This window comes from Hoplias malabaricus, chromosome 2, assembly GCF_029633855.1.
Source record: "Hoplias malabaricus isolate fHopMal1 chromosome 2, fHopMal1.hap1, whole genome shotgun sequence".
Taxonomy (NCBI): domain Eukaryota; kingdom Metazoa; phylum Chordata; class Actinopteri; order Characiformes; family Erythrinidae; genus Hoplias; species Hoplias malabaricus.
Window position 1 is genome coordinate 44203622 of NC_089801.1, and position 144179 is coordinate 44347800.

General features: G+C 39.3%; 3 protein-coding genes across 6 annotated transcripts; 2 read left to right on the forward strand and 1 right to left on the reverse strand.

Annotated features, from left to right (window-relative positions):
- Positions 1-1700: 1700 nt before the first annotated feature.
- On the reverse strand, positions 1701-77355 carry sorbs2a (sorbin and SH3 domain containing 2a). Of its 3 annotated transcripts, XM_066659822.1 has the most exons (25): positions 77216-77355; positions 67502-67659; positions 42654-42709; positions 35861-35887; positions 35237-35361; positions 33109-33321; positions 32436-32819; positions 31018-31138; positions 29105-29280; positions 27039-27105; positions 26376-26426; positions 25590-25767; positions 24967-25081; positions 20201-20257; positions 18373-18410; positions 17640-17803; positions 15683-17326; positions 14280-14341; positions 13594-13691; positions 12589-12703; positions 11989-12117; positions 11572-11736; positions 6628-6665; positions 6439-6545; positions 1701-4923 (listed from the first exon to the last, which is right to left on the reverse strand). In XM_066659822.1, the coding sequence occupies exons 3-25, from the start codon at positions 42661-42663 to the stop codon at positions 4862-4864; spliced, it is 4146 nt and encodes a 1381-aa protein (XP_066515919.1). In that variant the 5' UTR covers positions 42664-42709; positions 67502-67659; positions 77216-77355; the 3' UTR covers positions 1701-4861. The 3 variants fall into 3 exon arrangements, with proteins under 3 accessions (XP_066515919.1, XP_066515920.1, XP_066515921.1); XM_066659823.1 differs by lacking the exon at positions 33109-33321; XM_066659824.1 differs by lacking the exons at positions 32436-32819; positions 33109-33321.
- An 18085-nt stretch (positions 77356-95440) lies between these two features.
- On the forward strand, positions 95441-105829 carry tlr3 (toll-like receptor 3). Of its 2 annotated transcripts, XM_066659826.1 has the most exons (5): positions 95441-95504; positions 96159-96708; positions 97791-97985; positions 101511-103366; positions 103871-105829. In XM_066659826.1, exons 2-5 carry the CDS (start codon positions 96262-96264, stop codon positions 104097-104099), a joined length of 2727 nt encoding a protein of 908 aa, XP_066515923.1. In that variant the 5' UTR covers positions 95441-95504; positions 96159-96261; the 3' UTR covers positions 104100-105829. The 2 variants fall into 2 exon arrangements, with proteins under 2 accessions (XP_066515923.1, XP_066515922.1); XM_066659825.1 differs by having other exon boundaries at positions 95449-96708.
- A 2621-nt stretch (positions 105830-108450) lies between these two features.
- On the forward strand, positions 108451-124518 carry cyp4v2a (cytochrome P450, family 4, subfamily V, member 2a). Its single transcript, XM_066659827.1, has 11 exons — positions 108451-108643; positions 109174-109286; positions 111247-111332; positions 112789-112979; positions 113110-113179; positions 113360-113486; positions 113970-114143; positions 114336-114438; positions 115263-115397; positions 115532-115711; positions 124293-124518. The coding sequence occupies exons 1-11, from the start codon at positions 108451-108453 to the stop codon at positions 124454-124456; spliced, it is 1536 nt and encodes a 511-aa protein (XP_066515924.1). The 3' UTR covers positions 124457-124518.
- The last annotated feature ends 19661 nt before the right edge of the window (positions 124519-144179 follow it).

Consider the following 144179-nt stretch of genomic DNA (forward strand, 5'->3'; position numbering starts at 1 on the left):
ACTGTAATTATTTAGACAAAACGGTGATTAAAGGAACACTATGTAATATTTGTCCCTTAAAATTACAACCTCAAAATCATTGTAATGCTTCACTGACCTGAGAATAGGGAGAACAAAGCCTCTGTCGTTGCTACTCTTGGCTCAGTACTGCAGAAACTGCACTATGTAAATTTTGGAGGAGGGTGGGAAACCACTTCCTTTCCCCTCCCTACCAATTTCAGTACAGTGCAGTAAAGGTTAACCAGGACCAAAAACTCAAATCTTACCAATGTAGAGCCTGTGCCGTAGCCTGCACAAGTGTCCTATGCCATTGTGAAAATGTATACTTGTGCATTGGTGTCTGCGATACTCTGCAATTACACCACCAAACCACTAGGGCTGAGTTTCAAACATCTTTAACCCTATGTAGTACACAATGAAGTTGCGTATTAGTTTTACAAATCTTTAAAGTTCACTATATAGGGAATTTAGTGTAGAGGCGTTAATATTTCTGGACTTTTTGACTTGAGCAACTTGAACCATGTTTGTTTTTCATCCTCATGAAAAATTGATGATTATGCCTTATTTATTAGCAGAAGCCCTGCTTCCTGTGTAACTAGAGAAAAGCAGTGTAAACTCTGAGTGACACATTAATTAATCACATTCCTGTGCGCCTGATTGGTTTATTTCCTCAAGACATCTGGGGGTCAGCCAATGAAAACACTGCTCATTATTGGAGCTGGGAAGACCTCTGAATTGTGGCAATTGATTTGGAGGTCCATATGCACAGCTTCACTGGCATGCTCCCTAAATACACACACACGCACACACACAGTTTTGTTTCAATTAATTCAGGGGACATTACATGGGTTTTCATAAACCTTGACTTACATTTACACATAACATGGTTACCCTAGCAACAGGTAGTGTCCTGGGGTTGTGGGTTTGTATGAAGATACTCTGCGATATGGATTAAAACGCAATAAAAATGAAGTAAAAACCTTTGCACAACAAAAGGGTTCTTTGCATTGTGAAAGCTTCTTCATACAGTTTGGTGCCGTACAGAACTCTTTTCTAAAAAAAAAAGTTTAATCATGAACAAAGTTCTTTGACTATTTAGAGTTCTATAAAAAAATATTTACTAAAGAACCTTTGAAAAAATTTATTTAAAAGTGTATTTCACTGCAAAAAATAATTAGATTTCAAGAATATAGTCAGTCTTTTCAAGTAAAATCTACACATTTATAAAAGGTTTTATATTTGGGAATACAACTGCAATATTACAAAAAAGAAAAATTATTTTATTTATTTTATAGGCAATGTTTTGTTAATAGATTTATATATCGTACCATTTCATTAAAAGTATTGATTTTTAAGAATAATGTCATAATATTTTGAGAATGAATTGCAAATATTTCAAGAATAAGGTTGTGATATCTTGTGAAAAATGTTAAGATTTAGATATTTAGACAATAGAGCCACAAATTTGACAGATAAAGGTCTCGTAGGTTCCAGAAAAAAAAATATGACTTTATTTTCAACATATGCACACTATTTAATATTCTAGTTTTTTACTGGTCATCTTTGTAATTAATTCTCAAAATAGTATGCCTTCATCTTTGAAATCTAATATTTTTGATGTTTTAAGAGTCTCTAAATCACCATATTCTGGGTGGAATGTGTGAGTGGAATGAAAACGAAAAAAAAAACCCAAACAATGAGTGAGTGAACAAAGACTTTATGAAGCTAGTCCATAAACGTGACATAAAAAAAAATAATGGAACAGAGCCATAGCTGGTGAAGCTCATGAAAAAAAATGCAAACCAGAAAAGTGCAGCAGAAAACTCTTATACATCACAACTAATGTGTTTAAGGTGCTTTAAAAAGATTGCTGTCACACACAAACACACACTCTGATTTTACACATACATTACTGGCAGCGTTATGTGAAATTTCTGACTTACTATCTCAAATAATGTCAAATGTGTATTCAAAATATGACTCATGACTTTTTCTTTCAAAATAAAGAAACCTCAGGTGATTCTTATGTAAAAAAATGTAAAAATAAAATCTATTCAGAAACGTGAAATGAAAATGTTTGAAAAATTTAATGAAATTTTTTGAGAAAGTTTTTGAAAAAAGATTAGAAAAAAGTGCTTATTTTCATATTGTACATATTTAACTATATAAAAAAGATTTTGACAGAGGAACCAGAATTTTGACAGATAAATACATACTATGACATATTATAATTTATCCTGTGGAAGAGGCATGATTCTGAGGCAGTAAGTCAAGGATTTCACACAGACTCCAGTATGTGAGAAGGGAGAGGCTTCCCCAATACACAGTGTTAGACACTGACAGTCACAGTTAAAAACATGGGAACAAGAGTTAAACACAGTGAAACCCACACTCCTCCTCACACAGTAAATACTCTCAATGCTGAATTATCCACCAGAAGATTTTAATCATTTCAAAACTAAGTTGAATCCAAAACAAGCGCTTTTATAAAAGGTCTTCAAACTCATTTATGAACCCTGGTACATTGTGCGTCATTTTACAAAGTGAATCCTGTGAAAATAAGCCGCTTTAGAGCCACACTGTGACAAAAAAAATATGTAGTGTGACCAAAAATGAGAGTGAGTGACAGAGCAGGAAAAAACAAAGGTTTCTCTTCCGTACAGATCTATTTCTCACACAAATTTATATCAAGTCTATTAACATTCAAACCAACATAACTTCAAACCCTTATATTCATAAAATCTTCATAATAAAAGACACCAGTCCTTTATTTAAAGCTCAGAATATTATCCAGAAATCTTTATATTAGGCCACAATGTCAGTACTGTTGAATATCCAGTAGTAGGTCAAGGTGATGGCTTCAGTTCTTGATTACATTTGAAAGTAAAATAAGGAATCCATTTTGCAATTTTTCATACACAATATGTTCAAACATTTATAGACACCCCTTCATAAAGTCCTGTACATTCAGGTGCCCCCACACAGCTTCTAATTTTCAGAAGAGTAGAAACTGTTCTTACTGTCATAGTTATGGTGGCACATCAACGTCAAATGTAGAGAATGAAAAAACACCAGATGGAAAACATAAAACTGTAAGATTTAACATTTTGCGTATGTAAATTGCAAATGTGAAACCCACAAGCACAGAGAACCTGCATCCGCACTGATCATTATCTCATCCTCAAACTGCCTTTTTTCCCCATTTTTGAATGGTTTTTAACTTCTCAATTTTAAAGTTTCCCATGTGTTTCCTTCTGGCTCTTTTGCGCTCGAGAGGATTTTTCGCACTCAGGTTTTGTAATGGGTGGGTTTGACAGATTTTCAGGGTTGTTTCTCCCATCCAATGCTACTGGCTGATGTTTCCTTTGTTCTGTGACTGCCCACCTCATACCTTCTATATGCGCCACCTACTGGGAGAATACTAAATAATCCTAATTTCAGAAGAAATGTTGTATGAAAGAAACAACATTAGACTTTCCTGGGGGTCTGTTTTGGATGAAAAATCTGCCCCTGCCTACGCTTAACCTTAAATCTTGCTCTGTAACTGATCATTCTGTTATTGCCCTCAAACTTGACAGAAGTCTCACAAGAATATATGCTAACATTTAGTGAACTTTTTGCACAGTGGATTCGTGTGATTATCTCAGAGAACGGATCAGTCACACAGGACTAGCAAATCGTCTGGTCACCTCTGTTTACTACTACTGGACAAATCAAGTTCTGGACAACTGAACATTTCATCTGAAAGCATTTTAGCACAAATGACTGATGGACATGGATTGGCATGTCCAGGAAAATAATACTTCATCCGTTACGGCAAGTAATAATTTCCCCCATTGCATATACACTGACATCTTTTTCAGATTTTGCCCTAAGTACGAGCAATATATAGTTAACACACACACACACACACTATATATATGTATATATATATAGTGTGGTTGTACACAAAGAGGATGAAAACCTAACACAGAATTTCTTATTGCTTTTATGCAAAAATCATTCATTAAAAATAACCCCAAAAAAGTCTCCAAAATCCACTTGTGAACTTTTGCATTGATGCAAAACTGATTTCCTTAAATTAAAAATAAAATAAAAAAATTAAACAAATTCGCTGTTGTTCACTTAAAGTCCAAAAAAAAATCTCCAAAATCGACTTACACTCTTCTTTTTACATAAAATATTTTGCTAAGAATTGAAAACTCCACATACACATTCTTGCTATAGACCTTCATTTAGCTATATCTCTAAACACGCACAAACATTTTCAGACACTGAATGACTCTGTAGTTGTCTATCATTTTTCTCTCCACATTTCCTACCCATATAACCAGATACTATTGCTTATTGGAAAATATTGTCACTAAATAATTACATATTATTATAGCGCCTGTAAATACCATCGTGAGCTGCTGAATTATAAGGAAAAAAAGCTAAAAGTTTAAAGCAAGACTAGGTAAAATTGGGTACTTTTTGCTCATGGGCTCACCCTAAAGTTTTTGAGTGTAATTCACTTTTAGAGCAGAATAGCAACGAGAGTGGCTCTATTCTCCCTATTGAACTCAGTGGACCATCAAAATGATTTACAATCTGTAATTCTATGGTTAAATTCTACCTAGTGTTGCTTTAAAATGAACACAAACTTTTAATTTTTTTATCAAACAGAAAATGAGGAAAAAAAAGAAAATAAAAATATATAATTCAGTTGACTGATGGCTAGTGAGAGCTAACATTGTTTTTGCATGAGAATACACACACAAGTAACAAACACACCCACACACACTCAAGAGCTGAGGTTCCACATTGGCCCTATACAGAAGGCATAGGAGTTGCCGTAGTTGTGCTGTAATCGTTGTTAGAGTTAAAGTGGCTTAACATAGTTTCCTGGGAACGTTCCGAACATCCTGCTCCTCCGAGAAGTTCCTGGATTCGGAGAGAGAGAGGAGAAGAAAACACAGACGAAGAATACATGTGTGAAATGCATTTTCAAACAAGATAAAAAGCTAAAACGCTAACAATACCTAGCAGACGTTAAAACTTAGCTACATTACAGATTTGAATGAGCCCTCATTAAATGGGAGTGAATGGCACTAAATGGCTAAAAGCTACATTTAAGCATAGTGCTATAACATTGTTTAAATACAGTTTATAAACACTTGTCCTGAATCTTGCATTCATTTTGGAACGCAAGAAAAAAAATATATAAGAAAATGGAAAAAACAAAGAAATTTTACCAGAATAATTTAGTTTATTCTACAGTTAAGGGGTTTTGGTTCAATAGACACACTAGCATTACTGCTACTGAGTTGCACTCACTGACGTCATCATCACAGATGCAGCACATTTATAGTCTTATAACAGGACTTTACAAGATGTAAAAGGTGAGACTGGTGCTCAGATATTTGTTGTTGTTCTGCATTGATGAAATGGGTGTATAAATGGTCAATTGCTCCATTGAGACCCATTCCTCTGTTGTCTAACAAAATGACAAGACATTCTCAAGTAATGCTCTATATAACGTGGCTCTGATCGGCTGAGCGCCACCTAATGGACATCGATGGCGATGTCATATCATTATAGTCGTGGTTACGGTTGGTGAGTTAGCCAGACTGCTACCTAACTGTATTTAATATGCCAGTGAAGGCTGGGTGCAGTGGAGCTGTGTTCTCTGGAGTGCTGGAGCTCTAACCAATAGTTCAACCTCCTGCTGCTAACCTTCCCTGGATTCATTGGTGTACAATGCCACAAGAAACTGAGCCTAACAGTTAACACCACTCCAGGGGCAAACAGCTGCCAACACTTGAAGGGTGAATCCACCCAGTTTTCAGAATTCCTGCAGAAGTCAGTATCAGTGGTCTTAAACATTTCACTAAACAGAAATGTATAGACTTCTGATATTTTTACAGTCATAATGACAGAGCAGTGACACTTGGCATTGGGCATAGTGACCTAATGCTCATGCGCAGCTGCTGCTGTATTTCTGTGGGGATTTAAAATGTTCAGTAATTCATACACACTCTAAATCCTGCAGGATATGAGCAATTCTAAGCAGTGGTCAGGAGGGTCTGGCTCATTAACTGTGTTTAAATCTAAATTTGGAAGTCTGGAGCTCAGTGTAAAATGATCTTTGTGAGTGATTACAGTCATTTCAATTCCACACACATTATATACAGTATGGGTTCTATCTCCAACTGTCCACTAAGGGGCAATACATGTTCACAGGCTTAAACAGAACGACTGCCTCCTTCTTATATTCTTATAAAATATGCTTCCACACACTGGCCACTTTATCAGAAACACCACCCTTCTACTGACATTCACTGGCCATTTTATCAGAAGGCAGGGGGCGTTTCTGATAAAGTGGCCAGTGAGTGTCAGTAGAAGGGGGATGTTTTTGATGATGTGGCCAATGATAAAATAATGTAGGAGGTGACACACCTACGAACCAGCCATCGTCACACTTCTCCACAACCTCAATGATGTCCCCTTCTCGTAATTCCAGCTCGTCCTCATTGCGGGGAACATAGTTATACACGGCCTGGAACCTGTGAATAACAAATCTTTGATACATCAAGGCCAATAGGGGTCAGTATAAGATGAAGGGAAAAATCACATGAAGACACTTACGGTTCTCCTGTCCCTTGGAGAGATTCCTGCATCATTCTCTGAGAGAGAGAGAGAGAGAGAGAGCAGTATTAGTATTTTGTTGATTCATTGTATGACATCACTGGGGCTTGTCCAGAATGGGAGGTCACTCCAAACCCGCGAGCAGACAGAGGCTCACTGCAAACCTCATCCTTTAATAAGCAGAGAACAACCAACTCCATATGTTTAGGTTATCCATGCAGAGATAACTACAAGAAGTCACGTTAGAGAGGACTCCATTTCCCAGCGTGCACTGTTGCTAATGTCACCACACATCACAGTCCTACCCTTCGCGCCCTACTGGAGGAAAAGGAGGGTGACATACAGCGCCTCCTGCTGGAGATAGGGCTCCGGGGCGGCTTGCCCTCCACCACAATGTCCTGCTTATAAAGCATCTGTAAAAGCCACACCCAGGGAAAGCCGTGAGAACACATTGCACACAACTAACCAAACACAACACAAAACCAAGCATTCTTTTAGTGTCAGTCCGTACATGCAGTTTATCTCCACATTTTTAGGTTAAAGGTCTGTTTAGCCATAAACTAACAAATACAGGCCAAAATACAGTAAACGATTATGCACACATGTGCACAGAAAAAAAAGTCCCCCTACTCACTATTCCCTACATTACTCACTATATAATGCACTACTATGCGGAACAATATTCATGAGGATAGTGAAGAATTTGAGACACAACTTCATGCAGATTTTGCTTATTACTGCGAGTCGACAGATACCAATGCATAAAGAAAATATATGTCATGTCACATATTCTCACCAATGACCTTGCTGCATACAAGTGAAGAGTCTGAACATTCATTCATTCGTTCATTCATTGTCTGTCTGTGGGTCCTGAGCCTACCTGCATTCAGTGGGTGCATGAGCCTGAACATGCTGTTTCATAAAGTACCACATTATATATATTGCATTAAAATATCCTTCTTGGGATGCATGTGGGTTACTGTGTGTTTGGAAAGTTATTTACCTGCAGCATCTCTGTTTTACACACAGTTTATCATGGGTATCCGCTATCCAGTACGGTAAGGTACATCACATGTGCATTGCGAGAGTTCAGTTTTTGGACAGTACTACAAAATGTAATATTACAAAATAATGCAATATACAGTAAATATGGCACTGTCTTGTACACAGTCATATATAAATGGAGGAGAGCAAAACAGCTGCCATCATAAATAACTTGCATCCGCATAAGCAAATTTTTGAGAAGTAATATTGTAATTAAATTGATTTTTCTAAAACAACATAGCAAGTGCTTTTAAGATAAGCTGACTGGTTTCCAGACACTTTTTTTTGTATTACTATCAATTATAAATATTAATCACTGTTTTTACTTGTGACTGAATGCGGCATCTTCACTGTTGCTTAAAAAAGAGTTATGTTAGTTTCTATTTAAATACACAGCAAAAAACATGTCAACATGTCTCAATGTCGACAGTTTGAGATCCAAAAACAGCCTTTTATTTAATTTAATTTCTCATTCATTTTCAAAGCAGTCGACATTCCACCACATGCTGATCCAGTCTTACTCACACCCACTGTCTCAGTTAGAGATAGAGTTAGAGAGCAGGGCTGAGTCACTTTCATTCCATTCCACTGTAATAAACAGTTGCATGTTCTTTCTTTTTACCTTAACGTGGGGAGAATGGTGTTGAAAACGAGTGGAGAGAGGGAGTACAGAGGGATGAGCAGATGGTAGGGAAAAGCTTGGAGGAGTGTAGGACTGCTGGAAGTTTGAGGGACAGGAGACTGGAATTGTGGAAGATGTAGTTTCATTTGAGGGGAATGGCATTGTGGAAGATTTTTCAGTGGGACCAGGGGATGGAACTGTGGGAAATGTAGTTTGTTCAGAGGGAAAGGAGAGTGGAACTGTTGGAGATGTAGTTTTTTGACAGGGAGAAGAGGGTGGACGTGTGGGAGATGTTGTTTGTTCAGAGGAAGAAGAGTGTGGAATTCTGGGAGATGAGGGTGGATTTGTGGGAGATAAAGTTTGCTCAGAGAAAGAATAGAGTGGAATTGTGGGAGATGCAGTTTGATCCAAATGAAAAACTAATGATGATGGTAGTTTTTTGGGAGAAGAATGAAAACTGGGGAGAACTGTGGGAAAAGCAGTTTGTTCAGAGGGACAGGAAAGTGGTATTTTCACAGTATTTTTTTCTAAGGAAGAAGTGCATGGAATTGTGGGAAGTGTAGTTTGTTTCAAGGAACAGGAGAGTGGAACTATGGGGGATATAGTTTGTTCTAAGGAAATTGAGCATGGAATTCTGGGAGATGTAGTTTGCTCAGAGGGGCAGGACAGCAGAACTATTGGTTCTGAGTGAGAAGAAACAGAGGAGTGAACTGTGGGACATTTATTCTGTTCAGAGGAAGGATAGTGTGGAATTGTGGAAGTAGAGGGAGATGTATTTTGCTTCGAGGGAGAAGATGGTAAAATTGTAGGAAGATAATTCAGCTCCAAGGGAAGAGAAGGAGACAGGGATGGAATTCTGGGAGATGTAGTCCACTCTAGAGATGAGGATGGTGTAACTGTGGGGGATGCAGTTGTCTCTGAGGAAGACGATAATGAAGGAATCTCGGGATGTATAGTTCGCTCAGAGGAAGAAGAGAAAGAAGTGGGTGGGATGATGAGAGCTCGCTCTGAAGGAGGGGAGGGAGTGGAGGGAGGAGAGGCAGGAATAGAGGGAAGGAGAGGTTGCTGTGAGGGATATATCGGAGGAAAAGAGGGAACGGGAGGGGAATGGGGACGGTGAGAAGAGGAGGAAGATATGTAAGGGTGGGTATGTGAGGAAGAAATGGAATGAAGAGAGGTGAGAAAAAAAGGTGGAGGGGAGCAACAGGTGGAGGAGGTCACTGGAGTGGATGGAGGGACAGGGCAAGGAAAGAGTGATGCAGAGAGTGGAGTGCAAAAAAGAGACAAAGGATTAATAGAGGAAGGAGAAGAAGAATGTGATGGTGGATGAGAGAGGTTCTTGAAAGGTGATAATGAGGAGGGGAAGGGTGTCAGAGGAGAGATGGGGGGAAGGGAAGGGAGAGGTGATGGAGTGATAAGCAGAGGTGCCGAGCAGGAAGTAGTGGAGTGTATAACAGGAGAGGGATCAGCCTAACAAAGAGAAGGAGAACGCTATTACTTTTGTGTCTAAGTGATGGATAGTTTCTATAAACCAACAGATCAGTCCCATACAACAGAGTTTAAATTATGACAGAATCTATAAACAAACAGGTGGAGAGATATACCGATAGATATATAACTAAACAGCAAGAATAAATGGAAAGATAGGTAAATTGCTAGAAGGCTTAACTAGACAGATAGATGAAAGATAGATAATTAAATCAAATAGATAACTAAATTATACACATAGCTACATACATAAATCAAACAGATAGCTTTAAAACCAAATAAGATAGTTAGCATGCTAAATGAATTACAAAGATATTAATGTCTGTATATAAATATAGATATATGCCCAAATTAGAGAACTACATAGCAAATTTAGATAGGTTATATATATATATATAGAAACAAACCTAACAATTAGATAGCTAGATAAATAAATTAAAAAGTCAAATAATTTAATTAGACAGTTAAATTATACACATATCTAGATGGATAAAGTGCAACAATAAGTAGCAAATTATCTCTGGGCTAAAATGCTAAATAAGACAGCTAGCAAATTAGCTACACTAGATGAAAAAAATTGGATAGCTACACAACTAGCAATATAGCTAGCTGGTTTGCTAGCTAAATAATTAATTTGCAAAATTGATAATTAGCACTAAATTCAGCACTAAATATTACTGATACAACAAGGCTGCATCACCATTTCATAAAGAATTTAAAGACAAACAAATAGATAGATAGATAGATAGATAGATAGATAGATAGATAGACAGACCGACAGACAGACAGACAGATAGATAGATAGATAGATAGATAGATAGATAGATAGATAGATAGATAGATAGACAGACCGACAGACAGACAGATAGATAGATAGATAGATAGATAGATAGATAGATAGATAGATAGATAGAGAACACTGAGGTGGTTGTAACTAGCCAAAGTGGCACATTGTGAATTCTACCTCTTGTTCTGAACCTCTGTGTATAGAAGCTGATGGAGGAGAACTGATTGGCTCATCACCCTCTTCCTGTATGTACAGTTGTGGAAGCCCCGCCCACATGCTGTCAGTCACTGGGCTGGAGGGCTCTGACTGGTGGTTCAGTTGGACTGACAAGAGCTCTACCCTGGGTTTCCTGTAGAGCTCATTCTCTTTGTCTCTGGCTGAACTTTCTGATTTGACGGCTAGTGTTAACCTATCAGGACATACCCCTGTTTTGTTTTGGTTTTCTGATTGGTCAACCAAAATACTGCACAATACCTTGACTAATGGTGTTGTGCAATTTGTGTGGTCCACCCCGTGGAAGAGCTGATCACTTCCAAGACTTAGAGGGCTACGGTCATTCATGTTGTGAAGTAGGTTGGAGTGGTCTAGAATGGGGGAGACAGAGCTACTTCTGACAGGTGGAGGTAAAGGCTCCAGTATCACTGGTTCTTGGACAAGCACAGGAATGTGATTCTGGGTGGGTGGGTGTGGCCTTGGGCAGTGAAGGGTACTGGGAAAGGGTGGAGGAGTGGGTGGGGCTGGAGAGCTACAGCAAGATTGGGAATGGGTGGAGCCACCCAATGTGAGGGAAAGCCATTCACTGGTGATATCTTGGAGACAGGAGCAGGGGGCAGAGCCAGGTCGAGGCAGAGAAAATAGGGAGGGCTTTCAGAGAAGTAGAGAAAGACAAAGAGTGAAGGAAAAATGGAAGGATGGGACTGTGACATACAATACATTATCACCACAGCATATTTAAATATGATTGGTCATGAACACAAAAGAAGTGCTGCTATCGACTCTTTACCTTGTGGCCCTTGTGTGAGTCTCCATGGTGGGTGGGGCTCTTAGAGGGGGATCCTCTGATGACATCAACATAGGAGACTGGGAATATCCCCTGTTTATTTGAGCCAGGAATTCTCCCTTCAAACCAGTTCTTATCCACTTTTCTCAACAAAATCACCTTCTCTCCCTATAACACACACACACACACACACTGTATATAATCCCCCTATATACACATTTGTGTGTTTAGCAGTGTGAAGTTTGCTATTCCAAATTATGTACTCAATATGATATAATTATTTTTATAATTATGATATAATTATAGTTATTTATGACATTGGCCAGGCAAAATACACACACACACACACACACACACACACACCACTCAGATATCCACCCAGTACAATAAACAGTCACATATTGAAATTAGAGGACTTGCCTTCCTCAGTGAAAGCTCCACATTAGTATCAGCATTGAAGTTGTATCGAGCCACTGCTTCCCCAAGGTCTCTGACCTGTGTTGGGGGAGGGGGGCGTGCTGGCTGCTTCCGCTCCGGAGACACAACTTTCTGGAAAAACAGGAGAAGAACCAACACATATATACTGTCATAACATTTCTTCTTCAGCAAATATAACATGAGCCCTCATTACTAACCGGACAATTCCAGTTTACAGTACAATGTTTAAAAAAACGGTAAAAGTTATTGCATTTTTTTATTGGACATTTGTTAATCACAACATATATTTTATATTGTATTCTGCAGTTTTACAGTGATTTCTTCAGTAAGCAGCCCTTGCAGAGAGCTACCGCAGCTGTTTTCCAACTCTAACCTGTGTGTTAAATCTTCAGTTCAATCCCTGGAATCCTAAGCACTGGAAGGGTTAAAATGATCCACCAAGACCCCACAGATGGGATACATATTCTGAAAGGTGGTTCAATATTTAACCCATTTGTTTCCAACCAAACCTTAACAATGAAATAATAGTGCTGTTACCTCTCTCAATCTCAGTCTCACACACAAACACACAAAGTCACTTACCTCTACATAAGTAACTGGGAAGATTCCAATGCGTCCTCTGTGCTCTCCCTCATACCAGTTACTGTCGATCTGTCGAATAATGTTGATTGCGTCGCCCTTCTTAAAGGATAACTCCCTAATGTAAACACACACACACACACACACATATACAAAGCAGAGCACTACATCAGAGATGTAAATCTCTGAGCGGTGTGAATAGATTCCTTTGTATGTCATGAATTGACTTAAGTTTTGTTTTCACTTTACAAATATGTCAGAAAATATTTGGCCAAAAAATCTATTTAATCTTATAATCCATCATCACTGATCTTAGTATTCCGGAACCAATAAAGGTGCAATGCCACCTCACTATAAACATCACTACAAGACAATTTCTTACACATGAAGGTTCTGGCTATCGCTTCAAACTGCCGCTGATACCATGTAAATAAACAGCTCTACACACTTGGAGGAGAACCCTACCAGATAAATTCAGTCATGTCATAGACATGAGTGATATGTAAAATAGTGGGCCTTGGTGCCCTCTCAGAGGGCTATGGCATCACCAAGGATCAAGCTCATAATTGGTGAATGACAGGGCAAATGCAGATTTATGTTAAGAAATACAGCTTGCATGCAATAACAAGCAAGTCCAAAACAGATTCATGCACATAATGGTCATACACAAACTAAATCAGCCCAAACAAAATGTCTTACCCCAGCATGTGTATGTTTTAACACTTACTTCAAAACAAAATATTTACCTTCAAATTTGCAGTTAATTCCAAGAAAAAAGTATGACAGAATTAAAGACATACTTTCTCTGTCAAATTATTGGACATGCAGTTAACTCCAATTTTAAGGTAGCCACGTTGTTATTTCTTAATTTATATGCATTTTACTTTGGAAAGTAAGGACACAAAAATGTAAAACACAACCGCCATAGAAAGTGTGCATTCGTGATGTTTTTTTCATGCACTGACGTGGTTAGCGGTTTGGCTTAGCAGCATGTGTGTGTGTACTCACTTGCTAGATTGAGCTTTGAAATCGTAAATAGCCCTGGCAGACTGTCTCTGATGGAGGAGAGAAGACAATATGAGATAGGTCATCTGCTTAGTGGAGACCTAGGAGAAACCCAGAGAGGTTGTCAACCCTCCACTAATCATAGGACAACACAAATCATAGGACTAATCATAGGACAACACAAATCATAGGACTAATCATAGGACAACACAAAGTTGTCCTATGTTAGCATTTTTGCAAAAACAACAACATATTTGACTTTGTAATTAGGAGTTTTAATCACATTCATTGATGTTGAGGTCTGGGCTTCACAAATAGAAGCACTTTCTACAATCATTCTGTTTTGTTTATATGCTTTTCTCAGTAATTAGAGTTACAAGTTCTTTCAGACCCATAGTGCTTAGTAGTCTCCTCATAGGGGAAAAATGGACAAAAAGATCTGTGGATGTATTCAGATTTCCAAAAATTACATGAGCCTCAAAGGTAATGCAGTGCTGTGCCCGGAGTGGCAACAATAGAGACTTGATTCTTCCTATCACAGGTCAAAAGGAGTTAATGTTGTAATTTTAAGGTGAAAATACTACCTAGTGTTGCTTTAAATATCTTTTATAATGGTCTTCTTGACAGTACTGTTTACAGAGGGTCTATAAATACATGCACGTACAGAAAATGCTGTAAAGTTTCTTTACCTCTCGATCTGGAGTAGGCCTTCTGTTCTGAGGTGTGAGGGAACCAGCATCCGAGCCCTGATCTGTAACACACACCCCCACACAGAGGTCAAAGGTGAAAGCACTCTTAGAAAGGGGTACTCAAGAACATATTTGTGCGCACGTGCCAGGGTCATGAGGGAGAGTAAAATTAAACACAATAAAAAAGGAAAGAAATATGGGATAAATCAACAGCAAGGAGGAAAATCAAAAAGGTTTATTACACATTTAAAGTTTGAGACACATGAGAAATGATTAAATCTCAGTCAAAAAAAAAAAAAGTTATTTTCCAGTTGCTTCAATACATTTCTATTAAACATGCAAATAAAGATAGTTTTTTACATCAATCTAAATTTGCCTATCACTAAAAGAAAATGCATGGCTCCTTTTATTGCTGGATGCACTGTGACAACTTCAAGACACAATTCACATCCCTATGAAAATGCTTATGACTGATTGGTTTAAACACAGTATCAGTAAAACCCCCTGAACTGTGATCCATATTTCTATGGACTGACTGAAGGAAGATATGGAAGCAACTGGAAATTGGGAAAACAAATTGCACTCACAACATAATTAACCAATAAAGATTCAGAAATAAAATAACAAACAATACTCTTAAACATAAACTTTATGGAATTAAACATAAACTTTTGCACATTATGCAAATGAGGAACATACAAAAACAAATGCACAAGCTGATGGACCAAAATGACATTTGCCTCTTTTCCACAGTAAATAATAATAATAAAGGTCCTATTAACATAAAAGGGTATACTACCTTAAAACTTGTTTATTTACCATGTTAGTTTTCAGTAGAACTTGTGAATGAATGAATGAATTAATGAACGTAATCATCTTCTGTAACTGCTTCATCCTGATTATGGTTGCAGTGTGTTTAGAGTGTGTGGACAATTTCACTCAGCCAATCCACCTACCAACATGTTTGTTTAGATTGTGGGAGGAAATCAGAGCACGTGAAGGAAACCCAGTCCCAGTCCAACACACTCCTCACATGAACTGAGGATCCATCCAAGGCCCCTGAAACCTTGCAGCTGTGTGGCAGTAACATTACGTGTAGCACCACCATGCTGCTCACAAATTGATTTTAGATAACTGTCATTGTTTTATTTGCTACTAGTTTCTTACTACAATTCCCAGCATGACTTATGCAAAAATAATGCATTAATCTATGGAAGAATAAAGAGACTCCACCAAAACCATATTTCAAACCTTCTTAATGTTCTTGCTAACACCTGAATACTTGAATCATTTTCAAAGGTCAGTTCTGAACCAGTGGAGAAGAGGCAGTGCTTAAAATACACTGGGAATGATAATGGGACTGTGCAACAGTTGTAGTCTTAGCGAGCTAGGAAAAGTTGCACCTGGATAGCAGGTCACATTAGCATTTGCGTGCTGGTTGTTGTTGTTGGAGGCGTCTGTGTGGTGGGACTGCTGGTAGGAGGCACTGTGGTAAGGCTGGTAGAAGTGGGAGGAAGAGGAATGGGAATAGGACCCCCTATGTCCCCGCAAAGAGGAGCTCCTCTCGGGAACATCCGGAAGCAGCTCCTCTAGTAGTCGTCGCAAAATGCTATCGTCCGGCAAGCGTGCCGGCCCCAGCCCTTTCTCTGCCCTGATGTGGTCATAAATGTCCTGCAAGGCGGCATCTAAAGCTTCGTACACAGATGCTTTCGATCTGTGTCGACCAGAACGACCGTGGTGCCTCTGAGTTGGTGGGGATCCCCGTTTCCTGCGGAAAGGCACAGGGCTGACCAGGAAGGCCAGCTTGGAAAGGCCCGGTTCATTGGCTGACTGCTGGGTCAGTGGAGGTGTGATGGCAGCACGGCTCTCCTGCAGTTGGCGCTCGTGCTTAAGCATTGTGGTGAAGCGAGTGTAGGAGGCTGGACAACGTCCCTTGCAAGAGCTGATCAAGTGGCGGTGATGATATCCTTGACTTTGGCCCAGACTCTGGTGAAGATGATGATGGTGGCTCCCGTGGTGCCGGTGCCCACGATGGTGGTGGTGGTGATGATGAAGATGTCCGGAGCCATAGAAGCTTTCAGATGAGGCCAGCGAGCAGTGGTCTAAATCGCTCTCGCTGCAGAAGGATGAGCCCTCAATTTGGATGAAGTCACTCAATTCCGAAGCGCAAGCATCTTGCTCACTGTCCGAAAATTCCTCCAGATGTTGCTGGTTCTGCCTCACCGCCGGCACCAGGCTGCGACTCTCTGGACAAGGACGTGGCTGACCTTCTGGGGGACTCCTTTCTGAAGGGTCTTCCTCCTCCAGAAGAGACTCCACTGAGAAGCGCCGTTTGGGACAGCTGCTTGCCCGGGAGGACCCTGGTGTAGTAGTGCCAGAAGGGGTGTTATCCTCGCCAAGATCTGGCATTGATTTGGACTTCTGGATCAACTGTTCATACTCTGATATCCGGTTGGGCACCATGTGCTGTGGCACCTCATGCCCAAACGGGGGCCAGGCATGGAGGCTCTTTCGCTGCTGTTGCTGCTCCAGTTCCAGGATGCGGGCTCGGACTGATCGAATCACTTCTGAGGGCAATAGCTGTTCCCGGTCAATGTGGTGCATCTTCTTGTACAGCTGCAGAAATCCCGGCGTGTCATGGGCCATCTTACGGCGATGGTGCCGGCGCCCCCTAGGGGAGGAATTAAGACTTTTCGCCTGTGGCTGTGGTGTTCCAGGTTCATCAATTAAGGATCCAGCACTTTCCGAGCGGGTTGCTGTCATGGAACCAGGAGATCTTGCAGGTATTCCCCCATTTCCATCTGAGAGTAAGTCATCGCAGCTGCGGGATTTAAGACGATGCGAGGAAGCCTCCTCCTCTTCCTCCAAGCTACTCCAAGTGTCAGCAGCCTCCCGCTGGCTCATCTGCCAGCCATTCTTGAAACAGATGGAGCGCTTGGAGCTGCGCAATGTGGACGTGGAGAGGGTGAGGGAGTCAGAGGAGAGGTGGGAGGATGTCATACCTGGGGAGCTCACTGATGGAGAGTGAGACTCACTAGCACCACCAGCTGCATAGGCAGGAAATGCAGCATAGCAAAGAAAGAGCAGATAAGACATGAGGTTAATAAGGTCAGTGAGATTAAAGAGGATGTATTAGTATGGTTATAAGATCAGAAATAAGCAAGTAAGGGACATGTGCATGTGCATAGTCTTAAGTGGCATAGTGGATAACACCACTATTGACTGTGGTTTGATTCCCTGCTCATACAGGAAGACCACCCTATACCAAGAATCCTTGGGTAAGTCTCCTAAAATGACATTTGTGCACATTTGTAACATGATAAATAATAATAATAATAAACATAATAATAATAATAGTACCTTTAGCTCTGGATGGAGATGAAGGGGAGGAACGAATGGTCGGTTTTTTCAGAGTGCTGGACCTGGGGGTTTCGAGTGGACGAGCAGGGACCTGACTGGCATTCTGGTCATTTCCTGTCCCAGATGGCTCTGACTTTCGTCTCTTCCTGTAATCACTGGCAGCACTACAAATCCCACAATGCACCAGAATGACACAAAACAGCTAGGAAGCTAACAAGACTTCTGCTTAATGGGAAAAGGTGCATATTTAGATTAAAGGAACACTAGTTACATAGTGCAGTTTATGCAGTGCTGAACCCAGAGTAGCAAGGTCAGAGTCTTGATTGTCCCTATTTTAGCTCACTGGTTCATCACAATAATTTTAAAGGTAAAAATACTACCTAGTGTTGCTTTAAGTTGTCAAAGAATAACTTACAACCTGGCATTTTTAGATGTACAGACAGAAGTCATTACAACATTGACTACACAATAAACACCAGCTAACACTAACATTTCACTGGGGATCCTGTACGGTCAGTGAAAGTTGAGCTGAGAACAGAGACCAACAGGATGGACACAAATAGCACGCACATACACACACACGCGCGGGCAATAACTGTGGGTCAATTCACAGCCTTTGTGAATTTGGAGGACATCCAGGTTTCATCCTGTGTTGGACAGGCACTCTTACACTCATGGAAAACATGTAAGATGAGAGCAGGCAAAGAGATGAAGGAGGAAAGGGGGGGCTCACCTCGCGGGTCTCTCGGAGGACAAGAGATAGAGGGATGTCTGAAAGAGAGAGAGCACAATGAAGAAGGGTGAGAACTGGCTGGAACAAAGAAGGAGCGTGAAGCTTAAAACCTTCCCCGTTTGCACGTGTACGACGTCCCTTGATCGCCGTGACGACGACCTCTGACCTGCTTTGATGGAGAGAAATTGTACTTCAGTAACCACAGAAACCAGAGGGTCCCATACAGGAATCAGGATGCTAAAGAAAGCATGGTGTTGTGTCTCGCCCAGTGTGTGTGTGTGTGTGTGCGTGTGTGTGTATTAGAGTTCCACGTGGCAGCCCTGGCCTATTGCATCCCTCCTCAAGCCTCACTCCTTCCTTTTTACCAACTGCCACAGATCTGTAAACACTCTTGATGCTGCTTCTATATTCACTCAGCCTCGTCCAGTCAATCCACAGCATGTACATGTCAGCGATAATGGAACGAAGCCGAAACAAAAGCTGATCAATACAACCGCAGTGCTGACCCCTGATTATAAACAGAGGTCAAATACTGACCTCACACTCACAGCAGAATCACGATCTCACTAATGTTCATAAGTGTTTAATGGACATTGATGGAGTCTCATAAAAAAAAAAAAAAGAAAAAGTAAATAAAATATAATAATTTTTAAATATATTTTTACATTCATACTTTTAAATGTTCATATTAAATATATAGAATATTTGTTTATAATATAAGGTGATATTTTAGACAAAAATCATGAATGTATATTTATAGGACAAATAATAGTATATATAATCAGTAGCCAATATAAAGACTCTAAACAGTTTTTTCAGTTTATAATTACACAAATTGTAATATATTATTTAGATATACATAATATCCTAATGATTTACTTCAATGGTTTTAATTTCTTTGCTATTGTGTGTTTTTCTGTTGTTAGATGCTGATTTGTGATGTGTGTTTGAGAATACTGCTGTCTAAAACATTATTATCACTGTTATTGTTGTATTACCTCTCAATGTGACATAATAACCACATCAGACAAATATGGAAAATACTTTGTTGGGTGTGTGTCCAAACTTGCAACAAAAATATACAAACACAAACTTGATGTCTGCTGGATTATAGCATGTACAGATATAAGAGATGAGGAGAAATGGAGAGATGTGTTAGGAAGCGTGAAGCCGATCTGATGGAAAGAAAAGAGAAAGAAAATGGAAATCTGCCATGACTGGGTCTGGGTGTTTACTTTAGTTGTATTTTCCCCTGGGCCTCATTTATTACACACACAGAGTCAAACTTTCATAATTAAGGCTAATCTGGATAATTAAGGATGGTAATTAACAGTGTTATTCACTTTTACAGCACTGTACTGAAATGAATGCGGAAGGGGAGGGAGCGGTAGTGATTTCCTTCCCTCCCCATAATTGAGTAAATGTAGTCCCCATTAGTGTAGTTTCTGCAGTGCTGAGCCTGGAGCAGGAACAACAAAGGCTCTATACGTCCTGTTAAAGCTGTAATTTTAGGTAAAAATACTACCTAGTGTGTCTACACCAGAGTGTCTGAAAACCCCTTAGACTCCAGGGAGTTAAGGGGTGAACAGCACAAAGTGTTCAGGGTTTGACGTATTCAAATCTTTCATATTCAGCCATGACACAACAAAACATGGAGGGAGATGGGAACAAGACAGAGGAGGAGAGAAAACGAAAGAGAAGAGAACAGAAGAAAAATGAAAACAATGAAAAGAGCAGAGTAAAGAAAAGGAGAGCAGCAAGGAGAAGAAAGCAGAAGAGTAGAATGGACAGGAAGGATAGAGCGATGAAGGAGGGAGGCGTGTGTTACCTGTGCGTGTGAGAGCGTGGAGCTGTCAGGAGTGTAATCCAGCCTCTTTTTAGGAGGCTGAGAGAAGGAGGAGGAGTGGAGATGAGGTACGGAGGCAGGTGCATCATGGGAAAAAAGACACATGTGGAGAGAGTGACAACATTAGAGGACAGAAACAACATTGTGCATGTGAGCGCGCTAGCACGCGCACACATACACACATACACACACACACACACACACACACACACACATAGTACATACAAAAGCACGCAAATGTGTGAAAACTCGACGCAGTGGACTACAGTGTCTAATGTCCAGTCTAGTGTTCAGTTGTGACATTACATGCCTCAAAAAAACATAGTTAGATACGTCCAAATACACGAGTGTTAGAACCCGACTGATGTGTCTACTGACTGGTAACTGCACAGTTGATTTAGAACTGCACAGTTGCACTGCACACATGCTATTTATGTTACTAAAACATTGTTTTATGGTGTTGAATATAAATGCTGATTGTTTATGAAGAGAGTTTGCGTGATATGGGTAGAAAGTTTTAATGTAAGATTGCACCCCAATCAACCTTTTATTGAATCATCAAGAACTTCAAGGAGAGTGGTTCAATTGAAGTCAAGAAGGCTTCAGGGTGCCCAAGAAAGTCAAGCAAGCGCCAGGACCACTTCCTAAAGAGGATGCAGCTACGAGATCAGGTCACCACGAGTGCAGAGCTTGCTCAAGAATGGCAGAGGGCAGGTGTGAGTGCATCTGAACGCACAGTGAGACAAAGGCTTTTGGAGGATGGCTTTCTTGTCAAGAAGTGGCAAAGAAGCCTTTTCTCTTCAAGAAAAACATCAAGGACAGACTGACAATCTGCAGGAAGTATATTGGACTGCACTGCAGAGGACTGGGGTAAAGTTATTTTCTTTGATGGAGCTCCCTTCAGACATCTGGAAAAATGTCCGGAGAAGAAAAGATGAGTTCTGTGTCATGCCAACAGTGAAGCATCCTGAGACGATTTCTTGTGTGGGGTTACTTCTCATCCAGGGGAGTGGGTTCGGTCAAAATTTTGCCTAAGAACACTGCCATAAATAAGGAATGGTATCAAAAATCCTACAAGAGCAACTTCTCCCAACGATCCAGGAGCAATCTGGAGATGAACAATGGATTTTCCAGCATGATGGACCAAGTGTAATTGCAAAAAAAAAAAAAAGCCAAAAATTTGTACCATTCTCAAAACTTTTTGGCCATGACTGTATATAACTGGGGCGGCACAGTGGTGCAGCAGGTAGTGTCGCAGTCACAGCTCCAGGGGCCTGGAGGTTGTGGGTTTGATTCCCGCTCCGGGTGACTGCCTGTGAGGAGTTGGTGTGTTCTCCCCGTGTCTGTGTGGGTTTCCTCCGGGTGCTCTGGTTTCCTCCCACAGTCCAAAAAAAACACACGTTGCAGGTGGATTGGCGACTCAAAAGTGTCCGTAGGTGTGAGTGAATGTGTGTGTGTCTGTGTTGCCCTGTGAAGGACTGGCGCCCCCTCCAGGGTGTATTCCCACCTTGCGCCCAATGATTCCAGGTAGGCTCTGGACCCACCGCGACCCTGAATTGGATAAGCGGTTACAGATAGTGAATGAATGAATGAATGTATATAACTGCAGTAATAGCAACTGTCATTTGCATTACAATAAGGAGATTTATGGAACTGGATGTACTAAAACTGTATTTCATTTTTGATCTTTAAAAGGTAAGGCAAATTTTCAGACTGTTAAAAACAGTATGGCCATATTTTTATCAGTCGGGCCCTAATTTGCATTTTTTCATGTTCATACCACACACACACACACACACACACACAAGGCTAGTGCGTGAGGGCATTTAGTGTGAATCTTCTTGTCACCCAGTCAGCTTGTTTACTTTTGTCACAAACAGTAAACAAGTAAATGTGCAAGAAGCAGACAAAACGAACAAAAATCAAACGTAAATCACGTGACCTACAGAAGTTGGAGAAACTGCGCTTTATTACAAAAATACCCAAAAAACTTGAGGATCCTGAGAAGGATTTAAAGCTAAAAACATTAGCATGTGCTTTAGCGCAGTTACTGCAGCTTAACCCCAGTTGTGAATAGGCTAAAACACTGTAAACACTGCCAAAAGAACTGGCTGTAGGAAGAATTTTAGCAATAATTTACACACATTTGAAACCTTACCCCAAATATAGTTAAGACGTTTCATTTAAATAGCTAAACACTTAATGTACAAAATGGGTACCACAATAGTTAAGTTAGCACTGACTATTGCAGACGCCCGAAGCTACAGGACATGAAGCATAAGAACATATCCGTAGCACATCAAAACGACAAAGCAACACGTCCATAAAGGTACAGAATATTTTACACGGATTAATCAACAAAAAAGGTGCCCTCTAGTGGCAAACAGAGCACAGACATATTGTAGTTAAGAAGTTCTCAGCTATTTGCTACTGCATTTTTATAACATTTTTTGACATTTTTGAGAATTTTGCTAAAAAAGACAGTTGGGTCGTAATCCACGTGCTAAACTAAAGAAGCAAACTTCAAATACCAAACATATATTTGTTGACTGACTGGGGCAGGGGCAAAAAAGTTAAACCAAGTTCTTTTGCAGTGCTTGTATGCTTAAGTGCTTTTAACAACCAAACTACACACAGAGAGGCATACATGCACACTCATCTAGCTGCAAAATTACATGCTGGACCTGAACCTCTCTCTCTCTCTCTCTCTCTCTCTCTCTCCCCAACTTACCGGGCGACCAAACTCCAGCTCAGAAAAGAACTTAAACCAAGGCTCGTTCTCTAAATCTATTTCATCAGCTGAAAACTCAAAGGTCTGGAGCAATGGGTGAGAGACACAAAAAGACGATGAGAGAGAGAGAGAGAGAAAGAGAGAGAGGTGGACAAAAGGTTTAAAAGGAAAGCATTGTTTTGCAAGCAGGATGAATAAAGAATAACACAATGGATTAAAAGAAAAAAGATTCTGACCAAAAGAGGGCAGCAAATATCCTACATGATTATAGCATAACTGCATTCTCTCTCTCTCTCTCTCTCTCTCTCTCTCTCTCCTGGGAGGTTGCTGCTGCATTGGTTGTATTGCTGTGAGCAGGTATGTGACATTTTAGGCCCAGTGCCTCATGGGAAATGTAGTCTTTAGTAGCTCCTGACTAAGCCCTCAAAACTTTAATATTTCAAAGTTCCTTGATGGCTCTCAGAGGATCTGTGAATGGCTGACAGAGAAATTCTGCAGTTGTTACACACACACACACACACACAAATAGAATACATCTCTGACTTCACAGCAATGCAGTTGTGGTACTTTTGGACCATGGTTCAGTACATTTCAGGACACACATAATTCAGTGTTGTAACTGATTCAGTGATTTGATTCAGTTATGCATTTTTACCCAAAGATTCAGTGCATCCTAGAAGTTCAAATTCACCACAATTTGATTCAGCTGGATCACTCTGATAAGGTGAGCATATCTTTCCTAAAATACACTCAAAGCTGCACCACATCATTAGAGCACTACACACTAGGAGGAAAATGCTACCTCCCCGGTTTCACTATGTCTGTGGTATATAAATCTGTGGTATATTGGGGCAACCATGGAAGTGTAAACAAGACTGAATGTCACTGGTTTGATCCCTAGGACTGGAGGCATATATGGGGCTAAGGGGAGTGAAGTAAGTGTGCTGTCTCCTTCCTCAACATCCACAGCTGAATTGCCCTTGAGAAAGGATTCTCACCCCAAAACTGCTCTCTGTGTGTCGAGGTGGTGTGTGTATCAGTACACACACACACACACACACACACACACACACACACACATATATATATATATATATATATATATATATATATATATATATATATATATATATATGTATGTATGTGTGTGTGTGTATGTGTGTGTATATATGCCTTTTCCTCATTGTCAGTCAACACTAACCTGCAATTATATGCAAGTGTAATTATAGAGAATCAGAGCTTTCAGAGAGCAACACAGTGAAAACCCTTTTAAATGTCACACTGAAAGAGCTTTCAGAGACCTTTAACACTCAGACAGTTACACAAGAGGCTTTGTGTCGCTGTCAGACCATCGGAGCATCTGAAATAATACAGTGCCAGAAAAATAACACAAGCAGGACCCATTATTACTCCTCCACAAAAACCTCTTCCTCGTGTCTACATTCACTGTCCATTCCCTCAACTCTACTGACCACATAAGAGTACTTTGTAGTTCCATAATTATAGACTGTAATTGGACTGTTGCTCTGCATATGTTGTTACCTCACTTTCAACCTGTTTTTCAATGTGCAGCAACATATGGACTACTGTTTCTGATTTTACAGCTACAAGATGAACCAACAAGGTAAGTGTTACTAACAGAGTGGACAGTGAGTAGACACAGGGTTTAAAAACTCCAGCAGGTCAGGGGTCCTGACCATTGATAAACAGAGTGAACGAGGGCTAACTAAGAACACAGAGCAACAGAGGGTCTACAGTCTGAAATTAATGTGCTCCTGTGTGGTCAGTGGAGCAGAGAGAATACGTGTAGATACTAGGAGGTGGTTTTAATGAAAAGGCTGGTCAGTTTATATTACATAAGCAATATTACATAGTTATATAATGAATTACATTTGCATTTAATATTTAAAAGATTAATAGTTTGCTGCCAGACACTTTATATAAATACTATATGTTCAAAGTTTGTGGACACCTACATAATTACTGATGTCCACTAGGTGCTGACAGACCCACTCACCGGTCTCTCCTGCTCCAGGATGGACGATTTTCCTGGCTCATACTCGAAGATGCTGCGAGGCTCTGCACGATATTTACGAGTATCCACTTTGCGGTCTGGAGGACTCCACTCGTTCCTACAGTGGACGAGAGAGAGCGAGAGAGAGCGAGAGAGAGAGAGAGAGAGAGAGAGTATCGAACAATTGAACAATTCTGTCTCAAGTATTCTGACTCAGAATTAAAAATGCAATCAGTAATTTTGACCAGCAGCAAATATGCAGTCAGTAATATTGGCCAGTATTAAAGGTGCAGTCCGTAATATTGGCTGATTTTAAAGATACAGTTAGTAATATTGGCAAGGATTAAGGACACTATCAGTTATTTTGTTTAGTATTAAAAATAACCATATTGACCAGTATTAAAGATACTATAAGTAATATTGTCTGGTATTACAGAGGCCAATCATTATTACCAATAATGTTGGTCAGTATTAAAGATGCAGTCAGTAATACTGGGTGGTATTAAAGATGCAATCAGTAATATTGAACAGTATTAAAGATAATATTAGTAATATTGTCTGGTATTAAATTCATCTTTATTGTTCAGACTCTAACTACCGGCCAATAAAAGTTGGAGAATACTTACGGGTCGGGGGGCTGGTCCTTGTCTCGGGGGAGCAGCTGCAGCAGTGATGTCAGCGGTGGAGGAGGCAGGACAGGGGCAGGGCTTGGCTCTCTCTGGGGTGGGTCCACTGTGTTGCGGGAGAGCGGGCGGTAGGTGTGTGTCCTCGGTGGAGGGTGGGCATGGATGGGGTCATAGGTGTCTGAGAGAAAAAGAACACTGCTAATACTAACTCTCCCTTAGCTCCATGTTCACTTGCTTGCCACTTTATTACATTAGATACATTATATTACATTACATACATTAGAGGTCCCTTATGCAGGTGAAGCATTAATGACAGTAGCCCCTCTGTACCCCTTTAACCACTGATCTGTTCCTGACTACAGAACAGTTGCAGTCTAGACACTGGTGGGGTGAAACTTTTAGGCACAGCAGAAATGCTGCATGTGTGTCTGTTACTGCTAGGCGGACAAACAATGTATCAGTCATTAATTTTGGCTGGTATTAAAGATACAGTCAGTAATGTTAGCTGGTATTAAAGATACAGTTAGTAACATTGGCCAATATTAAAGATGCAGTCAGTAATATTGGCCAGTATTAAAAACGCTGTTAGTAATATTGCTGGGTATCAAAGATGCTGTCAGTAATATCAGTAATATATTAAAGATACATTCTGTAATATTGGCCAATTGTAATGTCATGGTAGCTTGTGTCTGTCCTAAGCAGCATGGGTTAGAAAGAGGTTCCAGGGCATGTTTCTAATAATATGGTTGGTGTTAGTAATGAAGCCATGAAAGCTGCTGGACGTACCATTATTTATGAGCGCGTAGGTGGCATTATAGGTGTCTGCATAGTCATCATCTGTGAAAAAATATAAAATACATTACATGAAAGATTAATAAAAGCCCTCGAGCTATAATGCATTCAACTGGATGTAATGGACAGCAGTGTTCTGCAGGGTTTCTGTACTGCTGAGTGCATCAGCAGTTCACACACACACACACAGTGATGACTAAGCGGTGACCCAGCAGAAGTCAGTCACAGCTGTCATCCTGAGATGTTTTCATATTTCTAAATGCTATGGTTTTTAATAAAGGAATACTATTAATTCCCTTAAAGCTCCAGTCCATACCATGTAATTATAAAAAACTACAGTATGGATACATTGTAACATAACTTTTAAATGTGTGCAATAAACAATATCATTTTATTAATTACCAATTAGTGTCCTTCTCCAAGTGTGAGCTGTTCAGTGATGCAGTGGTGCACTATGTAAATCAGAGGAAACTTGTGCCTTCGCCTTACCCTTCATATTGTGGGTATACAGAGATCAAGATCTTATTCTTGGGAATTTCTTGTTGGTTGATCCTCTCTGTGTTTTGACTGGCTAAATGTATCTCTGAGGCTTGTATTTGTTGAAGTTTATTATCAGATATTTGATGATGTTTCTGTAGAGAAAGCGAAGACACCCACCAGGTTTATGAACCGTATGGATCTGCTTGAACATGGTCTTGTACCAGTCCTTAGGCCTGTCTACAGTCTGTGGAGAAACACACACACACACACACACACACACACACACTAAAATAACATTTCACAAATATTCACATTCATTCATTCATTTTTTCTGAGGTGCAAAGACAAAACACATATAGGACAGGGCAAAAGTCACAGGGAATTGCACACCCACCCAGTCACTCACACATTCACCCAGTCAATCAAACACTCACCCCGTCACTCACACACTTACAGTTGTGGACAATTTCACATACTCACTCACTCACACACTGACACGTGTGGACAATTTCACACACTCACCCAGTCACACACACTCACACCTGTGGACAGTTTCACACAGACAGTCCTCCTACCAATGTGTATTTGGAGGAAACAAACACAGACACTGGGAGAACACACCACACTCTGTTCTGCACTAGGCGTAGGGAACACACCCTGGAGGGGGCACACACATTCACTCACACTTGTTAAATCATGAAGTTTTGACCTTGTGAAACGTCACGTTCGGGTCCAAACCACTGCTCGATTTAGTGACTTTTCAGACCTTCTAGCGAATTATTATGAAGACTCCACACTTATGGAGTAGCCAATCCACCTACCTACATGTGTTTTTGGAACCTGGGTGAAACCAGAGATTTACTTATATTAACTATTATTTATATACAGTGTTAATGATGAATTTGTATTTAATATATTAAGGTGAACTGCAGATGTTATTGCAATATTAGCAGATTTTTGTCCCTTACACGTTGCATTAAATTATGTGGACTGAACTAGCAACTTTAAGGCAGCATAAGGGCAACAGATTTGTTGAGATAAACAATAACAAGAATTTAGCTTACAGCTAAATGTCAGTAAGTCAATATGGTACTCTCAGTCTCCCAGAATTTGTATACACCAACAAACACACACACACAACCCCAGATGGTCTCTCATTAGCAAGGAGCTGCTCAGGCTTATACACATGGATAACAAAGTGTTGGTGCTACCAATTAATCATTATTTAATTTGTAAAATGTTAAATGCATGACACAAGCTACCATGACACACAATGATTTTAAGCATTAATTAGTAAAATATGATTTCATCTGCAACACAATGCCAACATCAATTGCATAAAGTTATGAATTACATAAAAGTAATAACAAACTAGCTAATATCACTAATATAGACAGGAGTAGCTGAAGCGAAACAAGGCCATTCTTATGTTTGTCAGGGTTGTTTATTTTTAAACTTAATGGCAAAAACTTGCAAACAAACACTGGATGCTAATATTTACCTAATGTTAAATAATAATCACATTAAAGAAACAAGAAATCTGCTAACATTCCTAATAAAAATGACTTGACTAAATAACAAACAATTAGCCAGCATGATGTCATATAAATAACGCTAATGCTGATTGCTTAAGCAAATAAGGGATCAGGGCTGTTCTGGGGTGCAACAGCTAGCCTCAGGGTCATGGGTCATATACTCTTTTTGTGTCACTGTCTGAGGGGTGTGGAGTGTTTTCCCTGTTTCTGTAAGTGGTTTGACACCAGGTGCTCCAGTCTCATTAGTGTTTACAGAAGATGTATGTATGAATGAATAAAATATGGGGTCTGTTTACTGTTGTCTATTAGCAATATCAACTTTCCTGACGGAGGTGTACTTTTTAAGTAGTGGAAAACTCTAAATGTCTACCCAAGGAATCTACCCAAAGAGGAAGGAGTTCAGCAATACCCCACAACACACACAAAATAAATGAACTGCTGACAGCTCAAAAGCATTCCACAGAAAAGTAAATGTCACAACAACAGCAGCAAAATCAAGAAAAAAGATTAACAAATATACAACAGCCCAAAATAATCTAAAAGAGTCTTTGTTTTCCCCATTTCACTCTGTTCTTCAGTGTTCATGACCCCCATAGGCATCCACTATATAAATGTAAGCCATTATTTTATTATTATTATACATCATAACTACTGGAGGGTGAAGATGACAGTGAGAAACTAATGCCAACGCTGGTGCTGCCCACTCACCGTGCGGATGGCGATGGGGATGCCCGACTCATCCACGGGGCCGATGCCCTCATAGTGGGGGGCTTTAACCAGAGAAACTCTCTTCTCCTCCTCAGAGAAACGAGCCAGAGGAATACAGCTGCTGACCACTGACTGACCGGCCATTACACTCTCCCTATGTACTGACTCTGAACCTTCTGAGGGAGAGGGAGTGGTAGAGAGAGAGAGAGAGAGAGAGAGAGAGAGAGAGAGAGAGAGAGAGAGGAGAGAGAGAGAGAGAGAGAGAGAGAGAGAGAGAGAGAGAGAGCAAAAAAATCAAAAGCAAGGAGTTTAATGGGGAATGGAAAAAAGGACAAAAGAGATTACAGAGAGGTGAGAAGGGGTGGAGAAATAAAGTGAGTGGTTTTTTTTAATTCAAAATTGATGTCTACTATGGTCTACACTTAATGAGGAAAAAGCATAAAGTCTGATCAAGCAAAACGGCTTTACGACTCAGCAAACTGCAAGCATGACTCCTCATAACAACACTCCTAATGGTCTGTTAGCATCTCACAAACAGCTGTTATTAACATATAAGGAGAAATTTACATTCAAGGATTTTTGTAAAATGTTATTGGATTATAAACTGTGAACCTGACACAGAATTAACAAACCTGAATATCTGATTAAAACCCAGGGACCTGGAGGAAATATTATCTTAATATATTCATTGTTGTCTGACTCATAATAAACAAACTAGCTAATATGGCTAGCATCTCATAAAATGTGATTGTTGATATCTCTCCCTGTACAAAAAATATGTTACTGAATTAGCAACTATTTATTGGTACACTGTGACTTAACATATTTTCCTGTCTGACTCATTATAAACAAACCTGACATCTGAGGAGAGGTTTACAACCAGGTACTTCCAGCTTTTAGCATTAGCATTTAGCATGTTTATACTTAGCACACTGCTTAATATGAACACCATCACTGATTAAAAAAAACATGACTGATATCTGATATTGTAGTTAGTTTTCCTTTTTGGTATTTTGGAAGAAAAAAAAATAAAGGATTAAAACCCCCATTACCTATGTGGCTAATATTTGTGTCTTATAAAAACATGACAGATAGTGCCTTTAGCATCTCTGAGAATGCTATCTAAGATATACATTAAGTTAGATGGAAGAAGTCATCTCTGATTTAGCATATTTTGATGCTTGACCCATCACACATGCTGCTAGAGCAATCTTTTAGCATCTCTGCTAAAACAGCCATGAATCTCATATGAGGTAATTTTTTTTTCTATTTAACTGTATGAAGCATTACAGGATTAAAACGTCCACTGCTATGCTAGCATCTTCGTTGTACTTCTCCAAGCAAATCTTCTCAGAGTACTGATCCAGCAGTCAGCTGCTGTCTATCTCCATTGTGCTTTAGTATTGATTGTTCCAGTCTAGCATTAATGGGTGCAAATGCATCTCATCCTGAGCAGTGGACAGCATCCCCTAACTGCCAATAGCACCATCGCTAACAAGATGTGAGCATTACACAGCCATTATCACAGGATCAATGGGAAAGTATAAGCTAAATGCACGTCACCATCACTTTTACATAAAAATTTACAGCTAATGAGCTGAAAGAGCGCTAGGCAGCAGCAGCTTATCACATGCTAGCAGTGTAGCTATCCTTAAAAAATTAATCTACCAATGAATATTGGGGTCTCATACCTAGTCTGAGTTTGTAGTTTGATCTAGGTATTGCACATTTCTTCACAACAATTGCAGACATCACAGACTTGCAGCTTTTCCAGTGATTGGCTGTTCTCATTCAAGGGTGGAACTTTCCCCATTAACCAATGGCATGTTTTATTTACCTAGTTTTTCCAATTAAATCTATAAAAAATTAAATCTTCTATAATATCTCTACTTAGGGAGAAAATGCCCACTAACCTGAGTGTCTGGTGTGCTGGACCTCCAATAGTCCTGGACTAAGTACTGGTGGAGGAGGAGGGTGTGCTGGGGGAGAAAAGGGTCTCTGGGAATGACCACTTCCATTCAGTGCCATCTGATCCTGTGAACCATATGAAAAAACCACATATATAAAAATGTTTGCAGCTTGATGAATGACTTTTCACCAGACAAGTCTATGGACTGCTGAATGCTGTTGGACTACATTGTTAACAAAGTAAGAGACAACAATGGTTTTTAACAGTCAAAGGACAAAAGCAGCATGAACACACTATTTAAGCACTTACAAGCGACACAGGGGAAGGCAACATAACTCATTTCATTGTTAGCACTTTGACTCAGTTCACACATTAGACATTCTAAAATGTTCTGTTTTAGTCAGTTTTTGGTAGTCTGGGGTTCAAGTCTGTGTTGAGTCTCTAGCGTTCAAGTCTGTGTTGAGACACTGGGGTTCAAGTCTGAGTTGAGTCTCTGTGTTACACGTTTGTGTTGAGTCTCTGGGGTTTAAGTTTGTGTTGAATCTCTGGGTAAAAGGTTTGTCTTGAGACGTTGGGGTTCAAGTGTGTGTTGAGTGTCTGGTTAAAAAAGTCTGTCTTTTCAGACTTTGGGGTTCAAGTCTGTGTTGAGTATCTGGAGTTAAAGTCTGCATTGAGTCTCTGTGCAAAAAATATGTGCTAAGTATCTGAGTAAATAAGTCTGTGTTGAATATCTGGGGTTCAAGCCTGTGTTGTGTCTCTCCGTATAAAGTTTGTGTTGAGTCTCAGAGTAAAAATGTCTCTGTTGAGACTCTGGTTCAAGTTTGAGTTGAGTCTCTGGGTAAAGTCAGAGCAGAGTCTCGCTCTGAAGTTCAGGTCGGAGTCAAATCTGCTCTCTGGGGTTCAAGTTCAAATCAAGTCTTAACTCCTGGGGTTGGAATCAGAGTTCCAAGCAAAGAGTCTCAAATATGCTGATGACTGCAGCTCCAGCAAGACTCATGATTTTACTCCAACTTTGGAAAATTGTCTGTGACAGTGAAAAGTCATTTGGTGTAAGGCATAAGTTAAGAACAAAAACTTGGAAACATGATGCACATATTTTCCTAAATGTAACAATGAGTAACATCCAGCTAGAACAAAGGTCATTGCGAAGCTTGTAAAGGACAGTGGACTGCAGCTGGAAAAGTACAAACAAGTAAACAAACACCAACTCCCAAATTCATGACTGAGGACTGAAGACAAGTATATAATACACAATCCAGAACATAGAAAAGACACAAACTGGATGCAGAGACCAATAGGTTTTGCACTTAGCAACATGTAACAAACATGCTAGCAGTATTGATCAACGTGTTAGAACAAACAGGTTAGAGATGCCATGGGGTGATGAAACCTTTCAGCGTTGCAGGCTTGCGTGATAGTTACATTAGCATCTGTAGCTGTTTCCAGGGTAGTAAAGGTGGGGCCATCATCGGGGGCGACAGAGGCATGGCTGAGCGTAGGGGAAGGGGTAGGCGTAGCAGTAGGGGAGTCCAGGCCACAGATCTGCAGCTCCTCAAGAACGGCAGTTGATGAGGAATAGTGGCTTAGTGCAGAGACGGTTAGTGGCGATGCCACAGGAGATGACGCCAGGCCAGAACGATCCGGGGAAGCATACGGTGTAGGGGACAGGGCTTTGGGTAGCAGCCCAGACAGGAAATCTGAAGAGTCCTGGCTGGTGTAGCTGTAAGGTGATCGGCGAGCTGAGGGTTCAGGAGACACAGGCCCTGAAACTGAAGTAGTGCCCCCTCTTGATGGGGAGGTGTCATGCTGAAGAGGGGACGATATGGAGAGGGGTGTAGGGAAGGGAAAAGAGAGATTAGCAGAAACATATGACCATGCTTGTGAGCAGGATGTACATACTGTGGGAGTGCACAAGTTCAGCTGTGGGAGGAAGGAGGTTAACACTGCAACATATACACAGTCACAGCCATGACATTGTAGAATCCATCTTTGCTGTTAGGTGCTTGTGGACAGTTCATGCAAGAAGACTAGCTGCTATAACCTCTTGATCAGAAAGAAACACTGAGAATCATTTAATGCTAATCATCTGCAGTACCAGGACATATGCTGCTGGTCTTGGAGGCACCACTGGGCTTGACATCAGGTCCTGGCCCTGGGTCCTGTGTCCTCCTTCTGGTTCTGAGCCTTTGGGTCCTATCTGGATGGAGAGAGAGGCTGTGTGTGTAGCAGAGGCTGAGGTGGGATCGTGTCGTGGGGATGGAGTCAGGGTTATGGTAGGTGTAGCTTCATTAGGTTCATCCTTCTGAGGCTGAGGATTAAGGTTCAGAGCATTAGTAATGTTAGAATTAGCCATGGAAATGGGGATATTAGTTGCACTAGAATTACCTATGCTAGTTTTAGCCCTGTACACAGTTGTGTCATTGTTTACATTAGCATTAGCCATATTTGAAGTCTCATCTGTGCTCATTTCAGTCAAATCAAGTACATTAGCATTAGCCACTGTGCTCGAAGTGGTTTTATCACTAGCTAGTTTGAGAGCTGACACCTTGCGCTCCAGAAGCTGGGTAATAAAGTTGTTAGCATTAACCTCAGGAGCAGGGTCTGCATTTGAGGTAGTGGAGTGAGTTGTTTTGGAGTAGGAATAGGACGAAGAGGAGCTGGATTTGATAGTGTATGAGCCCGAGGGGTCTGACACCATTGAGAGGGAACTATAAGAAGGAGGGTTAGGGGTCATGTGATAGCTTTCTCTCCGAGGGGGTGGCAGTGGGACCTGATTGAAAAACAGGGGTGCCAATTGGCACAAATAAAACAAATTGTTAGAGCTGGAAGACCCTTATCCTAAAGAAAAAAAAACAAGATAAGACCAGTCCTTTTTCTGTTTTTCTGAAAAGTGGAAATAGTCTTATAAAAAACACCAAATGGTGTCTTAAAAACACAGAATGTTCTTCCTTAGTATCACACGGTCTGAAAATGAAAACATTTATTTTTAGCTGGAGCAAAATATGCAGAATAAAAGTACAACATATATCCAATCACTTTCAGACAAATACGAACATTTTCAGACAAATATAACAAATAATAGTTGCAATTAACAGTAGCATATATTATTATTAGCTGGTACAAATCAAGCATTAATATACAAAATGCATTTTATATATATATATATATATATATATATATATATATATATATATATATATATATATATATATATATATATATGAAATTTTTAAATAATAAACATAAATATGACAAACTATATAAAGTATAAAGCATATAGTATAGTACATATATTTTATATATAAAAAATATAAATATAGAAAATGTAATGTATACTATTATAGATATAATAAAAATAATTACTTCCAAATAATTTAGGACAATTTATCCTCCTCCATTCAACATTAGCTTTTTACAGAATGTAAATGGCAGGTAGTGTTTTCAAATAATGTTAAGAAACAATAAGTATGGAGATACGTTTTTGTTCAGAGAGTGACAATACATAGGCTATACAGTACCAGTCAAAAGTTTGGACACATCTTGTCATTAATCATTGGTGGAATAGGGCTAGTCACTGTATAGAACTGTGTACCAGCCCCTACCTCTGCACAACCCAAGTTATGGTCTCAGACACATCAAGAAGGCAAGCAGTTCTACAAATTGACTCTTGACGAGGCCACAGCTATTCACTGAAAACCATTCCAGGTGACGACCTCAAGAAGCTGACTGAGAGAATGCTGAGAGTGTGCAAAGCTGACATCAACGCAAAAGATGATTCTTTGAAGAATCTAAAATATAAAATATATTCTGGTTTGTTTAACACTTTTTGTTAACTACATAATTCCATATCTGTTCCTTCATAGCTTTAATGTGTTCCATATTCACTTATAATGTAGAAAATAATACAAACAAAACAAAACAACAAAATCAATTGAATGACTGGTACTGTACAATCACAATGTGTGAAAAATGGCCCAAAACCAAGGAAACTTTCCCTGAGTAGGTGTATCCAAATATTTGACTGGTACTGTATATACATTTGCTTCTGAATAATAAAATATGATGGCACATTTAATCACATTTCTAGCAGTCCTCATCCTGTTCATGTGTTAAAATGTGTGTATTACATATATTGTTTGTTAACTGTATTGAATATCATTTACTAAATTAATTGTTTATTGTGTGGTAAATATATTGTAATTTGTGTATTGTGTATATTTTACCGGGATGGGGGACTTTTTGTCTTGTAAATTGGGTCGGACACTGCGGAAACCTTTCGCCGCCAGAGATGAGCTGCTAGCATCACCATTCCTCAAGCCCTCCATTACACTTCGAGACCTCCAGCCTTCTGCCCGCACACACAAACAAACAAACACACACACGCAGTTTTATTTTGTTCAATAATTTTAAAAAGGACATAAGGTGTCATAGATGCAAAGTAGGACCCTTATGAAGTATTTTGTTTAACGTGAGTTTGTGTATGAGTTATTAACTGGTTCCATGAGGTGCATTGCATTTAAAATTATTTAAGGGACAGATACTTAAAAATAATAATTTTTCATTAGGAACAACCTACATATCACATGCTGTAAATTAAAGCTTTTCCATGACTTATACCAGAGATTCAATAACATTTGAAAAGGCCTTGAGAGTAATTCTGCAAAAATATCTGTCTCACTGTCATGAAAACTAGACAGTGACCAAAGGAAAGTTCTGCTTGATTCTGTTTAACTACATACAAAATCCATGGATTTGAACCAGTCATTCCTGCACTAGTTTTTATTCACACTGTCCCCTACACCCTTTTATGACTTGACAAAAATATACACACTAATGATGACACTTACCAGAGTCTGCCAAGTGAGTTTCACTACCTGTGAATATACAACATAAATACAATTTAATTAAAAAATAAATTTAAAAATCAATGAAACATGGTTACTACAGTGTTATCTTCCTGATATCTAAGCAGGAATTTATTTAAGACATCTCTCTTCAAAGAATGATCTGATTTTATTTGATTCACGTTTTATAGGAAATATGTTATGAAATCGGATATTTCAAACTCATTCATGAAAAAGAACATATGGGATACACTAATACAGGCAAACATTTGCATGTATGTACAGACATTATTAAAGAATACATATAGGCACGAATTATTAATATCTAATTTCAAAAATTGCCTGTGTGTTTACTTTTTGAAACCAATAGGTGCATAATTAAATATCATTAGCATTCATTGCTTATCTATTCTTTCATTTTTGTAACAATTAGAGCTTGAACTGAGCTGAACTGAAATGAAATTTAATTGAATTGAGAAAAAATATGATGTTGATACCACAAGATACAACAAAAGAGGAAATGAGCAGAAGAGGACGAAGACAAATGAGACAAATTTCATCTACAGGGCATATGGCAGAAAGAAAAATCAGGGAGCAGACAGAATGAGGCATTACACACATTCAGGACTCTATCATTCCTTCCAGAGTGGCCCCCTTATTTACTAATAACCAATCTTCCATCACTCTGGGAAAATCATACTCACGCTGCAGTCCACTCTTTGGCCTCAAAGGTTTTATACAGATATTTAAACATTGGGCTGTTTCAAATTTTGTCCTCACATTTTGTCACAACCCTTATTTTGTTCCCATATTGGAGAATAGCTCATATTTTCCCCTCAATTTGGACTAAATCTGAGGTTGTAATTTCCCCATACTACAACACAACTCAAATTTTGGCCCCTCATTTTATTGCAACATGGATTGATTTATATTGCCACATTGGATTACAGCTCTGATTTTGTCTCCACACTAGAATATAACTGAGATTTTGGCTCCACATTAGAATATGCCTCAGATTTTGGCCGCACACTGAAATATGACCCAGATTTGGTCCTCAAAATTGACATCAACGGTTTTGTCCAAACATTGGAACAGAACTCAGTTTTTGTCCCCACATTAGAATATGACTGGTATTTTCTCCCCATGTCGGAATATGACTGGTATTTTGTCCCCATGTTGGATTATGGGTGGTATTTGGTCCCCATGTTGGAAGATTGTATGTATTTGTCATCCCAACTACCTTGGTGTGGTGATAAGATTTTGAGAATGATTCCTGTGAAAAGATTTTAACAGTTCACAAGACATCTTTTCCACACAAAATTTTGACAAGATGTGGGCTTAATAAAAATAATAATAAATGTACAAACAAGACCCCTGAAACATCCAGCGCCTTTGTATTGTATCTCCAGAAAACAGTGTATGGTGTTCATGACATTTCTAAATGGGTTCCTAAGGGATTTGCCCTTAGTGCCCAAGTATAAACTGCTTTAACAGATGAACTACCACAGAGACATTAAATGAAACTTGAAGAAAACTGTTTCTACCCATGGCTTCAGCTGCCCTTTAAAACTTCATGAGATTTTAAGGATGTGTTTTGTCCTGATAGCTCTGGCAGAGTTTCACTCAGCAGGAGCCTGAACCACAGTATAAAGGCAAACCCTGCGGGACTGTGGCCGCTTGCTAACCCCACTTCAACAAAAACAAGCCTTCAAAATGCTGCTTCACTGGGGAGACCCTCCCTGCATCCCTTTAAAGAGAAACCCTTAACAAGCTCAACAAGTCAAGACCACTGAATTAAATAAAGCCCAGTGGCATACAACTTCTAGGTTTGGATTTACAATAAAGTCCTTCACCTGGTGCTTCAAAGAGTAAATAAAGAATGAAGATTAACTTTTTAGCATTGGCAAATGAAAGCTACTTGGGACCAATGGGAGAGTTTCAGACCAACTGAGAGAATTTGGAACCAAGACAAGCTAATGAGGGCCAGTAGAATATTAAGACCAGTGAAGACTCTACAGGCCCAAGGCAGCCAATTTGGGACATAGAGTGAGTACTGGGCTCTCTGGAAACTCTGAAGACCAATGGAAGTCATATGAGAGCCATACAGAAAATGTGGAACCAATAGAGAATGTTTGGGACCAGTGGGTGAATTTAGGACAATTGGTGACTCTATGGGAAATAATTTGGGACCATGAGGGACAACTAGGGACCAATTGGAATTTTGTAGACCACAATAGGTTATATGGAACCAAGAGGATGATTCCAACCAATTAAGTCATTTTGTGGACCACCAGAGACTACTGATTACCAGTAAGACTATTGAAGATTACAGAAGGTTATAAGGGACCAGGTGGAGAATCTGGGACCAATAGAGACCAAGGTGGACCAAATTGACATCTTTATACCAGTGGCTCTTTGGGATTAGTAGTGAACATGTTTTACAGAAAATGTATTTCTCCCAGAAAATTATTGCAATTACAAAAGTTTTTGTTATACACACGTTTATTGTCTTTGTGTGTATTGGAACAACACAACAAAACAGAGAACAGAGATCTTTTGCAAACTGCTCCAGGTCTCTTATATTTGAAGGGTGCCTTCTCCCAACAGCAATTTTAAGATCTCTCCACAGGTGTTCAACGGGATTTATATCCAGACTCATTGCTGGCCACTTCAGAACTCCACAATGTTTTGTTTCCATCCATTTCTGGTGCTTTTTTCAAGTATGTTTATCCTGCTGGAAGACCCATTACCTGTAGGTAATGTGTGCTTTTCTTTGTAGGCCTCATTCCATTTTCAGTAAACAGTAGAATGACGTGCTTTACCCAAAAGCTCTATCTTGGTGATATCTTTCCACAAGACGTTATCTTACTCACATACATTTTGGCACACTGCTATCTAGCTTTTTTATGTCTCTGTGTCAGCAGTGCTGTCTCCTGTCATAGCATTTTATTTCATTCAAATGTCGATGTATAATTAATGCTCATAGAGATGCACCCTGAGCCTGCAGGACAGCTTGAATTTCTTTGGAACTTGATTGGGGCTGCTTATCCACCATCTGGACTATACTGTGTATCAACCTTTCATCATTTTTTCTCTTCCATCCACGTCCAGTGCCATGGGTTGTAAACTTCTTGACTATGTTGCACACCGTGGACAAAGGAACTTCAAGATATCTGGAGATGGACTTGTAACCTTGTGATTGTTGATTATTTTTCCACAATTTTGATTCTCAAGTCCTCAGACAGTTCTCTTCTCCATGCTTATGTGTTACATGCATGGACACACAATGCAAAGATTGAGTCAACTTCTCTCCTTTTATCTAGTCTCAGGTGTGATTTTTATATTGCCCACACGTTACTTGCCACAGGTGAATTTAAATAAACATCACATGCTTGAAACAAAGTTATTTACCCACAAATTTGAAAAGGTGCTAATAATTTTGTCCAGCCCATTTTTGGGGAGTTTTGCATGAAATTATATCATTTTTGGCATTTGTTTTATCTTTTCTTTTCTGTTTCTGTGTTGTTCCAATACACACAAAGGAAATAAATGTGCATAATATTCTGGGAGAAATTTTCTGGCCATGATTGTATTTCCTAACTTGTAGGATATCAGGACCAATGGTAGAATTGAATGGACAAGCCGGAGTGGGTTTCTTTAGCCAAAACTAACCACCCAGCAGCAGTACCTGACCTCATGTCATTACTGGCTGAATAGTTTCCAGATGAGTAGAAGCTGCTATTGCAGTCAATGGGACACACTAATACTACTACTACTACTACTAATAATAATAATTTTATTACAAAGCACTTTTCAAGAACCCATAGTGCTGACAATATTAGGACACAGGACAAATAAACATTAAAATACAAACAGAGACAGAGCAATTAAAAAATGCAAGACAGATTACACACACAAACAAACAAGCAAACAAATAAAAGAAAAACAAAAGAATACATAAAGGCCAGTGATCAGCACCTAGCTACAGGACTACAATGGGCCCCATAGTCGACAGCCATTGTAGATAGTAGCACTGATGATGTTATGATGTATGCACTTCATTTTAGAAGAAATAATCCACCAACCCAACCCAATGTCCACCAACCCAAAATGACCATGTGGCAGGGCAGCGTGTGCAATCATCGGTCATCAGTGCTGCAAATGAATGGATGAATGGTACTGGACATCTGGTTAGAAGAGTGATAGAGGAACTAAGTGAGGGCAATGGGTGGAAAACACAGACAGATGATTAGAGACATGGGAAATGACTGCACAAATATAAATGGACACACACACACACCCCTGCACACATTTCCATCTAGTAAACAGTGATGGAAGAAGGCAGACACACACACACACACACACACACACACACACACACACACACACACACAATTGTTAGCAATTATCTACTACAGTTCTCAATAGTAGATTTACAGCACTGTGCATAAGTCAGAGACCACCTTGTATTTATTACAGTTCCTGTCAATAATGACAATGATATTTCTGAGGACAGGGGATATAAGACCTTCCCCTTGCATATGGACAGGTAACATCAAAGGATAATTGAAAGAAAAAAGATAACAGATGTTTGAAATCTATTTAAAAACATATTGAAGAGTTGGGAGTCTTTACTGCCATGCAAGACCTGCTAGAATTATAATAAATGTGGTCTCTGACTTTGTGTGTGTGTGTGTGTGTGTGTGTGTGTGGGTGTATGTTCAAAGCTAGCATTAGTACCTGTAGACTGTGTGTACAGACTGGGGTAACTCTGAACTCTCTTCATTGGCCAGAGAGTGAGAGAGAGCGACACACTTTTGCGAGCTCGTCCTCCGCTGTCTGGAGTGTGTTATCACACATGTAATCATACATGCACGCACGCACACGCACACACACACACACACACACACACACACACACACACACACACACAGAAGCATACACGCAAAGCATTCAAAAAAGCAAAGCACATGCATTAGCATTAGCCAAGTCACGCTGCAGCCAATGAAACCATAAAGCAATAAACAGTAAAATATAATATAAAATATAATATTGAATAAATAAGTAAATTATAAATGGATCATATTCAATAAAGAAGGAAATTAAACATATCACCATAAAATGTATGAAAAAAAAAAAGAATTATTAAACGTGGAAATGCATCAATAATTATTAAAAATAATAACTCCCCCCTTGCCCCTACCACTTGGCCCCACTCCTTTGTGTTGCTGAGGGGTAGGGGTCACAGTTCCTGCTGGGATAGAGAGGTAGGGTGAAGTGACATGGCCCTTAAGTCACAATCCAAATGGAGGGTTAAGTGTCCTTGTGACCAAAGAAAACCATAAATGTCAGTGTTTTCCTTTAAACACTATGATCACCCATGTATTTTATTTAACTATTTAATAGTGTCAGTGTATTATGTCCCTTCATAACAAGCAGAAAAAATCACGAGTAGTAGCTGAAGTCTTTTTAGTTAGCAGTAAATATTCGGCTCCACTTCAAATAGTGAAGCAATTACATTCTAGCAGCTGTAACTGCTGCAACATTTAAGGTGGAACTAAAAGGTTCAAACAAATTTCTGCAGAATAAGAATCTGAATTCAGCTTCATATCACAGAAGAGTGAGGAAAGGGCAAATGAGGCCCTAAATTTAAGTCCAGCAGATCCATTGATATCACTGCAGACTGGCAGAGCTGCTACAGAGTCGCCCGTGAAGGAAGCACTGTTCTTTTTTAATTTGTTTTCTGATGACATATCAGGATCTTGAAGGGTCAGCTTGTTTCGTCGAGAGAGATTTTAACCACTACATCCTGTAACACAGCTCCTAGAGGGAAGAGGACACTCAAAATCTTGGGGTAGGGGTAAAAATAAGAAATAGATTGTGCCACAGATTAAAGAAAAAAATAAAATAATGCAGTGCATTAACTGTTAAAAAACTTGCAGGTAACTGTCAGATTTTGCTTATTTAAAGATGCAGTCAGTTATATTTTCTTTGTGACTTTGTGAGGTAAACCAAATTAAGCAGTCCTGACTTTGTGTAGCATACTCCATAGTTAATTTCGTAAGCCTACTATTTTACAATGGTGGCCTGCTGTGGGGGACCCACTCTATGGAGCGTTAAGCTGGTTGATTTATTGGCTTCAGAGATGTTTGAATCTCCACCTCAAGGGAGCTGACATCATGAATAATCATTTTTATAAATGCTATTTTTATAAATTGCTATTTTTTCGGTACTGATTGAACCTTTAAGCCCGTTTTTAGAGCAGATTTTTTTGGTACATGATAAGCACAGCCGCACACTCAGCTCCGATTTTCTCCATTCATCTTGACTGCTTTCTGTTCACTCTGCGCTTGTCTTTTTTTTATGGACCACTTGTGCAGTGGGCTCTCACGCGGCTGAATTACCCACAGAAAGGAAGCAGCATCTCAAAGAGAAGCGGAGCGAATCAAATTTAGCTCTGGCTTTTCAAGGCTCTTATTATGAAGTGCGGCTGGTTGCCAGATTGCCATCAGCAGGATCTGTTTTTTTCTGAATGGGGATGAAAATGAAGCAGATTTTCCTGTTCACTTTGTTTGAAAAAACACTATTACTGAACCAAAAGTGTGCAGACATCCCTAATAATGACCAGCTTCTCGAAGGTCAAGATCAGCAGGCATTGACATTGGAGGCTGTGGAGTAGCTGTACGTTAACATAAAATCACCATGCCCAACGTCAAGCACCAGCTACAATGAGTCTAAAGCTCCAGAGTGTGTTCATTGGTGGTCTATGAAAACCAGTAACAGAGGGGCTTCATACCTGCATTCATACTGGAGATCTCCTCTTAGTGCTGCTCTGTAGAGGAACACACTTTCCTGCAACACAAACACACAAATGGAAAGAGAACTGTGAATTTGATCAAACACATCAGGTACCAGATGCTGCATGAAACTTCAATATGCAAATGAGCCCTTTAGCCCATATAAGCAGATCATGGTCAAGGTTGCTTTTCTCTATGAGAAAAATAAATGGCGTCTGTGGAAAATATGGTTATTATTTTACCTCTCATTATATAAAGCAATAGAGTATGCACAAAATTATATAAATAGTATTAGTTGATGCAGGCTTTATGCAATTTAGCACCATATTTGCACATTGTTCAGGATGTGAGCTTAGAACTGTCAGAGTTCTTAACTTAAGTGTATCCAATTGCGGTGTGTGTGTGTGGGGGGGGGGGTAATGTTTTTATGCATTTGTGAGGACCAGATGTTCTCGCAAGTAGAGAATTATCTCATATTGTGTGGTATTGTGAAGACATTTTGTTGGTCCCCCAAATTTTTAATGTTTTTTAATTAATTTACTTATTTTTTATTTGACAAAAACCAGTAAGGACAGGGTCAGGTGTAGGTCTAGTGTTATTAGCTACAGTAATAATTCTTTCAGTCAAAGGTCCAATTTCAATTGAAGTATAGCAGAACCAACATTTGTGTGTGTGTGTGTGTGTGCATGTGTGAGAAGGTGTGAGAGACAGTGATACCCTGGCTGACACCAAAAATACAACATGTGTCTAGTATGTGTGAATTTTTATAAGCATCACCTACCCACACAGTCTCACACATACACACACACACACACACACACACATGCTCAACTCCACATTACAGCTTCATCCTTACACACCGTGTCTAAATATCTCAACACACATCACCCCTGTTTAAAAACAGACTGTCTCCAATATCAGCCCTGTGCTGTGATCATGTGAGTGACCAAATGCCATGCTGTCGCCACGGTGACGAATATGTCCGCACCCTTTCAGCACTAGGACATATGATGCTGAGTTGTTACTAGGGCTTCGTAAAATTGAGATGACAAAAGTCTTACCATTATACAGCCACCAGAGCATTAGAGAGGTCTGAGAACACAGCTCCAATGCTAGTCATGTTGGATGTAGTGACTCGTGTAGATGCTCTAGAGTTTGTCTGATCAGACCACCAGTATTTGGATATACAATGTAGTGTAATAGTAATGACCAGGGATCAGAATATATCTGTTTCTCTGAAAGTGCTTAGATGAGTCTGGAAGATAAGAACAGAGTGTGTGTGTGTGATGTGTGTGTGTTTTTGCACTTTCATACACCCAGGGTTGCTGCTGAGTGCATAAATACCAGGACGGAGTGCTGAGCGAGGGTAATTTTTTGTCTATAATTCCCAAACACATATATTTTAACATAATACATCAGCAGTCTTTCTCTGGGACCCTTCATACATATGGTCCCTTAGGGACCTGGTAGTCCAAAGGCACGTGTGTGTGTGTGTGTGTCTGTGTGTGTGTGCATGTATATGAGTGTGAATGCTGTATTAGACGTTATATCACACTAATATATCCTGACGTGTAGACACACCTATATGAGCAGTGAACTCACAGGTTTTCCATGGTAAAATCTCTATAGAAAAGCATTGACTCTAGACAGGATGCTTGGGAGTAGCTGCAAATGAGCCTACAGAGAAGGTGCCCGATGCCAAGTGCTGGCAAGATGGGTGCGAAGCTCCCCAATGTCGAAAAACTCTTTTCTTCAGAGTGTTGAAGCTCTAACCAATGCCTTTGGGTTGGATATGGTGATGACCGCTGCTCTGGAGTTAGAGAATATGACCAGTGTGTGTGTGTGTGTGTGTGACAGCTGACAAATCCTCAGCATTCCAGTTAATTACTCACTCATATTCACTGAGCTTATGGGGGATAGATTTAATGAAGCACCTCTCAGTCAGACACACACATACACTCACAAACATCATATGACCAAAGTTTCGGGACATCTACTCCTTATTTAGCACATATACATAACGCACACTCACATCACATTACCGAAAGTGTCTCATTAGTTAGCACACACTGGCACTAACGCACACACACACACACACACAGTGGCAACCTTACAAGAGCTTGGAGCAGTTTGGGTTTAGGTGTCTTGCTCAGCTGTGGATGTTGAGGGGGCAGACATTGCGGTCCATTCCCTGCCCCCCTCCCAAATTTCTGCCAGTAAAGGGGTAATAACTTCAACTTTCTGGTTCCAATCCCACTTCTCTGTCCTTTAGGCCATGGCTGCCCCTACATTGTGTTCTTTGAACCTTAGCCCCCTATGTCTGCCCTTTCCCAGCGAAGGGACCCATGGTGGCATTACCACCACGTCTTTGTAGTCACCCATGCGGTGATATGTGTGGTAGACCAAGAAGTTCCTCTGCTGAGGGGAAGATAGGAGCAACATCCACCTTGCATTAAATAAAGTGTGTGTATTTTTTTTCCTCTCCAAGAGGATGCAGGTGCTAATCTGAAGCCCAAATCCAGCTGCAGGCTTTTGGCACATCTGCACAGAGGAAATTAGGACATAATGAGCCTGAGAGAGCAGTGTTCAAAGGAATTCAAAGGAAAAACACAAATAAAGTGATTACAGCTAAGAAAAAAGGGGGAAATCCAACAAAAACCGAAGAATGATCAGAACTTTACAAAACAGAACAGAATGAATATTGAAGAAACATTCAGGCAAATTCCAGCTAAAGCTCAAAGAATGTTGTAAAATTTCTTGAAACTGCTTAAAATGTGTACAATCTTAGAGAAATCGATGACACATTGAACATAACTATGAATATTGCAGCTGTAGTTGAAGAAATGTAATATTTATATTTTAAACAAAACTTAAAAAATATCAGAATATAAAATTCCTCACCATTACATCTCAAAAAGAAACAACACTGTTATATTCCAGATTCCAATTACATATATATCATATAGTTCCTGAACATTTTCAATCAGAAATATTAAGAAAGAATACTGAGCTATTTGGAAAATTCCCACCACATTTCAATTATATTTCAATTTTACTGAACATCTCAAACAGAACCCAGATTTAAGAACATTTTTCAATATTTCAACCCAAATTAACGATGCAAGATTTCTGAATTAAACTTTTCCATTAAAACGCAAACACTACTGTAATATTTCACCATATTTCAATCAAAACAGTATTACAAATGTATCTAAAATATATATAATATTCATTATTCATTTTCAGCCAAAAGTAGAATACTACAAATATTCCAGCCCAGAGGTGATAATGTGATATCCCTGCACTTTTTATGAAAACCCTAATCCTATGTTCTGCCAAAACCTCCTGAAATAACAGCTACAGCTCAAAGGCTTTGCAGAATTCTTTGATATTTCCAATAAAATGTATTTGAAAATAGCCAAACTGTTCAACCAAAGCTTAAATATTACTGTAAAATTCCTGTAAATTCTAACTACTGCTTAAACAATTGTGATATATTCCTGAACAATTTTACCAAAATATACACATTTGTGGCGCTCTTATGAGAGAGTGAATTCTGTGGAAGACTTCCAATTTGCCATTTCCAGTTATTTTTAACTGCTAATACTCAGTGTGGCAGCAGCATGTGTGTTTCATTTTTCATAATTTATTTCAGACGGGAGTAAATATCCTGGAGCTCCTCTGTGTTTTATTTCCATCCAGATCACCAATGTCAGTGTCTATGTAACTCCTCCTCTGAGGAAAATCACAGGCTGAATTATTTACTGAATTAATTAAAAAAGCATTTAGGAGAATGTACATGTCCGGAGATCAAGGATTTCAGGTATAAACATTTATATACAGTCCGAATATAATTTCTCATTAATTTTATGTAATTATATCATGTGCTGGAACATGGTTTTAATTTCATTAAAAAAATATGTTCATATCAATCCATGACTAGCTCTGCTATAGTTGCAATAATATTTTTTACCACCAAAAATTCACTATGTTCATTATCAAAGTCATTCTGAATAATTTAATAATATCTTGTCTATAAATTGCAACTCACATCACGCAACAAAAGAAATTTATGCTCTACATAGTGGGTCCCCAGTATGGGGGCAGCCATGTTGAAAGTTATCCAGACCACCAGGCCACAAGATATCAGTTTAACAGCTATTTCTAAAGAATGTCCAATAAAAAATGGTTGTTGTGTGCAATCGATGCTGAGAAATGGAAGTCATAAAAATTGGAGACCTTTGTTTTTCAATGTTTTTAATCCATTGTAAAAAATAAGGAAATACACAAAGTTTCTGACTGTGACCTGATGGCTTACAGAACTCATAGATTTCTCTTTGGATGAGTGGAAAACTCATCCCTCTGTGAGAGGAGAGAACAAACCCTCTGGACTCTGTATCGATCAGTAGCCACTGAGTTTCCCCTGCCCTGAATCATGTGTTATAAGATTTTGAGGGAGAACCCCCTCTAACACCTGGCTATCAGTCATTTACACTGCCAGAAAATACCTAACATTACGTTTAAAATTATTATTAATATTTGTAACATTTTTGGTAAAGTTCAGTTCACATGAGATGAATCAAATTCCTTTGTAGCCCCTGACCGAACCTGTTTATGCTTCACACAGCATGTCCCCACACGGGGCAGCCATGTGTAAAATACACTTAGTACAGAATTTCTGATACATTCAGGTCACTAGGAGTAAAATATACGGTCTGTTTCATCTCAGGACTGTTTCATCTGGTTTTCCTAACAAAGGCTGAATTGTTTAGTCTGTTTTTTTTTTTTTTTTTTTGCAAACTCAGTACTGTTTTGTCTGGTTTTCCTTACAAAAGTCAGGGCTGTTTTATCTGTTGTTCCTTACAAACTCAGGATTTTTTTTCTGCTTTTCCTTACAAACTGTTTAATCAAGTTTTCCTTACTATGTCAAGACTGTTTGGCCAGGTTTTCCTTACAAACTCTGTTATGTCTGGCTTTCATGACAGTCAGGAATGATTTGTCTGATTTTCCTAACTAACTCAGGACTGTTTTGTTAGGTTTTCGTTACAAACTCTGAATTGTTTTTTCTAGTTTTCTTTACATAGTCAGGGCTGTTTTGTCTGACTTTCCTACAAAGTCAAGGTATATTTAACATACTCAAAATGTGAGATGTGTGTGTGTGTGTGTGTGTGTGTTCTGGTAAACCCCACTGTATGGGGACAAAAAACTGTTTACACAGTCACGTCGTGGGGACCTCTTGCGGTATGGGGACCAAAAATCAGGTCCCCATAAGGAAAACCCTTTTAAACGTATGTAGGAGCTGCCCATAGTGGCCCCGTGTGGTTTTTAGAGTTTCCCCGTAACACATGTTTATCCGTCAGTGTGAGTGTGTGATAGCGCCCCCTTATAGGTCCCCATTGTCATTGCACTCTATGCTCTGAAAACACACTTCTTACATATATGGTCGGGTACCGCCCACTTCCGGGTCCCCATTAGGAATGATTTCATCCGGACAGAAGACATTTTCAGTGTAAAACATGCCAATTAATTTGGTGGACAAGAAAGAAGATTATTTGCAGGGGATGCCATCTAAGGAGCTAAGAGCAAGTGCAGAGGAGCGAAAGTAAAGCACAAGGTAAGCACATAAACATTATAACCAGTTTTCAGAACTCAGATTTGGTTAGTTAGCTCTAATTAATTTTCAAGATCAGGTAGGCTCTGGACCCACCGCGACCCTGAACTGGATAAGGGTTACAGATAATTAATGAATGAATAATGAATGAATAGTTAGCTATTTTTTACGACATTTTCCAACTAGCTAGCTTTAGTAATATTATGACTAATACTATATAGTAGCACACAAATCAATGGGAAGGGGTTTATGTAAATTAAAGAGCCACTGCAATATCTTTACCCTACAACATTGCCCTTGGTATATGGTTTAAGTGAGGGAGTGAAGACGAAGAGAGTGGAAAAAAGAAGAAGAAAGTGAGGAGGGAGGGAGTGGACTGGGATTAAATAAACAAAAACAAACATCATAAATTTAATTTAAAAAATAGTGTTTCATATTTTAGTGTTAGTTTAAATGTAAACATTTGCAATTTAAACACATTTACAGACTTTTGATTTAAGTATTTAACAAGAAAAAAATATATATCTATTTTATATTTTTGTTATATTTTATATAATATATATATATATATTTTCTTGTTAAATACTTAAATCAAAAGTCTGTAAATGTGTTTAAATTGCAAATGTTTACATTTAAACTAACACTAAAATATGAAACACTATTTTTCTGCGTGACTGCGGATTGTGTTGGAGGCTTTTAATTTGAATCAGCGCCGGACGACTGTCCCTTCACAATTAACCAGGGAGCGAGTTAGAGTTCTAAACCTCCGTCAGAGCACAGCGGGGCGGTGAGGTGCTGAAAGGTGTCCAGTAAGTGTCCACTGCCTCTGTTAAATACACTAAATAAAGAACAGTGGAGTATTTAGGCGCTGTTTAGAGCGGTATGACGCCTCAGGGATTAAAGTCCAGTCCTGCTCCGAGCTCGAGGCTGAAAATGGCGCCCTGTTAACTCGCTTTTTGTTCGAATTTTTCTGTTAAATACAAATTAAGGTGCAGTTATGTCGCGCCGTTTGAATAGTTAACACATAAAACTACAACCCTTTCCACGCTTACATTCAAAGAAATTAAACATAGAGCATATCAAGCACAGACATTTAAAGTAAGCTGTGCCAGTTTAAGGTGGAACGGAAGAATTCGAACCAAACGGGTTGATAGGACGCCATTTCAGCCTCGAGGTTTTATAAAGAAAAGCTGATATAAGTTTTACTTCAAGCAGCTATGGGCGATGAAACTGTGCTACCTTTAAAGCTAACGTTAGCTAGCATTGCACAAGATATTTAACAGTTTAGTTTCTGTTTTCTGAGTGGACAATGTTGATTATGTAATTCAGTTTCAGTGTTATTTATTTCACTACGCTTTTAAGAGCAAGAACAGAAACTTCCATAGTTTATTTCACAATAGATAGTGACCCTGAAGTGTTTAAGGCGGACATGATAGATAAGTCAGGAGCTAGACTATACAGCCATTAAAGGACAGAGGTGTCAGAGCCTCAGGGTGTGATTTCCATGCTGCAAGGTAGACAACCCCATGGGTTTTTAATAACACAATATCATATGACTTTGATGATTTTGTTTTACATTTGATTCTCATCTGTTATTTAAAGGGGTTACAGTTGTTTTATGTTTCTATCTTTATAAGTAACGATGCCTGTAGAGGAGATGGATCATTTGGACGACTAGTTAATAATGGCCATGGACGTCCAAACTGCAGGATGAAGAAAATTGACCAGAATGGGAATGCACACCTTTGTTTTTTTTTGCCGGGAATGACATTAAAGGAGGAGACGACGTCACTTATGACTATGGAGGTGAAGACTGCCCGTGGCGAAAACAAGTATGTTGCATAGTACACAGTGTACCATATGACTCAGTGTTGCACTATGTATTGAATGTATGAGACATTGTAGTTCAATGGATTCAAATTTGAAACTATTACAAATTTATAGTTTAATTAATCTTACACTTTCAATTAAATGCAATAAAAATTAAGACACTTAAAGAATTTCAATGAGGTGGTATAAGATTGTCTTAGGGGCTGATCGCAGATTGCAACTTTAAGTGACACCGAGTTAAACAACAATCATCTAACACAGGAAACGCAACACAAACAGGGATTAGATCTGGGAACATCTGGCAACTGGACAGAGTGAACGCTGGTGCGTTTTGCTGCCACTGCTCGCCGGTAATTTTAAAACTTGTAGTTGTCTAGCTTAGCGGACTAAAGGACTTTGCGATTGTTCTTATCAGACAGTATCAACCATCGTCTTTTAACAAGATCAACGATTTACCCAACACCATTGACTGGAGTATACGGACTATTTCTTACCTGTTCTGCTCGGGCCATCAAGGCCCTCCTGCCTCTGCTCACCTGTCCAAGCAGCCCGACAATGTTAATCGTCAAGATTCATATCTGGTCGGTGCTTCTCTGAACTCTTTTGGCATTGACTCATCAACCCTTGGTGGGTCTGCTGCACTACTCTGTTATCGAGCTTCTCCGGCTGCGTTTTCACCACCTGTCTGCACTTCTGCCGGCTTCATTACTGCCCCATCCGGACATAACTTGCCTGCCACGCTGGAGATATGTCCACTGCAGATCTCACCGAACTTATCACCAAGACACAACGAAACAATAACATCCATCTGGTCCACTTCTCGTCGACCCTCACGTCACACTTGCCGGGTCGCTGACCATAGTGTGCTAGCCCACCTAGCCCGGTCGGCTAACACTCCGGCCAAATATGATAACTCCACCGTCAACTTCGGTCTGCTCAACATCCGCTCACTCATGAGCAAGGGACATCTCATTCAGCATCTCAGTTTACTACCCATCTCCTGTATCAACTCTGAACTTCCTCCTCCTGCTCATTCGTTCTCCTTCTTTCAGCTTCCTTCCACTTCAGAAATCTCAAATATCATCCATAAGTCAAAGCCATCCACATGTCAGCTGGACCCTCTCCCCACAGTTTTGGTTAAAGCTTGTCTTCCTTCTCTAGTCTCTCTCATTTCTGCCATCATCCACTCCTCTTTTTCCACTGGAACTGTTCCTCCATCCTTTAAAACTGCTGTAATTACTCCAATTCTAAAAAAAAACCTGGTGCTGATCTTAACAATTTCAATCTCAAATTTACCCTTCATTTCCAAAAGTCTTGAGAAAATAGTAGGGTCTCAACTATATATTCTTCTATCTCAAAACAAACTGTATGAACAGTTTCAATCTGGCTTCCGCCCTCTCCATAGCACTGAAACTGCTCTGATAAAAATCACCAATGACCTCCTAATGGCAACTGATTCTGGTTTACTCTACATCCTCATCCTCCTGGACCTGAGTGCAGCATTTGAAACTATCTGTCGCCCCACACTCCTCAATAGACTATCCTCCATTGGTATCACTCAGATCCCTCTAAACTGGTTCAAATCATACCTCTCCAGCCGCACTCCTGTCACTTCAGGTGTGCCCCAGGGCTCCGTCCTGGGGCCCCTCCTCTTCATCATTTATCTTCTTCTGCTTGGTCATATTTCAATATCAATATGGCCAACATCAATTTCCACTGTTACGCGGATGGCACCCAGCTCTACCTTGCCTGTAAGCCCACTTCCAACCTCCCTCCCCCTCCCTTACTGACTGCTTAATGGAAATAAAATCTTGGCTTTCCCCAAATTTACTTAAACTCAACAGCGATAAAACTGAGGTTCTTCTCATTGGTACTAAATCAACATTATCCAAAACTGACAGCTTTTCTCTTAACATTGACAATTGTTCTTTTCTCCCCTCCCCACAAGTAGAGAGTCTGGGTGTCATCCTCGACAGTACTCTTTCTTTTCAATCTCATATCAATAACATTACCCGGTCTGCCTATTTTCATCTTCGTAACATCAACCGTCTCCACCCCTCCCTTACTCCCCATACCACTGCCATCCTTGTCCACAGTCTTGTCACTTCCCGCCTTGATTACTGCAACTCCCTCCTTTTGGGTATTACCCACAAATCTCTTCATAAGCTTCAACTGGTCCAGAACTCAGTTGCCCGTATCATCACTAGAACCCCCTCCATCCACCACATCACTCCTGTTTTGCAACAGCTCCACTGGCTTCTGGTCAAGTTACGCATTGATTACAAGATCCTTCTGTTAACATTCAAAGCCATCCACTATCTGTCTCCACCGTATCTTTCCAATCTCCTCAATGTTGTAACCCTCAGATCCTCCTCCATTCACTTGACTGTTCCCCCTGCCCGTCTCACTTCCATGGGAATTAGAGCTTTCAGCCGCTCTGCTCCCCAGCTTTGGAACAATTTACCCCCCGACATACGGAACATAAACTCACTCCCACAATTCAAGTCTTCACTCAAAACCCACCTGTTTTAAGATTGCATTTTCTTTAAAATGACTCAGTTGCATTGTTTATTTTTTCCCAATACTGTATACTTGTGTGTTTTTCGGTATTATTTATGTTTATTGTTTACTTTGTACTCTTAGTAAGGTGTCCTTGTGTGACAGAAAGGCACCTATGAAATAAAAGGTATTATTATTATTATTATTAAACAGGAAATCAAAGTCACATATGTTTTCAGAAGCTACTGAAGGTTTGGTTAAATGTTAAAGAACACAGCAGTAATAATGACTTATTTTTCTAATATCTTTATAATAAATTTACATGTTACAAATTATGGTGGAAAAGTCTTAGTGTTTACAGACTAAATTACACAATAAATACTGCATCATATTGCATAGAATTAAGTAAATAAAATCAGAAGGCAAATTATTTATGAACAATGTGTTCACAGGTAACTGAAGAAACAACTGCCACTGGAGATGTTAAGAGCTCCAACCAGCCTGTACATTTAAAGGCTTAGACTGATGAGCACAACAGGAAAACTAACCAGCAGGTACCAGTGTCCAACCAGGAGCTATTCGTAATCAGTAAATGTTGTACTCAAATCTAAATTCATTTGAAAATTGATCTTAGATATGTTACGTGACCAAGTGGTCAGTTTATTTGCATGTTATGCAGTATTGAGCTTGAATTGACCATGTGTTTCTTCTGTTTTTTGTATTTTAACATATTGTCCTTATGATATGTGTTTTCAGTCGACCAGTATTGCAGCTAATAACATGGCAGAGGATGACTCCTGTCCCTCTCTCCACTCAGAGACCCAAATGCATGATGCTACTTGTCCAAACAACATTTCTTCACCGGTAAAATGACGTTAATCACTTCTGATATAATTCTACAGCCTGTCTTTGTCATGTTTTTGTTATTTTTGTTGTTTTTTAAGGCAGATAGAAAAAGGCAAGGAGCTTTTTGTGATGATTTTTTAGTGTGAATTATTACACTAGTCAGTTTACGGTATTGCACCTGGAAGGGTAAAGGTAGAGGAATGAGGAGGGCAGATTTTATCCTCCACTGAGGCTATTTTCTTGGTAAATTGTCACTCTATTCTGGACACTTACGTCGTCCCCACAACACACTTTCATTCAATCAGTGTGTGAGTAGAATCTATGAGAGCTATAACACAGAATCGGTCCCCTTAAGGTATCGTATTGATGTGTGAGACAGGTCCCCATAAGGAACCGTATTGTTGTGTGATGAAGGTCCCCACAAGGCCTGTTTTGTTCACGAAGTGTGAATGCAGACAGAACTTGGCTTGACAGGACAATGTATTTTAATGATCATTTAAATTTTTGTCTCTGATGTCTGATCTAGGTTGCCAGGCAACTCATCTTAGATATGTTACATGACCAGGTGGTCAGTTTATTTGCATGTTATGCAGTATTGAGCTTGAATTGACCATGTGTTTCTTCTGTTTTTTGTATTTTAACATATTGTCCTTATGATATGTGTTTTCAGTCGACCAGTATTGCAGCTAATAACGTGGCAGAGGATGACTCCTGTCCCTCTCTCCACTCAGAGACCCAAATGCATGACGCTACTCGTCCAGACAACATTTCTTCACCGGTAAAATGACGTTAATCACTTCTGATATAATTCTACAGCCTGTCTTTGTCATGTTTTTGTTATTTTTGTTGTTTTTTAAGGCAGATAGAAAAAGGCAAGGAGCTTTTTGTGATGATTTTTTAGTGTGAATTATTACACTAGTCAGTTTACGGTATTGCACCTGGAAGGGTAAAGGTAGAGGAATGAGGAGGGCAGATTTTATCCTCCACTGAGGCTATTTTCTTGGTAAATTGTCACTCTATTCTGGACACTTACGTCGTCCCCACAACACACTTTCATTCAATCTGTGTGTGAGTAGAATCTATGAGAGCTATAACACAGAATCGGTCCCCTTAAGGTATCGTATTGATGTGTGAGACACGTCCCCATAAGGAACCATATTGTTGTGTGATGAAGGTCCCCACAAGGCCTGTTTTGTTCTCGAAGTGTGAATGCAGGCAGTGACGCTACTGTTGCACACCCTGCCGCCTCCTGCTCACAAATAAAACTAGTCATCCTTTGACTTCTCTCTGGTTATGTGGCCTTACTAAAAGCTTTCCATGAATCACCTGACCCAAGGCCTGGTCTTCCGCATTGTACTTGGCCAATCACATCCTTTAGATCTAATGAGCTCCTGGCTACCTGGACGGCCACTTTTGGATTCCACTTTCTTCCTGCTTTTATGATTTGCGCTGCTGCTTTTACCACTGCATCTTTCAATCCTGACAAAATCATCTCACGACTCACCTTAGCACATTTAAATTCTTCAACTAAACTTGAGTGGTAGCTTCAGTATCCCTCTCCAATACCATGCCACGCTACTTAAACACTGCGGCATCCCTAGCCACTTGGCCACCTAATACGAAGCAGTAAGCCAAACTGCAGACACCACAATTTCAGCTTTCCTGTCAAACACTATGCATCACTGCTATTAACAGCCTTCAGCAGTTCAGCTTTTAGTCCCACAACTTGTCCTGTATCGTTTAGCGCTGCACTATATCATCTACCTAAACTCTTTGTTGGTCTCTTCGGTACTGTAGGCCTGACACTCAGTCCTTTGTGTCTAATCCAAAGCTACACTGACCTGTAGTCCTCTGTGTCTAATCCACAGCCAGACTGACTTGCACTCTTCTGTGTGTCTAATCTACAGCCATACTGGCCCACAGTCATACTGACCTGCAGTCCTTCGTATCTAATCCACAGCCATACTGACCTGCACTCTTCTGTGTGTCTAATCCACAGCCAGACTGACCTGCAGTCCTTCCTGTCCAGCCCATAGCCACACTGACCCTCAGTCCTCTGTGTCTAATCCACAGCCATACTGACCTGCACTCTTCTGTGTGCTTAATTCAAAACTGTACAGATTCTCTCTGATCAGTGTCTAATCAAAAGCCATACTGACCCATATTTCTCTGTTTCTAATTCACAGGTATACAGACATGCACTCCTGTGCCTAAATGTCAGCTGTGCTCACCTGCAGTCTTCCATGTGTTAATTCACAGGTATACTGATCCATGTTTCTCTTTGCATTTGATCAACATTGATACTCCATATTTTTTGCCATCTCTTATTCAACCATTATATCCAGCCACCAGTCTACAGCTCTATCTAGTCATATCTCTACAACTACTTGCAATTACAATTCTGATCTGACCTCTTTCAGGTACTGAAAGCCTCTTGGAAGAAGAAAACACTTTGGCAACAGACGGATGTACAGATAGCAGAAAGGACAATCTGTTCATCTCATCTTGTATTGTACCATCAAACTGTGAGAAGTGTTTATGGGCTGAACGTGACGCTCTTAAAAACCGAGGCTGGCAGAATCGGAAATTCTACCTTCATAATTCAATTACAGTCTACAAAAGGAAATTTCAGAATAAATAGTGTGAAGATCACGAAGTATCTGGTATGGCATTTATTTGTTTACATACACGTCACAGGAACGCACACTGCACATGGCTGAAAAGTCTACTGAATGTAGTTCTTCATTTCCTAACTTTTAAAAAGCATTTGGATTTTACTTGAAATTGTTTTTAATAATAATTAAAATACCATGCATTTAAATGTAGCACTTTTTTTTGCTGTTTATTGTAAGAAGAATATCCTTTTATTTTTGCCAGGCACAGAGTTTAATTGTTGCTTGAAAATTTGAAAATTAAAAGGTGAATTCTGCTATTTAAATGTGAGTTTAATGTGCTGAAGTTAAATTAGTTGGTAGTAGTTTTATTGTAGTGTTAAATGTCATGTGAGTAATGGTTAAAATCTGGTTAAAAATATTAAATTTCAGAAAGAGTTGTTCTCGCAGTAGAAAATAAAAGGTTTGCACATGGTGGAAACAATTTAGGCAGTAATTCACTACTCTTTCAATGATTTATCTTTCAATATTATCTTTAATAGATGTATTCCTATTAAATCAGTATTAATCAAAGCAAATTCTGCAATGTGATTAATATGATTACATGAGTGATGCATTCTATCACTAGCACCATTTGCTGACTTCATGCTACATTTCTACAAATGACCAACTAAGCAAATAAACTTAAAAGACATGTAACTATTGTTGCAAATATTGCAAATTTTCTTTCAATTTACAATTTTTTAATATTAAATATTTTAAAAAATGCTTTCTGATGCATTTGATATTTGAACAATGCATTATTCTTAGCATTTGCTATCTTAAAGCATGTGATTTTTCATTAATAATATTTTGTTACAAGGTCCCCACAAGTCAAATGGAAATCTGTGTGAATTATGCAAATAATATGTATATGAGGTCCCCATCAGTTATGTTGACTTGATATTTTTGAGGTCCCCATTTAGCACGATCAGAACAGATCAGAACAGATACTTCAACTTTTCTGAAGTTTAAAGATGTGTATATGCTCACAAAGCTATAGTTAGTGTACCTGATTTTTTTCATACCCCTAGGACCTTTAGAAAGGGTGGTCCCCACAAGTGATGTTCAAAAAGCTGGTCCCCATCAACCATGGAAACCAGTATGTGTGTGTGTGTGTGTGTGTGTACACATAAATCCAGGGCATGACTAGAGCAACTAATTACAGCCTCATGATAAACCGCTGCCACTTTCGGAAGCCATTATAGTCAACACACACATTTACACACACACACACACAATCAGAGTCTACCAAAACACCCATATATAAGCCACTGCTTTACGATTTATAACAGAAATAAATACACCCAAATATCAACATTTTCCACCATTAGCTCCAGCATTTATAAAATGTTTGTTAAAACATCCAGTTTGTCGGGTTGAACATATTTGGTCGTCTGGCTTTAACTGCATCTGTTTCTGAGTCATGAAAATATTCAGAGGCAAATTCTTACATGGGAGTTTGAAACACATTTGCTTTGGTGTTTCTGAGAAGGATAACTATTTACAAACAGACACACACACACACACACACACACACACACACACACAAATTCCAGACTGTTTTTGTACATTTCACTGCTGTACTTCTCTATGAAAATAAATCCTTGTTAATGTGGAAGATGATTGATTAGTTCTGTGTGGAAAATAGCTCTGTTTATTAGTGTTATAACAAACCACTGGTTTGAGCATGTCTGTCAATTTTAATTTTAGTGGATGAATGTCATCTGTGAAACTTTAATAATAAACATGCCAAACATGACAGAAATATGTTTGAAAATTTTATAATTATAAGAAATATGTGTCCTGTAATCATTTATTTAATTTCACTTCTTTCACTCTTTCGTATGTGATCTCTTGGTGTGATCTTAAATCCTGTAGACGTGTGTGTGGATGTGTGTGTGTGGGTGTGAAAGAGAGAGAGAGAGCTGCTATAGTGCCACTGGTTTGCACCCCTGAAACTCTATCCCATAAAATAGCCCTTGTTGCCATAGCGACTCATACTGCCACACCTTAGATGTGCTAAAACTGCAAATGTGACGAGTGTGTGGTTATGTATGTGTAAAGTGTGTGTGTGTGTGTCTGTCTGTATGTGGCAGTGTGAACATGTGTTTGTGTATTTCAGTGTGTTTTTATATGAACTTCTATGATGGTACCCTCAATGGCAAATATTCAGTACCGTAAATTGGGGAACATAATTGTACCACATTCTATATTAATTGTCTATTTTTAAGATGTGTTGATTTCATATGCCCTGTTTCATCTTGAGGACTTATACATTGTTGTTTTATTTACACAGTTCTATAATGAAGTCTTACAAATATTTACCTCTCCTTTTGGAGAACAGAATGTAATGTACATTTAGAGAACACAAATGGAATTTAACGCCACTGTTGTATCTTTGAAGGTACATTTACTCTGTTTATAGTTTTGTGACCAATAATGTTCCTCTACTGTAACTTTTTTCTTTATTAGAATCATGGTATTTTCGTCAATATAAAGGTGTGCACTAATCACTGAAGAAATGTGGAGCATAAAATGATGTTACTACCTTCATTAACAACATGCTCTTCACTCTTTTCTCTGTAAGTGTTACGGTATTGAAGCTAGCAGGATTTCCTAGCTAGCCACAGAAAAGTTAGCAAAATCTTGGGAGAGTAATTGGTGAAACTGGTGTTTAAAAAGGTTGACTTCTGTTATATTACTGAAGGAAAAGTTTCAAATAAAATTCATTGCCCCGACAGTAAGTACATTTCACTGGAGTTTTCCAAGAGCCACTCTACATTGATGGCAGACCATTATCAAATCACAGTTTGAAAGGAGTTCCTGTCCTGGCTTTGGTCCATTACCAATAAAAGAAAGACTTATTTTCTGCACTGTGGTTTGACCAGGAGTTTTACTGGACGGAAGACAACAACGTTCTGACATGAACCAGAGACCCAGAAGACAAATATAATATATTTTGATACCTCACCTCACATTTTACCCCCGTCATTACAGCTTGAGGCACTCCACACTCAGTTAAACTGACAGGGAACAGGTTTCGGATTTGGCAGCTGAAGCCACATATACAGAAAGTTTCTGTAATACACATGGAAAACCTTCAGCAGAGATTTTATAAAGATGAAATGAGGAAACCAGCCATGAACAAGAAAGCTAATACCGCTAAACAACATCTTTGTATGGGCAAAGTCCTGTCTCTCTAGGAAAGGACCATTTAGCTAGCCCCATTGGTTCTTGTTCAGAGAGATAAATATTTGGTCTTGTACAACTGCTGGCATCAACTCAATGGTTTATTAGTACTTTGCCTTAAAAGAAAAAAAAAACAGTTGTAAAAGTAAATAAGGCAACAGTCAATCACTCAGAGGTCAAGGGTCTAAAAAGATTAAAAGATGTGTTGAGAAAAAAAACAGTAGCTAATCTCCAGCTGCCAGATATACCTGTCTATCTTAGGAGGTCCTGCCATAGGTTTTAAGAATTACCAAGGAATGAAGGTACAATTAGTTGGTCTGGGTTAGCTTGGGCTTTGTATCTTAGTCAGTGTATCTAGTGGTTTAGTTTTTCCATTAGGGATTGACTATGCTGGGCCCTTAGTGGAGTAGAAGGACTAGGCTTAGGTATTTAAGGATGAAAATTAACTGTGCTGGGGGATGACTTTTGACTTGAGTGGGACCTATATTGGCTTCAAGTGTAGTGTAGATTATCAAGTATTAGTGCTCAAAACTAATGCTTTTCTACTTTTTCATTAAGTAAATTTGGTCCTGGTCCCTGGAAACAGGTTCTTTTTTAGTCCCTGCTCTCTCTTTATTCCAAGCGACCAGAGTAGGGTCTTAACTGTGACGTGTAAACCTTAAAGAGCGCTGATTGACCAGATAGAGTCATTACTCTATGCCACGCAATGCAGACGTCCAGCACAGACACGCCATCTGTTAAATCTCCAGCTACATCAGAGATGACATTTGTTCTTATCTTTCTCACAACGGCAGCTCGTAACATTATGCTGTGGTCTTTTGACGAGTTTCAAACTCACCTTGGTCAGTGGCTGATGGAAAAATCCAGTGAGAGCTGGACACTGCAACAAGGAAGGATCAAACTACACAGATCTGTCTGACCTGATGCAGGAGCTGTGCTCAGTCCTGAACAACAATAACATGAAAATACCAGATGAGCAAATAAACACTTAACGTTACCGCTTCCCATGTTGTGGTTTCTAAAAGCCTGCAGTTCCTGCTAAAAATTGGGTTTTGAGAGAACACCATCTGCTTTTCTGGGAGAAGCTGCTGGTAGTTGAAAAGTGACCAAGTACCATGTCCCTAAGAGTGTGTAGAGCCAACTCTTGAGCTTCAAGTTTCAGTGGAACTGGTAAGGGATTCTATCCTACTCGGTTATTCAGAGTTGGAGATGCACTGTGCTAGGCTCATGGACTTGGATGTTAGGCTCAGTTGTAGCAAGCTGGGTAGGGGTCAGCAGTGCTGAACCTGAAGGAGGATGAGGACTACGTTGGACTTCTTTGTTGACCAGGGTCTGAGAGGAAGCAGTTATGAAATTACATTCCAGTGAATCTTAAAGCATCAAATCTGCCCCTGGTTGCAGAGCCTGCAGCCTGTCAGCTTGAACAAATTCGACTGCAAAACTAGCTTCAGGCAGTTTGGGAAGGGTCAGCTTTCAATGAGGAGTCCAAAATAAATCCAGGTCCAGACACAGCAAAGCCCAAAGACCCACTGTGTCCACCGGCCAAATACGAGACCCTTCCAAAAAAGGCAGAATCTGTTTGGCCTTTTCCGAAAGCAGCTGCTGTAGCCGTGCCAGGATATTTTGATGTTGCATATTTGAGGCATATTTGTCAGGACCACATTCCTCTCCGTCACTGAGAGAGCTGTCTAGGGGTTAGGGTGAGTGTTTGAGGCTATGCTGTGAGTGCCGAGGCTACCCAGAATCGTGGACACAGCTTCCATTCTTGGTTTCTGGAGCTGACCACAGAAATTCTGATAAATTGCAAGCAGGCACTTCTCTTACTGCGCAACGCTGCTGTCAGGTCCAAGCAAAACAAAACACAACACAGGGTGTTATGTTGGCATTAAAATTAACAGTGAATTCCAGGATTACAGCTGGGTTCACATGTTTACCAACTGACCACAAGTCTGGGTCAGTACTTCTGATGAGAAACATAGAGTCACACATCAAGATCAAGAACAAGACTTAAATTAACATTTAGGCTCATATGCAGCTGCTCCAGAGTGTCTCCGTCTGTAAGTCAATGCTTAATGTCTCTATCACTCTACATTCTTCTTTTGCACTTTATGCCTCTCTCCTCTCTTTTTATAGCTTCTCTAAATATTTCTCTCTCTTCTCTTTCTGGAACTTTTTCTCTTCCTCTTTCTATAGCTAGTCTCTCTCTTCCTTTTCTCCTCCTCTCTTTCTATAACTTCTCTCCCTTCAGTCTATGTTTCTCTTTCTATAGCATCTCTCTCCGTCCTTTCTGTCTCTTTTTTGTGGTCTTTTTCTCTCTCACCTCCCTCTCTCCTTTTCTTTTGACTTTCTCACTCACACATCTCTCCTCCCCTTTATGTTGCTCCTCTCTTTCTTGTGCTCTCTTTTTGCTATTTCCCCTCTCTCCTCCTCCTTTTTTTCACTCCTCTCTCTCTCTTACCTTCTCTTTTTCTCACTTCTCTCTCTCTAGCTTCTCTGTATTTCTCCTCATTCTCTCTTGCTCCTCCCTTTGTTCTTATCTACCTCTCTCTCTCTCTCTCTCTCTCTCTCTCTCTCTCAGGGTCAGGGCTCTGTCCATCACAGAGTGCCGCAGGGCAATTAAACCAACCGTACGCTTGCTCATCACATTGCATTGTGGGTAATTTGGTTGTGTAACATAACGAGCCCTAAGAGCAGCTCCAAATCTCTGCTATATTCATCACCACGGAGAGAGAGAGAGAGAGAGAGAGAGAGAGAGAGAGAGAGAGAGAGAGAGAAAGAGAGAGAGAGAGAGAGGGAGAGAGAGAGAGGGAGAGAGAGAAAGAGAGAGAGAGAGAGAGGGAGAGAGAGAGGGAGAGAGAGAGAGAGAGAGAGAGAGAGAGAGTGTAAAGGGTGCAGAAATTTGATAAAAAATAAAGAAGAGATCAGAGGGAATAATAAAAAGTAAAAGAGAATTATAAAGCAATGCTGAAAGTGAGTGTGATAATAAAGGGAGGAAAAGAGAGAGAGAGTGGGGTAGAAAGAGCGAGAGAGACATGGGTGACAGGGAGAGAGAGAGGGATTGACAGAAAAGTATACACAGTAAATTCACCCGTGTTAAACCAACACTATTACTGTTAAATTAACACTGTTAGTGTAATAATTTAACACTCTCGGTGTTAACACTAATAGTGTTGACTTAACACTGGAGAGTTTGCTGTGTAGGATGGGAGTGTTTGATGCATCTCCTGATGACTTTAGGCTTGTGTGCATCTGGTCCTGAACATCCCCCTCTACAGCTCAGTGCTGTTCTGTGAAGATGGTGGACGGTGTGACCCTCATTAAAGGGGCTGTCTAAAGACCCGTAGACACATGGTGTAACAAAAATCTACAGCACTGGTCATGTGAGGGCGGGAGGAGCTAGCTCGTTACTGTCCTGCACTAATTGGGAGTAATTGTATTTGGCTTTGGTTTGACACACACACACACACACACACACACACACACACACACACAAATGAACGTTCAAAACAAGCCACCCATTCACTTGGTCATCCATCAAAATTCAATGCTCAAATCAATGTTCTGTCCACTCTTTAATGAACCTCGGGTCAGCGTCTGTGAAGTGTGGTGTGTTCTCTCTGCATCTGTGTGTGTTTCGTCACAATTGTGAGCATGTTTGTGAGTGACTGGGTGAATTTATGACACTCTCCACATGTGTGAATGTGTGACTGGGTGAGTGTGTGAGTGACTGAGTGAGTGTGTGATGTCCTGCCCAGGATTTGTTACAGAATATGAATGAATGAATAAACAGAGAGTCTTGTCTGTGCTGGTTTTGCTAGTTTTATGCATATGGCTAACAGTTTAGCCACACAAACCCTGTCCAGATTCCTGTTATCAGATGAATTTATATCTGTCTCTTTGTCCCTTCACTCAGTCCCCTTGTATTTTTTAACCTTCTTTTATCAGCAGCGTAAGGGTCTTGTCTCTAATTATAAACGGACCATTGGGACACAAGTGGGCTTTGACCTCTTGTCAGGTTGAGGTGAATATAAATGAATGGACAAACACTACACACTCCAGCCTGGTAGAAGAGGGAGGCCTTGCCCTTAAGTGAGGGAATGCCACACACTCTGTGGAACCTGAATACACAATCATCAACTCACTAGATGCAGAGTTGCAGAGTCCCTCGGGGTCAGGGGGAGCTGGATCTGTGGTAGCACAAGACCAGGGGTCCTTCCCTGACACCTGAATGTCAGCAATGTTTGTACTTCAGGAATTATACGGAGTGTCTACACACTGTTGTATATAGAATGAAAGGAGATGTTTCTCTGTCTTGCAGTGTTTCCTATCGCTGTATAAAAGATGCTGGAGGCTACCTTTATCATTGGATGTACCGTGCATGTAATGTGAGGGTCTGGAGTTCACCAACCCACACACTGAGAAAAAAGACCACCCAAATTCTGTGAGCTGCCTGTAAGAAAATATGGGATAAAACGAGCTGTTCTGATCCTGCTCTGCTTCTGATGTCAACAGCAAAGACTTTGTAATTACCCCGCCCCCATGTCTGAGTCTGTCAAATTACAGCGATAGACCCGCTTTATGTGAGAATGCCAGGTTGAGGTTAAACGCAACAAAACAGACACAACAAAGTGCAGAGATATAAGAGCACTGGGTAAAAAAATAGAAAAAGTAGAAAAGAGAAAAAAAAGAATGGAGAACAAAGAGAAAGAGCGAAAATGGCTAAAATCCAAAGCTGCTGCTCATAGCTCCTTACTGCTGTGCACTCAGGTCAGGGTGAATAGTGAGTGGCTCATTGTCCTTTAAAGGAACAGGTGCTGAAAGCAGACATTCTGAACAGGACTGTTTAGACAGGGGGAGAATGCTGCTGTGGGGCTTGTGGGGTCAAAGATGTTTTATTAAAATCTAGAACACAGGGTTCCACTGTGGAGAAGGAGTCCTCTTTAAAGTATTAATTATATTATTATACATGATATTAAACTTGTAATTATAGTACATTGTATTTAGAAAGTACAGCAAAACAACAATAATAACAGACTACTAAGGGTTAAACAGTGAGTGTGTGCGCATGGCTGGTTGTTATTGTGCATTAAAGGTTGCGTGTTTGCATGTGTGAGAAACTGACTGACTGTGTGTGTGTGTGTGTGTGTGTGTGTGTGTGTGTGTGTGTGTGTAGTTTCGCATTCTTCCAGACCATTGAAACTGAAGCCTTGTTTGTGCCAGTGTTCCCTTTCAGGTCCTTTTGTGCCAGTGTCCGAATACAAACGGACACAAACAGAAAGGAATGAGGAAGAGGGAGGAGAGTAAACACACACACACACACATACACACACGCGCGCACCCGAAGAGAGAGAAAGAGAGAGACAGAAAGACAGAGACAGAGAGAAAGTGTAACTGACACAGACAGAAAGACAAATTGTCTATTATTAATTATAAATTTTCTTTTATCATTATGTTGAATGGAACTTCTGCAGTGCTTCTATTGAGTTTGTTCAACCTATTTATGAAAGAGTGCATTTGCAGGAGGATGTACTTTATTAGGAGATGTATTTACCATATCGTTTATCATGTCTTTCAGAATCAGAGACAGGAGAAAAAAGTTTGGAGATCAAGAAAGATAGAAGAGAAATAAATAAGTAAAGAAAGACAGAAATGAAGAAAAAAATGAAATAAAGGGAAAAAAGAAAGGAAAGAGAAAAATGAAATGAAGATAGAAAGAAAGGTAAATAGAGGTATTAATAAAGAAATAAAAAAGATAAAGGGAGAAAGAAATGAAAAACAAGATAGAAAGTAAGAAAAAATAAATTGAGAGAAATAAGTAAAATATGAAAGAGCAAGAAAGAAAATGAAATAAAGAATGAAAGAAAGAAAAGTAATTAATAAAGAGGACGAAAGAAAAATGAGTGTGTGTCTGTGTGTGTTGTGTATACTGTAACTCAAGGTGACATTCCACTACTCCTATGAGAAAAGCCCGATGGAGATTAAACACACTCAAACACACACACACACACACACACACACACAGAGAGAGAGAGAGAGAGATACACAGCAAATTCACCAGTGTTAAATCAACACTATTAGTGTTAACACCGAGTGTTAATTATTACACTAACATTGTTATTTTAACACTAATAGTGTTAATAACACTGGTGAAATTGCTGTGTGTGTGTGTGTAGAGAGAGAGAGAGAGAGAGAGAGAGAGAGAGAGAGAGAGAGTGAGAGAGTATGTCTGTACAAGTTTACAGGACGTGTGCACTTATCCCTGTTCCATCATCTAGAGCAGGGGTCATGGTATTGCGGACCGCGACCCAGACGATGTCGGACCCGAACCTGTAACATATAATCTATTAAGAGTTGTTTAATTTTGAACAGAGTGTATATAAGTGGTGGTCAGCTTTAGCGCTGGAAACTGGACTAATCACATTAGTTTCTGCATATCACACGAGAGCCACTCAGATCTGAGCACTATGATTAGCGCTAGGACTCGAATGAGTGCCACACACAGGGCAGGGCTCTAGACACCGCTGTCCTGTGGTCAGTAAAAAAATAGCCTAAGGGTCATGATAAAAGATCTTTTGGGACACTTTCGGGACGACAGTGTTGTGTGAGGTAAAACCAGAAACATTAAAAATAAAGGAACGGTTACCGGTTGAATTCTCATAACACTGAACATAGATCCTGTTTACGGATAAAGGCCCGTCCTTCAGCATAAAGAGCCAATCTGATTGCTGTTCACGGAGAAAGTCCCGCCCCTCAGCAATAAGAGCCAATCAAATTGCTGGTTATGGAATAGGAGTGAAGTCATTATGGACTTCATTAAAAATTTGCATTTTTTTTTTCAAAATCATTGTTTTATTTCTAAATTTTACTTGAAATGAAAATAAGACATTTTATTTTAAGTATTTGTTATTTATAATGATTCATAATTATTGTTGAAATTTAAGTGAAAATGTAATTTGATTTGACATTCACTTGTTAACTACTTATAATGATGATGTAATTATAAGGCTATGTTAATGTACAGGATATGGGACAGGAAATGCAAGTTATACATTATGTTTCTGACCTTTTCTCTAACTGGACCTTAATGAATTTTAATTAATTAATAGTGATCTAGAGTATAGCCCACCTACAAGAGCGGAGGATGTTATTGCAGCAGAAAGGGACCAAAGTAAATGCTGGGACAGCAGGTGTCCAGATTTTGTCAGAGAGCGTATGTGAAAGTTTATGGTGGAATCTGGAAAATAAGTTTTATAGCCGAATGTTTCTGGATGCACTGCTGTATGTCTATTCCTGGGTTTTGGCCGGAACCACAGTTTATTTGACCCTGTTTTTACACTGGCCTCAATGGAAAGAGAGAGAGAGAGAGAGAGAGAGAGAGAGAGAGAGACAGACAGAGAGAGAGAGAGAGAGAGAGAGAGAGAGAGAGAGAGAGAGCAAGAGAGAGAGAGAGACAGACAGAGAGAGAGAGAGAGAGAGAGAGAGAGAGAGAGAGAGAGAGAGAGAGAGAGAACCTGTATAGTCACATAAATTATTATAGAGAGGGGACAGCCATGGCATGCATAAAAGTGGACTTAGGACTGAATGGTCACTAATTCGTTCCCTTGGGCCAGCAGGAAAAGTGGGGGCATCAGGCAGTGAAGGAATGGCACTGTCTACTCCCTCAAAATCCACAACTGAATTGCCCTTAAGTAAGACAACCAACATCAAATACCAACTGCACACCGGGTGCTGAGATGGATACTCAGAACTTGGCTGTGTGATTGTATTCACTGCTCCGAATCATTATATAGAAGAGAACTATTTTGGGGTGCCACTATTTTGTAGTAGTATCTGAAAACAATTTTAAGTGCAATCAAAACAATCCTAAAATGCACCACAAAAAGTAGTGTACAACCCATGTATTTACACTAGCATATAGCACATAACATAATCAACTGAGCTGTTTAGAAAAACCAACATGAGTTATTGTCCAAAACTATTCTCTAACCACCTGAATTCAGTTCCCTATAATAGTGCACTCTATAGTGAGTAATGTGAATAGTGAATAGGGAGCCTTTTCAGACCCAGGTTTTGTGCTACGGAAGTAATTTTAGAGAATTATGTATGAAAAAAATTCATAGTTCTTCCCTTAAGCTATGCTAGGTTTAACACAATTACAGATGCTAGCATCTGACATCTGAGCAAAACACAGGTCTAAAAACAGCCAGGTATGTCTTACCGACATAAAATCTCTCTGGGAGTCTCTGGTTCAAGCAGGTGCACATCAGTCGAACATCACGGCAATGTTTTCCTTCTTTCGTTTCGTCTTCTGTTTTTCCCTCTTTTGTGGAGGCTAGGAACAGTCCTTGGAGTTTAGATCTAGATCACAGCCCTTTTCTTGAGAAACAGGGCAGAAAGCGGGAGCGAGAGAGAAAGAGAGGGAGGTGAAGAAGTTTATTTTCAGGGAAGGAAAAGTTGGAAATTACATCTATTGTGTCTACCCGTGGTCTTATTCCATTATTCCAAATTATTCGTATTGATAAATGATGCTAAAAAGATGCTAACATTTTCCAGCATTCTAAGGGAGTAAAAAATGGGCTAAACCCACAAACACATACAGACACAGGAAAGTCAACGTAAAAAGGTTTTATTCCAAGTGTTTTTGTAGCATTTATCACATTTTACAAAATGTGAAGGATCGCGGCTTTGTTCAAAAATTGTGGCAAACTAAAAATGGATGAAAATGGAGATTGGACGGCAAAAAAATAAATAAATAAATAAAATAAATAAATAAATAAAAGAACATTCCTTATTCTAATTTGCTAAAAAAAGTAAGAGTCAATTGTGATATTACAGGCCAAAGACAGCAGCAAAAGCCACTAAATGTTTGTGCCCAAGCTACAGCATCTTATGATTTTAGCAGTTCAGCAGTTTAGCATATGACCTGGACTCAGCATTTATGGAATTGGTTATGGATAGCAACATTGTACAAGCTTTCAAGATTTGCTAATAACACAGTGCAGCATTAGATATACATGTACATGTACACACACACACACGCACGCACGCACACATTTGAGTCCTTTCATTATTCACTGATGTAATAGACTTTATTTAGCGAGAGTCAGCATCTGTCCTGCTAAATCTGCACTGTCCACATTTAAAACCACACACAGATATAATCAAATAATAATTTATATTTATTGTTAAAAATAGGCCATGATTGAAGCACTAACACACTGCTAACCAGTGTAAAATTTGCTCAGTGTCCGAATCAGTTTGGACAAATAAACATTGAGTGATATTATTGAGTTAAATTTGAACTTATTTAAGCTCTAATGACACATCTCAAGGCCATTAGCATTGTCCAGTGGACAATGGTCAGTCCACTGCAGACACTGTGTCATATATGATTTATCATGTATATAATTATGTAGCATCACACATTGGACATAAATAGACAATAATCTTTAGACTTACAAGACACAACATTAATCACAGATGCTTAAGACTTTTTTGTAATTCATACACAAATATATATGATATCAGATTGAAGCTCTTTTGCCCTGGATGACCCCAGTCTAGGGCAGATATGTGGAGGAATGTTCTGTCATTCTTTACAGCACATTTTGGTGATAATTAACCTAAACACACTGCAAAAAGCAAGCAAACATTGAATGCTTTTTGCAGTGTGTTTGGGAACATTATCTTTTGTAAATATTGCTTTTTTAGCCACATATCAGGAGATCAGGCATCAGATTTTTATCATGATGCCATCTATAATGTATGGACTGCTTTATCTTAATGAAAGTAATCTCCTCTAAACCTTCTGAACTCATGCTCCTTCATATTAGCAGACTTCCTCCACCATGTTTCACAGGTGATGCACTATAGAGTCACTGGGATGGTCCTGGCCAAATGTCCATACCCCATGTGATCCACACAGGTTCATTTTAATTTCATCTGGCCAAAGAATGTGCTGCCAATAGAGCAATGGTGTTTTAGCTCGATGTCTTGGTGAAAGGGTCTAAAAGAGAGTATGTGTTAACATTCATTGGAGTCATATCAGGTGTCCTCAGTTTCTATTACAGAGCCTGTAAATTCAGGACGGTCTGTCTAACAGCAAATACCTTGCTTTTGGCATTAAAATGAATGTAGTGATATATTATAATAGGATTTTAAATCTTAAGAGTGTCTGGTGATGTACTTATTATATACTGCAAGGGGTTATGTAACATCATGTAAAGGCTATAAATAGATGCTGTAATCTTACAAAAAGTCCATCTAATCTCAGATACATGGGAGATGTTTAGCTTCTGATTTTTTAAATATACTTTATCAACATACTACATTAAGATTAATACATTTCCTCTGAGAATTAATATTTGGCCTCACAATATCCTGTACACCATGAAGAATTAAAAAATATGTAGGCTATGTTTCAGGCCAAACTTTTTCTTAAAATTGTTGCAAAAAAATAGTCAGTGTATTCATAAACACTTCATGTAACTAAATGTTGTGAGAACATAGTGGCTTCAGATGTCTGGTTTCATTCACCACCACTGTAAAAATATGGATTCAGCTATTCCCAAGAATGGAGCCTACAGCATATCACTCTTAATAATTTTGTAGCTATTTGTTAATACATAAACATGATCAATAGATAAATTAATATATATTTGAGCACAAAATAAAACTGTCACAGGTCTTAAGTGCTTTCAAACTGTAAATAGTCTGAGTCGCCTCTTAAAGTGCCTGATTAAAAAAGGTCAAATGCTGGGCTCCTTCACCAGCCAGGAATGACTGAGCTATCATTACAGCTAAATCAGCTAATGGCTGATTTGAAGTATGGACAAACGACTATGCGTGAACAGATGAACACACACACAATGACGATAACAATGCTACACCATATTATGTTGGACTAAGATCCTCCAAAATTTTGTGTTCTTGTGTTTGTGTTTCTGATATATTTGTGTTCTGTCTAGAATAACTTGTTATATACTTTTGCTAAAAGCTATGTGTTTTCCATCACAGAGATGACAAATAAACAAACAAACACAAATTTAATGCGTTGAATTTTACAAAATATTTCAGGACAAATATGAATTTGCCAATGTACACCAACCAAACATTCTTGTTTGTTTGTGTTTGTTCATGTTTGTCCCATATCTGTGCTCAGGCCTTAAGACTAGTGCTGTGTCTGAAACATCATAAATACTGTTCCTCCATTTGCAGTATTTTTGAAGGCTTAGCTGTCTCCTTTGCCATTTCCAGTAATCTTGTATAGTAACAGCAGATTTAACAGCGATGTGGTAGAACCAGCTACTTTTCGGTACAAATGAAAGTCGGATTAATTGTAGCATACCTGACCCAAAATAGCCAGAGTAAACACAGATTTTTCACTCCTCCTACTCCAGAAGTTGTAATTATTTTGGCTAGTAAGCGTTAGTGTGTAAGTATTCCTGGCAATTTGAGGATGTATTTTCACCTTAAAGCCTAAAATAATATCACAATATTTCAGGGTATTTTGGCGATGTCACACCTTGGCCCTGTTCTGTTTGTTGTTCCCACCATGTGCTTAATTAGAACATGGCTGTGTTTGTTTTGTTTCTGTCTTCACCCTAGTCCTGCTCTAGCTCCTCCCCCTTGTTTTCTATTTCCAGGTGTCCCTTGTCAGTGTCGTCTATTTAGGCTCCTTTGTGTTACTTCCTGTTTGTTGGACATTCGGTTTGATTCTATTTGGTTTGCTCTCTCCTTGTTCCACTTTCTTTGTCTCATATGTTCCATGATTTCCTTCTCTTCCCTTTGTCTGTCAGTACCAGTTGTCTGTTTAACTCAGAGTTCATGTTTAGTCTGTTTAGCTCTGTGTTCTAGTTTACTCTGTTTACCTCTGTCTCCAAGTTTCCTCTGTTTAGCTCCGTGTTCATGTTTCGTCTATTTAGTTTCTGTGTCCAAGTTTAATCTGTCCAGTTTAGTCTGTTTAACTCTATGTTCAAGTCTAGTCTGTTTAGCTCCTTCTGTCTAGGTCTCAGTTTAGCTCTCTGTGTATTGTCTCTTTGTCATATCTATCTGTTTTGTTATCTCTTGTTGTTCAAATTAAGTTTGTGTTATAGCGTCCACCTCCGTCAGTCAACCCCCAGTCCTTACAGGCGATTATGAAATCCTAGGCGATATGAAAAAACACTGAAAAATACTTCTATTAATTTCAAGAACACACTACGACAACAAAATACATGTTATGTAAATATTATATTAGATTAAATATTTATTTATTAATTTAATAGGTTTTTATTTACTACAAATATAACAAATATTTTCAAATATTCAGATGTGACAGAACAAATCTGTAAACATTTGCTTATTTTATAAACCACAGTGATTTGTCCAAATTCAGACTTTGTATAAAAAATAATGTAGCATATAAATACCAAACAACCAAAGTGCTGAAAATTGTGTGAATATAAACGTTTGTAATTTTATAAATAATACAAATTTTACAAAAAGTAACCATAAAGCGTCACAGTACATAATAAAAAAAAAACACAGAATAGTTGGTATACTGAGTCAGTGTAGTCTGTCTGCTTGTGTTAGAGCTCATTGGCTGTTGAACTCCTCTAATAGCATTTTTGATTTTCCTTGTTCTCAACCAGGTGCGCTTGAAGTGGTGAAACTGAATAGGTGTTTCCTCCTCCTGCTGTTATAGCCTTCTTTTATTTCTTACATAATACCATGTTTTTTTTGTACATCTGATATTTTGTAACTAAACCCCTTGCACATGACTGAAGTCACTCCCCCTTTTTTTTTGGAGCAAATTCCTCCAACTCAGAGCTACTTTACACCGTACTTCACTGTGCCTAAATGACTCATGTAAAGAACGTATGCCATATCATGGGTAACTGCATGATGTCATCATGTAATCAAGTAAGAATATCACTGTAATCATGGTATTGATTGAGCCCCAGATACAGGTAATTTCATGTCAAAACTCTGCCTACTAAGGCAATGTCTCTTGAGGCAGCAAGGTATAAAGGATGCTAACTTCTGCTATGATTAACATTCAGCTGTGATTAACATTCTTTTAGCAATAGTTGTATTGGGAAATGAGCTCAGAATCAGCAGAAAGCAGCTGGGAATAAATGTTGACTGTTAGCTAGCTTAGTCAGTTTCACCTTCATGTTATGAAGAGGAACCATTCTATGGAGCATAAACTGGTTAAATCAGAAACTAAAAACATTTTGATATTATATGATTTGTGTGTGCGTGTGCGCGTCTGGGCTTGAAAGTGAATAACAATTATCCAAATAAGGTTTAACAGTAGCTAAGGCATGCCCTCATTAAAGTACCTCATGGCTATTTTTGTACACATACACGCACAAACACACACACTCACACACACTCTCACTCATAAATGTGTCGACATGGACACTCCAGGCTGTTTTGACACCCAATCCATTATAAAGATTAATATGAGCGTACCTGGCTTCTTAAGTGAAAGGTTATAAAAAGCAACTGCACACACACACACACCACATCAAATGGAATGAAATTAGGAATTTCTAACATCCAAGTCAGCACTATACATATTCAGTGACAGTGAGGTCTGAGATTGGGGGCGTTGGGGATCAGTTGTTCTGAGAAACATCAGCAGCTTCTTTGCTTGATTTTATTCTTTTGTGTCCATTTCCTTTCCTCAGTGCAAGTATCTTGACCACTGCATTTCCTTTCAGACTCATAGTGCTTAGTTGTCTTCTCACAGTGGAAGAATGGACACAAACCACAATGGGCTTGTTCAGATCTGAAGCAAGAACAATTGATTTTATAGTTTTTATTTGTTTTTGAGTGAGGAAAAAAATAAATGCTGTTCCTTCAGGATAGCTCTCATTTGTCATCACAGATTTTCTGAAATATCTATTTTCAGTCCTAAAATAAATACAAATTTATGTAACGGAGTTCCAAAATTTTAATGGTGGCATACATTTTTCTGACAATGTCTAAAACTGTCACATACCCCAACATTTACAAAGAGATTATACAGATGAATGTCAAAATGATAGATCAAGAATCAGCAGTTTGTTCAGAGGCAGTTTACATAAATATCAATAAATTCTATTATTAAATTATGCTCTGAAATTGAATCTCTAGAATCATTAGTTCTTTAAATCTTCCTTTAGTGAGTTCCACAGGGTACAGTACTGTGAATATAGCTGTGTGTGTAGCTTAGCTCGCGTAAAATGAATCTGCAGTTTGTTCTGGCCCATTTAAGAGCGCTAGGAGAAGCTCTTTTCTGACCTGGGACATTAGCCAAACACACACACACACATACATTTCCAGCTTTAGTTATTGAAGGCCTGTTGTTCTAAGCTTTTTGTGGCCGTTATAGCACAACCTGCTCTGCATATTTTTGTAAGCCTTCAATGGCAAGGTCTTCAATAGTGAGGACCGCCTTGGGACCACCAGTGTGATTTGTGACAGCAGATGAGCTACTGTCTCTGACTTTACATCTACAGTATGCAGTGAGTGAACACAGGGTTTAAAAACTCCACTCATACCAGCACCGCACACTAACACCACCACGTCAGTGTCACTGCAGCGTAGATAATGATCTACCACCCAAATCACACCTGCTCTGTGGGTGTCCTGAGGGGACCATTGAAGAACATGGTGAAAGGGAGCTAACACAGTATGCAGAACTACAGATTGACAACAGTCTGTAATTGTAGAAGTAGTCATTCCAAAATGTCTGGTTTTGTTTGTAACACACTCTAGGATTAAGCTTTATGGTCAGCACACACACACACACACACACACATACACAGATGCAGCTCACTGAACTGGACAGCGGCAGTCAGTCAGTCAGCCATTAAGCCCACATTAAATATAAATGATGAGGAATTACCATTAAATAACTTCACAGAGCTGGAGGATTACACAAAGAACTCTTGCTGTCCTAGACACACGCACACACACGCACACGCACACACACACTCACAGACAGAATCAGTCACACACATACACACACATACACGTGTCTTGCAGCGTAGCTGTAAAAGATGTGATGACACAGCAATAACAGATTTACTGCCTGTTTCTATGGGCGGCTGAAAGAGGCTATTGTCCACACACACACACACACAGCTGCTAAATGCTAACTAGCTTCCAACAGATGCCAGTGAATGTATTTAGATGTGTAAATCCTCACTTAAATCAGTGTTTATATTAATGATAATGTTTTAAATAATATTAATTTTGACAGACTCATAAGGCCCAAAACATATTTAGTCTGTAATCTATACATAAATAATGCTAAAGTATGCTAATCTTTTATTTCATGTTTCTGCAACTAATTGTTTACACCTGCTTTTTCTCACGGCAAACTGTCCAATATTATTCATTCATCCATTGTCTGTAACCGCTTATCCAATTCAGGGTTGCAGTAGGTCAGGAACCTACCTGGAATCGCTGGGCGCAAGGTGAGGACACACCCAGGTGTGTGTGTGTGTGGGGGGGCACCAGTCCTTCACAGAGCTACACACACTCATACATTTACTCATGCACTCACATCTATGGACACTTTTGAATCTCCAATCCACCTACTAACGTGTGTTTTTTGGACCATGGGAGGAAACCGTAGCACCCAGACACACCAAACTCCTCACAGACAATCACCCAGAGTGGGACTCAAACCCCCAACTCCAGATCCCTGGAGACGTGTGACAGCGAAACTACCTGTTGCAAAAACATGGCGCCCCTGTCCAGTATTAGTAACATACAAAATCCCTGTGCCCGAAATGGCTCACTGTTCCCTATATAATACAGGGAACTGAATTTTTGAGCGTAGTGACTGATTTCAGACATGACCTTATTTGGTTTTATACCAAAGTGCACAGTGGATGGGTATCTGCTATGTACTAGTGTACATGGGTTTTACACTGTGTTTTGCGGTGCATTGTGAGATTATTCACTATGTTTTCAGACACTACTACAAAAGGTACCCCAAAATAGTGCACTATATATTTATTATACACCCTTTTTATTCTCAAATCAGCAAAAACAACTTTAAAGTGCACACATGATGACTTTAGAAAGTCAAATATCACTATGCTTAATTTAAAGACCCCCAGCACTGGCCTGTGGAGCACTGGAACTGTGTTCTCTGGAGCGTTTGCCCTACATCCAAAACCATAGTGATAGTGATAACTCTTCTGACGTGACTGTACATCACCATCTTTCTTTATCATGTCCTCCAGGTTAATCACAGGGAAGAGGAACTAGAACTAGTACAAGTTGTACCAGGAACTTATACCCTATTCTCATTACCTCATTCTTATTTAATGCTGTCCATTTGTTTTTATATGTCCACATCCATTGACAAATAATTAACCTGCAGTTTGACTTAAGTTTATGCCTAAGCAATATTAGGCAGTATTTTTACATTAAAATTACAGCTTCAGAATCATCATGATGCTTCACTGAGCTGTAATAGGAAGAATAGTGCCTCTGTCACTGCTAATCCAAGCTCAGTGCTGCAGAAACTGCACTATGTAATTTTTGGAAGAAGATAAGAAAACAACCCTTTCAGTCCCCTTCCAACTGATTTCAAGACTGTGTTGTAATATTGAATTACACTCTACAACTGTAAGCAGAGCCCAGGAGCAGAAATACTAAATATTTCCTTTAAGTATTTTAAAAATAGTTCTGGATTAGCCAAAATGTTAATATTAGTATACTAATAATACTAGACATTCTAAAGTGATTGACTAGGATTTTTGTCTCTAAATATCTGACCTAGCAACAGTAACTAGGAAAGAATTTATCTGTGGACGAAGCATGAATAGAACAACAAACTTAATAGACAGATTGTATTATTTGGGGAACCTAATAGAACCTAATAGAGGTGCCGTGTCCTTCTGAAAGTGTTCATAGCCCTCATTACCAGCTCTGTGAATGTGGTCAGTTCACACAGTCAGGCAGTGACCCGCTGGGCTGTAGTCTGGTGAACTTTGGGAAGTAAACCTAAATTCAAGCTTCATTACCACCTTACACCTTACACTGTTAATCCCGTACTGTAAATTCAACGCTGAGTCTGTTAATCTTTAACACTGTATCTATTAATCCAGTCCTGTAAATTCAACACTATATCTGTTAATCCAGTCCTGTAAATTCAACACTATATCTATTAATCCAGTCCTGTATATTCAACACTGTATCTGTTAATCCAGTACTGTAAATTAAATGCTGTATCTACTAATTCAGTACTGTAAATTCAACACTGTATCTGTTAATCCAAAACTGTAAGTGCAACACTGCCACTGTTAATCCAGGACTGTAATTTCAACACTAATCCAGCACTGTAGCTGTGAAACCAATACTGTAAATTCATTGTAATCTGTTAACCCAGTGCTGTGAATTCAACACTGACATTGTTAATCTACCAAATATTACATTACTATAAAAGGACATTACAGAAATGATGTACATTTCCACTATGTATGAGACTGAGCTCACCATGCCCAATAGAAAGAGGGTAGAGGCGAATGAACACCACATGCTATGGTCTGCGGAGCTGTGTTCCCTGGAGAGATGGAGAGGCATCCTGTACCTTTATGATGAGTTGGAGTGGAGTTTATGATCCAGAACAAGTCCAACATCAGTACCAGACCTTGGCGGGATACCATCAGATGCTTACAGGAATGTGCCAGCACAGAAGAGGAACCAGCCGTGCTCTCTGAACACTGTTTACTGTTCTGCTGGGCACTGCTGGAGCTGCCTGTCATTACTATAGGGTTTCTAATAGGAGTCCTATACAAACTCTTACCGTATTAACACTAATATACCCTCATACAGGGAGTGGATTATATTATAGGACATATATAGTCTACACAATCTGCGCGTGTTTTAACCCTGGTCTTCATGGAAACCGCATTATTTAAACTAATGTAGCACAACTTACCGTCTCCGCGCGCGCTGCAGTGTCTCCCGCGCTGTCCCCAACGCACACGCTCACAGAATATGAGAAATAATACAAAATAATAGACTTAATAAACCCCGAATCACCTGCATGCGCGCGAGACCGAGGACCGAGGCGCAGACTGCGAGCTGTGTGATACACCTCTATTGCGCTCTCTCTCTATTCTTTACCCCCTCTCTCTCTCGCTCTCTCTCTCTATTCCTTACACCACCCCCCCGCCCCCCCCCCGTCTCTCCTCTCTGCGAGGAAGAATGGGAGGAGGAGGAGGGCGCGATGACGTCACGTGTCGGTCCAGGAATGCGCGCGAGCGATCTTTCTTCACGAGCTTATAGTCCGGCGGCTGATCACCATGGCAACGCGGGAGAACGGGACTTGATGGTCACGATGGCAGCCAGGGGGTTGCGCACGCGGAGGGAGACAGTGCATCATTATAAGAGTGACGCCATCAAATAAATAAATAAATAAATAAATAAATAAACAAACAAACAAACAAACGCCATGCAGTAGAGATACATAATTCAGTAGTAACATGGTGACCCACATACTGGACCAGCTGTTCTAAACTGTACTCTACACACACACACACACAGCACAATCCTCCATCACCAATAAAGCATGAGTAAACTCTAAACACTAAATTTATAACACCAACATGAACCGATCACAAAGTGAATCATTCCCTTTAGATTTGGGGTTGCCAGGTAGATTTTTGACATTTTGAGGCATGTGTGTAATTTTCAAGGTGATTATAACATATGTCTGTTGGAGCACACATTGTTATTCATGAGCCCATCAAATTCAAATACCCTATATCTACTCTCAGTCACAGACTATAAAACAAACTCTACGACTGTGGGTAAACATAGTTCTCTCTGGTGTTTACATTCAGAAGCTCTGCATCTTTTAAAGGAACGGTGTGTTTTTTTTTTTTGGGGGGGGGGGGGTGCACTGGCTGAAGTCTGTAAGTTTTTTCTCTGTTTGAATTACCACAGGAATTCATTTGTAACTCAAGTTCTTCAGCTTTGTAGCATTTTCGATAATGCAGTTAGCTGTCTCCCAAGTTTGGATCGAGAGCGAGAAAGATTAGTATACCGGACTGAGTCATTTTGGCACATTTGACTGATTTTGAGCATGCAAAGAGACTGGACAGCAGTAAATGGTGAGGAAATAATTTCTGTATTTTATAAAAAGTGTTTTTCCAGTACAGCTGTGAATGTCGCTTTTAATGTCACACTACTGCACCCATGTTTCACAGCCTCCACCATGCAGTCATACACTGATCAGCACTGTCTGTCACTGTGCAGAGCCTAATTCAAACCTAGTTTCATCTGACCAAAGATTAATCAACTACTATTTGTCATGTTCACCTGTAAAACCTTAGTCTTGCAGATTTGTGTGATTTTGTTAGTAATATTTTTACTAGAGGTTTATTCCACACACCTAGTAGGCACTGGCTGATTTATAATGTAAAATTGTCTAAATAAATTTAAAGCTATTGTCAAGTCCAAAGGCCCTGAATTACTTATATTACAGTAACTAAAATTGAATCATGTAGAAATTTGGAAATATAGGTGGACTTGCCCTGTCACACTTTGATATGCTTTCAAAGGTGTTGCTAAAAGATTGCTATGGTATCCTGGTTGATTTCTAGGTGGTTTGTCAATGGCTGCACATTTCAAAGCTGTAGTATTGTGATTATGACCTTGTTGGGAATGTGTGTGTGTGTGCGTGTGTGTGTGCACGCTTTTTCAGTGGGGTGTCCCATCTCATTAAATTTTAACTTGTTTTTGTCCAGAGAAGAGCCTGCACGGTCTGCTGAGTTTATGAAAGAGAAATGATACGTACTACTGGGTTCAGGGTACGTATCTGAGCTCATAACTGGAAATGTGTAGAATATGGGCAATAAAAAATATTTTTATTCTAATTATATCATTATAGATTCATAAAAGTTTAAGGTAAAAATACTTTACATACTTAATACATATATGGGCGGTATCCATATTTATCATGATCCCATACCGTCATAAAATATTATCATGGTATATGGAATTACAGTTGGGTGTGGGTTTGCTGTCAGGCTGCGTGAGCCTCATAACTGTAAATGTGATTCAAGTGAAGGGTTTTTGCCGCTGTACAGCTTAGGTCAGTATAGCCTAACAATGCAGACGATACATGTATTTACAATAAAAAACTTGTTTCTGAGAGAGTAAATTTCATTGACTGGTACTGGAGGAACAGAAAAGTTTGAAAATAAGCTAAATAAGACATGCTCTACACTGGTTAAAATCATAGCTGGTCAGCTAACAGGCACCTGTGGTTTAACACACCAGAGCAGATGATTTTCGAGGGAACTGAGGCTCAAATCAGACATATTTAGAAAATAAAGCCGCATACCTGTGAGTATAAAGTTGTGAAGGGTCTTCTGAGTATTTTGACTGTTTTCAACATCATTCCTCTGTCTTTTAACCCAAGTAAGTTACTTAGTGTACTTAGTCATAAAATGTCCAGGGTGTGATCATAATTTAAGGAAACAGGCAGTTGAAGGAATGGCATCCCTAAGAGTAGTGCTGAAGCAGTATATTCTCTTTGAGAAGCGCCCAGAGCAGAGCATACCTTTGTTTGTGTGTTTTATATATAAAAAAAGTGAGGCCTAAAGATGACTGAAATGTGTAAGGACTGTATTTTGTACATTGTATACAAGGAAGGTAAATAACAACATGATTGAAAAGTGTAAATACCATAGTTGCATGGTTTTTCCATGATGTGTGTGTGTTTTTTTTGAACAAATTAAGGTGTAAGAGTTGTGTTTGAAAAGCCTCTCATATTCACATATTTAAGGTGGAACAGAGAATTCATGCTGGGTAATATACCGCAAATATAAGACTTTCACCATGCACTAGCTTTAGCTTCACATAGCTGTCTGTTTAAAGTGGAAAGGAGTAGTCAAGATCCTGGAGAATAATGCCAATTAGATTCTTTAATTTAAGGTGCAACTAAATGTTTGAATAAGTAAATTGTGAATAAGAAGCAAGGAGCTGACTTCTTACATTGCATTTATCGTAGGAAAGGGAAAATGTCTATTCTAAATATTATAAATAAATAAATAAATAAATAAATAAATAATAATAAAATAATAATTTTTCTGTGTAAATAGGTTAATTGTGGCACATTCTTTTAACAATTATGGTCTAAAATTCTTAAACTTGCCTCTAGATTGTTAGTGTATGTTCAGTTTTCCTTAAACTGGCAACCTGGTCAAGCTTTGAGTGTGAGGAAGAGAGGGAGGAGGCAGACAGACCTCTCAACTGTTTTAAAAATATATTGTTTTATTTTAAACAATTGATGTCAGTGTTACAGACTGCTCCTTTAAAGAAACCGAACAGAAATTTGACACAACACAAGTCATAAATACTGCCCTCATTTTGAGAAACCATCCACATTCTTAAATACCATAGTATACAGTATTATCTTTATACAGGTGTATTGCAACCACCCAAGTGGTTGCTAACTGCTTGCTATGGCACAACAGGTGGTTGCTAACTGGCTGCTATAGTATCCCAGCTGGTTGCTAACACAGTGTTTCAGTGTCCCAGGTGGTTGCTAACTGTCTGCTATAGCACCCCAGCTGTTTGTTAACTAGCTGCAATGGTATCCCAGGTGGTTGCTAACACAGTTCTATGGTATTTCATGAGCTTGCTAAAACATGTTGTTAACATGTTTCTCAGTGGTTGCTAGGCATACATATGTGAGTTAGCTAAAATGTATAAGGGCAGATACAGATTCTTCATCCCATGTGCACTTTTAAAAAATGTCAAACTGTCTGTAAATCTTGTCCTAGCAACAGCAGCTCCAAAAGAATACATTTGTGGGAGGAGCCTACGTAAGAGCGCCTAACCCTCTGAATCTCTGTGATATTCTTACTGTAGGGCCCTACCCCTCCAGATCTCTCCACACAGGAGATGAAAGATGTCCAAATATAACCTCAGCCCTGCTGCTGACCTTTCCAGTGAGGCTGGACATCTGGTATGCATGATAGCTGGAGGAGCAGGAAGAAGAGGAGAAAGAGCAGGAAGAGGGGTCAACCAAAGATGGACAACCTCAGACATAGCACTAATGAACCTAGCTTTGAAAGTCATTCAGATTGACAGTTTCCCTACTCATTCCAGAAGCTTGTTCCTTGATTGACTTGACTCTGATGTGAGAAGTTGGAGTACAGCATTATGTTGTTTTGACCTTTGTATGTTTTCTAAAGCTGGAATGTTTCCATGAAAGCACATACACTTCCAGAAAAAGCAACTGGGAACTAGCTCAACCCATATGTTGTGTCTTTGGTACTTGATATGCTACTCAATTAAGCATGTCCAATACAACTGGCCTCACTTTCTGCCCTTCCTCCCTATTCTACAGTGACAACAGCCATTTTGATTTGACTTCAACATGTTCTTTTGACACTCATGCTCCCTACCAGCTCAACATGGTACCCTATCATCTCTCTCTCACACAGGTGGTTTGGCTACAAGGTAGGTGAATTGGCCATTCCAAAGTGTGCATAGATGTGTGTGCATTTGTGAGTGTGTGTTGCAATGCAAAGGACTGGCACCCCTCCAGGGTGTGTTCCCATCTTTGATTCTGGGTAGGCTTTGGACACAACATGACATTCAACTTGGTAAGTTGTTACAGACAATGAATGAATAAATTAATTATTAATATCCAAGTCTGTTTCCAATTCTTCAAAGGAATGACAACTAGGGGGCCTGCAGGTGGAAGCAGATTGACCTGGAACACAGTACAAAACTATTGGCCAGTTGAGAATGATCTAATTACCTAATGGGCTTGCATGTACATTGCTTTACAATACACACACACACACACACACACACACACACACATTGAAGTATGTCACAAGCTACTAGTGGTGAAGTCATACACAAGTCTCTAATTATCTCACACACGACTCCTAAAAATACCGCCTAGTCCTCTGACTCCTGTCCATCTGTGTTTTCTCCCTCACACACACACACATACACACACAAAAATATCCCCCTTATCTTTGGCTACCATTCCCAAGCCTTTCCAAAAGATCTAAACAAAGCTGAGGGGTCTTATCTCTGTCTGGGTAGCATTAGCCACCTACGTTCCACACAGGGCATTCCAAAGTGAGGTCACAATTCCCCGTCATTCTGAAAAAAAAAAAAGTGTCCCGGGAGATACGGAGAGTGAGGTCTCTCATCATTCCAGACTCATACACTCACTTTTCCCAGATTGGGAAACTGCTGATTTGCTACCATTAGAGTATTAAAGGGGAACATCACTGTGAAGTGTGAATGGAACCAGACATCATGAGACCCTCCCAGAAAGTTATTATGAATGGTTATGAAGGGGTTATGATCATACTGTGTGGTGCCTGTAGGTTGTTTTATAATAAAGTTGTGTGAGGGGTGAAGGGGTACGTATATGGCGTCCTCATGCAAAATAATCCCAGAGATATCTTCTGTTTTTCAGATATTTCAACATGTTAAAGTATGTTAAAATAGTTAAATAATAGTTAAAATAATAATAACTATAAAATAGTAAAATTTGTGAACTCGATGTGGTGACATCTGATTCCATTGACAACCACTGTAATTCAGTCATAGGCTAAAGTTAATTCCAGTTGTGCTGATATTCAGTAGCAGCCTCATCATTTATATGGCTTCACCCACACAGACACAAAATCACAGCTGGATTGGGGTTGGACTGCTGATAAGCAACTCAATAATTTTTTCCTGCACACTAGTGTGCTGCTTTGTGTCTACGTTGGTGCTTTTATCTGCACAATTTTCTGCTAATGCTGTGGATGCCACCTTTAAAAAAACACAATGCTTGTGCTAATTAGAGCATTATACATTTTTGCCATTGATTTGTCATCATGCTCAATGTCAAAAGACACATACACATGTACTTACAGGGCACTTTTAAAGGAAAAACAAAGTTTTCCACAATGAAAATTTTCTATGTAATATTTCCTCAAAGTATTTTTCATCTCAGCAGTACAAGCTAGCCAATCACAAATAAAATCATGTGTGTTATGATGATGAGGTGTGGTTTTAAAGGTGTTCCCAGCGGTAGCGTTTTGCTATGTGATTGCTAGGACGTGACAAACTGCTCTATTTGACATGTCTGGTGGTTGCTAACATGTTGGGCAATATGACAAGCTGCCTGCTGAGGTTCCTCTGTCTGTCTGATATTTGAAGACTTCACTGCCTCACATCCTATAATTCAGAGTGTGAACAGCACTTATCAGAAGAAGATGGTGGATGTAGCAGCAAAGGTGAATAGTGGTCCTGGCTCAGTTTCAGTACCAGACCTTAAAGACAACATAAGCAGCAAAGCCACATATAGTGTCCACAGCTGGAAAGCATGCTAAAATGTTGATTAATGCCTTCATCTATTACTGTGTTGACTATTGTAACTCACTTTTTTTACAGTCTACCAGTGAAACTGATCAGCCATCTTCAGCACATCCAAAATGTAGCAGTTTTGTCTTTAGATTTTTCTTTCCCTATGATTGCAAAGTGATTTCTCGTTTGTGAAAGGCGCTATATAATTTGAACTTATCATTATAAAGCAATATTAATTAATTAATTAATTAATTAATTACTTCTTCTAAAGAGGAATAATTGAGAAGTGAATGTTCTTTCACTTACTGTTTTCACAAACATGTATCTTTCTCTCTCTTGTTCCTGCTCTTTCTTTCTTCTGTCCCCCTCTCTCTCTATCTCTCATGCCCACTCTTTTCCTCTCACTAGCTATATATACATCTCTCTCTTATTGCCCCCACTTTCTTTAATGTCTCCCTACCTCATTCCCCACTCTCCCTTTGTCTCTCTCTCTCTCTCTCTCTCTCTCTCTCTCTCTCTCTCTCTCTCTCTCTCTCCCTCTCTCTCTCTCTTACTGTGGTGTGTTAAAGTGTTATTGCCTGTGCTCTCCTTTGGAATTAACCTCGTATTGATCAGCTGTCTTCACTCTTTTGGTCCCTGTCTCTCTCTCTCTCTCTCTCTCACACACACACACACACACACACACACACACACACACACACACACACACACAAACTTAAAACCATCACAAAAAATCTGCAGTTCCGTTGACTTCCAAAATATTGACTCAAATTCTAGTCAAATACAGCATAAACACCCTGTGGCACAAGGGTGGGGATACAGACCCTGCCTTGTTCTGATTCCTCATAGCCGGCAGTGTCCTAACATGAATGAGGTTACCCACTTGAAGATCTTCAAAGAGCAGTCAGTCAGGTAACCTTATCTTATATCTTATATTATAACCGGCTTATACTCCATATGGTTTTTGTATATAAATAGGCCACTAGGGTAAGTGTAATGAAGATGAATACTGGAGAAAATTATATATGGCTCCTTTAATGTTGGACAATCAATGTCAACAATATTTATCTATTTGTATTATTATTAATTATAGGGCAATATCTACATAATGCTCTATGGTAAGAATGTAAATTATGTAACAGGGTTCTGGACACAGTTCACAAACACACTCTCTACTGTCCACCACTGGGATAAAGTCATCAGGTAACACACACATACTTATATTAACCCATTTACTGCAGGGAGACAAACTAACAAAGGGAACAATGTGATACAGGATGAGAGATAGAGACAAAATGAGAGAGAGAGAGAGAGAGAGTGAGAGAGAGAGAGAGAGAGAGAGAGAGAGAGAAATAGACAGAGAAAGAGACAGATAGAGAATGTATGAGAGAGATAGAAAAAAATGTGTGAGAGAGAGCATGTGTTTGAGTGTGAGGCAGTAATGGAAAGAGAAAGAGACTCTCACCTGCCATGTGCATGGGGAATGTGTAGAGCTTCACACACACGCACACACAGAAAAAGAACAAAAAAAAAAAAAAAAAAAAAAAAAACCCCAAAGCTTAAATAGCATCAAATCCACCCCTTCACAATAACAGCCTCAACAGCCCTTATCAATCTGCTTCTCTCCCACACACTTTACAGCCAACACATACACACACAGTCTAGACTCTAGACAGGACACTAGAGGTCCACAGCCTGCAAAATAACAGCAGTGAAACATCTACTGCACTCTGCTAAAGGAAATTGTGCCAGTTTAGTTAACACCAGCATTAGCATGAATATAGCAACATCCATGTATTCACCCCTGAGCAACCTCATGAAACATTCAGAAAGGCCAGTGACTTTCTGGGAAACATGTACAGGTTAGTTGACCACATAATATCATAATATAGACTAGTCGACTATTCAGGAGAAGCAAAACAATAGCAAAGACAAAGGTAGGAGGTAAATCTAGTAGCTCTACTGAGGTACATGCTAATCTATGCTAATCAAAGTGTGTCTGTCTGGAAATACTTCAGAAGAGATGAGTCCAGCTGCACTCTCTGTAAAGCTAGGCTGAAGTACAATAATAATACATAACCATCTCACACTGAACCCTCCAGTGCTAACCGCTAATACCAATTGCAGTAAGATAGAACTCAGTGGAAATGAACCTGTCACTAAGCCTAAACCTAACCCTGACTCTGTCTGCCTTTTACCATTATCCTCAGTGTAACCCTAAACATCATCCAAAACAGTTCATGACAGTTTCTATAGCTCTTCTTCAGGTAACACAACAGACAATCAATGTGTAATTAGTAAAACACATTGAATGCATTAAGAGCTCACACAATGATCCTAAAGTAACTATAAGTCAACCAATCATAACACAGAAATGTTATGAATATTTGGGCCAATCTTGGTAGTCATATATGTGTATTATTATTTGGAGATGTTGTTATATGACATCAGCTATAATATACTAAAACCACTGCATAGGTCTATAAACACTGCAAATTATAACAGCCCCTGGTGTGTATGTGGCTTGTTTGTCCTGTGATTGTAATTACACATCTCCAGTCTCAGGGCAAGACTTGTTTATATCCCCACGGACTGACAAGCCACCTGTTAATGCCCACTGTTCATCCTGTCTGTAGTGACCACAATAAAACGTAATAAGTCACTGCTTAGTCCTGTGTGTGGTGTTCTGGGACACATTAAAAAAAACATCACCATGGTCTATGGTTGCTGAGCTGGTCTGTTATGTAATTGTCCTGAAATAAACCACCTCCTTTTTTCTCTTGGAATGTGTGGGAAGTCATTCTTTCATTAATTTGCTGCATTCTTAAGCTCCCCTTCCTCTTTCACCACCCCTCACCCCACCCCCAGCGCTCTGTTTTCTGGCTTCTGGGTCCTATGCTGGAATTGATCTGCTTCTGTTTGAAGCCGACACAGCTGCTGCTATAGAAGGAAGAAGTGAGAGAGAGAGTGAGACAATGAGAGAGGAAGAGTATTTTGATTGACCTGCAGATGTGCAAACCACTGCACTGACAGCATTGCACTGACTTTTGAGGTTTCTATAAGTTGCATGGTCTAAGCATGCCAAAAGCATCCTATATGTCGTTATATTATTTCCACCAGTTTGTTACATAATTACTACAATCTAATATGATATATGTATGTACAGCTATTACATGTTCATTTCATAAAATGATGCATCTTCATCATGTCTAAATACAAATATACTGTAGATTAAATATGTGCAATCTGCAAAATAATTTAAAAAATCGATCCAGTGCTTAGAAAAGAGAAACCTTTTTTTATTTTCTATTATGATTATTAGCGATTTATCAATGCAATAAATTAAAACTAGCTTCTGTTCATAAAATTGGTCTGATTATAAAGACTATTGATTGAGAGAAAATCAGTGTGTGTGTGTGTGTGTGTGTGTGTGTGTGTGAGAGAGAGAGGGAGAGAGAGAGAGAGAGAGAGAACACTAGTGCTCTGTTGAACAATAAGCTCGCCCTCATGTTGATGAGATTAATTGAGCCATTACTTAATTACTGGCCAGAGAAAAAACAGGAAAGCTGGAATCTGCCCACAATTAGTATGTGTGAGTGTGTGTGTGTATGTGTGTATGTGTGTGTGTGTGTGTGTGTGTGTGTGTGCACAAACAGAACAGATTAATTCTTCCTGCCCACCTTTAGCTTTATTTACTGAATCCAGTCAGCCTTGAATAAAGCAATATGTGTTTTTTACTACAAAGAAGTGATGAAAGACCATGTTTAAACAGGTTTAATACAACATTTCTGACACTTCCACGCCACTAGGAATCAGTGTAGTGACTGTTTCACAACATAAAGAAGAATCATGAGAGAAAACAACTGCCAATGCTGCTATCAGACCTATTTGGCTGATATAACACAAAAAGAAATTGGTCTGGAGATCCCTGAAAAAGACGACAGAGAATGTGACAGACACTATATAAAAAGTTAGTTCTTCAAGGGTTCTTGATGAAAAACAACGGTTCTGTGCATGCATTGTACATGCAACCAATGGTATGCTTAAAGTTCTTTGCACTATGAAATGGTTCTTCACATTGATAGAGAATGTTGTATATGATATTTATACAGAACAATTTTGAAAATTATTTTTTCGGCCAATTAAAAATACAAGGTTATATGAAGGTATGATGCTTTCAAATGTGTTTCTATCTTGCGGTTTTAGTTGTAACATCTCTCCTACATCCAGGTCACTAAGTTTCAGTGTAGTGGCCTGAAAGTGGCATGTGTATGTTACCCTTGCCATATCATAGGGTACTAATCCCCGCTGGTAACAATTGGCTTGGTCCCTATCAGGAGAACAGCACATTCATTAATTCTACAAACAGTCAGAAACACAATAATAACTTCCATTGAGCATTGGTCCATTCGTGATGAGCTCATGTTCAGAGAAGTCCTTTGCATTTCTGGAAATTAGCTGATATATTTCTTCTACTATTCATTTCACAATCTGAATTTACAGTTGCGTGTGTAGTTATATATAATGCTAATACTTTGTTTATACTGAATGACACTGTGGCCAAATGTATGAAGACACCCCTCCTGATGCTTGTAGCCACACCCACAGGTAAGAGATGTGTAAAAGCATATATATGCCATATTTATTCTAACTCTCTAAGTGTGATGGCCAGATGTCCACTTATTTCTGGCTTCAGTGTAGCTGCTCTACTGTGCTGATCCAGGCTGCTGCTGGTTGTGCTCTAGTATTGATGCTACATCACCCCAAGGAGCACTGGCAAGTATGTGTGTCCATGTGGGGGGAGGGGGGTGGGCCTGAGTCAGCAAACAGTTTCTCATGCAGCTTCCCCCCATTGTTCTCATTTTTTTTATTTGGAAACACACACAAACTTATCACTAACCAATCATACACACAGCACTCCACTGGATTCTAATCTAATGCCGCTCCATTGTGGGGAGACTGATTGATTATGTGTTCTGGGTCTTAACAAGGCTATTTCTCTGTGCACTCCAAAGGAAATTTCTAATCTTCTTGAAAGGTTTCATATGAGGCGTTGGAACATTGCTGCGATAATTTGATGTCAGCAGGAGGTGGGTGGTGCTCCATTATTTCAGAGAACACCATTCCACATTTCAACAATGACAGTCTTTATACCCCTCTAGCTGATACATGGCATTGAGCATATTGACCTTTGTCTAAATACGTTTGGATATGTGTATATTATAACAGTGGGTCCATCCAGCTTAGAGTAACTATCAGCCTTTCTCTCTCACACATGCACATACACACGCACACTGCAGAGCAGAAAGATGACCTCCCCTTCCCCGTTCTCCTTCAAGCATGTTGAGTCCAGTGATGCAGTGTTAGCAGATGCTAAAAACAGTGATGTTAGCCACTGCTAAAGTAGCAGTGTTCATGTAAAGTTCATGTATTTGAAGAAGTTTGTGCTAGCCACATAGCATATATGCCCCATCCCCCTTTCATAAATAAAATGTTAGTGTTCTCCTCCAAGCGTGTTGAATCCAGTTGTACCAGACCTATGTTGTTCTCCACAGAATGTATTTGTACTAGAATTGGCTTATTGGTGCTGTCCTTCAAGTGCATTGAATGTAGTTGTACAGGAACCGGATTGGTGTGTTAAATCCAGTCATGCCAGATTGGGGCAGTGTCCTTTTGCAACAGTCCAGTAATATCAGGACTGGATCAGTGTTCTCCTCCAAGCATGTTAAAACCAGAGGTAGAAGAACTGATTAGCTAGTGTTGTTCTCCAAGTGTGTGTAAACAGAAATGAATTGAAATTAACCTGCTATCTAATGACAGACTAAGCAAACTGGAAACACTACACACACACACACACACACACACACACACACACACACCTTTTCCAGATCTCATACCTTCTGTAGATTTGCTGCATAATCCACTGGAATGAGTCCCAGATGCAGAAACACCTCATACCTACACACACAGTGTGTACAGTATTGTTTCCATGACTTGATTCTGGCACAATTATGTGGGACTTCTATGCTTGTGCTGATTACACACACACACACACACACACACACACACACACACACGCACAAATTGTCTCCCTCTCTCTTTCTCTCCCTTCTTTCACTCTTACCCTTTCTCTCTTTCTCACTCTCTCCATCTCTCTGTCTCTCTCTCCCTCTCTGGAGTAATATTCTTTACACTTCTGCTGCAGTCTCCCCTTGACTAGTCCAGTTTTCTCTGTGCTGACAGCAGACAATGGAAAACACTCCCCTTCATAGCCCAGACCCAACAGCATTTATGAAACTGTTCTCAAATCTGATTAGCTGACACCACCCTATAGTAATGAATGTGTCCACACTTTTCCTTTATTCCAGCTTTCGTTCTATTCAGACCACTTGGATCCAAATGATCAAAGGAGTCTGTGGCCAAGTCTCCAAAGGTCAGGCTCAGATGTTGGTTGGTCTTCCTGTGGTTCCGTCCCAAACCAGAGAGTCAGTGTTTGGGATTATTGATCATTCCACATCATTTCAAACCCACAGTGTTGAGTTGTTCTTAAAGGATGGACACCAACAGCTGTGGGTGTGCTCAGATCTGAAGCAAGGGTCTCTCAGATGTGAAATTTTACATGCTGTTAATCTCAATGAGGGAGAGGGGCAACTCCAAGTCTTGTGTGACTGTTTTGAGTTTCAATTTTTCTATAAGTTTTCTATTGTTTTTGGAGACTTTGGAGTATTTCTGATAAAAATCAACACTTGACTTTGACTGGAACTACAATTAATTATATTACTATGTATGAATTATATAACTATTCAGGGCTGATGGAAGCCTACTGTATATGAGATCATTACTAACATATTTCCGTTCGCTGTTTTGTTTTGTTTCTGATGGTAAAAACCAGAAGCTGGTGGAAATTCATAGGAAGCCACTGGATCAGCAACTGTTTTTGTTTTCTTTGTCACATGGTTCAATGTAGAGCTGTGATTGGTCAAATGTAAACTGTCCAGAACAATAGACACCAAACAGCCAAAATGCCAGACTGCAATCCAACAACAAAACATGGAAGGATTCCTGGTGGGCTGGTTTATCTGTTGGAAAAACAAGGAGAGAAAGAATTCACAGGAAGAGAAACCTGCCAAAAAGTGTGGACTGGGCCCAAGATATTTGCTTACAGGAGCCCACTAGTGGCCATGGTCTTATCCAGCAGCTAGGGGTCAACCTCGGTTCATGGCTACTTCACAGCAACAGACGAAGGATGATGAAAGGCCAGGAATAAAAGGAGAGATGTAGATCAAAGAGTAATTGTGCTGTGTGTTTATATATGTATGATTAAAAAAGAGTGACCAGTTCGACTAGTTGCATTAGACTATAGCTGCATCTCAATTGTGCACTTAATACTAATTCTATCAAGTGTGTATGTGCTGTGTAGTGTAATTACAAGGGTCAAAGTGGATTATACAAAAAAAAAAACATCCACAGTTCACACTTAGAACTGGGTGATTTTTGCATACTGTTAATGATGGACATTATTGACCATATTTGGGTTTCAGCCTGTTGCAGCTACAGTATGGTACCACATGTGTTGTCATAGCAACAGTTTGTCACTTCCTGTTAGGGAGAAATGGTGTAGTATGTTAATATTTTGTGTACTAATCTGTCAAACTCGTTTTAAGGTTAGTACATAGTATATACTATACCGTATTAGCGGGTAGTACACAATTACAATACAGCTTATGGCTACCAAGTTTTATAGCACCATCATCACTGGTCATTTTGGGTAATCTATCACACATAGCCTGAAGAAAGATACATACACTGGTCACAAACACTCACACACATGCCTGTGTGTTAAACACTGAACTACTTCTCTTTCTCTGGCCATTATTTAAATGATAATTCTGCTAATAGAATCTGAGTAATGGCTTTCTGGCACAAATGGTGCTGTTGCTACATGCATTTTCATCATGCATCCTGCACACACACACACAGGAGAATTGCAGAGGGTGATAAATTGCCTACAGTGTGAGCAGTGTGTGTGAACTCTGCATTGGCCTGCTAATGTTGCTCTGGAGAGGTACCTCCACAGAAGAACGAGTGAAGAAGCTCTGTTGAGAAAGAGAGAGAGAGAGAGAGAGAGAGAGAGAGAGAGAGAGAGAGAGAGAGAGAGAGAGAGAGAGAGAGAGAATAGGCTTATAGAAATTGTCCAGTCAGACTTCTTTACACTGTGATATCTAAGTAGATCAGTTATGTGACTGATTATGTCTTCAGGAGCTGAATTGAAGGCCTGATGTGTCAGATGAATGCTTTTCAGATAAAGATTTCCTTGTTTTTCAAAGTCTGATATATCTAGTCTGAGTAGGACAAGGCAGACTTTCAAGGTGACCTTCATGTCCTCAGATTGCACCACAGGAAAAACTGTCAGGCTATTGTTTAAAAATATAGCCACAATGGGATCAGGGTGATTTCAGAAAGCATCACTTTTTAAAATGTATTAGGCTTTACAATACACACAATAAAAGTTATTCAAAAACTGATACAATACTGACATTGTCAGAAAAACTGTCACTGTTGTTTTACCTTCAAGGGTACACATTCAGTACCTTCAGTTAGAGAACAATATTGTACCATTTTCTATTATAATTTTAGATTTTAAAGTTGTGTTTCTTTCATACACCCCATTTCATCACCAGGACTTACATTATGTTCTTTTATTTTACACAGTTCTCTAATGAAAACTTACAAATATTTCCCTGTCCTTCTTGGAGGAGAGTTATATTTATATTTATAGTTATATTTTATATATATCGTTATATTTACAGTTATAAGTTATATTTTAAAAAAATGGAGATGCCCATATTATACAGACATTGTGTTCACTTAACACAGAATGCTGCTGCATCCAGAAATGCAACTTGCAACATTTTTACACAGGGAGAAAGCCAAATATCTATTCTGTGCAGAAACACTGCCAAAGCTGCTGCTCTGAGTGTAATCTCATTTTAGAGGGTCTAAAGAACTGGCTCACAACCTTGGTATATTAATGGACTCAGATCTCAGTTTTAGTCTCATATTAAAGCGGTTACTAAATCAGCATTTTACCCTCTTAAGGACATCAGTAAGATTAGAGATTTTCTGACTAAACCAGACCTGGAGAAACTTATCCATGCCTTTATTTCTAGCAGGATTGATTACTGTAATGGTCTCTTAACTGGACTTCCAAAAAAGACCATTAAACAGCTTCAGCTGATTCAAAATGAAGCTGCCAGAGTTCACACTCGGAGCAAAAGAAGAGATCACATCATCCCCATCCTCAAATCCTTACACTGGATACCAGTCCGTTACAGAAGAGACTTTAAGGTGTTATTACTGGTCTATAAATGTCTAAATGGGGTAGGGCCAGTGTATTTATCAGATCTGCTACAGAGATATGAGCCGAGCAGAGCTCTCAGATCTTTAGGAACTAGTCAGTTAGTCCTGCCTCAGGTCAAAACTAAACCTGGAAAGGCACCATTTAGCAACTATGCCACTTTTTAAATGGAACCAGCTGACTGAGAATATTAGAAGAGCCCTGACTTTAGACACTTTTAAATCAAGTCTACAATACTCAGCACTTTTATTTCTGTAACGGCATGTTATTTCTTTTCTTTTATTGTATCCTTTTAAATTGTTTTAATCATTTTACTCTTTTTATGTAATTGTTTTATTGAACTTTTATGATTTTATTATGGCTTTTAATTTAACTGTTTTTTTTCCCCCTGTAAAGCACTTTGAATTGCTTCTGTATGAAAGGTGCTCTATAAATAAACTTGCCTTGCCTTGCCTTGCCAACCAGATCTGTCTAGAAAGAACCTTTTCTGAACACAGGCTTGTGTATAAAATCACAATCTTGTACAGTTTTATTACAGATGCTTGGACACACAAGGTTTTTCAACTTTTCTTGTGTAACTCAAAATGATTGATCTTTGGATGATGCAGGGCACTTTAGAAAAATCTCAAGAAATGCTGAGAGCAACACCCATCAACCAACCCACACACCTATAAACACAAACACACACCTATACACACACACAATAAAAGCTACTGCAAGCTGTTTGAAAGTGACTCATCAAACTCCAGGTGCCATTACTCTCTCACTTCCTGTTGGTGTTGCTAGGTGACAGCACACAAGACCTTGAAAGGTGTGCGTTTGAGTGTGTGTGTGTGTTTCCTGAGAACTTCTGGCCAAAGCAACTGTAGTCTATAGCATAACAAAAACCACAACCATATAAACACAACTATGCAATATAAATGTGAGACAACTGAACTTCTGTTTGCACATTGTGTGCTCTTTACAGTAGATGAATTCACAAACTTTAAAACATCAGTAACAAAATTAAATGAAAAAGAAAATAACGACAGAAATAAATTAATACAAACTATGTTTCAATACTGATTTTAGGGTGACATGCTGAAAAGTTGAAGTTCAGATATTTTTGTGGAATATCTGTTGTAATTCAGGAGTCCTGTGGCGCCCTCTGCTGAGGTGTAATGCTTTGTAGGTCTCTGTGAGCTTGGCGAACTATTCCTCAGTTTCAGAAATGACATTGAGGGGGTTTAAACACTCCAACAGCACTGCTGTGTTCGATCCACTAGTAATAGCTCATTGGGAAAGTGGGATAGCAAAATATGCAGGACAACAAATTACAATACAGTTTGTAATTGTAGAACACAGAGTGCTTCTGTGTGGTGAGTGGAGCTGAGAATAAGATATTAGTGTTTGCAACTTTCTTTTGGCCAGATAATGTACATAAGGTATGTATCTCTTTGAGACGTCTGGTTCCATTCAACACCAGTGTAAAACATTCTGAATTAGCAAGTTTCTCTAAAACGCAAAATCACCCATTAACAGTGACTTAAAGGCTTTTCTTACATCTTATGCACTTTATTATGTAGAATTTTGGAAACATTATGAAATACCCCTTTAAATACATTCATAAAGGTTTTGTAAACAAGTCCAGATTTCACTGTGAACAAGATTAAAAAAATAATGTAATGACATTTTTTCAGCTGTGTATTATTTTATCTTCGTGGCCTCCTGAGATAAGGCACATTAAAAACACTCTCTCTCTCTCTCTTTTAACACGCTTCCGTCTGCATCGAAACTGAGAAGAGGAAAAGAAACACGAATCTGGGCCAAAATTCACAAAGCTTCCCATTTAATCTTAAACGTGGGGCACTTTACACTCTGACTCATGAGACCAGACATGATCGTTTCTTTTAAGAACTGTCCAGTCCACCTTAAATCGTGCAACTGGTTACAAGCCCCAGGATTGAGAGTCCAGTACGGCTCCTTATTGCTCCGTTCCCCCGATTCTCCAGCGCTCCGACACCAGACGAGATTATTTTCCATTCCACTTTAGACCAAACTTTACATCTAATATCCCGTTTAAAGTGGCAGAGCAAATTCCAGTATAACTGCAGTACCATATGGTGCACATTTCAATAAAAAGACAGCACATGCACAATTTAAGATGGAATGCTACATGTTTAAAAGGTGCGCCTTTTATTAAAGTGGCTCCAGTGTTCCACTAGTGGCACCAGGCGGCACGGACATTTCCTAATTCAGAACCAATATGCAGCATGTTTTAAGGTGGATCAGAAAAATACAGGAAGTCTTAGCATATCGGGATTCAACTATTTAAGGCGAAACGGAATAATTCCAGTGGGAAACCTCATTTTATATACAGTGGTGTAAATCAGTGGAGTTCATGGATTCTAGAAATACGTTTGTGGTGACGTCACTGAACCTGCCTTCATAAAGAGGCTCAGTTTCATTTCGTCGACAGATTTTTAAGGTGGATTTTCTGCGATGGAAACGCAGCTTCTGTCATGAATTGTAAACACTGATACCAAAGGGTCAAGTAAGTGCAAAAACCGTATTTAAAATATTTATTTTGCCTTTTAGCTGTGTGCTGAACGCGCCACTCGCCCGAATTTGTAGAGATAAACCCTATGATAATAATTGTTGTACATCATTTTTATTTGCTACTGTAAGTTGCTGCACATCCACAGTATGTATAATTTTTGTTAGTTTTGAGTGTTTATTTAATAAGCGACTTAACACATTCTACGAAGCATTAAATGTGAGAAGTGTCTTGCAACAGTCTTAAAAATACAACCGGCTTCGTTGCTAAACTAAAAGTGCTTTTTTTTCCTGAGGAACTTTGTTTGTGTGTTTTAGAGACTTACATTTTGAATCCATATAAGCACTGGGATTTTGACAAATAAAGTCAAAAGAGGTGCAATATATCAACAGGTTTGTTCATTGCTAGGCAATCGAAGATTCTTTTGAAAATTTTTGTTTTTGTTTGTTTATAGGTTATATTTTATTAAACACTTGCTAAAGCATAGAGATTTTAACGTTTAGTAAGAAAATAAAGAAAAAAATTAAACTACAAAACCCAAATGTGCAAGAATATTATTCCCAGGGAATTGGGTTCTAGGACTTTTTGGAGGAATTTTTTTGTTTGTTTAGTTGTTTGTTTTTAATTTCATGTTTGACTGAATCGCAAAAGCTCATGAAGGTAGAAGAGTCTCAAAATACAATACAAAATCTTCTCTGAATGACTTTCTTGTGGAAGATATTCTGCCGTCTTGAATTATTGCTGACATCACATCATGGTCCCGAGATGGACTGCCCTTCTGCTGTTCTTCTTTGTGGGAATCTCGTGTCCGTGTTCAGGGGAAACATCTCCTCACAAAGTCTCCTGTTTAGTGGAGGACAGCAGGGCAGACTGTAGTCATCTGAACCTGAACATGATTCCTGCAGACCTTCCCCAGAACATTTCTGTTTTGGACATATCCCACAACCGGCTGACTGCCCTGGATCCCTCCACCCTGCGGCTCTACCCTGGCCTAGTGCAGCTGGACGCCAACCATAACTCCATCACGGGGCTTGGACTGGGACTCTGTGAGGCACTACCTCTTCTCCAGCGCCTCAGTGTCCAGCGAAATGAGGTCCATCTGCTGACTGCTGGTGAGTTGAGGAACTGCTCCAGACTGACCCACCTCGACCTCTCGGACAACAGACTCAAACTCCATGGAGAACCCTTCTCTGTCCTTAAGGTAGGGCCTTGTACCTCACACATTAAGACACAAACACAAGTTGGACAAAATGTTGGTCCCAAATTTTAAAAGACCCAATGACTTAAATGACTTGTAGCAGCTGCACAAGACAGAGATCACTGGGCTCAATGCTAAGTGTCAACTAGAGGGGCATAAATTCTAAGGGCTTGAGGTGTATTAGCAGCACCATAAATTTAGCTGAACTGACTTATTTCAGGTTGTGACTATTATGTTTTGGATGTGTACAGACCAGGGCTGACCACACTGTGGAGTGAAGTTCTCTGCAGATCTAAACTGTTCACTTTCTGCTGAAGCCAGGAGACTTCACTCTTGTAGCCTTTGTTATTAGGTTACAGTGTGAATCTGTAACTAATAGGGTGGTGCCGTGTTGCCCAACCAGTCAGGGCACATCAGGACACAGCAGCATTTTCAACTCCACTCTTACTCAGACATTACTACCAACATATATATAAAATTACTTTCTTAGACCCATCTTCTGTTGGCAGCAGAGGTCTACGAAAGAGGAAAGTCAGTAAATCCAGTTATCCATATACAACTCATGTTGACTAATATAGCACTTTGTTTCCAGGTTGTTCAGTTGCTTGTTTAGAGGGAGCAATGAAATTTGGCTGTGAGTCTATAGATACTGTGTCATGTCAGTCAGTCATTTATCACCTTGTTTTAGAGGGTCCCATTCCACATTAAATGTTGCAGTGGGTGCCGAATAACAGGACATGCCAGTGAGACCCATGAGCAGTACAGTCCCAATAGCAAACAGCCACAGTGCTTGACTTTGTATTCTGTACCATCTGAAGAAATGTCTTACTATGGCCTAGGACTTCCCTAGGTGCTTGCTAATGTGTTTCTAGTCTGAGCTGTATTCCAAATCGTTGCTAGGGTGCTGCTAGGCCATTGCTATAATATTTATGTGGTTGCTGGATTCCCATAAAACAGAGTTCAGTAGAATGGTACACTCTGGAGCAGCTGCACAAATTAAAAAAATCACCATGCTGAATGTCAAATGTAGTTTAGAGTGGTGTAAAATGTCATAAATGTCTCATCTCATTCTGCTATGTGGATAGAGCTTAATATGGTTGGATGTATCCCGTAATAAACTGAGCTCTGCAAGTCTGGGCTCACGGCCCCAGCTGACCACATTGGTGACCCTCGTCCTCTCTGGAAACGACTTCAAAACTCTGAAGACGGATGACTTGTCCTTCCTCAGTAACTCCTCGTCCTTTCGGGTATTGGGCCTTTCCAACCTGCAACTAAAGAAGGTACGCACAAAGCTGTCTTTCCTTTTTTTACTTTCACTGACCACATACCAACAAAGATATGAGGAACAGAGCTCTAGCTCTGTTCCGTTTCTGTTGAAGGGCCCATGTTAGTTTTTCTTTTTTCTGACCACCATTCACTCAGTGGTCAGAACTTAGAAGGTACGATACTTAAACTGCACAAAAACCCTGTATTACATAATTGTATTTGAGCTGTCACAATAATTAGATGCGTTTTAAACCTACTGCAATTTAGCTTTGCTTTTACAAAGAGTGTTTCAGCTTGGACTACTTTCAAATGAGATAAAATACATTAGTATTAGCTATACGTATACAAACATAAATCTTAAAAACAGTAAGACAACCACAGTCAAAGGCCCTCACCCTTCCCTTTACACATCTCATTGCTCGCTAGCGGCTCAACACAGTTCCATAGCATCTCACACAGAGAGCCCCAGAGAGAACCAATCTGACAGCAAAGAAATTCATCTTAGGTTTCTTCATTATATCAAAAGAATATCAGTTCAAATTAAATGTTCCTAAAAATTCCTCCCAGTAAAGGCCCAAACCTCATAATTATAATTATAGCTTCACCTGCCTCCATCAATTCAAACCAACAACACTTCACATGGTGATGCACATTGAGACCTAGGGTCTCCTTTGAGTAGCCAATCTACCTTCTAATGTGTGTTTTTGGACCATGGGAGGAAACCAGATTACCTGGAGGAAACCCATGCGGACAAGGGGGAAAACACACCAAACTCCTCACAAATAGTCACCCGGAACAGGGCTTGAAGCCACAACTCCAGGGCCTTGCCGCCCTGAACTGTAACAGCACTTACATATTAAACAAAAAGCTATATTTCACAAAACAACCTCTCAGGCCAATTGTCTTAAGGCTAATTTAAAGCAAGCTCTGCTATCCATATACCAGCCAAACAATCCAGGTCCAAGCAGAGTGCTGCCACTTATAATGCTTTCTTTAAAGCAATGGTTTTCAAATTGTTGTATGCATACCGCCAGTGGTATGTGAAGCAGTATGAGGTACGCCAAATGACCTCGAAAAATATACTACTTAATTAAATCGTTTTTATATGTAAACTACATAATGTTTCACATTTTTTATAATTATGCCCCAGGGAAATTAGATTTTGTGTTACAAAAAAAAATATATATATATATACAACGTGCTACCCATACACCATAGTAGATTATGTCTGTAAGGGAACGGGATGGGCAGTGTTCCCCCTTGTTTTTTTTTTGTTTTTTTTCCAGGGAGGGAATGTGATCCTCCAGATTTTTTTGAGAAATCCATGTAAAGGAAACCCAAGCATTTTCCCGGTGGGCCAACAGTCCAGACACTTTATTATTATTATTTATATCTAACCAGCCCATAAAACCAGTAGATCACTGGCCTGGCACTGGGCTATCCTAATCACATTGTTAAACACCAATCCTTTTCGTGTTGGTCCAAGGCTCTGGTTGGTCTTGCCTACGTAATGCATTCGGGCAGAAATGTTTGTTTCCTAACCACCAGCACTGAGATGGAGAGAAAATGAAATGCAAAGGAGGTGTGGAGAATCTGCAAAGAAAAAAAGCAAGCAAACGCTGCCAAATGTTACAGACATTTGCCCCTTTAGGGCCTTCATCTATCCCGTGGCTGATGATAGATATGGTGGTGGCAACGGTGGTTCTGGCAGTGTAGTAGATCTTGCGGTAAGCTGGACTGCTTTCAGAACACTTGAGCTATGTAATGATTAGGCTAAAGCAACCCAACCCTTTGGTAAATCTGATAAAATGATAAAACGTCAATAAAATAATTTTGGCTAATGTTCTTTGGCCAAGTTAGTTTGTATTGTAAACGCAGGTGAAATAAGTTAATGTCCTTACCACTAGCGGCTGTTTGTAAGACATTGTGTACACTGACTTGATGAGAAAATAAGTTAGTACTTTTATGTTTTCCACACTGAACTAAATATTCTTAAATGTTAGAACACTTTTTAAAACCACCTTTCCCCAACAATAACAGCAAGTCATTGGGCAGCATTCTAATTTAATCATTATGCTATTATTGTTTGTGGTGTGAGTAGTAGGCTAGGCTGAGGCTAAGCTTTTTTTTTTTTTTTTTACTTTTGACCCTGGAATAATGTGTTAAGCAGTTTTTATGTAGGTGTTTAGGGACAATATACAGAAATGAAAGAAAATCTCACTTTTTAAAATTATATCATTTTGTCTATAGCCTACGTTATGCCAATGCAGCTGTGTGCCTCTTTACAAGAGAATCCAATAATTCTAGGCGGATTTGTAAAGCTACCACTCACTAACATAGTTTAAAGAGTTGCACAGTTGGTATACACATTCAAAAGACTGAAAAAGATGTGCGTTATCAAATGTGGTGGTCCGGTCTGGTCCAAAATGCCAGGGCCGATTTTTGGTCCCAGTACACCTGAAGACAAAATTAGAGGAACAATGCCCGGCTGAAGGAAAACAATGAGGCCATTGTTTGCATAATCAGTGTTTTAAACACTGTTTAACACAGCACCATGCCTCCTTCACCTACTGATACAATCACAGAGAGCTGTTGCCCCAAGCACTGCACTGTTGATTAAAGTACATAACTGATATAAAGTAGATTTTTCTCATTTTTATTTCTTTCAAAACACGTAATTTTGTTTTCAACTGTATAATTGTGTTTAAGATATTCAGTTTAGTTATTTGCCTAGTTGTTTGCATTCTCTCTATATATTTTATTAACTAATTTAGAATAATTTTTTGTAAGGCAAATTTCAATTTATAAAAAATCAATCAATCAATCAATCAATCAATCAATCAATAAATAAATAAAAAATCCAAGCTCCTGGGACAGAGGAAGAACCAGGGACTCATAGGTGGTACGTCAAGGATTGGTTTCAATCCTTGCAATATTATTCTAATTGTATAGCTATTTCTATAATTCATGTTCATTAAAAATAAAAGAATAATTTGATCATTAGTACCTGATTTATTTCTCCATATATTATGCCATTATATAATGTAATTTTAAAAGTTCTCATTTTTAAAGTGCTTAGTCACTAATGCTGAAGATTTCTCAACCTCATCTGAAGAGGAACCTGGGGACTGAATAGGAACTGGAAACTTATAATAAGATGAACTTTGATCCAAACCACAGGCTTTATTGGTGTTATCTAAAACTAATGGCTATACACTGTAGGGCATTACAGCTAGTATTTGCTCTTTCTCCTTTAGTGGTAGTTGTAAAGGGACAATATTTCATTTGATTAGTTCTATATGAATAGTTCTATATTAATAACATGATTTAAGAACACTCTATCTGTCCAGAAAGAGAACAGCTGCTCCAGTGACCCAGTTCAAACAGAATTTTAGAATAAAAAAGGCTTGTTGTCTAAATTTATAAAGTGTTTTTTTTTCTTTAATTTGTGATAAAACCATTAAAAATGCTGCTTTCATGTTTTATCAGGCATTCATGTTGATAACAGACCCACTCTGAAGTTTCTTTTCCCATTCCAGTTGGAGAATGGCTGCTTTAAACCAGTTGCTGGAGTCCAAGACCTGGTGATGGACGGCTGCATGATCAGTTCTCAGTTCTTAGGCAAACTGTGTGATGAACTCTCCAACACTGCTGTGAAAAACCTGTCCCTCCGAAACAGTCAGCAGGAAACACTCATAAACGGCTCTTTCCAAGGCCTTCTCAAGACTAACATCTCTGTGCTAGATCTCTCCAACAACAAAATCAGTAGAATTGCACAGGGTACCTTTCAGTGGCTTCCCTCGCTGGAGTCTCTCTCTTTGGAGAACAATAATATAAAACATCTCACCAAAGATACCTTCTTGGGACTGAAAAATCTAAGGCAACTCAACTTACAGAAGGCGCTAGTGAAAACCAAGACCTCTGCCTACCCTATAATAGATGACTTCTCTTTTCAACCTCTGGTCAAACTGGAATACCTGTTCATGAGGGATACATCCTTCCGGAATATCACTGAGAACATGTTTGTTGGACTTCTATGCCTGAAGTCGTTGGACTTGAGCTGGAGCAAAATAGAACTGAAAACAGTCACAAATATGTCCTTTGTCTCCTTGCGAGGATCCCCATTTCTCCAAATGCTGAATCTCACAGGCCTTGCCATCACAAAGCTAGAACCTGGAGCTTTCTCCAGCCTGAGAAACGTCACCACTCTTGTACTCAACTACAACTACATCGCCCATAAGCTAACGGGTGAAGAGTTTCAGGGCCTAAATAATGTGGAGGAAATGTATTTATCTATCAACAACCAGAGGATAAGTCTAACTCCAATGTCCTTCATCCATGTGCCAACTTTGAAGGTATTAACTCTAAGTCGAGCCTTGATTGGAACTTTAGACATGCAACCTTCACCATTTAGACCATTGACCAAACTTACATTTCTGGACCTGAGCAATAACAATATTGCAAACATCAACAGGGACTTGCTGGATGGACTGCACAATCTCAGGGTGCTGAAATTGCAGCACAACAACTTGGCCAGAGTCTGGAAGAATGCCAACCCTGGGGGTCCCATCCTATTCCTCAAGGACACAGGGAACCTCTCGGTTCTGGAGCTAGATTACAACGGACTGGATGAGCTTCCACTTCCTGCCTTTCATGGCCTTTTTCAGCTAAAGGAGCTAAGTCTCAATGGGAATCTCTTGGACTACCTGCAGAACTCAGTATTTGATGACTTACGGTCCTTGCGATACCTGCGAATGCAGAAGAATCTCTTGACGTCAGTGCCATGGGAAACGTTTGGTGTACCATTGTCCAACTTGACTGAACTCCACATGGAACATAACCCCTTTGACTGCACTTGTGACAGCATTCAGTGGTTTGCAGAGTGGCTCAACACCACCAAGACCAGTGTGCCTGGGCGTGCACAGAGCTACGTCTGCAACACTCCACCGGCATACTTCAATCACTCCATGACTTCCTTTGACACAGACTCCTGTAAGAACCTGCATTTGTTCCAGGCCCTGTATTTGCTCAGCAGCACTCTAGTGTTTGGTTTCATGTTCATAGCCTTCTTGGTACACTTCCAGGGATGGAGAATTCAGTTCTTCTGGAACATCTTTATTAACCGCACACTAGGCATGAAGGGCTCTAGGTTTGAAAGCTTGGTTGAAGACAGATACGAACATGATGCCTATGTTATCCATGCACCTGATGACATACCCTGGGTGGAGAGAAGCTTGCTCCCCTTAGAAAATGAGAATTGTACCTTCTTTTTGGAAGACAGAAATGCAGTGCCGGGTTCTTCCAGGGTGGACTCCATTGTGGAAAACATGAGAAGATCTAGGAAAATAATTTTTGTAGTCACAGAGGCACTTCTAGATGACCCTTGGTGCCGACAGTAAGTCTAATGTTCAAAGAAACTAATAACACTTTCAGCAATACTGAAATTGTGGAACTGAAAGGCATTGGATTATATTTGGCCAAAGGCCAGTGGACACTTCCCACATAAGGGTTTGCTTCCTGTAAAATGCAAATTCACAACTGATTTTTCTGATTACAAAGTGTTTAAACACATTTGAAATGGGCTATGTTGGATATAAAACTATTATCCAGCAAAGACTTTATGACTGTAATAGGTTGAGAAACACCACTTTGACATAAAAATGCCCACATGTACAGTGGTTTCTTCTTCGTACATTCATGAAAATATGCATTAATAAATCACTCAAGTATGCCATGAGGTAGATGCTGTTTGCTTAGCCTATCCTGCTACTACCTCCTGATGATATCTCTTTACAAAATTGCCTTCAGTTTGCAGAACTTGAGTAAATATTTGTTGTAGGGATTAGATTAATTCTTTAGGTATTAGCTCAAGTCTTACCCTCTCTCCTCTGTCTTGTAGGTTTAAGGCCCCTCAGGCACACCACTTTCTAATGGAAGATAGCCGAGACTCTCTGGTCTTGATTTTCCTTCAGGATGTCACAGATTACCATCTGAACCGCTCGCTCCGGATACGACGGGGCATGCTGAAATCACACTGCATCATCCACTGGCCATTGCAGAAGGAGCGCATTGCTGCCTTCCACCAGAAACTGAAGCAGGCATTAAATTCCAGCAACAGGGTCAACTAAGGCTTATTAGATAATTGTATTTATGGCTGACCTGCTAATGGCATTTCACTAGCTTAACCAGTGGTGCCTTAAAGGGGATGTCTATGATTGTAGATAAAGCTTTTCTCTCTGGTTTGTGTATGTTCAAAAACTCAGCATGTTTATGCTTGTCAAAATTTGTAGTTCTCTCCGTTGTCTGAAACCTTTGGATGCCATTTTTCCGCCATGAGCAGAGAGAGAAAACCTAGCAGACCGAACTGAGACGTTTTTGTTTTTAACCCATGTACAGACACAGAGGATTCATAAACACAATAGACAGGCTTCAAGCATGCAAACAGGAGAGCAGCAAATAGTAAGAAAACATCCTCAGAACTTTGCAAAATGTATTTTTAATTAAAACCATGAACTGATTGAATTCCCTGTTAACCAACAGCAGGACCTAACCAATGTAAAAAATGTTGGTATGCATATCATTTTATTTTTCTGTATTTGATTTTTAAAGGTTTCCAGAAATCTAATGTAGATTAATCATTTAACATAATGCATAGATGTGTAATAACATAACACAATAACATAGATGTGTAAATTGTTATGCTCGGTTGTTGTATGCCCAAATATTATGCTCGTTTACATTCTGTCAAGAGAGTAGATTTGGATGATAATTCTAATATGGAGTGATTTTAGGGTATTGCTAGGTTGCTAGTGTTTACCATTACATTTAAAAATTTGGTCAATCCCAGTCAGATTTCATGTTTTACACAACTTTTCTTATTTTATTTTCGCTATCATTCATTTTGTGCAGAAAACTAATTTAAATATATTTTCTGCAAAGTTTTAAAAATAATTAAATATATTGGGTTCAATTGTAGAGCTATTGAATAGCAGCAATTTCAGGCTAGCAGTGGTTCATGTTCTGAAGCTGCAAGCAAGTTACAGGGTAAATCAAGCTCATCTCATTTGCAGCTGGTTAGCAGTATTAGCTAAATTTGTGAGATAGTGCTTACATTGACAAACAGGGTATTTCTTCTGTGTTCTAATTTTTGTGATGATAAAAAGGTGTGGGTTTGAATTGGGGGCAGTTACTTTGATAAATCCCAAAGAGATATTGCACTATAGCAACTTTGAACCTAGAAGATTTTTTAATTGTGTGTTTACACGGGTTTTCACTAGTCATTATGGTAATACTACCTGTGTCTTAGTAATACTGGAATATGTAGACCACATACTGTATATTCACTATATATCAAAAAGTAAATGGACACTCATGCAAAGTTTCCATTCAAAATTAGCATTAATATGAAGCTTGTCCCCCCTTTTTTTCCAGGAACAGCTTCTACTTTTCTAATAAGCCTTTTTGCTAGACATTGAAACATTGGTTGGCATTTCTGGAGCACAAACCCCACTCCACCTCACCCTAAAGGCACTGGTTGAAGCCTTGTTTTTCCACGTACTAATGCTGAGGGTTTTAGCATTGAGCAGGGACACCTTTGCCTCATGTGTGGCTGCTCCATTTTCTATTTTTACAGTGTCCAAAATGGGTGGCCCATGAAATAGATTTTTACTAATGATAAGGGTATCTATAAACTTCTGGATAAATAGTGTATTTCATCACTTTTTTAGGAAGCCATGCATTTGCAGTAAGCTTGGTTAGTTGCTGTATACTGCCATCTAGTGTGCTCACATGGTGTTAAATTTGAGGCATTTTTTAAATACTTTGGGGGAGTCCTCTGGTTAGAAAAAATAAAAAATAAAAAATCTTGGTATGTTTCATATTTAAAAGACTTTGTAGTATCATGAATGCATAAATACACACACACACACACACACACATTGCAAAACTGCTCAGAATATTTGTTTGCATTCAGCCACAAGCGTGTATTGCATGAAGCTTGATCACTCCAGAGAAAGCAGCTCCATCCAGTGTTAAAGGACTTTAACCACCCTTTTTTTCACTTAACAATATGTTTGGAGTACTTTGGCTCATGTACAGCTGTTTCAGAGTATCCCATTGGCCAGTGCTTCTGTATGCGGACTAAGCAAGTTGTGTGCAAGGTGTAACACAATTCAGCAACTGACACACCTTCCAACGGCTGTCAGGACTCTCTGCATAGCTTAAAACATATAATATAGAGATTGTGTAGGTGTTTTACTGCTATCTTTTACATAAACCTCATTATCAGACACACATGTTCCTGCCCCTGGTTTGGAGAGCTAGAGTCTACAGATCAAAGATCAATAGGACTGTTGTATCTGAGGACAGTTTAATATTTTACCTTCTCATTGATTTTTTCATTGATTTTTGTGAATACAGTATACACTGCTGTCTACACCACACTAAAAATGTTCGGGTGGGGACAGTTTAAGTCAAGGAACATTACGAAGTGTTCAAACACTTCTGAAATGGGCGAGATTGGATATAAAAGAATCATCCAGCAAAGAAGCCGGTTTGATCCCCAGAACCGGCAGCCACATCCATGGCTGAAGTGCCCTTGAGCAATGCACTAAACCTCCAAAAATGCTCCCCGGGTGCTTAGAAGGGTGCTGCCTTCTAGGTGATGTATTTTTCAGAGAAGTCAATACTTACTGCATTTTTGCATTAAATACCATGCTGCATTCTGCTCATGTTACAACAGCCATGCAAATAAATGTACTAGACTGGCCTTCCTACCATTCAAATCTATGTCCTATTGAAAATTATGATAATATGTAAACAAAGGCTATGAACTGTTGTACAATTAAAGCTAGGGTAGGTGATTTCTCTTAAAATTTCTTTTGTTATATTATTCTTAACATCCTGATAGCAGTCGGTAAAATCTGATGACATAAAGAAAGAGATTTGTTGTGTAAATAAGCCAAAAAGATAGCAAAAACTACATATCCAAACAAATTTCTTATGTGTGTGTGTGTGTGTGTATATATATATATATATATATATATATATATATATATATATATATATATATATATCATCATCATCATCATCCAGGCGAGCAGCAGGCAGCTCCCACAAAGCCAATTGTATAGCACCCACCATAGGAACCAGACCTGGACCACAAGCTTGGTTTATTTTGCCTTAGACAAACTTTGCCCCCTGTGCCATGATTGGCCAAGCTAAATCCTACTAAAAATCCCACCCATACATATATATATACACACACACTAGCACCACTGAACGCTGGAAAATGTCAGAGAAACAGATGATGGCATGTGCTGATAAACAACTAAAGGAACAAAAGTCAGTGGCAGAGATGGTATTCAATAAAAAGAAGTAGGAGGCCAGAGGACAACCCACTAAATATTGGTTGAGCTTTCCAATGGTGGAGGACTAAGAAAAGTGTGACAAGTGATGCAGAGATAGCTGTTTATCTTCTAGATAGGTAATTATATCATTCATTCATTGTCTGAAACTGCTTATCCAGTTGCAGGTCACGGTGGTCCAGAGCCTACCCTGAATCACTGGGTGCAAGGCAGGAACACACCCTGGAGGGGGCACCAGTTTTTCGCAGGGTGACACACACCTATGGGCACTTTTGAGTAGCTAATCCACCAAGCAAAGTGTGTTTTTGGACAGTGTATATCAGCTTTAAACAGGACATGAGTTGAGGTGGTGTAGCTCGCTGGCTTATTTGCATTTATTTATATGCAGAGCCAGTCTAGACCTTCCTGGGCCCTAAGCAAATAAATTTTAAGGGGCCCTCCTGCCTGAACTCTGTGAGCCATTCTGTAATAGTGCTCTCTCTTTGCTTTGCTTATCTTTTTGTACACATTCATGTGTAAATTGGGGGAGTGGCTTTGGAAGAATGGGGTGGGATTTTTAGTAGGATTTTTTTTCCAACCCCACACACTCTGACTGTTTTCTACAAAATTTTTGCTTTCAAATCTATCAAACCTTATGTCTGATACCCACAGTATTATTAGGTAATACAGTAGACATGCACTTAATTTGTCCCAAATTAGTTTGTAGTTGCAGGCATCAAAAAGGTGTTAAACACAACATAATATATATATATATATTTACTGGTTCCAGTATTAAGTAGAGGTCAAACAGAAGTTACAAATTGTTCTTAACATATCACAAGCTTTGGCAACTTTTTTGAGGTGTCTACTGTGATTTCTGGGTTTGGTTTGTTTATAGACTTTTCTGCTCTCTGATTGGCCAGTGGTGACTCACCTCTTGTCCTGCCCCTGGACAGTATCCTGCCTATCTGGACTAGACAGGGCTTGCAGTTTATCCAAAGGAGGAATATGAAAACGATTGCCAGTCCCAGCAAGAGGCAGAGCTTTAGCTTGGCCAATCATGGCACAGGGGGCAGAGTTTGTCTAAGGCAAAATAAACCAACCTTGTGGTCCAGGTCTGGTTCACAGCAGAAGGATGGGTCTAATAGTGGGAGTCTATACACTTGGCTTTGTGGGAGCAGCTGCCTGCGTCCTGCTGCTCGCCTGGATGACCTTCCAGCTTTTGAGCAACTACCTGAAGAGCTGGAAGGAACTGAATCTGATCCCAGGCATTGGAGTCCCATACCCACTGCTGGGGAATGCCCTCCAGTTCAAGACCAATGCAGGAGGTAAGGGCCAAGGGTAATTCGGCATGGACTGGAAAGGCCAAATAGAAGACCTTATTTGTGTAAACAGAAGTAGAACAATCATGAAAGGGTCAACTTCATGCAACCGGTTCTATAATCTGGACAGAGAGAGCCAGTTCTATTCTTGGCAACTTGAGCATTCAGATATGAGAACAGTAGTGAGATCAGGTGCTGATGTTGGATGATTCATTCTGGATAACTAATTCCACTCCAACTCAGTTTAAAAGTATTGGACATCAATACAGTTAAGGTTTTTTATTATTAATATTACTTTTTGCATATACACACATACATACATGTCAGCTTGAATATTTAACATATAATGCAATACAGTTAAGGTTATAAATATTATACTTTTCTGGCTGACATTTGGCATTGAGAATGCTGAGGTTAAGGGCCTAGTAAACTGTTGCACTTTTTCTGGACGATTGGATTGGATGGAAATTTGTTGTTGTCTCTACCAACTTGGTGGAATGAATAAGCTTAATGTTGTAAATAATCATGTCTTGCAGATTTCTTCTGTCAGCTGGTGGGCTTCACCAAGGAATTCTGGAACACTCCCCTCCTGAAAGTGTGGATTGGACCAATACCATTTCTTATCCTCTACCATGCAGAAACGATTGAGGTATTCATGGTCATTTACTCCTGTGAGACCCTTTAAACACCCCCTGCAGTGAAAATCGTGTGTTTAGTCTTGTTGACATGTCTATATGTATGTGTTTAGTCTTGTTAGTGTGTGCGGAGGTGGTCTTTAATGTTGCTATGCAGGTGTGTTTGTGTGTTGTTTGTGGTGTTTAATTTTGTTAGATTGTGCATGGGTTGTGTTTAAAATGTAATGTATAATGTGCAATTATTTGTCATTATACAACGTACAATGAAATGTGTCTTCTGCATTTAACCCATCTATGGCAGTGAACACAGACACACACACACACACACACACACACTAGTGCACTAGGGGCTGTGAACACACACTCGGCAGCGGGTCCTTGATCAAGGACACTTCAGCCGAGGATGTTTCCGCCGGTCCTGGGGATTGAAACAGCAATCTTCCGGTACCAAGCCTGGTCCTCTAAACATTAGGCCACGGCTGCCCATTGTTTAGTGTTGTTATGTGTGTGTTTATGTGGGTGGTGGTTTTTAATCTTTTTAGTGTGTGCCTGTGTGGTGTTTAGTCTTGTGTGTGTGTGTGTGTGTGTGTGTGCAGATGATGGCAGATGATGGCAGATGATGATCTTATTTTTTTGTGTGTGTGGGTGGTCTTTGGTCTTGTTGGCATGTATATGTATGGTGTTTGTTCTTGTTAGTGTGTGTATAGGTGGTGTTTGGTCTTGTTATCGTATATATTGGTGGTGTTTGATGTTGTTAGCGTGTGTATGTGGTGTTTGGGCTTGTTAGCCTGTGTATAAGTGGTGTTTGGTCTTGTTAGCATTTGTATGGGTGGTGTTTGGTCTTATTAGCGTGTGTAAAGGTGGTGTTTGGTCTTGTTAGCCTGTGTATAAGTGGTGTTTGGTCTTGTTAGCATGTGTATGGGTGGTGTTTGGTCTTATTAGCGTGTGTAAAGGTGGTGTTTGGTCTTGTTATTGTGTGTATGTGGTGTTAGATCTTGTTAGTATGTGTATGTGGTGTTTGGTCTTGTTAGCAAGTTTGTGGGTGCTGTTTAGTCTGGTTAGCATGTGTATATGTGGTATTTGGTCTTGTTAGCGTGTGTGTAGGTGGTGTTTGGTCTTGTTAGCGTGTGTATGGGTGGTGTTTGGTCTTGGTACTATGTGTGTGAGTGTGTTTGGTCTTGGAAGTGTGTGTGTGTAGTGTTTAGTCTTGATATGTGTTTTTGTATGTGGTGTTTAGTTTTGTTACGTGTGTTTGATTGTATATATGGTGGTTTTTACTCTTCTTAGCATGTCTGTGTGTGTGTGTCATTGTAGTGGTGTTCATGCTAGAAGACATATCCTGAGTGAAAGCAGTGAACACAGCCAGGTTTTCTGACATCACAGTATTAAGAAACCAAGTTTTTAAAAATGATGGCGTTTTTAAAGACTATAACAAGACCTTGGCATTCAAATATGGAGAAAGATTGATTTTGTGTGTATTATTCAACAAGTATATTTACAAACATAGAAGGCTGTGCAGCTACACATGAGGATGAATTCACCACGCCCAAAGCCAAGTACTTCTCATTACAGGGCTGTGGAACAATGGAACAGTGTTCTCTGGGGGGATGGAAGTCCATACAGTACCCTTGACCTACAAAGATATCACAGAGCAATGTTCACTGAATAAAAACTTGTTGGGCTGATTTAAAGGACGTTAAACATGACATATATATATATATATGTTATGTATATGTATGTTATGTAACTTAAATGATTGTAAAAACCATAACTCATTTGAGAACAGATATGCATTATGATAACACTATCCACGGTGCTGTTAATTAATGGTGAATTAATACTGGTTATTGTCATCATTTTAAATTCATGATTCAATATAAAGAAATGTACATTATGACTCAGTGTCATAGTAGGAGGTAATGGATTATGTAGAGCTTCTCTCTCTCTCACTCTCTCTCTATCTCTCTCTCTCAGACAGTCCTCAATAACCCCATCCACATGGACAAGGCTTATGCTTATAAGTTCCTGCACCCATGGCTAGGCACAGGACTGCTGACCAGGTACGTGGACTGAGTCAGATTGCTCCTCCCCCCAAAACAATACAGACTTCATCCAGATATCTTTCTAAACTCCAATGGTTGAAACATTGCCTTTCACTTATTTAATGGAGCAGTGAACTTCAAATACCTTACTCCAAACCCTTTCAGTCACCAAGTCTGCCTGCACGTTACTGTAACTCAAAATAATGACTTAACAAAATATTGATTTAGCATCTTAATATATTAAGCCTCTTAAAACATGGATTAACTACGACGCTATCCCAAAAACAATGACGTGCTATTTCAAAATATTGACTTGCAAACTCAAAATAGAGACATGCTATATCAACAATAACAACAAAGAATGCCAACATACATCCATATGTTTTCCCAAATATTGATTTTGTATTTGTATTTTTTTTTTGAGCATTTAAGCATTCCATAACCTAAAATGTTTTCTTATTTTTGAAATGTGTCTCAAAACCTTGACAAGTCAAATCAATCAATTTGCTAAGGCCAATGTCCGGACTGTCATAATTTCTAACTTGTGTTATGGTTCAGTGCCATATACTGTACACCGAAGTAGTCTAGTGGTTTTATCAGCATTTTATGTCATCAACAACTGAAAGACAAAAGAGATTACAAATTCTGTATATAATATATAAATATATTTCAACAACATTAATTGTTTTAAATGCTGAACTGAATTAATCATTTATAAAATTTTAAATGCATGTTTTTTTTCCTTATTTCAATTAAAAACAAGGCCTACATCGAAAACAAACAAACAAAAAACAATGCTTTTCAAAAAGGTGCATCATTATAGAAAAAGTAGAAGAAGAATGGGAAGAATAAATATATATGCCATTCCTGGTTGAAAAAATGGTTTGCTCTTGACGTTTTTTTTTTAGAACAGAATTATCCTTTCTCTTACTCTCTTTATTCTCTGACTACTGCTCTTTCATACCTAGCCTGTGTGCGCACCGCACTTCAGAATCTGCTGCAAATATAAATATGCTGCACTGCAAACCCATAGCATAAAGACAATAAAAGTTTTGCTGCATTAAATAAAGACTATCAAAATTAAGTCATTCTCAGTAATTTCTAGGTTTGGGTCTGCATTTGACAACGTCTGGGTGTAGACCCAGATCGTGGTCTGCCTAATAGTGACCACTCATAAATCTTACTTATAAAATTTAATTCTTCTGCATTTAAAGTTGTTATTTTGACATTCGTATCCCAGGTTTTGAGAGTCAACACTTGGAGAAAATAAGTTGTTATTCTGAGATACAAAGTTGCCATACAAATTTACTGACTGTTTGTGTGTAGTGTAAATTGCATTGTTTCCTTTTTTTTAAAGGATGCAGGTACATGTTGTTTAAAAGGACTGTAGGATAACAGTGAACTTCTCCCTCTCTCTCTCTCTCTCTCTCTCTCTCTCTCTCTCTCTCTCTCTCTCTCTCACTCACTCTCTCAGCACAGGAGATAAATGGAGGCAGAGGAGGAAGTTGCTGACCCCCACCTTCCACTTCTCCATCTTGACGGAGTTCTTGGAAGTGATGAATGAGCAGGCAGAAGTGCTAGTGGAGAAGCTGGAGAAACAGGTGGACAAAGGGCCCTTCAACTGTTTCAACCACATCACCCTTTGTGCCCTGGACATCATCTGTGGTGTGTGTGTGTGTTTACAAAAGTAGAATTCATAAAAATGTCCCGTGTGTGGCTGATCTTCTGTGACAAATGAGTCATTTGCAGACCATACTGTTATTAATTTATATTTCTACAAAATTACATCTTACAGAAACGGCCATGGGGAAGAAAATCTACGCCCAGAGCAACTACGACTCAGAGTATGTCCGCACTGTTTATCGGTGAGTAAAGGACAGTAACACCCTCCTTGTACATCTGTTTACTAGCCACTTAATTGGAAACACCGTACTGACCAATAATATGGAAAGTGGAAGAAAGGTGTTTCTAATAATGTGGCTCATTAGAGCATGTAACATGTGCATGTAAAGCAGTTTAAAATTCTCAGTCTCTGATTGGTCCAGGATGAGTGACTTCATCACCAGACGTCAGCGGATGCCGTGGTATTGGCCGGACTTTGTGTACAATTATTTCGGGGAGGGTCGAGATCATGATCGCAGCCTCAAGGTCCTGCACTCATTCACTGAAAGCGTAAGTGTGGGCTGATGCTATAGATGTAAAACTATAGAATAGTGTAGAATAGCATAGCATAATCTGTGTACTGTAACCATGTAAACAGGTGTAATATAACCATGGGAACAGATGTAGTATAACCATGGAAGTGGGTGCAGCAATGTCAGGAACAGGTGAATTTAACACTGTGAAAAGGTATAGTAAAGCCATGGGAACTGGTCCTACTGTAAACATAGGAACAGGTGCTGCAAACCCATCTGAATATATGTAGTGTAACTCTGGGAACATGTATAGTATAACTATGGGGATAGGTGTTGTGTAACCATGGAGACAGATGTAGTAAACATTTGGAATAGGTATGGTGTAAATATGGAAACAGGGTGTATTGTAACCATGAGAACAGGTCCTAGTGTAACCATGGGAACAGATGCAGTGCATGCTAATAAGTGGGGAAACTGGTATGGAATTATCCCCAATGGTCACTTTGTTGAATGGACACAGGTGATTCGTGAAAGGGCTGAGCATATTTCCTATGTGGAGTCGGACAGTGAGTCTGATCAAGGGATGAAAAAGAGACGGGCCTTTCTGGACATGCTGCTGAAGGCTCAGGATGAGAAAGGGAACAAGCTCAGCCACCGGGACATCCAGGAGGAAGTTGACACCTTCATGTTCGAGGTTAGGGTCTGGCTGCTCTGGAATCAGTGTCTCCCCATTTTTGTTGCTCTCATTTTAACACTATAATGCTGTTAGCTGTGCTAATATGTGTTGTATGTGTTATGTCTTATACTGTTTTGCCTTTGCAATCAGAGATCGAGAAGCTGGTATTTACAGATTTAGCTATGTTTAACTTGCATGTCCTTGTGGCAGGGACACGACACTACAGCTGCAGCTATGAACTGGGCCATTCACCTGCTGGGCTCACATCCAGACATCCAGAGGAAGGTTCAACAGGAGCTCTATGAAGTATTTGGTCAGTAAAATGACCAGTCAGAGCTGACCTTTAGTCAGATTTATCAGCCCAGTACAGTAGAGTGTTTATCTTCAGGTCACTACAGGGTCAGCGCTTATGAGTATTATCTCACTGATATGAATTAGCAGGGCGTCATGTTATCATATACATATTGATAGTCGGCATGTACTAATCGCTGTATGTAGAGTAATTAACACTTATTTTAGTATAATGTATATTTTGTCTCTTGTATATTTTATATTCTATAATATGCTAAGTAATTAATAGTAGTTATTACTTTTTACAGTAGTACTTACTGAATAATACATGGCATTTACAGAATTAATTTACAGTACTGTTTGAATAATTCATACTGGTTTCTGAAGAAGAAGAAGAAGAAGAAGAAGAATTCATAATAGTCTATAATAACCATAATGGTTATAAAAATTGGTCAGTAAAAATTGTCAATTGATATTGATTTTTAGTAGTTATCAAATATTGTATTTTATAGTAGCTACAATAAATTCATATTGGGTCCTGAGTTTTCAGTTGTTAATAAATAATTATTTCAGAGTTATGAAATATTTGATGTGGTTACTAATTAATTTATAGAACTGAATAATTCTTAATGGGTCCTGAATAATTTATAGTGTTTCCTATATCATTCATAATGTTTACTAAACTTTATAGTACTTACTGAATAATTGGTAAGCAGTACTGAAAGGTTTATTGTGGTAATTCATACTGGGTACTGAAGGGTTTACAGTAATTACTGAATAATTCACACTGGTAAGGGAGTAGTTTATAATAATTCCTGAATAATGGTTCCTGTATATTTTCACTAGGTGAATCTGAGAGGCCCATAAACACAGAGGATCTGAAGAAGCTGCGTTACCTTGAATGTGTGATTAAAGAGGCTCTCCGACTCTACCCTTCTGTTCCCTTCTTTGCTCGCAGCATCTGTGAGGACACTCATATCGGTCAGTGTAACTATACTATATGATATAGTGGATATTACAACAATGATTGATACAACAGGTGATTACATACTTCTCCCAGGACATATTACTGACCATGTGCCTGGATATGTGTGTGTGTGTGTGTGTATGCGTAGGTGGGTATAAGGTGCCTAAAGGGACTAATGCTGTCATCATACCCTACGCCCTTCACCGAGACCCTCGCTACTTCCCCGAACCTGAAAAGTTCAGACCTGAACGTTTTCTTCCTGAGAACAGCATGGGAAGACATCCCTACAGCTACATCCCCTTCTCCGCTGGACTGCGCAACTGTATTGGTCAGACACACACACACACACAGTCACTTACTATTCTTCTCTAATTTTGTGTTTACTTAATTTCAACATTCAGATACCCACTTGGGATATAGCACCTGCCAGAAACATAATTTAGCAGTAGATTAACAACAATCTTTAAGGCGTCTTTAAGGCAACTACCTGGAAAACCTCTGCAAAGTTCAGCGACTTCTTAAGATATAGCCACCACCTACAAACATGTGTAATATCAAAGCAACCTAGAAAGACTCTAGCAACCATAAGCGTTATCATAGTGTAGCACAGAAAACTAAGGTCCAAAGTATCCTGTCAGCAGCCAAGGACTCAAAGCTATTGCACTTTATTATATAAGCCCATGGTGTTTGTTTTATTTATGGGTTGACTTCAGGGCTGACATAACAGTATAGCTGACCTACTCATTACTCAAACACTCAACTCAAATAAAACCTTTGATATTTAAATAGTTTTATTGTTAGTCCCAGAACTTTTACTCCTCATTCATTCATTCATTGTCTGTAACCGTTTATCCAGTTCAGGGTCGCGGTGGGTCCAGAGCCTATCTGGAATCATTGGGCGCAAGGCAGGAATACACCCTGGAGGGGGCGCCAGTCCTTCACAGGGCAACACATACACTTACACCTACAGACACTTTTGAGTCACCAATCCACCTACCAACGTGTGTTTTGGACTGTGGGAGGAAACCGGAGCACCCGGAGAAAACCCACGCGGACACGGGGAGAACACACCAACTCCTCACAGACTTTCACCCAGAGCGGGAATCGAACCCACAACCTCCAGGTCCCTGGAGCTGTGTGACTGTGACACTACCTGCTGCGCCACTGTGCCACCCTTTTACTCCTAATTTGGACATTAAAATTAATATGTCATATTTATTCTCCTCAGGTCTATAAATAGAGCTCTGTTCATCTGTGTCATTCAGTAAAGTAACTTGTTCCACGTCCCAGAGTAGCACCATACTCCCTACATAGGGCACATCACGGATAATAAAACTAAAAATACAGACAGTAATTCGATGCTCATTCAACATTATTTTATGACACAGGTGGGCAGTCATATACTCTGAAAAATGTAGAGATGGAATTAGTTTTGATCTGTTTGGGTGAATATAAAGCAGAAAATGTGAATATTTCCAGAGTGTGGCGAATTTCTCCAGCAGATCTGACAGCTTTAACAAAAGGAGAGAACTAGAAGGACACACAGATGCGGAAGCATCTTGAAACATTGGCTTCCCTCTGCTCCACAGTCGACACACCTGAGTGATCGCCTGAAGCGGCAGGACGACAGCACAAACATCTCAGTATACTATAATTCCCTGCGTCTATGAACCTCTGGATCTGCTGCCTTGAGCTAAGGGGTGGGGGGTGGGGGGGCATTAACTACCAAAAGCTAAACTAAACAAAAGAGTTTTTAGCCTAGATTTGAAGATTGCAATTGTGTCTGAGTCACAAACATTTTCTGGAAGATTGTTCCAGAGTTGGGGGGTTTTATAAGAAAAAGCTCTTCTCTTCTGCCTTCCGCCTCTCTGCCTTCTGAAATGGGAACTATTAAAAGTCCAGGTCTCTGTGATCTGAGTAATCATGGAGGCTCAAAATAGGAAAAAATATCTAGAAGGTATTGAGGAGCGAGCCCATGTGGAGCTTTATATGTTAATAACAGAATTTTTTAATCGATACGAAATTAAACAGGCAGCCGTTCCCACTCAGGGTGACTGTCTGTGAGGAGTTGGTGTGTTCTCCCCGTGTCTGCGTGGGTTTCCTCCAGGTGCTCCGTTTTCCTCCCAGTCCAAAAACACACATTGATAGGTGGATTGGTGACTCAAAAGTGTCCGTGAGTGAATGTGAATGTGTGTCTGTGTTGCCCTGTGACGGACTGGCGCCCCCTCCAGGGTGTATTCCCCCCTTGTGCCCAATGATTTCAGGTAGGCTCTGGACCCCCCGCGACCCTGAACTGGATAAGCAGTTACAGAGAATGAATGAATGAATTTATTTCTTGCCACTTTTGGGCCCTTTCATATCTTTTACACACTGTCATCTGGCTTGGCTGATATGTACAATTGTGTGTCATCTGCGTAACAGTGGAAGTTAATGTCATGGTTTCTTATAACTGTGCCTAACATTAACATGTATAATGTAAATAATAATGGTCCTAAAATCGAGCTTTACAGAATTCCAAATCTTGCCTTAGGATAATTGGAAGATAAATCGTTTATGAGCTGATAACGTTCAGTTAAGTAAGATTTGAACCAGGATAGGGTTGTCCCTGCTGAGCGAGCTTTAGTGAGAGCATTTCTATACTCTATAAGGCTGTCCTTCCAGGCAGAGTGGAACACTTCCAGCTTGGTTGATTGCCATTTCTGCTCTAGTTTCCGTGCTGTTTGTTTTAGGTTATGTGTCATTGTACCATGGGGTGAGCTTTTTCTGTCTCACGATTTTTCTTTTAAGTGGCGCCACATTTTCTAAAGTAGATTGACGGCTTCTATAGTTAGTACATCTAGCTCCATTGGGTCTGATGGAGTGGGAACTGGGGTTGATATTTCTGGGAGGTTTTGTATAAATTACGGGTCAGTAGATGGTTTTATTGAATGCTTTGTAAAATAGCAAGGGGGCGTATATATATTATGGCTAAGACATAGCTCATATGAAATTAGGTAACGGTCAGAGATTTCTGAGGTTTGCGGTAAGATATTAATTCTGTCTATGCTAAGACCTAGTGTCAAAACTAAATCTAAAGTGTGACTACTGTAGTGTGTAGCCCCTGTTACATTTTAGTCAACAGAGTCGAGGATTGAAGTAAATGCGGCATTTTTAGTGGGTCATCTACCTTCTCAAAATGGATATTGAAATCTCCTACAATTATAATTTTATCATTGCATGCAGCAAAATCACTGAATTCTTTTAGAAATTATAAGTAGGGCCCTGGTCTGTAAATGTTTCATAATAAAAATGTGTTCTTTTATGTGACCGGATTTATAACAATGGTGGAAAGAACCTCAAAAGGAGTGAAGGTTTCCCAGTGTTTATGACTGATATCTAGGGTATTTTAGTAAATTACACCTACTCCACCTCCTTGAGTAACTCAAATTTTAGATCTGAGGTGTTGATGCTGTCATCTGAATAATATTTAATTTTGAATACGTTTTTTTAATTTTGAATATGTTCATTTTTAATTTTGAAACGAGCTGATTGAGTTTTTCTATATTTAGATATTTTTCGGGGCAAAGACCCAGTCTCAATACAGTTGAACCTAGGTGATGCCTCAAGGCAGTTCGCATGCGGTCTGTTTAGCCTGTCTGCGGCCTGGTCCCAGCTCTGGATTGTCAGCAACACTTTAAACTACTTCTCTGACTAACTAAAAGGCTATGTGCTATGCTGCAAGAAAGTAAGTCAGCACCCTCCTGTGTGGGGTGGATACCATCCTTACCTATAAGACCAGGATTGCATTTGGGATTTGGCTTTGCTGTGGCATGAACACATCTCTCATCACTGACATGTTCAGACACTGAGAACTACTTTATTAAACTTTAAGACAAACCAGAGGAATAATTTAGGCAGATAGTCACAGTGAAACATTGTCCTCCAAAAATCTGTTCTACTCTCAGAGCACAAAAACAGCGGGATTAGACTGTTTACCCTGTAAACAAGGGGAAATAATAATAAAAAAGAATAGGTGGATTTTGTCTGTAGTTTCTTACACACTAAAACGACACACAAATGAAATAAGATTATTACCTGAGCTTGTATATGATTGGTGTATAAATAGCTCACTCAGATTCAGACAGAACAACAGAGAAATGCATTACAGACTAATGTGCTAACAGCTTTCAATTAGATCCTATGATGATAAATGCTAAGGTGGCTAGCCGAGCTAACCAGTCTTTTTCTCCTCATTATAATACACATTGCGATCATTTACCCCCACTAATATAGAGAGTAGGTGGATATAAGGTATCTTTCCCATTTGTTTACATTAGTGCCAGGTTCTTGCCACTTTTGGACCTAGAAGCAGAACCTCTTTTTTGTTACTGTTTATAATTAGGAACACAACATCCAGCCTTTCACATCTTTTACACAGTCCTCTATTTTCTTTACTTTACTTTACAGTAATTGGAAAATAAATCGCTTACATTTACGAACTGATAACTTTGCATTAAGTACGATTTGAACCATGATAGAGCTGCCCCTGTGATTCCAATCATGTTTTCTAACCTTTCTAGGAGAATTTTGCAGTTTATCGTATCGAAAGCTGCACTGAGGTTAAGAAGCACCAACAGGGATATGTGGCTTTGATCAGAGGCAAGAAGAAGATCATTTGCTATCTGGACTAGAGCTGGACAAAAAAATCTAGTGCAATGATGTGGCCTGAATCCAGATTGGAATTTTCCATATATCTAATTCTTATGTAGATATGAACTAAGTTGTTGAGCCACTGCTTTTTCTAAAATATTGGATATAAATTGTAGATTAGAAATAGGCCTGTAATTAGACAATACGTTACCATAAAGATGTTTCTTGATCAGAGGTTTAATAACTGCTAGTTTAAAAGCTTTGGGTACATGGCCCAGGCTAAGGGATGGGTTTACTATAGTTAAAAGAGGATTGATAATAGCTGGTAATACTTCTTTGAGTAATTTTGTGGTAATTGCCTCAAGTGTGCAAGTTGTACATGTTGCAGAGGTGATAATCTTCTCTAGTTCTAACTGTGAGAGTGGGTAACAAGTTTCAAGTCTTTCTTTTACAATTACATTATGTTTTATATCAGCCACATCAGATGACAGCCAGGTCGCCTTTAATACTGTGGGTTGAGTTTGTTGTCTAATGCTTTCAATTTTATTATTAAAAAAGTCCATAAAATCTTCACCGGTGAGAGGTGCCGGAATTTGTAGTTCAGTATCTGCCTGATTTTTTGTAGTTCTGGAAAACACACTAAACATTACTTTAGGATTATATTTATTATTGGAGATCAGCGAGGCCAGATATGCTGAGTGAGCTTTAGTTAGAGCATTTCTATACTCTATAAGGCTGTCCTTCCAGGCTGTTTGTTTTAAGGTACGGGTTTTATCATTGTATCATGGGGCAAGCTTTTTCTGTCTTATACTTTTTCTTTTAAGTGGTGCCACATTTTCTAAGGTAGATCAACAGGTATTTCTAAGTAGTTCGTTAGTACATCTAGTTCCATTGGGTCTGATGGAGTGGGAACTGGGATTGATAGTTCTGGGAGGTTTTCAAAAAATTATAGGTATGCTAAGTTTGCAGCAAAACCACTGAATTCTTTTAGAAATTATAAGTAGGGCCCTGGTCTGTAAATGTTTCATAATAAAAAATGTGTTCTTTTATGTGACCGGATTTATAACAATGGTGGAAAGAACCTCAAAAGGAGTGAAGGTTTCCCAGTGTTTATGACTGATATCTAGGGTATTTTAATAAATTACACCTACTCCACCTCCTTTGCCTGATAATCTTGGGCTATGTACATAATTATAGTCTACAGAAGTGGCTTCATTTTGAGTTTAGTGATCTCATATTGAGTAACTTAAATTTTAGATCTGAGGTGTTGCTGCTGTCATCTGAATAATATTTAATTTTGAATATGTTGTTGAAACGAGCTGATTGAGTTTTTCTATACTGAGATTTAATTCGGGGCAAAGACCCAGTCTCAATACAGTTGAACCTAGGTGACGCCTCAAGGCAGTTCGCATGCGGTCTGTTTAGCCTGTCTGCGGCCTGGTCCCAGCTCTGGATTGTCAGCAACACTTTAAACTACTTCTCTGACTAACTAAAAGGCTATGTGCTATGCTGCAAGAAAGTAAGTCAGCACCCTCCTGTGTGGGGTGGATACCATCCTTACCTATAAGACCAGGATTGCATTTGGGATTTGGCTTTGCTGTGGCATGAACACATCTCTCATCACTGACATGTTCAGACACTGAGAACTACTTAATTAAACTTTAAGACAAACCAGAGGAATAATTTAGGCAGATAGTCACAGTGAAACATTGTCCTCCAAAAATCTGTTCTACTCTCAGAGCACAGGAACAGCGGGATCAGACTGTTTACCCTGTAAACAAGGGGAAATAATGATAAAAAAGAATAGGTGGATTTTGTCTGTAGTTTCTTACACACTAAAACGACACACAAATGAAATAAGATTATTACCTGAGCTTGTATATGATTGGTGTATAAATAGCTCACTCAGATACAGACAGAAGAACAGAGAAATGCATTAGAGACTAATGTGCTAACAGCTTTCAATTAGGTCCTATGTCGAAAATGCTAATGTGGCTAGTCAATCTAACCATTTTTTTCATCCTCATTATAATACACATTGCGATCTTTAGGGAGCCAAGTCTTTGTCCTTGCTTTGTCTTCTCATTACTCAGTGCGTCTTCGGTTTCTGGTGTCCAGCATCTTTGGGATCGGTGACATTATATTGTGGGATGGTAGGGAATGAATGTAGTCAGGAAAAAGAGAATTGATTGAGATTCATCAATTTGTTTTTTTTTAATTTATTGTTGTTACCATTATAATTGTTCAAGATTCTTGGTTAATTCAGTGTGTATTATTGCACATTTAAATATCTGTTTTTGTTTTTAAGTACACATATCAAATACAAATACACTAAATCACTAATAGTTTTTGGCTTTGTCTTCCTTGGGGTGGAAAATATTTTTTTAACTTGTATGTATTTATTTATTTATTTATTTTTTATATATATCTGCAAAGATTAATTAAATCAGCCAATCTCCTTCACTCCGTGGAGTCTGAGGCCTTTCATCCACGCCTGAAGTGATCTGACATGCCTTGATATTTTAACAAATTTCACCTACCTAAAAAAGTTTTTTTTCCAAAAAGCTACAAATGCTAATATTCAGTACAAATCCCACAACAATAATGTGAGAGACGAATTTATGTCATTCATCTGTTTTTTTTTTTTGTTTAAATTAACTTGAAACATGGACTTCCCAAAAACCTTATTTCAAAAGGCCCTCTTATATTGTGAATAAACACTTTGTGAACATTTATGAAGTTGTCTTTAGTGCTCTGAACTTTAAAGACATGGGTGTTGGCTACACACTGGTGTTTAGATCTTTCATTCATTCATTCATTATCTGTAACCGCTTATCCAAGTCAGGGTCGCGGTGGGTCCAGAGCCTACCTGGAATCATTGGGCGCAAGGCAGGAATACACCCTGGAGGGGGCGCCAGTCCTTCTGTTTACATCTTTCTGATATTTTAATTAGTCTTTCGTCAGTATTGCTATGAATCTGATGTGACACTGTTTTTCTCAATAACTGTGGCTCACACTATTCACTGTTCATGAGATAGGTGTGAAACAAAACACAGTTTAGAAAGCCCTTCCCAGCTGTCAAAGATAATGACCCATTAGTCCATATCCCACCCCATCAGTGAGACCATCTGATCTGTTAGTTTGTAAACAGTGGTATTTTAATTATTTAGCAACAACACAACCTGCTTTGGAGCAACAAAATCATAAATATGAGCTTCAGATAAGTGCTTGAAAGCAGCAGAGAGCTTCCAAACCTGACTACTACCTGACTAAGCAAGCTTAGCTGTGTGCCTCTGCACATTTAAAAAACATAGACTGTCAGCTTCACGAATTCCGTCAGTGGAATATAATACTGAACTAGTGTGCTGCCACAGCTAACCAATGAAAAACTTGATGGAAAAAAATAAAAAATTAGTCAAATATATTTCACTTGCTCATCACAAAATGAAGCCATTCCTCCTCAGGGAGCTGAAAAGTGTGACTGTGCCATTTTTGAGCTCTGCGCTCAGTGTGAAAACATGGCATATATAAGTGGACACTTAAGGTTTCTGGGAGTATGTTTATTGTGTGTCTAGGACAAAAAATTGCTGGGATGCGTAACTGTTTTGGCTTAAGTTCTGATTTATCCCACCAGCAGGAGCGCCAATTTCAGAGTGTTAATCCACAGGCATTAATATGACTGCAGTTATAACAGCATGTTTGGAACTCAGCTAGCAGGACGTTATCTACTTTTACATACTGTGATCCTCATCACTTGGCCGACCTGGCTCTGTAATTTTACTTAGCCTGCCAGTTCAGGGTCATGATGCTGTGGTTCCTAAATGCTTCCACTTTTCAATAATACCACACACAACTGATCATGAATATCTAGGAGGGCAGATATTTCACAAAACACCTGGTTGCAACAGTGGCATCTTACTACAGCACCACACTCAAATGCAGTGAGTAGTCTCAGTAGTCTACTTGTCCTAAGGTTGGGTAATAGCAAAACTGATCAGATCTGCCTTGTGCAGAGCTATCTAACATTTGGAGACACTTCGAAGACATTACCCATTAGTGGTCAGACCAGAAGTTAAGCAATCTTCATAGTGGTAAATTGTTTTTCTACAGTATCATTGAAAGCTGTGATAGACAACATCAGTGTCAGTGTTACAAGCACAGACACTGAACACAAACTGATTAACATTAAACCTCACATATATTTGGAAAGATAACAGCAAACTCCTTGGTTACATGAGGCAGATAGACTTAGCATCACTGTTTTTTGTCTATGTGTGTAGGTCAGCGGTTCGCGATCATGGAGGAGAAGGTGGTTCTGGCCTCTGTCTTCCGCTACTTCAACGTTGTGGCATGTCAGAATCAAGAGGAACTGAGACCTGTGGGGGAACTTGTCCTCAGACCAGAGCGAGGAATCTGGATCACTTTACACAGGAGAAAGCACTAATGCTCCCAGACACATGTACCATGTGTACAATCATATTTATATGTATTTGACATACAAATAAATTCCTGCAATAAATGATTGTGTAAAGGTCTTTCTTCAAAATTTTACCATATATTCTCCAGAGCAGGTATTCTGCCCCACACATATACTACTTATACTAATCCAGTTGACCTATATTGTCCTGTATGTCCACTCTTCCATTACACGTCTCTAACATCTTTCTTCATATTCATTCTTCAACTGGGACACCCCTCCAATTTTCACATGCCCTTTTTATTCAATATATAATTTTTCTTCACTAGAACGGAAAGTTACATGCACGACCCCACCAGCAGAGGCCACATATGTATGTATCACCATACTAGCACTCACAACTCAGTTTATAGGTCAGAGACTTCAGGAAGTGAGAAAAAGTCCAATTAGGGAGTCGTGCTGTAACAAATGCTTGTACAGTAATGACCCTCACTGATAAAGACACATGACTAGTTAAGGGCCATTAGTCGACAAAATACAGAGAGGAAAGAATATGACCCAACTCTGTCCACTAAGTAATGACTTATTGACAAGCCTTTGGATGGCATTGGAGGGCAGGGGTACAGTATACAAGGATTAATATGACATGTGATGGCATTAGGACTACTTTTCACCACTGCAAAATTTAGGACAGTTGGAAAAGGTGTCCAGCCTCAAAACATTGAGTTTACAATGAGCAAGAAATTAGCAAAGATAGCCCTTGGCTTGCTGCTTATGTTATTCAGAGGGTCTCATTTCATTCCACTTCTCCATTTCTGTGGAGATTATTTCAGCTGTGTGCTTATCATGCAGTGTCAAATGTCAGCAAGAGGGGTATCAAGCCTCTGAGCATTGGGCTATGGAGCAATGTAACTGAATTCTGAAATTGAATTAATGTGTAGATCTGGAGCTCATCAACTTGCACACTGTGAAACAAGACGACCCAGTAATTTTCCTGTGTGCTGCCCAAGTTAGAAAACCTGGGATAAAACAAACTGATTCTGCTTCTGCTCTGCTTCTGATGTCATGTGCAGAGGCTTTACAATTGCCCCACCCTATTGTCTAAGTCTGTCCAATCATAGCGCTGGACCTGTGTTCATGTGAGTGCACAAAGACAAGTTTAAATGCAGCAAAACAAACACAATGAGTATGGAGAAATCAGAGCGCAGAGTAAAAAAGGCTAAAAACCAGAGCTTCTTCTCCTCAAGCCTCACTGCTGTGCACTCAGGTCACAGTGAACAGTGAGCGGCTCATTATCCTTTAAAGGAACAGACACTGAAAGTAGTCATTCTGAACATGGCTGTCTAGATGTGAAGAATGCTGCCGTGGGGCTTGTGGGGTTTGACCAAAGCAGGTCACAGATTCTTTAAGACCAGAGATCTGTGTTCTACAGTGAAAAGCGGGGAGAATACCTCTTTAAATGTTGAAGCCTCACAGAAAGAAGAGTCATTGTTGCCCTAAGTATAAAGTTGACAAACGATGTTGTTGAATTAACAAGAAAACTAGCAAATGCCATTGGTTGCAAGATTCCTCTCCATTCAACATTTGAACTTAAACAATAATACAAATAAACTATAAAAAAATTTAGTCAGTTCCTGATGGTTTATGATCATGGAAAGCTGGTTATTTTCAGTTCATACCAAACTACAAAACTGAAATGCTGCACTGAAATGACATTCAAGTGATTTGTTTACACCAGATAATGAGAGGAACTAATAAGATTACAGTATAACTGATGTTTTATAACTTTACTAAAAGCAAGCACCACATTTTATCAACCAGAAATAATACAGACTTGATAAAAGAGCAACCCAGAAAATTATGTAGAAATACTTATATTTCATATAAAGATCTGACTGGTAAACTGTGTAATGTAATTCACAGTCCCCACTTTCTTGTGTTCTGGTTTTAATAATCCAAATATTTCACCTGTTTTCTGGTAAAGTTAAACAAAAACTCTGCAGCTGAACTCATCAGAAAATCAGTAATGGTCAGATGGGTCAGTTTTGTAAAATAAAGAGCAGAAAATGAAAGGCTCCAGGGTCGAGAAACCCTTCCAAACAACGTTTAACACATTTTTGTCTGAGGCTTTAATAAAAAGAGATATGTTTCCCAATTTTGCTCTCAGCTCTGACCTTTTGAACACTTGAACCCTCACCTACAACAACGTCATCAAAGTGCACACTTCAAGGAAGGGTTTAGGGCAAGAATTAGGATGGGGGAAGGCTGCAGACAGCGAAATCCCAGCTGGATGCATTATTTAGGTTCCAAAAAGAGGACATGTCTGGGACAAAGTGGACATCTCATCTCCCTGGTTTACATGTGTCTGCTGCTCTAGTGGAGCTCTAAGCCAGCTTGGCTTTCTCAGAAGACCAGATCCTGATCAGATGTAATTGTCTTTTCTTTGGGCTTTCGAGGAAAGGTGTAAGACGAGCTCACATGTGACCGGATGAGCCAGGCACTAACGAGTGCTGCTGATGTTTTGGTTGTTTGTTCTTAGCCAAACGGGGGGTGGTCCATCTCCCAGTTCCCCCTCACTCTTAATGACCGCAGCTCTGGCCACTTGCACGTGGAAACTATTTCTGGAGTCAACGTGACATGGACAAACCCAGTCTAATCTTTAATGACTTTCTACTGAATTCAGATATCTGTTCTCTTCTACTCCTCTCTTTCTCTCTCTTAATCACTCACACATTCACTCTATCCAGTTCTCATACTGCCTCTACCCTCCACTTCTTCTAATACCCTCCACTTCTCAGAAAAATTTCTGCATTCATCTCTCTTTCTCTCTGCCTCTTATTCTTTCCCCTTCACTTATTTCCATTATTCTTTTTTCCTCTCTCCCTCTGTCTCACCCTTATTTCATTTAATTTTATTTCCAGTAGCCATTGAATTAAAGTTTTCCATTTCTCAGCACTGTGATACGCATATGCAATAAACTTAAAACATAAATCATCATTCATAAATATATTATTTTGTACATTTTGTACAATACCTTTTTTTCTGAAAATGTTCAAACATGGACAAAAAAGGAGGATCTCATTTTATCACAGTAACAATATAACTATTAAAACTCATTATATATATATATTTTTAATAAAATGCCCATTTTCATCCCATTGGTCATCACCTACTGCTGTTATTAAACTGACCCATTAGCATGTCAACAAACAGTAGAATGACCTTGAACTAGTAATGTTTTCCGTGTTGAGCCGCTTGTTGTTCACCCCGACCCAAACACTCATCAGTGAGGAGCAAAAAGCAGAATCTCTGGCTTTTCTCCATTTTTACGCAGTGTTCTTATTTCTTTGGGCTCATTGTGCCTGTTTTGCTCCGTTTAATCTCGTCTTTGCGCTCTCAAATAAACACGGGTCCAGCACTGTGATTGGACAGACTCAGACAATGGCTCATTTTATCCCATATTTTCTTAATAAAGCAGCTCACAGAAAACAGACAGGTTTTGTTTCATAGTGGGTAAGTTACTGGGCTCCAAATACCCACATTAATGTGCACATGCACTGAACAAGGATTTTTTTTACTGCTCCAGACACCAGGAATCTCTTAGCAGATTGACTAGCTTTGAGTTTACGGTAAAGTTTTTTTGTTTCTCCTTGTTAAACTATGGCTGTAAGCAGTGAAGACTGATACATGTCTTCCCCCCAGGGCTGTGATTAATTAAAAGTTTTCCTCCTATGCTTTCCCATGATCATCCAACTGAGGCTCCATCACAGCTGACAAATTGGCAGCGATGTTAAAATCAAAACCACTCTGCGTGTGTGCTCCAGCAAAGCTCGGAAAACTTTCACAGAAACAATGACAGTAAAAGGCTCCCAGGAGACTTCAGACCCGAGAGTTGACTGGAGATTCTGAGGGAAGTAATATTTCAGATCCAGGATGTTTGGAACATGAGGGACATGGGACTAGTAACAACAACATGCTGCCACCCTGATTGGAATGAATGAATGAATGAAGCTGTGCGGAATGCTAACTAAATGCTGTGAAAGTCTAAAGCACACACAGGATGTTATTTCTGTTCTGTAATAAATAAAGGGCGTTACTCTGGACACCCTCAATTTCAAAAGAAATTTAGAACAAGCAGGAATCCATACCTTGGTGTGTGGTGTAACTGCAAGCCGTTGAAACGGCGATTCAACCACTAGGAGGCAGCCAAAGGCCTCAATGGCGGTAGTCCGTTCATAAAGAGTATTTAAGTTTCTGAATGAAACGCCTGGAAACATGAATGCAGCCGCTTATAGAGAGGATCATTCAGCTTTAGAACAGAATGTATGTCCAGTTTCATAAAATATGTATTAATATTAAGAAGCTTTGTCTTCATTTTATACATGCTCATACAGACTGCATGTGTTTCTTTGATTTATTTTGTCAAAGTTTTAATAAGAGTTTTAATAAGAAAAAATAATTGTGCAATGAAAGCTTCGCCTTCTGGTGTTTATTTATAGAGTACATTTCAGGAAACAGTTTAGACTAAAAATAAAAACATTTGAAGTGGTACAATAAAATAAATGACATGAATATTATTATTTGAAATTATAAAAAAAAAAAGAAAAAAAGTTTTTTGAAAAATAAAATGTTAGAACATTCCTGAGATCTAACACGTCAGAAATGCTAATGCATGGAGTGTTACAATTAAAACAAAGAATTATAAGAAAGATTCTGGGTTTTTTCTGCACCCTGAGTGAGGAAGAACACCTGTAAGCTATTAACCAATGGGAAATACAGTGCTAACAAATTTGGAAATTTCAAGTGTTGATTAAAGGAGTAATCTGTAGGATATTTACTGTACTTAGTCATAAAATGTCCAGGGTGTGTGATCATAGATTAAGAAAACTGCCAACTGCCAGCTAAAACACTGCTGCCTTTCATAGCTTTGCTGAAGTAATATATTCTCTATGTGAAGTGCCCAGGCCGGAGCTCTTGTGATCCCGCCCTCTGTCCAATCACATTGCAGCGCATTGCCAGGTCTACAAACATAGTGTCTTGCAGGTATGAAATGACCAAGTGAGTTAATGTTATATTTTACCGGACCTAAAAAGCCCCATTGCCCTTCTAAAAATCTCCATGACCAAAGATGGAGTAAAACGAGTGGAAATTTTGAAAATTGTGTTTGAAAATGGAGGCCATTTAGAAGCAGAAACACTACACAACAGAGACAGCTGCTCATTTTCTTCTGAACAGGTAACAGGAAATCATTTCTGAAAAAATATAGAAGTGCAGATGCCTATGTATAGATTAAAAAAAGTAAACGTAATAGGGTGTGTGCTAAAGAAAGCGAGGCATAGCGACGTTTGAAAGGTGTTAGGATTGTGGTTTTTGTGTTTTATACAAAGGAGGTGAATAACAAAATGCCTGAAAAGTGTAACATCTGGCCCACACTTGGCATTGAGCATGGTGATGGCTACTCCCGAGTGTTCCATAAACACACTGTTTGTACATACTCTAAGCACAGACTAATTACAATGGGTGTCTACACACATATAGACAGAGTATTTTTCAACTGCTGAAATATTAATATTACAGATCAATGCAGCATTTAGAATAGCACATCATCTCTGCAGTTCTTTTGTTTGTGTGTGTGTGTGTGTGTGTGTTTGCCTTAATTTGAAAACACGAGATAAGTTAATCTCAGGTAAATTTGCAGGTGGGTGGGGACCATGGCCCCAATTTCAACCCAACACCCTGAGGACCCCAAATTCCCGACACAATCAAATTCAATTATCCAGCTTCATCAAAGCAGCTCTGAAGAGCCTTGTGAGTGGGTGGGGTTTACTTGAAGGTGGATGGGGGCTTCATCAAAGCAGGTTTAAAGAGCTTTATGAGAAAGTGGGACTTATTTTGGGGTGTGTGTGTGTGCGCGTGTTTTTTGATCGGTGGGGGTGGGGGGTGGGGGGATCTTCAAAGCAGCTCTAAATAGTTTTAAAGGAAGATGAGCTTATTTGTGAGGTGGGAGGAGCTTGCTTGACTCAGTTATCTAAGTTGGCTCCCCATCGCTCAGCAGAATATTAGACAATGTGGGCATCTGTTAACTAATAACAGAACTGGACTGTTTGTGTTCTCTTACAAGTGTGTTGGGCTCCAGATGTGCTGTCGGCAGTTTAAACAGAAGCAGTACTTACATGTCTCGAAGGCAGATAAACGTACTTATGCAAAGACCTGCGAGTGGATAGAAGAACAGAAATTGACCAGTAAATCCAGGGCAAAACGCCTGGTTACAAGTGACTGCCTATTATACCAGCCTGATTTCAACATGAGTTCATAAATATTTTAATAAAAGATGGTTGCCACGGTTTATTTAATGTGTATTAAATATAACTGGTACTCATAAAATGTGTACTAAAATATTAGTATATGTTCACATGAATTTCTGGCAACCCAGCATAAAGAATCAGACCATTGACCAGTTAAGAACTTTGAGCATTAATATAAACTTAACCCTAACACTGAACCAATATAAACTTAACCAGAATCCAAACTCTAAGCTCCAAAATGTTAGAAACTGCACCGTCACCCTTGCCTTAACCCCAAGTCTAAGCCTCACCATAGCCTAAACCCAAAATAATAGGAACATTTTGAGATTAATGCTATTGCTTACATTTTATCCTAATGATAATGCTAACTAGGGCTGTGCAATATCGTATTTTGTGCAATAATAGTACATACTTTTTTTAAACAATGTATCAATATCGTGATTATCGTGATATTCTGGCTTATTTACGTATGACGTTTGCAGTTACAAGTAATATGCCGTACATTAGTTACGTTAGTTATTTAGACACAGACACAGATACGGTAGAAATTTGCTCTGCATTAAAAAAAATGTAACTTCAGTCAGGAGGTGGAGGTTGGATGTAAAATATCAATATTCTTAATATTTTTATACAATGTCAGAATCTTGGTAAGTTACTTTTTAAGTTGTTTACAAAATAAGCAAATATTTGAAATTGTTAGATTGTACTAAAATAAAATGTAATTAAATTGAATTTAAATAGGAAATTTAATATATTACATTATTGGTTATAAATATTTTATATATTAATATAACATTAATTTTGTTGCAAGAGTTTGTTCCTGAAATGAATAAAATAATTTTCAGTGTTTTTTTCACATCGCCAAGAATATCGTTATCATCAAAAGCTCCAAAATATTACAAACAGCAGTGTGATGTGTAAGTGTAACGCTGTCACTAACAGATTACAGCACTGATTTGGGTACATAACAAAGTGTGCTTGAAACAGTGCCAAAAATGGGCTCACTAAATGACTAAAATAACTGTTCAAACCAGTCATAATGTAGAAATGTTAGCAATATGTGGAGTGCTGTTTATAAATGCCTGTACTAATCATTGTATAAACTTGTACACAAAGGAAGTATCATCAGAGAACATTTCAGTGCAATATATTTCATTCCTCCCTCCATTTTTCTCTCAAACACACACACACACACACACACACACACACACACGGAATAAGAAATCCAGAGTACACAGAGCTTGTGGAGGTGAGGGTGAGGTCAGAGGAGGGTGGAAGAGAACGAGAGGAAAGTGGCTCTTTGAAGAGTCCCCAGTGACTTAGATTTCAGCGACAAAATTCTGCATTAATATGCTCCTTAGGAGTTTGTGTGTATGTGTGTGTGTGTGTGTGTGTGTGTGAGAGAGAGAGAGAGAGAGAGAGAGAGAGAGAGAGAGAGAGAGACAGAGAGAGAGAGAGAGAAACAGACAGAAAGGAGGAGGAAAGCACTGCCATGTTGTCTGAGATTTTTCAACTGAAAGATGACGGCCTGCTGTGAGCGCTTTTCTGCATCTGTCCTATGGGTGTGTGTGTGTGTGTGTGTGTGTATAACTGTTTTTTTCTCACATTGAGGGCAATGCAAGTTAACTGAATGCAAGTCAATGTAAAGTCCCCACAATTCCTGAAAACAAGCCTGTGTGCGTGTGTGTCTGAAAGGTGCATGCTAACGTTTCCGAAAGCTCTTTGATGTCTTTTCAGACCCAGATTCAGCACCAAAGCTCTGAAAAATGAGGCAAGGCTCTTGCTTAGGATTTTAGAAGAAACTGTATGGTGAGAAATGAAATTGATGTGCAGTTGTGCATTGTGTGCAGTCAATATGTCAGAGTCTCCTCTGCCTTTATTATAGCTTCCAAACACATGCAGGTCTGGGCCTGCATTTCTACGAATTGCCAGAAATCTGTTTGATATCCATCTTTTGTATCTGTTTCCTTTACTTTACTGCTCCGCATCCTTTCAGACCCAGATGGTAGAGAATTACATTGTGTGGAGGGTTTTAAGCCTTGTAGCGATTCCTGACTGTCAAAGCAATCCTTTCAAACAAGGTTCTTGAGGAAAGCAAACATAGTTTTTCTGTTTTCTAAGAACCTTGCTTGCACATATTTGACCTTGTATTGTAGTGTGATTGATGGATGGGTGCCTGTATTTATTTTTTTTTGACCACCTATTAACAAGGACTCAACCAATCACATACAATGCCACAAAACAGTGAAGGTGCTCAGTACATGTGTCTTTTCAAATTAACTATAGCTTCTTTTAAAACTGCTGCTCACACTAAAGACAATGGACTTCAGTAAGTTTGGAGCAGAACACTAAATGTCTATGTAAAAGAACCATGCTGTTGCTAACCTTGTGCTTGGATTGAATGAAGAGGGAGGGCCATGCTAATGAATAAATAACTACTGCTGTAAAATGTTAATATCATTAGAGGCTGTATAATTTGATGGCTAAGTGTTTGTGTGAGTGTGTGTGTGTGTGTGTGTGTGTGTGTGTGTGTGTGTGTTACCCCACTCCTCTCTCCGGCACTGGAGTGCTGCCCTCACTGATTATGCAGAGGCGCACTGAAGTTGGCCGCTAACTGCAATGCTAGCATCTCTCAAGGTCCACTAATGTCTCCAGACTGGCTTTTTACAGATAAGAAACTTACATCAACTCAATGAGACCAACAAACGGAAAGAGAAAAAAGAAAACAGATTGGTTTCTCTCTCTCTTTGCTCTGTTTCTCTTTCTTGCTCCCTCCGTGCCTCGCTCTCCCAGTTTCAGTTTCCACGCTCCTGGAGTCACCTGAAGGGTACAGATTTATTAAAGTTTTCTCACAATCTGCTGAGGAGTGAAATAAGTGCAATGATGATTAAAGTCCAACCCCGTTTGTGGACTGTTTTTTTATTTTTATTTATTTTTTTCACCCACATTGCACCAGGTTCAGTGACTGCTTTGGGTTCTAATTTATTCGGAAGGAAAGTTTTTTTTAAACACAGTACAAATATTACAGCATGTTGATGGATGTAGTTTAAACTAAGGGTCAATAATGGGCACTGTCACTAACTTACACCCCTTTATTTACCGCATGTCCAATTGAAATAGTTGAAACATTAGATATAACCTAATCTCTGTGGGACCCATAAAAGCCACTAGAGACCTGGCATCTCTATCAAATCAACAGCACTTAAAGTAACATTTTGTAGTATTTTTACTTTAAAATTACAGGTAGAACAGAGCCTCTGGTTTGCAGCCCTTGATTTCAGGACAGTGCTGTAAAAGTAAAAACCCAGGAGGGAGCCCAGGAGCAAAGATACCAAGCCTGACTTACTGTTACTTTAAAACTTCAGATCGCACCATACATACAGCTGATGGTGCTCCTTCTCTTACTCAGAGTGGACCATTCAACACTGGGTCTGAAAAGACCAGGCTCAGTCAAGTTCTGAGAATGAACGTTGGAGGTGTGGCTACAGATTTCTTTTGAAAACTGTTACAAAAACTTACAAGTGGAAGCTGTAAGAAATAAAAACAATGAACAGTGGAAGAGTTAAACGGTTGTAACAATTTCTTATTACATATATAATGTATTTACTAATGTGTAAATTATTAATGTGTTATTTATTAATAATATTAACACATCTTAAAGATAAAAGAAATTGTAAGTGTATGATTTTAGCACTGCACTGTGTATTACAAACATTTCAATTCTGTGGAGCAGTTCTTAGCATGCACATGCACACACACACATACACCTCATTATCTTCTGTGTTGCTTTATGGCACTGAAGAACATTCAGATTTCCAAGGTCAAAGCGTGTACATGAAATAAAACTCCACTATTATAGGCTAATCGATCAACTTTATTAAACACATGTCTAAAAAAGTGCATCTTCTGACCTTAAAATGCTTTAAAGGTCAGTTATGAACATGAATAATACATGAACGGTGCATTGGTGAGTGTTCAGGTCTAGAGACAGAGACATATAGCCTCATTAATGAAACGTTAGCTGGATGCAAATCGTAAAAAATCCCAATTTAAGGGTTAATAAACTTCCCAGACTATGAAAAATGCCTTCAGCTGCGCTGTTGTCTGCTTGTGGCTGAGGGGTGTGGGTTCCTGACCCATGGCGAGTTCGAGGGCCAGAGTTAAAAGCAGGTTAAGTGCTAGCGTAGCATGCTTGTTAGCGAGTGTAATGGAGCAGCACAAACACATCCAAATCAGTTTGAATGGATCACAGCAGCAGTTCGGTCATTAAAAAATAAATGTCCTACATATGTCCACTGGAAAATGACTAATGAAAAAATGCATGACCATGCTAATTAGGGTGCTAACGGTGTTAGCAATTAAAAAGCTTTAAGGAGAGCAGTGAGTATGTCTTTGGGAGAGAGAGAGAGAGAGAGAGAGAGAGTGACAGAGTGAGTTCTGAAGAGCTTTTAGGGAGAAGAGGAAATGGTGCTGCACACACAGTGATTTAAATAAAGAGGACAAGAAAAGAGAGAGAGAGAGAGAGAGAGAGAGAGAGAGAGAGAGAGAGAGAAAAGTAAACAGTTCACAAAATGATTGACTACATTAATGAATGAATATTAAAAATGAGCACAGAATGTTACAAGACATCAGACCAGACAAATCTGAGGATCCCGTTGTGGGTATACAAGAGTATAATGACCCAGCTCCATCCAGTACATTAAGAATTGTCCAACAAAATGGTACCTGACCTCATATCACTGATGCTTTTGTGTGCAGCATCTACACACACACACACACACATACATTATATATATATATATATATATATATATATATATATATATATATACACAAAAAAAAAATTGCTTCCTGCCATAATCTGATGCCCTGCTGCTTTTTGCCCCCTCTCCTGTATGTGAACAGCCTTATCAACACACACGAATTATAGCCTTATCATTCCCTAAACACAGCTATTACTGCCAGACCCCATTGCACAGTCTATAATGCCTTTACACACACACACACACATTAAACACACACTGTTACTACATTACTTCTAAGGATAATTACTTTTCTGCATCAAAGTCATTACACTTCCTTTCACACCTCTGACAGTCACATAAACGGATGATGTACACGATCATACACAAAGCTTAATCACAAACCTACACCTCCTGAACAGTTGAGAATGTGTGTTAAACAAGTTATATCTATGTATTATTATTATTATTATTATTATTATTATTATTATTAAAATGTCTTGGAAATACAATAATTCACTCCTTTGTTCATTTTCTGTAATGGTTTCATCCTGATCAGTGTTGCAGTTGGTATGGATCTCACCTAGAAACCCTGAGTCTGAGGCAGGAACACAGAGCACCGCACACACACTCAGTCATACACACCCTTACACCTGTAGCTATTATGACACACTCACACTTGTGGACATTATCACACACTCACTGACTCACTCACACACTCACACCTGTGGACAGTTTCACACACTCACCCAGTCACTCATACATTCTCTTAGTCACTACCAGGGCTCATTTATATGAATCATGACCTAATTCATGTAGATGTTTCTTCAGTGAGCCAATGCCAGAGCTCGTAGGAAGATTTTGAGATAGTCTCGCATTGCCAGGTTGGTGACTTTCACCGCTTAACGTGGCCATGAAGTGCCTAATACTGCAGGAAAATAAATTATACGGACACAAAAAAGGGCCAGTCACAGGTCTGCCATTTTTGAATGACGTGTAGAAGGAGTCAGTCCTAATGTTTCACGTCTGACCAGTAAGAGCCAATACAAATTGATACATGGAAGTGTTTATACGCAGATGTACATAGAACTGATCATAATTCCACGGGCAGAATCCTGACTGTGAGGCCAGGTTAGAGCAACTGGAAAATATCAGACTCCTTCAACTTGTAGGTAGAGCGCCAGTGGCTGAGACTAAGTTTGAGGTGGAGAAGTGAATACGGAGTATGACTTCCCCTATGGATCCCATCTCTATTGAGTTAAAATACTGTAGAGTGGAGAAAATTAACAGTGGAGTAAAGAGAGTGTGCTAATTTGTTGGAGACAGTAGAATAATGTGATGGTTCATGTGTTATGGCAGAGGATTAGAGGACCTATTGTGCTGCCCATTTTATGTTTTTATTATAATAGCTGTTATTGGTTATGATGAAGATCATCATTATCATCAGAAATCATTCATTCATTCATCCAATTCAGGGTCACGATGGGCACTGAGCAAGGCGGGAATACACCCTGGAGGGGGTGCCAGTCCTTCACAGGGTAACACAGACACACACATTCACTCACACCTACGGACACTTTTTGAGTCGCCAATCCACCTACCAACATTTGTTTTTGGACTGTGGGAGGAAACCGGAGCACCCGGAGGAAACCCACGCGGACACTGGGACACGGGGAGAACACACCATCTCCTCACAGACAGTCACCCGGAGCAGGAATCGAACCCACAACCTCCAGGCCCCTGGAGCTGTGTGACTGCGACACTACCTGCTGCGCCATCATGCCGCCCCATCAGAAATCAGTTTCTGGGAAATTGAAACAACTCAAATGTGTAAAGGTCTTTTATTGGTCTTTTATCCCTCAGACACAGCTGCAATGAATTGAGGGTCTTTTATTAGAATTCACCACATAGGTCTGGGAATACTATGAATGATATTCAACAAATGCAGGCTATACACACTATAATCCTTTTAGACTGGCCTGTCCACTGCTGAACCTGTATGTTAAAGATGTCCAAAATCGTTTATGGGCTATTTTCAGTACACATACAGTAAATAAGTGTTGGTAAAAAGAGAAAAAAGTGCTTCTATTTCAGTGTTTCAGAGATGAAATTTGGACTGACAAGAAAGCCAAAAATGTTTCAAAAAGAAAAACATCAAATGTTTTGTTTTTGGAGAGACTTACTAACTTACTATTTATGGCTGTCTGTTTTTATTCTAAGTAGTAAATTACTTTTTTGGAGTTAAAAGTATGTTGGAGTATGTGGTACATACCGTCTGCCTTCATTATCAACACAGAAATACACACACACACACAGAAACACAGACAGACATGGGAATTGTAAATTGATACACATGGGATCCAAAGGTTGACACACAAGGTCCAGTTCAAAATGGGGCACTGGTTTCCCAGGGGCATGAAGCTGAATAATAAAAAGTAAATAATCACACAATGGAGGCAAAATATCAGCCAATCAGTTTGTGGCATTTCACATGATGGACGTCATGCACCCATTTGGTATTAATTCTCAGTGTGACAGTGACTATACGTGGATCAGTCCCTTTCGACTAATCAGATTCACTGTTGTGAATTCTACAGTGAGACTAGTTCTCCAAGGAAAAATTACTCATTTTGTTTTCTTTCTGTCTTGTTTTGCTTTGTTTTTTTTTTTTTTTTTTTTTTCTCTGTACAAACAGAGCCAGCTACCGTTTGCTAATGTGGTCAATAATGGAAATGTTACTGTTGACATACAACTTGTATTATATAATATTAATATTTTATATATTTCTCTCTATAAACCTCTATAAACCTCTATAAAAACATACAAATATACAAAACAACAAAAAAAGTGGCCAAAAACTTTTATTGTACTTTCTTTGTATATATTCATTTATTTTTTTATCAAGGACATGAGGTCATATGCATTGACACAAAATCACAATATACACACATTTCCATTCTACCTTAATTAGGGCAGTTTGTAGCCTGTTCATTGGAGTGTGTTTATACGACTCAGCACATTGAGCGCAGACCAATCAAAGGCACTGCTGTTTACTTTCTTATGTTTACATGCTGCCAAACCAAGTAAGCTAGTTTTGTCTGACTGTGTAATGGAGGCTTTATAGACACACAGTGCATATGCTTGACTGACCTCACTGTCATGCAGATCTGGCCATCTATTATCTTTTCACCTTCATTAACCTGTCATTACACAACTCATTTTTCATAACCCTAAGAGCACAAACACCTTTTTTTTTTTTTTAACAATCCAATGACTCTTTAATTAAGTGACCTTTTGGGAGTATATAAAGCAGGCCTTCACTTCTCACCGATCGGACACACACACACACACACACAAAGGTGTCCTAGACCCCATTTAAAAGACAGGAGAAGAGTGTGTAGTGGACTGAGGTGGAAAGGCCAGACAAGAATGACATTTCAGGTTCAAGTAAAAACTGTGTGTGTGTGTAAATGCCATGTTCAGCACTGAGGGAATTTCTGGTGTGGCTTCATCTCTTTTACCATGACATTGCCCTGACAAAATACAGTCATCCCTTCGTTTGAGTTTCTTTTTTGTGTCTATTTCCAGTTCCACATTCTTTCAGAACCAACCCATAAGATAGTCTTTTCAAAGTTTAATATTTTATGCTAGCTGAAGATTTCCTATACCTCTCTCACTCTCTCTGTTTCCCCCTCTCTTTCTGCATTAGTTACCTGCTGTGTATTCTGTTTACTGTAGACAAAACAACTGAAGGACCTGAGAGAGAGAGAGATAGTATGAAAGTGTACCAGAGAGAGATATTCACCTTCACATATACTTTCACTCCACTGTCAGCACACAGCCAGCGCTGCTACCGTTATCCTCACACACTAATCCCTATGTGCTTATGTGTGTAAGTGTGTGTATAGGTGTGCGCCTGTGGGTTTTTATGTGGGTGTGGGTGTGTGAACATGAAGCGTAAAATCTCATTCAGTAGATTTTACTACAGTCCAAATACAAGCCTTTTTATTATTTATAAATAACAGTCAACAGTAAACAAATTCTACCACAGTCCAGTGAGGAGGGAGTTGGAGGAAAAAAGGAGGAGAGGAAAGAAAGGGGAAAAAGATTGGAAGGAAACAGTTGAGTTGTAAAGAGATAACAAGAGGAAGAAACAAGAAATGAGGAGAAGACAGGCATGGATAAAGAAGAGGTTAAATATAAGGAGAGCATATGAATGGGGCAATGGTAGAACAGGAGGAGAGGAAAAGAAAACACGAACAAAGTGGAGAAATAAGGAGAAAGAATATTAGTGAGTGAAAGGCAAATAGAGAAGATGGCAGAGGATAAGACAGGACCAGACTTATGCAGATATAAAATGTAAAGGAGATTTTAATATACATGAGCTTACAGGGGTTAACAGAAACAGTTTTCAGTAATAATATAATCACGAGTAAATACAATCACAAATCAAGAGTGACCACGGCAGATATGAGTAGAGAGAGTTGCTTAAGCACGGAGACAAATCACAGACAGAGGCCAGATGAACCAAACAACCAAGTAACCAAACCAGAGGGACAAAACCAAGAAAGAGAACCAAAACAACAAACCAGTACAGAACACAGAGGGTTTGCAAAGGTAGAGTCAAACTGAGAGATGAGAAAAGAGGAGTAGCAGATGTGAGAAAACATATTAGATAAACAGATATAGCAGTTTAGAAGAATGAAGCAAATGAGAAAAGCCAAGAAACCAAAACAAAATGAACAGTGGAGACAAGGAGAAAACACGTGGTACTGATCTGGGGTCCATCAAGAGGTCAGAGGAAACTTTTATACTACAAACTAGATTTTATAACTTGTTTTTAATAATGACATCATTTTCCAGCAACCAACTTCAGAAGACGTGACCCATCCATGACCTCATTTCTTATGTCTGAGGGTCGTTGACAATCATGTAGGGGCCAGGACAGTTCTAGGTGTCCAGTAGTGTCCTGCCACAAAGCGTCCTTGCAGGAGAAGGTGAAGGAAGCAGTCTCACACTTGCAGGGGCCATAAGAAGCCCCCTTCTACAACAAGTAGCCCCAGCGCACAGAACAAAAGCAAAGGCAACAAAGCCTGATCTCACTTATATTTCACACAGGCTTTAGCTTTGCGGTGAAGCGAGATGGAGCAATGGACCCCCAGTGGGTTCTCCATCAAGGGATTCCCTCCAAAAGATGTTTGAAGTCATCAAAGCGATGATCGGGGCAGGAAAAATCTGCCAGCCTTTTCCCAACGTTAGAAAAAGTCTTTCATTCAGGAAAGTACTCTTCTAGAGACCACTTTCAAAGAGCTCTATTTGTTTTAGAATCATCCAGATACCACTTCCTTCAAGAGACATTTGAAGTACATTCATGGGCCAAGATGCACGGTCAAGGACATAAGTGCTTGGAGTAGGCGTGAAGTGATAGAAATCAGAATCATATGTACACTCTGAGTAGGTTTGGTTTTATGATGAAGGTCTTCAGTGGCTTTGAGGAAAGTGTTGGACAAGGTATATTCAAGTTAGATCTTTGCAGCACAAGTTCAGGTGATGTTCAGAATCTCTGGGGATGTGAATCCAAATCAAGTTTGAATATTTCGAGTGTGAATCTGTATAATTACGTGAATTTCTGAGGTGTGAATCCAAATCAAGTCTTCAATCTTTGGAGTGTGACTTCCAAAAAAGTCTTGTATATTTGAGGTTTAAAAATCCAAATCACATCTTAAATCTCTGGAGTGAGAGTCCAAATCAAATCCCTCTGAGGTCTGTATCCAAATCAAGTTTAAAACCTCTGGAATTCAAATCAAGTCCAGAGTCTTTGTGGTGTGAATCTCCTGGGTGTGAGTCCAGAACCAGTCTTGAATTTTTAAGGCACAAACTAAGTTTGAAGGCTCTGAGGTGTGAATCTGAATCAGTCTGAAATATTTGTGGTGTGAATCTAAATCAAGTCTCCAACCTCTAGTGTGTGAATCTATATCATGTCTAGATTCTGTGGAGTGTGAATCTAAATCAAATTTTAAATCTCTGAGGTGTGGGTCCAAATCAAGTCCTGCATCTTTGAGGTGTGATTCCAAATCAAGCTGTGAATCTCTGAAGTGTGATTCCACATCAGTTCTTGAATTTCTAGGGTGTAAATCCAGATCAAATCTTTATTCCTCTGAGCGTGAATCTAAATCAAATCTTGAAACTCCAAGGTGTGAGTCCAATTCAAGTCTCCAGGTAATTCCCCAAAACAACTTTTGCCTTTGAACTTGTGATGTGCTGGACACTTTACTGAATCCATTTGAATGAAGTAATGTGTAACAGATCCTGCTGTAGCCCCCATGTTCAGCCCTCACTGTCTCAGCATCATTCACTGTTTGTTCATTCACTCATTTATTTATTGGATTTGTGCTTTGTAGTGATGTGCCGTTGTATATGGGGGATATGAGCATCTGCAGGTTTTGGTGACTATGGGGGCCTGGAACCAATTCCCTGCGGATAAAGAGAGGCGAGTGTATACAGCAATGACTTTTCAAATCACCATAACAGAAAACACAAATCTGCAGACTGAAAGTTTTGAATCCACACTTTTGTCAGAATCACAGAGAGAGAAAAGGGATACACTTCTGTACTCATAACTACTGTGACTTTTTGGGGGCGGAGCGTCTTTGCATTGCAGGTTCATCATTAAGACAAATAACAGGGGGCCCTCGGTTGGTGGTTGATCACATTCGGGGGTCTTTGTGATGAAAAGGTTTGAAAACGCCTACCGTAGCTTGGGGGGTCCGCATGGAGGTTCAGCTCCAGCAACGGAAATCTGAAGTCCTGGGGAGACCCAGTCGGTGTGTTCCAGGATCTGAGCCAATAATCTACTTCATCTTCGCTGGTGATTATGCAGTGGCTGGAGGAAATACTTTAATGCTTGCTACTGTCAGAGCATGGAGCCATCAGAGTTTCTTAGTACAAGAGGAGGCTTCTGAAGTTGGAAGTTGAAAGTACAAACTGTCACCAGGCTCCTTTACTTTCCAAGTGGGTTAAGAAGTTCAGTGGCTGGTGATATTTGGAAAATAGATGACTCAACCTGCCAAACTATCTCTGCACTGAAATTGGTCTGGAATTAAGCTGTGCTCTTGGTTTGATCCTCTAATGGTGCTTTTCCATGGCATGGAACCAACATGACTCTACTCCACGCAGCATGGCTTTGTTGCTTTTCCACTGGCCAAATCTGGTACCTGTGCAACAAGTAAAACTGATCTGTGAGAACTGGGGCACCTAGCTGTGTTCAGTCCAAAAAAACTAATACAACACACGAATGCATGATGAGTAAACAGTGCCTAATTTTACCGCCGCCGTTGTTGTGGTTTTCAAAGCCAGCGATTCCTGAGAGACAGGGTTTTGCGACATCACCGGCTCCATTTCGCAGGGAAGCCCTGCCAGTGGATAAGCGACAAGCCTGAAGCGAGCCGAGCCGTGTCAAGTCGTGTAAAGCCGGACCCATGCGATGGAAAAGCACCGTAAGAGTCTTGGCCGGATCTCGAAGGAGACTTGATGTTTGATCTGAATGTGTCTTTGTTTGGTTTTGGTTTTAATCCTCAAGCAAATTTAGTCTGACCTTGAAGGAGTTTTTGGTTCCTGACTTAGTATTTGTTTGATTTTGAAAGACCCTTTTGTATGATTGTGAAGGAGTAATAATTTTAATCTGAAAAATTCTCAGTTTAAGAATACTGGTTTGGACTCTTGAAGGAGTCTTGGATTGATCCTGAAGAAGTCTTGGTTGAATGAAAGAAGTCTTTTCCAGTGAGGGGCTGAACAGAGGTGCTTCAGTTCGGGAGATCTGCACAATCCCTAGAAGTTGATGAAAGCTTGCTGCCTCTGCTGAGGGTGGCGGTGGTGTGTGTGTGTGTGTTTGTGGGGTGGGAGTTGATTGATAACTCAGACAGAGAGACTCATCAGCGAGAATTCGTTTATCTAGTCAACACAATCCTTCTGAAAACAAAGAGTTAGCGGTTTGAATGCAGTCTGTGTGGTGGGGGCAAACTGTGGGGGGTTGTTGGGGTTGTATTAGAATGGGAAGCAGGCTCATCGTTCAGTCTGCAGACATATGGCAACTGTTCTGTTATTTCCGTGTATTTGTGAAATGGAGTGTGTCCAAAAGAAAGTGGCTAAAGAAACAATAAGCCACGGATGATCAGCTGCTGAGAGGAAGTCGACATTCCGATTACGGAAAGAAGACCGGAGGACATTCATCAGGATGAGAAAGAACGAAAGAAAGTAAGAAAAAAGAAGTGACATCACAAATTACCAGACTTGTATGAGTGACTCAGAGAGGGCAGAGGTGGTGGGTGGAAAAGAAAAAGATAATGAGCAAAAGGAGAGGTTAAAGAGGACAGAATTAACAGTGGAGTCATCAGGGTGAGACAGATGTGGCATTAACACACACACACACACAGAGAGAGAGAGAGAGCAAGAGAGAGAGAGAGAGAGAGAGAGAATTCCATCCTGAGCTTTGTGGTCACCATGGTTGAGTATTTAGACGCAAAGACATAGATTCTGCATCTACATGAATACTTAATACAAGTTTTCACAGGTTTTATTTTCTCATAAATGAGAGACTGGAACCTGGATTAAGACGTTTCATACATTTTTCCAATTAGCCAATTTGCCAGAGTCGCATTGACACTGATCGCATATGGATCAGATTTCAATACCACATATGGAAGT

What these genes read in the sequence shown, in the direction of transcription:
- sorbs2a (XM_066659822.1), bottom strand. An exon ending in CCATACGGTTCATAAACCTG is followed by an intron (nt 26,427 to 27,038) that starts GTGGGTGTCTTC and finishes ATTTTTTCACAG; the next exon opens with ATGATGACTATGCAGACACC. An exon ending in ATCTCCATCCAGAGCTAAAG is followed by an intron (nt 17,327 to 17,639) that starts GTACTATTATTA and finishes CTGCCTATGCAG; the next exon opens with CTGGTGGTGCTAGTGAGTCT.
- tlr3 (XM_066659826.1), top strand. Translation starts at nt 96,262, where the DNA reads ATGGTCCCGAGATGGACTGCCCTTCTGCTGTTCTTCTTTGTGGGAATC. An exon ending in CCAACCTGCAACTAAAGAAG is followed by an intron (nt 97,986 to 101,510) that starts GTACGCACAAAG and finishes TTCCCATTCCAG; the next exon opens with TTGGAGAATGGCTGCTTTAA. An exon ending in GATGACCCTTGGTGCCGACA is followed by an intron (nt 103,367 to 103,870) that starts GTAAGTCTAATG and finishes TCTGTCTTGTAG; the next exon opens with GTTTAAGGCCCCTCAGGCAC.
- cyp4v2a (XM_066659827.1), top strand. Translation starts at nt 108,451, where the DNA reads ATGGGTCTAATAGTGGGAGTCTATACACTTGGCTTTGTGGGAGCAGCT. An exon ending in TATGTCCGCACTGTTTATCG is followed by an intron (nt 113,180 to 113,359) that starts GTGAGTAAAGGA and finishes TGATTGGTCCAG; the next exon opens with GATGAGTGACTTCATCACCA. An exon ending in TTGACACCTTCATGTTCGAG is followed by an intron (nt 114,144 to 114,335) that starts GTTAGGGTCTGG and finishes TCCTTGTGGCAG; the next exon opens with GGACACGACACTACAGCTGC.